A 129,172-nucleotide genomic window follows, 5' to 3' on the forward strand; every position below is an offset into this window, starting at 1 on the left:
TTGTTTTCGCTTGGAAATCAATGATTGCCAATTAATGTAACAACTATTTTACTTACTCATTTGAAAATAAATAGTGGTAGTCAAGTCTCATATTTTATAAGGTGTATACTCAATTTTGTGACTTTGGAATTTGTAACTTTGACATAAAATTTACTGTAATAAAAATAATTATTGATTCCTCCATCTTGTTTCTTAGCCTAATATTTTTGTTAATGTATATTTTGTAGCTCTTATAAATATTAGCCATAAATAGGAATGTTAATATAGAAAAGAATAAAATTAAAGAAGAAAGAGTATAGTGTATACTCAATTTTGGAAGCCACTGTATAACTGCTTCACTAAACTAGACTAAACTAAAAGTAGAGGAAAGTAAAAATCCAGTTTTAAGAAAGTCTGTGTCAGTTTTGTCTATGTACGAAGTCATAAAAAATCTCTCACAACATCGAGGTCATTTCAAATAGGAAATAGAACTTCTAAAAATACTTTCAAGACAATTCATTATATACTGCTGTTACAAATACTGATGAAATTCATTTCTTACTATATGAAATTATGCATCGCAAAATTAGCAGCAAAGCTTCCAGCGCTGAATGTGGACATTTAGACTTTAAAAGTCTGCTATTTGTTCTGATGCCAAGTTAAACAGCATTTTAAATCCACATCAGAAAAGATTTATTGGGGGGGGGGGGATTATTACACTCACACCAGACGAAATTGGGCTTAAAAAGACGTTAACCCTAAAGACACGTCAGCTGCGGGCTCTGTGTTTTTACTACCATCGTAACTGTAAAAATAAGCATATCACATTTTTGTTGAAGGAAAATGTATTGAAATTTTATTTTAGATTCCTTTTACTTTCTTTTTGTCTTAAAAATGCAAATATTTCTTTTAATTGAAAAGTTTACTGATTTTTTGGGAGTTGATAATTTGGATTAATTCATGCTCACTTCATATATATTATAAACAGCGTACCAATTTAATTTTAGAATTACTCATTTTACAGAAAAAAAAATGTGAGCTCTGAGTTTAGAATAAGGCATGCGGTCAGTTCTTAGATGATTTACACATCCACGTTTATCATATGATTGTGATGTAACGTAGCTCGGTTCTTTTGCTTTGCTTATAAATCTTTGAGGGTCACAATGATCTTGTATTCAAGTCTCGACTCCCCCCCCCCCAATTAAGAAGAATTAACCCTTTGCAGTCGAATGTCTTCTCTCAACCACCATTCAAGACGGTGCATCCTTTTGGCATTTTATTTATTTATTTATTTAAATTTTAATTACTAAAAATATCTACATGATGCTAAGAGGTCATAGATTCATTTTTCAGGGAAACTCAACTTAAAGCAGTTGCATGTATTTATTTTTTGGTGTAATAAACAGGTCCGTGTATTAAGGGAATAATTATGCATCGAATTATCTTACAGACTGCATATGGTTAAAAGGTCAAAACTGATTCCATCTGATATCCGCTGTGTAAATGACGCCTAATATTGCGCTCTAAATTCGGTGTCCAGTGTAAAACATCCAACTGCAGTGGGGCGGAATTTAGAGCAGGGTAATCAGTTCAAATGTCTACCTCGTCATCTGAACACAATTCAAAAATATAAGTCCTTCCTTCCAAATAACTCTTATGCTGCTTCTAAACAAAATGCAATATTGCTAAGGCAAACTAAGCTAGTCGTAATAGCAGAACAAAAAAAGAGGACAACATTGCACATAAATATTTAGAATATTGCATGTAGGTAAGTATATAACATTCGACGTCAAATAAAATGTGTTTGGTGAAAGACATCTATAAAAGGAAAATCGTAAAAGCATTTAAAATAATAATGATATATCTTAACTTGGCGAGTCTTGAAAAATTAATGACGTCAGTATAAAATGTTATTTGAAATTAAGAACTGAAAGTCGACTTAAATGATTTAGATCAATAAAAATATAATTTAAACTTGATTTTAAATAAAACTGTGCTATTTGATAAATAAATACCCAAGACAGCTGTATACGATATTCCAGAGCATGTTACAACCATTTGGTGATATTTCTGCGAAATTAAATAATTATTTTTGGTATAAGAAACTTCATTGAATAAATTTAATTCCACACTGCCTGCCTTCAAAAATTCTATTATATCTTATATTATTATTCTTGTAATAATACTAACCATAATCATCTATTAGCTGACCTGATTTTTACTAACAGATATATATTTAAAACTCAAATAAAAAGTTTAAGGCAAATAACAAACAAAACAATAATTACTCACGAAAAAAATGATCACTTTTTTTTTCTAATGATTATAAAAACCCAGTTTGATAGTTACATTTTAGATATAAAATAAAATGAAAAAATTTTAAATTATAAATTTTCATCCGTTAAATATTCCGCTATTGGCCACATGCATCAAATCGATACCAACTAAAGATGGCAAATACGAAATTATGCGAATATTTCTATATGGCTTAATATCATAGTATTATATACACTGATGAGCCAAAAATATTTTATCTTTCAAAGAATTTATGATTTTTACAAATTTATTTATTTCGTAATAATAAAAAAGTTTTTTTAATTAACCAACTTGCAATTCCCTCTCAATAAGTGGCCTTAAGCAGATAATTAGCTTATAAGCCTGATTAGAAATCCGAGCTAAAATGTGCTAAAATGGTCATCAAATATTCACTAACTTTTAATATAACATCTAATTATATTGTTTAAAGTAGTTTACATAATCTTCAGACGAATTAATTTAAGGTGCTTTTATTAGAAAGCTTCTATTAACAGACGACTACCAGTTTTAACTGACGAAAATTATTTTGAGAATAATTTTAAAAGAATAATTATTAAAACATTTAAAAATAATCAAAAATTTATAAATTTTTGATAAGAAATAATTTTAAAAAAATTTAATTCCATTAAAATAAATAATTAAAAATAATTTAAAAATTAAGGAAAAAATAACTAAAAATGAAATTTAAAAAACCATGATTAAAAAAGGAATAATAGAAATAAATTATTCAATTTATTCTTATATTTTGACCCATTTAGCAAAAATTCTTCAGTTTGAAATAAGAGAACAAATAGAAAATTTTCATTTATCTTCCTAAATCCTTTATAAATCTTTGTCTGATTTAAATGCGTTTAAAAATATTTCATTTCACTGCAGTGCTTCAACAACGAGTTTAAAATAAGTTTCACCAAAATAACCCGCATATTTTCTTCCAAGAGAAAAAGAATAGCCTCTTAAAAATGCAATTCAAACCCGCCAGAAAACACAAGCGTTTCTGTGAATCTCGCAGCGATATTTTTATTTCATCTCTGCCAGGCTGTTAAGCCTCAAGGATTAGAAAATACAACATTGAGTGAAACCCCTTTCCAGTCCAATTGCCATCGTTTTACGGCTGTGTTGAAATAAACCCTGGCCGAAGAAAAAAAAAAATGAATTTCGAAATGACAAAAGTACAGCTGCACTGCAGTAACTCTTGGACGGTTTACGAGCGGTCATGATGAGTCTGTCGCCTTTTTATTCAAATCGATGCAAGATTGAAATAAAGAAATTAGAGTACAGTACACACTCAAGTATCCGGTTCGAGACTATCCGGCTTAGATTTCTTTTATCGTAATTAAATGAGGAAGACAAAGCGTCTATTTAGTCATCTAGTAAGGACTTTTTCAAAATCTAAAAATTGTAAGTTTTAACTCTTATCTTGAGGGTTACCTTTTCATATCTGTGTAATCATTTATCAGTGAAAAATAAAATCAGTTTATGTCAATTTTCTTAAGAACTAGGCCTACGATTGACGTTAATGTTTTATTTATGTTTCCTGTACAGTACACTCCCGATTATCCGCGGAATTGGGTGGCGCGGCCGCCGCGGATAACAAAATTCGCGGATAATCCGAAAAAAGCTAAAAACGGGTATAGCAAAAGAGGAAACAGTCATTCCAACTTTGAAAAATCGTTTTATGTACAATAAAACGTAAAATAAACAGCAGGAAATGTTTAACTAACGCTTAATATTTTAGTATATTACTCAAAACTAACCTAAAATGCATTTTGTGAATGAAAACAGAAAAGTGCTTTGTACTTACGAGAGGCGTCAAGGATACACAGAAAAATGAATACATATGTACTGTTTTAATACTATTATGTATTACATAATTACCAAAGCATAACTGTAAAACTGCACCTTTTTGAAGAAATCAGTTATTTGTGTTTGCTTCTTGCTTTGGAAGCATTTTCTCTTTGCTTGGAAGCAAAAAAAAACAACACTTAGTGTGGCAGGCGCGGATAATCCGCCCGCGGATAATCGGTATCGATAATCGCGGATAATCTGTATTTCAATATGGCACTACAGAATTTATGTTAATATGTGAACAGTTTATATCCTTTAATTTACTTCTTCTCTAATAAATTCTTGAAACGTTCAGTGCAGTATATAAATATATATAAACTACCCGCACAGAGCCCGCACATTTTAATTCAACACGTTACCGGCAACTGCATCTATGATTCATCGGGCCGCGGCTGCGTTCACATTGAGATAAATGGAGGGCTTAGTATTCAGTAAGAAATGAGAAAATACGTATTATAACAATGAGTTTTGATATGAAAACTTTATCTTCTGGTATTGGTGGGGGAAAAATGAATTCATAGAACTCCGAGCTATCCGGCTTTTTTTGTTATCCGGCCTGTCCTTCGGCCCCATTGAGCCGGAAACTCGGGAGTTAGCAGTACTTTCTTCTCTCATTAGCTCTAATTTTTTTCTGGCACAATATGAGATTAATAATTGCATATTTGTGGAATTATATCATTCCTGAGATGAATATAGCATATAAAATAATCGAAATTATAAAAAAATTTTAATTTATCGATTTATATTTCAGTCAATCTGCTAATATGATAATAATTTTTATTTAATAAACGGCAGGAACTCTAAAATTAATTGTTTAATGACAAAAATTAGTAAATGATGAAGCTACAAAAATATATATTAAAAAATATACAAATATATAAATGTTTTTTCCTATTGGAGAGTCAAATGAGCAATGTTGCAAACATAAAAAAATAACTGTTACTCCTCTAAGTTGTGCTGTTTGTTGTTGTTTCTTATGGCACTTGCCATGGACAAGCCCGCTGTTACTAAGACAGCGATTTAACCCGGTGGGGGAGCGTCTCTTGTTTTTTAGTAGCGCCAATTAGGGCCAAGAGTACGACTAAGCTACTCACGCATCACATTCGCTTGCACAACCCCTTTTTACAGGGGTTCACATTCACACATCTCACAGACAGAACGTATGAAGAAAGACCATGCCCGAACTGGGACTCGAACCCAGGACGCCCAGATCACGGGGAAGCCTCTAAGTTGTAGTTCGAACATGTGTTTTTATTATTTATTAGAGCTTTTACTTTTGGCATTCACAAGTTGATTGATTTTAGTTCTCACTTCATCAAAGAAGATCAACAGTTAATCATATCCCTTGCATCCAACAAGTGACTAAAGCTGTAGTCTGGCTGGCCACAGTACAGCATGCTCAGAATCAGTACAAATTTAATAAAAAAATGCACGAAAAAATGTTTTAAAAAAACTCATCTTTTGCAAAATACTTTGGGAAAATTTTCTTTATTACAATATTCCAAAACTTCCCAAACGTTTTAAAAAATACACCAGACCAGACGTTCGAAAGAAGCATATCAAGCAAATTCCGATTTGTTACTTTTAACTTCATGTTCACGTGATTTTATCAAAGCTGAATTTCATATATTTCAGTTTCATATCTTCAAAACAATTTTCATAGAAATACTTTTATGCTTTAAGGATTGTAATGCATTGTAAATTAGAGTTTTCTAGTCTGTGATACTTGAAACCCTAGAGATTGCATGAAATGGTTTCAAGAGTACGTGTAGAAGATATAATTCTGGACAATGAAAGACAGATTCAACATAAAAGAAAAGATCAAAATTAACTGATGTAACTACTGGAATTTTGAATTCAAATTATATTTCGTTATCGAAAATTCATCTTGCCATCCGTATTTAAAATTGCTGCCAAAGAGTTTTAATATTTCGGTAAAATGTACACACACACACACGCACACACACACACACACACACACACACACACACACACACACACACACACACACACACACACACACACACACATATATATATATATATATATATATATATATATAATTAAATGAGTAGAATTGTCAATATACAATATCATTGCATAACTGGTAAAAATAGAAATGTCTTAGTATCAAGTTGTAGAAATGTCTCAGTATGTAGTTGTTGTTAATTATTCATGGTACATACAGCAGTGACAGTAGGCCAAGGGGTACGTAGGTAAAACAGAGACGCTGGATTAAATAGTTTCTCATCGAGTCAAAAATTGCAGATTTCGCGAAATAAATAATGGCCACCATTGAATTGCGTCATCAAGCGACGACAGTTGTACTACGTCACAATATGATGTCACTCAGTAGTGAATGTCTCATTGTCATTTACTACTGTTAACTTAATTTCTACTATTATGAATGGAGTCGATTCAGTTGACGTCACAGTCACGTGATAAAAATAAATGCCTATCATCCAGCATCACGATTTCTCTTGCTTTTAGGGGATAGGCTATTGTTTATAGTTTCAACATAATTGAATTATTGATTCTGTTCTAAGAAAAACTGCTTAAATGCTCAGGCGGTATTCCTCCATGTAATAATTTACATACAGCGAGCATTTTTCAACGATATATTTCTCGTTTTTTTGTGTCCAGATTCTTTTTTGGAACTATATTATTACAAACACATCTAAATAACAAATTCTATTTACTGTTCTTCTAATAAATTTATAAATAGTGTCGTATTTTATAGATAGTAACAGTGTGGGCAGTTTTGTTTATGAAATTCTTAAAGAAGAAGACAATTATAAAAGTACTTCTAAAAGTTAGAGAATTTGAATGTCGATTGCGTTTTCTAGACGAATATCTTTTCATGTATTTGACAAAATTAAGTTTTAAAGAAATATTTATGTAATATACAAGTTAAAATATAATCAAATCAGTTCAGGTTTCAAAACTTCTTATATTACATTTTTAAAATTAATATAGTTATCTATACTTATAATAAAGCTCAATGTGTGTGTGTGTGTGTGTGTGTGTGTGTGTGTGTGTGTGTGTGTGTGTGTGTGTGTGTGTGTGTGTGTGTGTGTGTGTGTGTGTTGGCGCTTTACAGGTCAGACCGTTTGACATACAGCTACCAAATTTGGTACATATATACCTTGGAGGCTGGGAATGTGCACCTGGGGTTTCTTTTTTCGAATTTTTAATTAGAATTTTAATTATTAATTAAAAACTAACTTTCCCGCCAAAAAAATCTTCCATTTTCCCCACCGCCAACTTTTCCGCCAAAAAAATCTTCCATTATCCCCAGCGCCAAATGAGTAAGGCTTCAATTTTTTTTTCCAACAGCAATGAGGCTAGGGTTAACATTTTTCGGCCGATTATTTCAAACGATTCTGTTTATTTTCTTAATGTTTTATGCATTTAAAATTAAACATTGTTAATGAATCAATCTTTCAGATTCATTCTGAAGTACTTTTGAATTAAAATAAAACAGAATAAAGGAAATTAAAATTTTCTAATCCGCATAGCGTTACCCCAACTGGCGTAGAAAAAAATCACGTATTTGCGTTACGTAACCGGCGAAGAAAATTCACGCATGCGCATTCTGTTTTGATTGTTGCCATGACAACGTTATCATTGGATGATTTAAATTATCTTTGGGTTAGTTGCATGCTTTTGTAAGTAAATTGTATTTATGTTAGTTATATATTTTTTGTATATGCTTATAGTTTTAAGTACATCGTTTTTTAAGTAGTTTTTTTAAAACCTGTTTTCAACCGTTTATTTTAAACGATTCGTTTTATTTTCTTAGTGTTTGATGCATTTAAATTTAAACATTGTTAATTAATCGATCTGCTCATAATGAATCTAAGAAAATTTTGTTGACCAACTCTTAAGATATTACATAAATTTAAAAAGATATTCTTTAGTGCCCATAAAGTTTAAACGCTGAGTGACTCTATTTTCAGTAATCATATTATAAAAAAATGCTTTGTTTCAGTAAAAAATATTATTATATTAATTGAAGATAAATTCTTTCCACTTTAATTTAAAGCATAAATTCTACGGGTGGTAACAGAAAATGAGAGAGATACATATTACGTTATGACTGAAGGCCTTTATAATATTATGAATGAATTATATGACAATCAAAATTTGAAGTTTTAAAATATTTTGATGAAGAAGCTATTAAAGTAGAAATTGCATAAAATATTCAATTATTAAAATTTTAACGAACATTAAGATTGGCGAACCGGCTGGTCGCCAAAGGCGGCTAGTTTATTAATAAATTTTGCCGTTATATCTTATATCATATCTCTCTCAAGCTTCATTCTGAGAACAATAATTTTAAAAAACTTATGCTTAAAAGTCAAGTGACTCGTAACAACTTCGCACTTGTAAGATTTATTTTTCATAATACCATTATTTAATTTTTATAATAATACTGGTTGGAAGTCAAAATCGATTTTTAAAAATAATATTATAATTTCAATAATATAATTGAAGTTAACGATTTATTATCGTGATAATTAGTCATTTATGCTGCCTTTAAACGTTTTTTAAATAAAAATGTTAACTTTTAAAAATACGAAGCTTTGAGATAATAGGGAATTTTTCAGTATGACTCTAATTGGAAAAACCTATCGAAGCTGCAATTTAGCGAAAGCATCAATGTCTCATGCTCTTTCTATAATCTTTATTAGAATAAAGAAATTGGAATTTCTTCCGTAACATAAGATGTAAAATTTTCTCTTAATATTACATTGAGTTAATTTTAATGTTTTTTTTTTTTTTTTTTTTTTTTTTTTTTTTTTTTTTTTTACTTTTCTTATTTTTTTATTTCCCATTATAGGCGAGCGTTGATATATTACAAAATCTTATTGAAACTTTCTTTGTATTGACGAAATTATGCATTTTTTGTCTTCTTTTCTGATTATAAATAGATCTTTTTTTGCTAACATTTAGATAAATCATCAAGGGCCACAATATATTTCCATTTACCTGTTTTAAAATAGTTTTCATATAGGGATCTGCAACAATTCGCAGTGGAGTCAAATGCCTCGGTAGAAAATAATGAACATTGTGTGTTTGTGTCTTTTAACATTTTTAAATTTTAAATCTTTGTTTATTATATTTATTGTTGCTACAGACGTATTTAAAAATTTTGCGATGGATTTCTGCGCCGACAGATTTGCTCTTAATAAAGCGATTTCACTTAGAAATATTTGAAATAGTTGGCACATTCTTCGAATGTTCGTTTAGAAACTTCTTTTCGTGTAAAAGTAAAGATTGATGAATTTTCCCTTTTCAATTAATAATGCTGCTTATTTTGAAAATCGAAATTCTAATTCTATGCATTTTATAGCATATCTGAATAATGGGATAGGAATATGTATCTCATTGCAAGTGCAAAAAGCATATCCTTCAATCTATAGTTTGTTTACATTCGGCATTTTGAAAGAAGAATAAATTTAAAAATGCAGACGATATTTCTCTTTTCAAATAATTGTTTCCGGAAATTTTATCCCAAAGTATCAGTTTTTTAAAATTATTCTTCATTGAAATCCTTCTTAAAATGTGTAAATAACCTCTGTAAACAAATAATAGCTACACTCTTACTAGAATTACCCGAAGGAATAAAATAAAATTTTGAACTCTCTTCTGTCCAGTGATACATCGTGTCTGTGTCTGTTATCGTTAATTAGGAATAAATACTTTAAATTATTCCTTCTTTTTAATTAATCCTGTATTATTAAAATAATATAAAAATTTAGTCGTGATTAAAAAGACAATTCTAATGCTTCTGGTATATTCTTGTCCAAAGTTTGAATGATCTGGCAATGTTATTATAATAAAAAGAATACTCTTTCAAATCGTTCTAAATACATATTTGATTAAAAAAAAGTAATATTTTTAGAATATGTTTACTTTTTTTACTGACTTCGATCGCAACGCATATCAAACGACAAGGTCTGGGCCAACTAGATTGCTTGATTGTATCATGATGAACAAAAAGTATAACGTGCACTATTGAACTTCATTAATAGAATCATGTATGGCTTCATGCTCACAGCTTTTAAGTTATAAATACTTATTGATTATAATATACTAGATAGAGACAAAACATCATGAATGAATAGAAATTAATTTGAAATATATAAGAAAGTTCAATACAACCGAAAATCTATAAAACCCATGATTTCATTATCCCAAATCTTGACAAAATGCTGAAAGAATCGAAATTTGAAGAAAATATCCAGAAAAACTACCTTTTCGAACACTATAATTCTACAGAATGAGTGGACCTTGTGTGTGTGTTTTCATTTCCCGATTTTTTCATTAATATAATTGAGCAGTATAAAATTGTAGGGACATAAAATAGCATATTTTTTATGTCTTTGTCATAATTTTGAAAAAAGTTTCACTCTAACCATTAACGGAGGGAAATAGACTATTTAGTTATTTGTGAAGAATATTGATTTTTGGGAGTGGCTAGTTCTAAATCTTAAGGGCGTTTCCACCCACTGCCTAATTACTGTACAGTTGTTATAGATGTATTGTCACTAATTAATACATTTTATTGCCTTAAAAATCATCATCATTTATTCTTCATTATTCATGCAGTTTCATTATTTCTGGTAATAAAGATATAAGCCCCAAGGAGTGTTAATTATTTGATGTTTTCATGTACTATCACAGTATAACACATTTTAAATTAAACTGCTTTCATTTAGATAATCCGAATATACATTTGAATATAGATTTTGAATACTGAATGCAATTTTGAACAGTAGCATCTGTGGCCTATTTAGTCCAAAATTTGAGACAAATCAAATTACTGATGCCTGTACCTGACAGATGTATAGTTTTCCAAGTTTAGCTTTTTTATTTTTAATGTTCACATATGCATAAACAGAGAAGCAGACAAAACATAAAAATGAATAGGAGATTTCGTTCAAAATTTGATAGACATCTACGGTTCAAATTATCAGTCTATGAGTCAACATTCCTTTATTTAGCCAGTTGAGTTTCTTAGAAATAGTGTTCACATGTACATAGACGGCCGCAGAAACAGACATACGGACAAATTTCGACCAAAATTATATTTTTAAAAAACTACAATTTTAAAGCACGAATTCTAACATTCCATGTTTTATTCTCATGTTCTCAGATAAACAGTGAGACAGACACAATATAATTACAAAAATTGTTTTCTCAAACTCAAAAAGATCTGAAGCTGGAGATGAAAACTTTAAAATTCGATCTTGAAATCAAATTTTAAAGATCAAATATTTTTATGACTACATTACTATTTTTCTTGCATTCTTTATAAACGAGGAAACAAATAATAAAAAAAAGCCCAATTTCTTTTTGCACTGTGATTATTGACTGCTTCTTAAATATAATTAGCTGAATGGAAATTGGGAAGAAAACTAATAAACAATACAAAAAAAAGAATGTAATAAGATTCTTCGCATTTTATGGTGAAAAAGATGATAAGCTATGTAGAATTCTCTATTAAACAGTGAAGCAATGTTACAATCTGGAGCTTTATAACTGTGGTCACCAAATGGTAAACACACCTATGAGTGAGTATTAATACACTTATTCATTCACATAACTTCATACAGCAAGTGTTAATACATGCCCTCATTCACATAACAGCATACAGCAAGTGTTAATACACTCCTTCATTCACATGGTTCCATACTGCGAGTGTTAATACACTAATTCATTCACATAATTCCATACATAGAGTGTTAATGCACTAACTCATTCACATAATTCCATACATAGAATGTTAATACAATAACACATTCACATAATTCCATACATAGAGTGTTAATGCACTAACTCATTCACATAATTCCATGTATAGAATGTTAATACAATAACACATTCACATAATTCCATACATAGAGTGTTAATGCAATAACTCATTCACATAATTCCATACATCGAATTTTAATACACTAATTCATTCACATAATTCCATACATAGAGTGTCAATATAATAACATATTCACATAATTCCATACATAGAGTGTTAATACACTAATTCATTCACATAATTCCATGCATAGAATGTTAATACAATAACACATTCACATAATTCCATGTATAGAATGTTAATACAATAACACATTCACATAATTCCATACATCGAGTGTTAATGCACTAATTCATTTACATAATTCCATACATAGAGTGTTAACGCACTAACTCGTTCACATAATTCCATACATAGAGTGTTAATACAATAACACATTCACATAATATCATACAGCGAGTGTTAATACACTCATAGTATGGTATTTAATTGTATGAAATTGATACCTAAAAAGCGGAACAAATATTATTAAAGAAAGGGAATAAATTAAGTGCATTTTCAGATTTTGATTTTTAATTATTTCAGAATAATATTAATTAAAGCGGAATTCTGCAGGATGGGCAATGAGATATTACTATAAATATAAATAATTCCGTTCTTTAAATGTACTGATACGTAAATTTGAAAATATTTAATATAGTTGTTTTTAATTTGTTATTGAAAAAAATAGAAAAACGGTCTGAGATCATTCTGACCTTAATTGGTTCCAATAAAATTGCATTAATTTTCTACATAAATCAGAAAGTTTAATTACAATGAATTATTCTTCTAGCTTTACAAATTGTATATTTCTTTTGTTAAAATTCTTTGAAGATTATTTACTTCCATACGATAATAAAAGGATACGATTTAAATGTCATTCTCTTTGAAGTACTTTCATTATATTATCTCGATGTCCAGGAAATTATTAAATAGCACCAAGAAAAATATTTAGGGAAATTAAATAATTTTCTAATTATCTTGTAGAATCTTCTTGTTCAGAATATTCTCATTTTCTTTTACAAAAAATTAATGCACATAATAATAATCCATTTCCGAAATTCTTGCTCGTCCATAAATAGGTTTTTATTCATTTCTTTTGTATGCGAGTGATTTCTAAAGGCTTGTCAGCAATTCAATTTCTTTCTTGTTCCATCGATCTTTGGTTATTACCTTTTTTAGTGTAAAATATAGAAAGAGATTCCATTGTGATCGCAAAATAGAATTAATTAAAAACAGATATTTAAAATGCACTTTTATTAATGCTCTAAAGAGCAGAAGTTTTCTTTACTTTAATTATTTTCGATCTTTTAATTTTGATGTCAGTGTTTCTCAAAATATTTATCAAGTGATCTCACTGTTACTGAATTAAAATTTAATTTAATTAATAACTATCTGATAATTAAGTTCAGAAAATATTAAAATAATGCAGTATTCTAGATAAAGCAAATCTGTGCAAAATTGGAAAACTCTATTACATCAGAGGTGAATAATCGAATACAAAATTAGCATATTTACAAATTTGAAATAAATTAAATTAAATACATTTTTTAATAAAGCAGAAGGGGCCTAAAAAGAACTTTCTCGTAAACTTTCAAATAAAGATATTATTAAAGATAAAGGTATTATTAGAAATGTAGATAAATCCCCGTAAAAAGAATTCAGATTTCTTCATGAAACGTTTTTATAGCGGCACTTAATTAATGATTCTCTTAGCTCATGAATAGAGCAGAAAAAAATCATTAGAAAAGCTCCGAAGAGGGTTCTCCGTCTCACCGAAACCTCCACAGAGGATAACAGAAACAAAGATGATAGACATAGGCTTAACCACCGTTTGCTCATATCTTCTTATTATATCACAAAAATTATTATCGTATTTGAGGTATCCGATTAGATTTTTAAAAAAATATTTTTAAGTGAAAAAATTTTATAATTTAAAAATAAAGTCAAAACAAATGCCAACTAAAAATGAAAACGTCAAATTAAAGTAAAATAAATGAAACTTTTGGAGATTCTAAAAGTCTTTATTTTTAATTTGCACGCGCATGAATTTATACTAGACTAATTCAATTAATCTCTTTTTTTCAGTTTTATGAAATAACAAAATGAAATTAAAAAAAAATATTTTCCATATCAATAATTTAATAGCTTAAAAACTCAGTAATTGGGTGAGAAAGCTGATAATCAAAGACGGTTAGTTTGGCTTGCTGTGACATATACATAATGATGTTTTGTCTCATAGCAGCTTTCAAGAATGATACTAGGATTATCTGCGGTGGTGTAGCAAGGTTTAGTGGCATCCGAGGAAAAGGACAAAAAAATTCTTTTCTCACCCTCAATGGTTTAATGAATGGTAAGTATTAGCTCAGAATTATAATTATTATTTTGTTTCTTTATGATATATGATTTTTAAAGCAAATCAATTGAGATTTTAACGCCTTCAAAGATTAGCATCCGGGACATGTACATGTTAGTGCCTGGAGAAAAATATAATTTTTTTTTTACTCTCGGTGTTTCAGAAAAGAAAATCTGTTTATTCATACTTTTAGCACCTTAGCGAAGGATAAATAATGTCCGGGGCACAACATTATTTTTCCTTCCCACTATTATATTTGAAGTAAAAAGGGACATAAAAGCATTAGTGCTTTATTTCTACGGCGCCTTTTAAGGTTGGCAGAACTCAGAGAATGCATTGGCATAGTGAGTATAAGTACACCTTTCCCCCTCCCTTGCCGCTACTCCGTGGTTTCTGATTATATAACACATGGCTTTTTGATGGCATGTAATTAGTGACTTTCCTATACTTTGAGGTTGGAAGAATTTCGAATTTAAATTCTAGTTTTTTTTTATTTTTTTATTTCAGTACTTATTGTTTCGAAGAACAATTTGCCAGGTCCAGATTTCCATTCTAAATTTACGATAACAAACACGAACAATTGCATTTAGCTTTTTTAAGCATTATAACTGGCAGATCGCCCTTTTAAGATCTAAATTGAGGGCTTGCTTCCGGCATTCCTGTGCTGCATATTTTTTAACTTTATTAGGTAATTAAAAAGTATTTTTTTCAAGGTTATTACACACATTGTCTGGAAATGTATTAATGTTATCAATTCATATCACGTGATAAAACGAAATGTATTTCTGTATTTGTTACGCATCTTGCATGAGCATAAAAATTTGACATTGCAGCAAAAAAATGAGATAAAGGGAAAGTAAATATTACCTTTTATGCATAGTTATATTTGTCATATGACTACAATATTACATATATTAACTGCATCAGCTGCAGGTGACATGGAAAACTTGTAAAAGATACGCAGATATGAACTAAATGATTATTAATGTTTTAAAAATATAATTAACTTTTAGGTTAAATGATGGATAAGGCATACATATGAAATTAAAGTAGCTATATTGATCAGATTTATGATTGCGATAAATTATGAAATCACTATGAACTTGCGCCAAGTTTCTGTATCGTGATAGGAAAGACAAAGATTGGGTTGATTGATTGATTTGAAATTTTTCCATGAAAGGGCCATTTTAAGGGCCCCTAAAGTAAGATCACTTCATTGCAACTTACTGTTTTCAGGTTAGCAAGACAGGAAAGTTTGGAGAATAGGATCCTAATTTAAAAGCCACTATAATAAAATGAAAACAGCTCAAAACTACGAGAGCCCCTGCTGAAAATTCTCATGAACTTATAACACTGAACATTAATAGTTCACGAACAATAATATAATTTTCATAAGAACCTTCGAATATATTTATATTATCGCCTTTTTTACCCTCCGACTCTTTATATTAAATATATGTAATTAATTTTGCATTGCTAATTTACTTTCTCTTACATCATTATTTTAAGTATATGATAAAGACATATAATTTACCTTTATTTATCATAGCAGTGATAAATAACTACAAAATTATTTCGAGTGAAAAAAGATTGTTATCTTATAGCTAAAGAAATAAGAAAACATCATGTTCTTGCATTTTCCACAAAAAGTTTCGTTTGTTAAAATGATTATTCTAACTCGAATCTCCAGTCCTAAACACCGTAATATGATAATGTTTTGAATTTAATTTTATGTCTTCGAGTGCATCGAATATGCATCTTTTGTCTGGTTGTGAAGATGATATATTTATAGATAATAAAAAAGTAAATGCTAACTATCATTTTAAGGTTATTTTGTTGAATAATCTCTTACTAAAATCAATGATTTTTTTAAAGAAAAATTCTATCAAATATAGTTTTATTAACAGAGATCTTCAGATTACTTTACTTATGGTACATTACTATAAAGTAGGTACCGACAGTTTAAAGTTAAAATGGGATATTAGTATAACAAGTCAAATTACATATATTTTTGCAATCAACTATGATACTACATTTTAATTAATTTTGAAACAAAATAAAGTTTTGAAATTTCCACGCTATTATATCAAATTTCGATAAATTAAAAAAATCATACTAAAAACAGAATTTCGAGTGTAATGCATTTCTTAAAAAACAACGGTTTTCGGCATATCATTTCACATAGAGAGAATGGATATAAAAATATAATATTTCATGCAATATTACTTGACTCATTTAACATTACATAGCGTCTCTCAGTCAAAACATCAAATGCAAAAATCTTTCTTTGTTTTCCGCATTAAATATAGGAGCTGAAACAATGGAACACATTCATTCATTTGAATTAAACATCACGACAGAAATAAATATGACAGTTTATGTTTTATCAAACAATTTAATATAATTGTACACGCAATATCAAACGATTTTTACAATAAATATTAGCATATTGTAAACAAATTGATTATAATCAAAAATCTGTCCACTTTTCATTTAAATGAATCTCATCCAAATTTAATAATTAGCATTTAAAAATCGTTTTCTTCCAATAATGATTTGAATATATAATCAAAAACTAAAACATATACTAATCAATGTTTGTAAAATTTCCATTAGATTTTTTTAAAATAAAAATTTATTGAAATGAAATTTTTTTCACTTGCATAAGCATTAGAATCTCTTTTGGATGGAAAGCATTCAATGCACTTAAACCAATTTTACAACACTTAAAAATTCAAAAAAGTAATTCCTCAATGCTACCGACTTTATTTCCTTACAATTTTTTTCAATCTAATTTTAACCCATTGCACTCGGATGTCTTCTCTCAGGCCCCATTCAAGAAGGTACACCATTTTGACGTTTTATTTATTTATTTATTTTTTAATTTTGATTATTAAAAATACCTACAGAATGGTAAGAAGGCATGGATTAATTTTTCGGGGAAATTCGACTTAAAACAGTTATATATGTTTATTTTTCGGAGTAATAAACAAGATCTTGTATTAGGTGAACAATTATGCATCAAATTCCTTTTCCGAATGTAAAGAATTAATAAATTTTTAAAAAATGCTTTATTTTACAACTATGATTTGTCTTGTTTTAATAAAGGTATTTGCACAAACGCCCATTGTGATGATATTCAATTCATCTTTTGCTTGCACGGTATCACAGCTGCAATTAAAATGTAAATTTTTTTAACCCTTTCTAGGGCCGTGGGAAGTATGCTTCCCACCAAATTTATCAATCTTTGTATGAAATTATGTTGGTTGGCATAAGTTCTGACAATTTTTTTTAGAAAGACAGAAACTTAGATGCTTCAGTTCTTTATCTTACACAAAATGACGTGTCTTGATTTGTTACTTAATTATTAATCAACAAAATTAATTAATCAATCAAATTAATTAACTAATTAAATTAATTAATTAATCTAATTAATTAATTGATCAAATTAAATTTACTTAATAAGTTAAATGAATCCCTTTTCTTATTCTAATTTCAAGCCTAAAAATATTTTAACATAATATGACTAGAAAAAAATGGCCCTTTAAAGGGTTAATAGTATAGAGATAAATGAATGAACCTAAAATATTATCATGCTCTGATATTATGGACAAGAAATACCAATATCTTTTATTTTTTAAAACTTTATGAAAAGTTTCCTAAAATTTTCTAGCTATATTTAGCACTTTCCCTTGCTCCCTGAAAAACCACCCTTCCTTTCAAACAGATTTAAAGGATTCTGACATGGTTTTGACCTTCCCATTATTTACCGTGAATTTTTGAAGTCAACCACTGTTGTTCAGGAGATACAACTTATACATCACCCCTGAAAAAAGGAAGATTTATCAAGGTGTTGCTTTGTACCTCCATCAAGTGCGCATCATTCCAGAATGAAAATCCTTGAGGTTTGAAACATCTGCAACCCTTATTTTAGGCATCGGTATTTTTTTGTTTTATGTTCGCCCTTACAGATGACGTAACTAACACTGTTATCCGCGCTGGTAAAGTCAGAAACGCACAATAAGATAACTGTGCCAGGGAAAAAAAGTGGGATTGAAAAAAAATGCATCCTTGGGGATAGGGATGGGAAAAAAAGGTGTAAGACATTGAAAAGACACAATAGGACAATCTATGATGTAAGATATCTATTTTTTAAAACGAACAAGTTACGACTGATAATTGTTTTAAAAAAATGAAGAAGACTTAAACCTCTATTCCAAAACCTCTAATAGTTTTGAATTTGATTCATCTTCTTCGAACACTAGAATTTACACAGAATTTAACGATTATTAAATTCTGTGTGGAACGATTTTTACATCATTTAATTTACAGAATGAATACTAGTCTAAAAACATCGTTATCTAGAAATGCAGCAAATGTATATCTAAAAGCATCCAATCGAAACAATGTCTATATCGATAAATTGAAATACATATTATTTATTTTTATTTAACGAGGAAATAACTATGAAAATACTATGTACATTGATACTCACAATCTTACTGTTTTATTGAGCCCATTAAAACATAATTGCAAAATTGTATATAAAACTAATTTTGGAAAAATAATTAAAATTAGAGAAAAGATTTGCACGCAAATAAAATAGTATAATGAAAAGAAATTTTTTTAATTTTTAAACTGTTGTGAAACTGGTTTTTATTCAATAATATGCTCCAAAATTATAGAGAGAAAACATTTAAATTTCAATTAATTAAAAATCTAATTAAACTCTGAAAAGTACTTTCATTTTTTTTCAAAAAGTAATAAGTGCTAAATTTTGTAGAATTAAATCTAAGGGTCTGATTGTGAAGCGTGTTGTGCTATTTTTGGATCATGCAATATTTAGATGGTATGATATCTAATTATCGTTTTAAAATTGACAAAAAAATTGTGTTGGTTAGCAATATGATGATACATTTAAAAAGAACTAACATTTTGTGAATTTTGTGTTCTAATCTTAAACTTAACTCGAGACAGAGATTGACTGTTATATAAAACTGAACTAACTTCACAAATAAATACACAAGATTATTAAACATATAATCATTGATTTAAAAAAAATGCAATATCTGAATTTTTTTTAGGTGACGGTCTCAAAAATAGTAGTAATTCAAAATTTTCATCGTAGTTGATTCTAATTCATTACTTATTTTCAGGGATGGGGGAGGAAAAGGGTTTTAGAACGGAAAAAAGAAAAATTTTTAAGAACGGAAGTATACAATCCTTACTCTATAACAAAAGATACACATAATTTTCAAGAGGAACATATTTTACTGGTGATTATTAAGTAATCACACTACGTGATGCAACAAACAAATGTTGTAGAAAATTCACTTATATATTTATTTTGGAAAGCCAGGAACAGAACTCTTAATGCTTGATTTGAAAAAAAAAAAATTAAGTGTATAAAAACGCAATAGAATCAAGTATGGTTTATTAGTCCAGTTATAGAAACGTTCCGTTTTGGAGCAGCGTGAGAGCCAATATGGAATAAAGAACATGGTAGTTTAACGTCCGATCAAGTAAATGTTCGTGGTGATTGATCCATGAACAGTCTAAAGGCATTCATTAGAACCATTAGTACAATTATTAAACAAATAAATGCATTTTCATAAAATCTGGATTTGAAAATAACATTTTAAATTTTAAAAAAAACTTTCTTTTATTAATGAACAATAAATAAAATCTAAAAATATTTTTTTATATAAAAAATTATAAAAACATAAAAAAATTCTAATTTTTTTTTTAAAGATAGTAAAAAATTAATTGTAAAAAGCGGGAGAGTGAATAGAAAATATTCCAAATAAATTAAAATTTTATCTGCAATAATTTTTAAATTTTAATGAATTTTTCACCTTGCGGTTTTGAATTTGTAGCGCCTCACATGTTTATAATTTAATTTTGCCTTTTACACTTTGATAAAAATTAGTTTTCGCGTATATATTAATAGTACGTTATTAAAAGCTATTTCTTTTTATTATTATTATTATCTCGTATTTTTAATCTTTAAAACAGATAAAGAAAATTAATGGTTAATGAATTGTTAGGATTGATTAATAGGATTTAAAAAGATACTTTAAATTTGATCATTATAAATATTATGAAATCTTGTGATAATGTTTTCCTAAGTTCACAACTAGATGGCAGTGCAATAAAAATATGCAACTGCAACTATCAATAAATGAGAATTTACCTCTAAATATTCGGGGCTTTTAAGAACATAAAGATGTGTAAAATTTCATAAGGCTAGTGTACAAGGAAGAGGAAGAAAAATCGATTAGGGATTCCATCTTGGCAAACTTAAAGCAAGTTAAAAACATATAAAAATAATTTAAATGCAACAAAATACAGTCACTCATATACTTGAAATATAAAAAAAATTTACCTTCATCTTTTGGGCTGCATTAAGTTATTTATATTTATTTTTAAATTAAAATGTTCCGTGTATTGCATTAATTCATTTGCATACAATGATATACTTAACAGGTGCATCGAATTAAAAAAATTTTGACACATCTATAATTATGTCAAATTAGAAATACGTTTAGGCAACATCTATGATTCTACAGAAATCGTAAAAAAATTGGCGCAAAAACAGGAAAAGGACCTATCATCTGGAATGAAATATTTCTATTAATAATAAAGCAAAAAGTGCGTATAAGCTGACGTTCTACAGATAATTATTTTGATCAGAAATACCAGATTTGACTTAAATATACTCCAGAGTATAGGAATGTGCACATCAGAACAATTTTTTTTAAATAATAATTGAGAGATTTTGTAGTTTCTCAGTGGCAACTTTCTAAAATATTACAGCACGAAATGCCTTTTGCAGTTTTTAATGAATTAAATTAATTCATCTGAATTTTAATTATTTTTAATTAAAAAATGCTTTTTTAATAATACTCATTGCCGCGTACCTTTTTGTTTACAATTTTGGCAATTTTTTTTTATTTGCATCATTTTCAACAACAGATTTCATTTTTGCAATAAAATAAAATCGTTTTCATTGTTTCATCAAATATTTAATCGCGTGTTTTTTTCGTTGTTGAAAGCTAAAGAAGAAAGATTTTGCTGATTCTTTTTTTTATATGACAACTTACATAAGGAATCAGAAAGTGGAATCACATTACTGCAAAAAATAATGTGCAGTCTGAAACAGGTTACATAGATACTTTACCTAGATAGAGTTTTATCATAGATTACATAGATAGAATTTTTAATATCATAATGATATCAGGGCATTCGACTCTGTTCGGAATGTGCATGTACACAATGAACAGAATAGGAGTATTAAAATAAGATGACTTTAATATATATTGGCCTGAGAATATTAAAAGAATTATAAATGTTATTTCTGCCTGCATTAAATGAAATTAAACACAACCAGTATTCCGGATGAACAAGATGGTCGCCTAAGGAGGATAGTTAAAAATAAAAACATCATACGCGATTACAATCTATTTCGCCTATGATTCATAATGAAAGAATGTATATGGTATTGTCGTTATTCTTACCATTACAATAATTAATAAGGTAACATTTATTTACATTTGTGACACTGAGAATTAGTGACGAATACATTAGTTCTACTAAACTGAATTACGCATCACATTTATAATGCTGAAAGTTAACCATTAACAATTACCCTATATAATATATAGAAGCTAAAACCATGTTGATCCGCTTTCGGTATAAAAGAAATGTGCTGCCTAGTTCAATATGTGGCTTAATTTAGGTTTAGTTCACTTCATGTTTAAAAGCCTAATTTATATTTTTCTTTTGTTAGTTGTCTTTCATGCTAGGAGAGTAGCATTGCGATTACATTTGACACGGCATCTTTTATGTCGCTGCCCTTCAGATGGATTAATAATAAGTTATATTCTTACAATTTTCAAAAAAAATTATTTTAATTATCCAAATAATGATCCAGAGGTCGATCAGATCTCTACATGACTTTAGATGCCGCCTGCAAAATGAATCATAATAACATATGGAAATTCCATTAATGCCTGAATTCTTATTTTCAGATGGACAATTTCAACAGATGCCCATTTTCGGGAGCACCGGAATAGCTGAGTTCCATATGTGTCTGCTACGCGCCCTAGGAAACAAAGCCTCTTGCTGTTACATCAGCCAAAGGACCTTCCACCGTGCAATTTACGGTCCCTATCCTTCGTAATACCGGGAAAATAAATTGATAAACGACGTAGTACCAGAGGAAAGATCTTCTTTGGCAAAATCTTGATAGCGGAGGAAAAAAAAGAGCTGGAACGGAACCAAACCTCAGACAGAAGAGGGCTACAAGGCAAGGAGGACCCAAAAATACTTTTTATTTATCTTCAAGGTTACACCTTACCATCTCAGTAAGTGCCTGCGACAAGCAGAAAAGAAGAAGAAAAGTACAGTCGACCTTCTCGACAAATATAGTTTAAAGGGGTAGAGATAAAAACACCTTTCATCGAGAAATTCGTGTGGTTGGCCCGCTTTTGCTGTTGATGGGCCCGCGAGCAGGAATGCAAAGCCGTAATGACTGGGTGGTCCCCGCCTCGACGTTTCTAAAAGAGAAAAAGGAACCTTCCATTTTTATCGAGTTATATCAGATACACATGTTCTTTAACACGTTTTGATTTTTCACTCATTCGCAGAATGACATTCTTGAAGCCAGCTTTGATGGTTCTCCAAACCCTAGATGAGTAATGCTCAAAAATGCCAGACTCAGGTTGAGAATGTTACTATGACTTAAGAGCTTTCGGAAAGTATCTAAGTGTATCCGTATCTGCGCGCGAAGTTTCCATGTTTATGGCACACTTACTCTGTCAGTTAATTCATCTAAATGACCAAATTTTCTTGATAAAAGATTATCCCTTCTTTCCTTTACAAAACAAGCATCTCTTCGTAGGGTATTCCAAAAATGTGTACCTGTTACTGGCAGTGAATGAAATCTGGCTCTGCTAAGAATGCCTGCTTTATATCATTGCCAAAAAACATTATATAATCTTTTTCTAGGCATTCTATCGAATAACAATTAATAGTTAGGAAGAGACTTAATTAAAGTGGTGAAAAGATTTACATTGAAAAAATGTGCATTAGAATGATAAATTCCATTTAGACAAAGTAATAACTGTTTTAAACAGCATTAAGTTGTTTTTCTCAGAAAAGATAAAATTTGGAAAAAATCGTCGATCAAATAAATAAATAAATAATATTAATCCGATTACTTCATATCTGCTGATTTTTTTATCAGTATTACATAGAATACTCAAGATTATTATTTATTTATTTATTTGAAGTAAGTACACTACAGAGATGGACATTTACAGTGTGCATGAACCAAAAGCATACAAAAAAGAACACCAGCCACAAAGGAAATTAAAACACGCATAAAAGCCATCAAACAATACAGAATTTCAAAGTTCTAAACCATACATAAATAAGAATGTAAACAATTATATGAGTTGAATATGAATCGCTTTACAATTATCTCAAACGCCAGGCATTGTTATATACATCATATGAGCATTCTACACGCCTGCATTATTTTCTGGAAACACACACATACAACGAATAATTATTATAAAAACGATTTATTATATTTATCATAGCTTCCTTGTTCAATTTAATTAGCATAAATGTATAAACTTGCCTATTATTGGTTGGAAAGTGACAGAATTTACAATCATCGCCAATCAAAATTCTTAGTATTCGAAACCTTCTCACAAAATTGAATGATTATAAACTATGACCTTTTGCCATTGCATTTTATGACATTTTGCTATTTTGAGCAATGACCTTTATATTTAAGCTATTTCTCAAAAAAGAAATTCCACGGGGTAAAATCCAGCTAGCGTGAGATGAAAGTAGCTTTTTTCCATTCGCTGAAATTCTGTTAATATAAAAGTTTTGTATTATTTCCCTTTTTTTTTGTACATTTGATTTTTAATACTTGTTTTAGACTTCCTCTTATATACAATTTATTAGATTTATTAAATACTAGCCGCCTTTGGGGACTAGCCGGTTCGCCAGTATTACCGCTCGCTACAATTTTCAATTAAATATTTTAAGTAACTGGTCTCTTAATAGATTCTCAAACAAAACATTTTTAATCTTCAAATTTTGATAGTCATACCAAACTTATACTGTTGTTTAGATCGTTTCGTTCAATTTACTATATATATTTTGCTAATGTGTTGTCATTTCCGGTAAAACTTCAACTTTAATTTAAAGTGGAAATGATGAAATTGCAATTAATAGAAAGATATTTTTTAATAAAACCAAGCGTTTTATCTTATTTATCATCTTTATTGTTATTTATTTATTATTATTATTATTGAATATGAGTATTGCAAACAGAATCGCTCGGTATTTAAGTCTTATGTGAACTACAAAATATTTTTCATAATTTATGTAATATCTCAAAGAATAATTCAACAAAAAAATTTCAGATTCAGCATAAAATTCAGTTTTTAGTTTTGCTTTCAAAAGGATTGAAATGAAATCAATAATAATATTTTGTTCCGGCCTATAAATATATTTCAAAAATTATGAAGTCTAAATTTAATGCAGTAAAGTATCATATTCTGAGAAATATTCTGGACACACTAAATTTTAAATAAATGAATGAATGTTTCTATTTCCCACGATCAACTAAGACTTATTTATGAAGTTTTGAATGTTAAAAACTTAGAAAAACTCAACATTTTCATAATCTTAGGCCAATTAATCTTGAGCAACCTGTGCGCTGATTGGCGTATTTTCTTTTAAACGATCGATGGAAAATCTAAAATTATCCTTTTTTTTATTGAATAGTGATCTTCAAATTTTCATAAATCAGTCAGTTTAAGTGATTGATTTAGTTGATTGGAAATTAACTCTTTTTATTTAAAATATTAATGTTTCAAGAACATTTTGTTATTCGTGATTTTCACAGCAGAAGCTTTATGTGAAATCAAAAATTCGTTATTTATTAGAGCATTTATTGAGTTACATAAAATATAATCATTTTCCATTTAGACCATTTTAGCAGATCTGTGTCTTACTAAAAGTTTACAAATTAGCTGTGTGGCCCTGATTTGAATGGATATCCTGTTCATATTAAACAAAACTTGCCTTAAAATAAAACTGATTTATTGGATTAATAATATAGAGAGTGTAAAAGATCATAAAATAATTTTTCTTGAATTTATTTTTTAGAAAAAAATAATATTTCATATTTGTTTCATTTCCTACAGACACGTGCCGAAAATTATATTTTTGCAGATTTCATTTCCAAAAAGATTTAATTTATTTTTAGTTGGATCTTTAATCGATGTGATGGCAACACTTTGAAAGAAGCTAAATTTTTCCCATGAATGCGAAACGTGCTCGTGAAGCTTAAATTTTATTTTTATTTTGTACGAAAAAAAATTGTTGAAAAATATAGTTAAAATTTTTATTTGAAAATTCATTAAAAATAGAAATTTAATTTTAAAGTTAAAACATTGGTATCATTTAAAAGATAAATTTTTGATCTTTAACTTCATGTAAAAATCTTTTTTGTGCGGTAATATTTTCGGACGTTATAGCAGAAACACGCCAAAATTTCGCTTAATTTTTAAATAAATAAAATTCTAATTAAAAATTCGAAAAAATAACCCCCAGGTGCACATTTCCGGCCTCCAAGGTATACACGTGCCAAATTTCGTAGCTGTTGGTTGAATGGTCTGGTCTGTAGAGCGCCAACACACACACACATTGAGCTTTATTATAAGTATAGATATAGATTATTGAATTTTCCATATTAAACCAGTACATTTTCAACTAAATGAATGTATATTTATTTAAGCATATATTTGGCGCAATTTAATCAGAGAAGGGTTCTAATCCTGCTAAATCCCACAGCAAATTATTTAACAAAATTCATATGATTATTATATTTGAATTTTCTCTCTTCTTCGATCTGTTACAGAAAAACTTTTACGTATAGCTTAATAACTGCAGTCATTTATCAATAGGAAATTTGTTTGGAAAGAATAAATCACTAATGACAACTTCTCTATTCACATTCAGTTCACTCTAAAAGAGTCTAGAAAATCAAATTATAACTTCAATTCCGTTAAATATTTTAGTAATAAATAACATTTGCGACAATTTAAGTGTCGCTTATAGAATAATTTTTAAGTCAAAAGAAAAGGTGATTGCAGTTAGAGAACAAACGCTTACATTTAATTACCATTAATTAAAGATTACATCATAATTCCTAGTATGTTCTGAAACACGTTATATTTTCAGATAGCACATTTGTTTGACTCCAAAAATTGCTCACAAACATTTCCTAAATTGAACTATTTAAATCAGTTGGACTATTATTTTGAACTGAAGGAAAAGCCTAAGATATCAATGTAGCCCAGCAATTATAATTGATAATAATCCTCGTAGATTAAAAGAGAAACAAGCTATAGCAAAATAAATAAATAAAAGCAAATTAAATATTTCATGTCTTAGTTCTAAAAAATGACTACCTGCTTTGTATCATATTAAAGGAAACAAAGATATATCTGATTTATTGTTTATGAGGAATCTAAGTTATGGTTCTCGGTTATGAATTAATTAAGAATTAAGAATCTCGGTTATGTTAATTAAGAATCTCGGTTATGTTCAAATCTAAGTTGAGGACTTAGATTTGAACAAAGCCGCATTCTTCGCTGTGATATGCCGGAAGGCACTCTGCGGTCTAAGGTTATGTTATTGTATAATTCAAGAAATATATCTAATTTTGAATAATCGATATTATGAATTCAGATAGTAGCGTTTAACTAATACTTTCACTAATTAAAGCAATTAGTTAATTTATCTTGAATGACTTTCGATTTATTTATATTACCTAGCTATCTTTGGCGACTAACTTGTTCGAACGTAAAACCGATTTTCCCATCAATGTTTCGTCAAATAATCATATATAGCTCAACTAACCACTCAGTTGAAAACAAACTTTTGCCAGTATTTCTTCCAGACTTGTGTATATATTGACTAAGTTTGGAATCATGATCCTCCACACATTAATTTTTTTAGCAGATTTAGCTTCTGAAGAAGCTTACTAAAGAAGTTATTTTCTGCTATTAAAATATTCGTGGTAGAACGATGAATATATTTCTCACAAAGTCATTTTCTATAAGTAACTGATCCGCTTATTAAGGTCAAATACACAGCAAAAACAATGAATGCAAGCATTTATAAAAAGAAAATGCAATGTAATGACTCAACGACATTATTTAATCTTCTTAATCAAGTCATATAAACAAACTAATATTGCACATCTGACTTGGCAGATGTCACTGACATGTGAAATAATAAGTGGGAAAAGAACGATTTTTCCATTGCATTTCTTTTATTTTTATAGAAAGAGCACACATCATTGCCTTTCAATTCAACAGAAAAAAAATATTTACCATTTTCTTTAAGATGGCTTATCTTGCTTTTTCTTTTCTTTTGTTGAAGTTTAATGAAAAATAGAATAACCTCAATAAAACATTTTCACAAGAAGTTGGTAAATAAGAACGGAATAAATCTTAAATAAACTTTACACCTTGTTCCAAAAATATTGGCATTGATAAAAAAAATCGCATCTGACGCAAAAATATCTTTCATGTATTTTCAGAAATGATTCAGACATATTTTTCAATTGATTTCTTCAGTTTCACTATAAAAAATACTAGAAAACTAATGTGTAAAAATTTTTAAAAATTAAAAATCGTCTGTCTCATAAATATAGACATTGTTTGACTTTACTTAGATATATTATCAGATAATTTTTTAAACAGACGATTATTTATTTGTATTTCTTGAAAATATTTATCGTCTGCTTTTCTGACTTTTCTTAATTTGAAATAATTTTTCGGCTTGTTTTCAACTAACAAATCGATGTTCTTAAAAAATTCGACAAAATGCTGAGAGGTAACAAGATTTCGAATCAGGAGATAATCAATGCTTTGGATTTAAAACTTAAAAGAAATATTCAAGATTTTAAAAAGTATTTACAGAATTTTACATAATGGCGACAAGTGGTCTAGTACGAAAAGACCTGGTCAACAAAGAAAAAACGTCTATGAGCAGTGATAGAATCATTCTGAAAAATATGTTATTGCGACAAATTGCATCCAAATTTGGAACGGCAAAAAACACCAATCACAGAAGAATGCTGAAATCTAAAAAAATAAATTTCAAAAATATATTAAAGAAACCATGCTGAAAAATACACCACAAAACTGGACAAAGAAAATTATGTCTTATGGTGAAAAATGGCTATCAATAATATTTATTAACGAGAAAAAGGGAAATTTGGATGGACTAGATGGATATGAATTATACTGGCATGATTTAAGAAACAAATCAAGAAATTTTTTTAGTAGACAGCAAAATGGAGTATCAGTAATCGGTAAGTATTAGATTTAATGACATTTTATAAACATTTTTAGTAATTTTTAGCAAGAAAATGAGCTCTTTGGATTATCAGCAAATCTTAGAGGCGCTTTTATTTTACTACAGGATTTTATGGCAGTAAAACTGTGTATTTCAATAAAACAGAGTACCTATCCATGTGCCCAATTCGACAAATATAGTCACTCAATATTGGGTAACAATACAAGTTCACATGAATTTATTAAAATATATAATTTAAATATGTAATTGAAACAAAAAAGTATATAATATTTTAATAAATTCAAATCATAGTAACTCAAACAAAATTCATATGTTAGTGCAATTATAATTACAATTTAAAATAAAAGAATTCAATTCAAAAAAGTTATTCAAAAAAAGTATTGAGACGTTGTCCAATAAATTATATATATATATATATAAAATTGATAATTAATATCTTGTTGTGACACACTTGAACTTATGAGTTTTATCGCATATTTGACATAGATTTGATCAATTTCATGCAAAATGATACTGTTGTTTTTGGCTCACCATTCGATCAGATATTTTCTTAACTCTTACTTGTTATAAATATTGTGTTCATTGATTTTTGTAGCAAATGTTCAAGAGGATTAAAGTCTGGACTGTCGGCAGGGGGTCTTAATTACATCAGGACAAGTGATAGAGTATGCATAACTTGCAAATATGAGCAGCATGCTTTCGTCCTTATCATTGATATAATTTTAAATCTTTTGAGATTCCCTATCTATTCACACTTTTCTGTAAATTTCGTTTGAGAATATCAAAGCAAACATATTTATGCATTGTAACCCTCCATAAATTCTATGTTCCCCACACCAGAGCTTGAACATACAATCCCAGATCAACTGGTTGCCATCTCTATATTTTATAATAGGCTGCAGATTTCATATGCAATGTTGCATTTACTGTATACCAAACTTTTTACTTGTCATCCGATCCGAAAATGTTATATTTGCTTTCATTCACAAAAATGACATTTTTTCAAAATTCTGTTGGCTGTTTTATGCATATTTTAGCAAATGAATGACAGCCTAACTTGTTTTTATAATAACGTTAAGATGTAATTAACCTCAACTTTATTAGGAAAGGTCGGGCACACTATTAAAAATACATGAGTAATACACCTTAAAGAACATTCACTTAGCACAGTTTTAATGTTTATAACAATTTGATACTTAAAAATGCTTTATTGAAGGAACCATGGCTAGTAAAATCGGTAATAACCCAAAAACTGTAAACATAAAATAAACGCAAAAAACACAAAACATAAACAAAAAAAAAACATGAAATATTTAATTTAAAATAAACATAAAAGATATTCCAAGAAAACCACCTGGTCGCCAAAGGCGGCTTAGTATTAATAAGATGAAATTTAAAAAAATACTTTCTTATTAAGGTACCAAAAAAAATAGGAATTTTTTTTTTTATCAAAAATGTGATGATGACAATAAAGCTAATGAAAGCGATAAGAGTTAAAAATAATATAAGGAAATTAAGCTACCACAAAAACGATAAGATTCTTAAATACTCATTAAAAATTAAAATATACTGTAAATTCAGAATGTTTCATATTCAGTCACGCTTTTACTGTTTTTGTTTTTATCTTCATATTTTTCATTGAAAAAACTACTTTACACTTCGTATGTTAAACTATTTTATATTACGTGATTATTGAAATTTCCGTTTTATTATTTAATATTAAGTTGTCGATTCAGAAATGTTTTCTTAAAAAAATAAATTTATAAAAAGGGAAATGAACAATTTATTCATAAGAAAATAGTATGGCATACCGATGCGAATATATGTGCATTTTAATGCCGAAATATACATCTTAACAAAAAAATCGGAAAAAAAAGAATGTCTTCATATGAGAATGAAGCTTCAGCGTAAAATTTTTTAAAAGTACTAAGTTATTACAGAAATACATAACAAGAAATATCGTTTGATCAGCATTTTCTAAAAAACAAAAATTAAAAACATCTCTGTTGAAAGTTAACTTCAAAGTATATGCAAAAAGTTCACGATTTTTTTCTTTTTTTTGGGGGGGGGGGGGATTTTGATCAAGTTCTAAAGATTCTTTGAGTTCCCGCCTCACAAATCACTGATTCACAGCAAAATATCAGATGCTGATTCGCTCAAATAATTCTTACATTTATTTATTACGAATATACAGATCTAGAAAATATATATACAAGAACTAATAAAAACATACATCTACATGAATAAAAATTTTACAAATTAGAAATTATAAATACGTAAAAATAACGACATGATTTTTCTCTTCGCTTCTGCAACAACTTTCAGAATCAGAAAAATAACTTTTAATAAAGAGATTTTAACATGAAAACATTAAATTTTTTTCAAAAAATATCGTTTGTTTAAAATAATTTTTTTTTGTTTTTTATTCGAGCTTGTGACAAACTAAGATATTAAACGGAAAAACGTATTTAAGCAACTAAAATGGATTACAGTATGCATATACGAAAGCGAAAATTACGTCATTGCTGCATTGCGTACAAGGCAAATACATGTTCTTCAAAGTTCTTTCTTTGGAAAAAATATGTTAAGAATAATTCAGATTGCGAAAAGTATTGATAAGCACTACTGTAAATCCACAGAGAAAATAAAATAAATTTAATTAAAATGATTTTTATAAATACTTAGTAAATAGGCATACGATACAATTAATTTTTTTAAATCTGATTACTCTTTTTATGTGTGTATGAGGTAACGATTGCCAAAACTCTCTTCAAACATTTCACAGTAAAGTGCAGAACGTTTTTCTTTATTTCTAACACACAGTTTTTCTATTTATATTTAGGTCAATCGCTACTGAAAATTCTCTTTCTTGAATAATATTTAAAAAATGAAATCTACGATCGCAAATTTCAAGTTATTATGTCAGAACATTATTATTTTTAAGTCATTATTTGTCTTAATTAATTTAAATTATTAACTGGTTTACGAGAGCTCCAAAAAATTTTTACCAGTCAAAGAAGAACTGAAAATGAAAATTGCTACTTATGCTTTATTCATTGCCTACGCGATTTCGAGCTTCAAAATCCCCTAACCAAAACGACATCATGTTCTCACAAAAAGGATGCCACGTTTGGAAATTGAATAACGAGCGTTTACGATTGCGTTTGCGATTTTCAAATGATAAACGATTTACCAATAAATTTTTAAACATATTAATTTATATCGAATTTTTATGAAAACAATATTTTTGTAAACACAACTGCTATTTTCTAATTTCTGAGATCATCAAACAGTTTCATAATGGATGAATCTTAGAACAGGAGTGAAATCCTTCAATGCTTCCCACTTAAGAATGAATGAAGTGTTATTTCCCCATTGGGGGAAAGAGAAAATATTTTTATCAAAACTCTTATTAAACGCGAGTGAAATTTTTTTTTTGAACATATTATAAAAATTAAATTATTTAATTTCCTCCGAAAAAATTACATTCCATGAAAATAACAGCTATGATGTCATAATTTTACGTCAACCTTTTAAAAACGCATCTGTTGTTAAAGAAACATACATAATAATAAAGCAATACTGGTAAAAGCAGGTCAACTTTTTAAAAACGCGTCTACTTTCAAAGAAGCATACATAATAGTAATGCAATACTGGTAAAAGCAGGTAAAAAAATATATGCGATTAAAAGATGATGATGAAAATTGCCATCTATGCTATATTTATTGCCTACGCGTTTTCGAGCTTCAAAACCTCCTAACTAAAACAACATTATGTTCTCACATGATGAAAAAAACCATATAATTTCTAGATAAAGATGCTTCATCTTCTTTATCACTATCGTTGCTTTCACTATTATCTATTTTTAGACGGTAATCCAGTTCTTCACTCGTCATTTTCGATTAATTCTTTGACTTCTTTTTACTCTTCGCCACCAATAGCTTTTCCAGAATGTTTTATTTATTTGACATCATTATCAATCGATGTAAACCCTTTGAAATTGCCGAAATTCTGGCAATGTTCCGTTGCTTAATGAAATTCTAGCGCACTGTAAATTATACAGAAATAATTAAAATAACTTTAATGCACAAAATCGTATTCTGCACATCTGCGCTAGAAAATTGTTTACTGTATTTGGAAAAGAGAAAAAATGAATCTCGAACCAAAATTTTCCTTCTACGGAGTCTTAATATCCTATTTTATTCAGAAATAATTTTTTTTTAAATAAACTTTTTTTAATACTTGAATAACTAGATTTTTTTGACTTATTTGCTGTAGATTCATAAAATGAAAAAAAAAAAAAAACTATTTTATAAGAAAATATCATGACAAAGCTGAAAGATTTAGTTTGCGATTTATTTGAGATGCATCACTATAATTCAATGTAATTGAGTTTCCAAAAAGGGCAAATCACATCTTTCGAGAAAAATCGAAAATATTTTGTTTCAAAATAAAATAACAAACAAGGAAATAAACCAATAGAAAACGTAGCACTTTGTCAGCAGAAAATTAGTGCTGCGATTTTTCAAAGACCTTGACCTGCAGCTGTTCATTGTAAACTTGTCCTTCATTTCCCACTGATTTGGAAAATAACATTTCCCTGTTTTTACTCGAGTTTTCTCCATCAATTTGTAACAGTGTAGTAGTATACGTGGTCATTTATATTAGTTCTGACGTCACGCGAGAGATATACCACATACCTTATTAAAGCAACATTCTTCATAAAATAATAGGGACATAATTCCAAGGCATTTAGAAACATAAATTATTTATTAACATGCCGTTTTCGGCGTTCAGCTGGTTTGTTCACAAAGTGATTTCCTATGAGTTAAACTGACTATTAAAACAAAACATATAAATTTTTAAAATTTTACTTTTGTTATTTGAAAAATAAGATTTCAATAAAAATTCAGGGAAAATTTTTTTATATCTGATTTTAAAATTATTTCAATATTAAGAATAATGAACAAAATGCCTACACTTGCGCAAATTTTACTGAAAAAAACATTTATGGCCGAGGAAAAGTGTAAAAATTTATGTCATTATACGTTCATATTGGATAAAAAGCCGGCGTCCTGGCCTAAGGGTAGCGCGTCTTCCCCGTGATCTAGGCGTTCCGGGTTCGAGTCCTGGTGCAGGCATGGTTGTTCTCTTCCTTGTGTTCTCTCTGTGAGGTGCGTGAATGAGCCCCCCCCCCCTGTAAAAAGGGGTTGTGCAAGCGAGTGTGTGTGTGTGTGTGCTATCTTCACTTGAGCTAGAAGTCAGACTTCTGCCCACGGGAGCTCAGGGATCTTTACCCTCAGAAGCTACTTTGGTTTTTTGGTTTGGTTTAAAATAGTCACACGACAAAAAAAAAATAATAATAATGTAACCCTCTGAAAAACTAAACAAAATAACATGAAAAAAGAAATTGAATTTCCAAAAACAGTATAAAAATTATTAAATAATATTATGTTATATAATAGTAAATCATTTATAAAGAGGTAATTTTGTAGAATTTTTTAAATAACAAATTTTGTGAGGTGTGAAAATTTTATTCTATTTTTTTAGCCTAACTATCTAAAAGAAAAAGAGCCCTATAACATTACAAATGGCATAATTTCGAAGCTGGTGCAAGAAAATACTTCACAGTTGAACAAACCTCATCAAACAAAATAAAAATAACTTCATTCAATAAGCTTTTGATAAAAAAATACATTTTAAAAATTGTATACTATAAAACTGCAAATAGCATAAAGTACATATTATGAAAATGTATTTTTTCAATAAACTATAAAAAAATCACCGCTCGATAAAGAAAATGATTTTTAAAAAGGGGTTTCGAAAGGAAGAAAGAAAAAAGGGTGAATTGAATTAGAAGTAAGATTCTAATATATAGTCTAATTAATATTTTCCAATTCGATGTGTATGCATCTAAAGTGAGTAGATTAGATTAGAACACGTAATGAACAGGTTAATTCCATTTTACGTCATGAATGCCATTATTAAATTTCTAATTCTTGTATTTATGTTTTCTTGCAAACAAAATATGCAGATGTGTATAAAAGACAATCTATGACAGCCTTCTTCAAATATTTCCAATGAAAATATTACAGCATAAAAAATGGAATGTATAGATCACGATTAGATTTTTTTAAATGAGTTTAAAATATCCATAAATAGAGGCTCAGATATTCTGACGAAAAATGTCTATTTTACGTCATGAATGCCATTATTAAATTTCCAATCTTTATGTTTTCATGCAGTCAAAATGCAGACGTGTTCTGAAGACAATTTCGGACGAACAGCCTACTTCGAATATTTCCAATTGAAAATATGACAGCATAAAAATGGAATGCAAAGACCTTGATTCGAATTTCTTTAAGGAGTTTAAAATATCCATGAATGTAGGGTTTGAAATTTGGATGTAAAATGTCCCTTTTACGTCATGAATATCATTATTAAATTGTATATATATTTTCTTACAACTAAAATATGCAGATGTGTAAAAATGACAATCTATGACAGCTTTCCATGAATATTTCCTCCGATATTTTAAATGAATTTGAAGAATCTATGGATAAAGGGATGGAAAGAAAATATAATAAACAAATATTAACGTAAGTTTTATGATAATTTTCGTCTTTCGAATTCAAAACAGCATTAAAATAGTAAATATTTCAGATGTGATGTTTTTGCTGAAGGACTGATACCAATTATAAAACTGAATTTCATTCAAAAATGTTCAACTCTTTTCAAAATATTTTCTGAAATACACTGATTCTTTTTATTAAAATTCTTATGCTAAATGTAGAAAATAAAATAAATATCGTTTAATATAAAATCGTTTGAATTACGATCCAACAAACGATTCATCTTCTAGTCCGTTTAAAAATTGTTTCTGGAACGTGATGATGATGAATTGTATTGATGAAACATTCCTCCAACATTTGACATCGTGAATGTTTTTCTTTCAGCTTTGTGTCATAGCTGCCAAGGTATGATTACATACATGACTCCGACATTACCGTGAAGTGAATGTGCAGTAGGATTATTCCTATTTAATCAGTAAACAACGATCAATCCTTTGTTTATGTATTTCAGTTTCATGATTTCGAGAACCTCAGCATCAATCTCTCGAATATGGCTTTATGAATTTGTTAAAAGAATTTTTTTCATTATAAGAATATTTGTTAAAATAAATTAATTGTGCATTCTTGGTAACAATATGCTATGAAGTCAACTATCAACTTATTCTTTGTTTCAATTATATTTTGATTATATCTTGTGGTGTCACTTTGTGATAAGAAATGATTTCCTGGTTCCATAATATTTAAAATAACGAATTAAAAGTCATGAATTAATTAATAAAATATATTTAAATAAAAAAATATTTTATTTAAAAAAAATATATAAATTTAAGAGTTTAAAAAATTATTTTTATTAAATTTCTTATATTATTAATTGTGAGTAATTATATAACAAATTTTAATTACTTATTTAAATTGATTATATCAACGAATAAATGTATTCATTCTTACACTGAAACTATGCATTAATTGATGTACAAAATAAAAGATCATGAGTTTACGAAAATTCATTTGAAACTTTAAAAAAAATTATAGCTTGTTAATTTTGTTCGTTGATTTTATTTTCATGAATGATTCAGGGAGTATATAACTATCTATATTGCTAGATGTTTATAGCAGACACTGATTGGCGCCTTTAGATGTTTGTCTTGGAGTGAATTAGGCTTTTGGCGACAGTGTTAATATCTGTTGCATATAGAGTATGTGACAATCACGATGCCTATGATCTTCTTTCCCAACTGAAAATTGGTAAAAGAAAATGGCACTTTCTTTAAAGATCGGCCAATATCACTGAAGTTTTTATTGCCTAGCGTTATTATTTGAATTTTAGTCATACCCTTTATTCTTATTTTTTATGATAATTTCCATTTATCTACTACTTTTTAAAAAATTTAATACGAGTTAATTTTTTAAAGATAGAAGCAACTTCTGTATTTCCTTCTATTCGACTAAATTCAAAATTTGACACAGAACAATAATTATAATAACAAGATCACATATACCAAATTTCCTTCAAGTCCTTGTATTTTTTCAGCTATCGCATTTACACTCATGAGACCGATAAATGGTCAGCCTCTTGATAAATTTGATTCTTAATTTGTACGAATCTATATTTTACATGCTAAACCTGTGTACCAAATTTTATCTATCTAACTCCTTAATTTATATAGTTATCACGTAAACAGGTCGATTTCATTCAAAATTTACAGAAATATGAAAATTTGATGTACAGTCCATACATCATATTTCATCTGTCAAGCTTAATGCATTTTTGAGTTATAATGTTCAGAGACAAATATTTTTAAAATGTGTTTTAGGGACTTGAGGAATCTGAAATGTGGAAATTCAACAAAATATCTTGTTCGATTATTATTATTATTAATGTTGGCGATTACAAATTCTTTTTAAAAAATTTATTTCTACACGAGAAAGTAACAATAGCCAATATATATAGATTGTATACATATTTAAGAAGTTATTGAGGAACTTAATTCTCGTATTAGAAAGTATTTGCTCTTAATGAGTTTTCGTTCAATAAACAGTTCTCCCCCTCCCCCACTTACTATATACTCTAAAGTTGAATGGCTGACTGGACACTCACGAGGAAGAAAAAAATAGTTTCAATGAAATGATCTATCAAATAAGTGAGTGGGCGACACGTATTGGACGATCAAGCAGTCTGTGGGATGGCTCTCAAATAAACAACATTTTTTTAAAGAAAAAAAAATAACCATATAAACAACGAATGAAAAAAATTACTAGCATCTCCTCTCTATTTTTTTAAAGGTTTGACGCATTCATAGAAAAAAAAAGTCAGCCGTACACAGCTTTAATTTCCCAAACGTAAGCCCAAAACCCGAGGTCAGTGAACTAAGCGAATCAGGTGAGAACGCAGGGATGCACCCACGAGATCTTCGACGATGTGGAATAAGTCTAAAAATGTTTTCAACAATGTGGCAGTGGTAATTTCTTTTTTTTTTCACTCGAAATGGGAAGTAGGGAGGGAAAAAAATGGCTAAGCAAAAACGTTTGTTTGCAAAAGAGGGTGAAGAGAAGGAATTGGCTCTTTTTCAAAGTAAATAAAACACTTCGTGAGAAACAAGATCTTTTGGGTTTTATGCGGCAAATTTTCCTTCTTACATCACTTGAAGCCCATCAAGAGATTACTTAGTTACATAAATAGTTCGCCAAACTCTTTCTCTTTGGCATCTGATTTGGTGTGACGCGTTTCAGCGAATTTATAAAAATAATTTTGAAGGGCCTTTTTGGAATCGAGCTTTTCTACTGTCATGTCAACGAAATGATGTCTATGTTAAATTAAGTTTTGAAATTCCTTTCGTTTCGAAAATAATTTCTTCCCGCATCTGGGTGGTTTCCCAAACCCGAATTTTCGAACGTTTTTCTAAATCTATTTGTGAGGATATTACCCATTTATTTCATTTATTCGTATTTAAATGTTTACATTTTAAAACTTAATTGTTCATATACCAGTCGCTGCTCGGTATTAAAGTTTTTTCATGTATAATATCTTTATAAAGTAAAAAGCACTAAAATATTATAAACATATATAATGTGTGATAAATATTACAATCATATATTGTGTAATAAATATTACAATCATATATTGTATAATAAATATTACAATCAAATATTGTATAATAAATATTACAATCAAATATTGTATAATAAATATTACAATCAAATATTGTATAATAAATATTATAATTAAATATTGTGTAATAAATATTATAATTAAATATTGTGTAATAAATATTATAATATATAAATTTCTTTTAGGATTTAAAATTTTTATCGTTAGCTTTTAATTAAATTTTGAACATCAATAGAACCAAAGGATTTTCAAAGTCCATCGATAGACAGCTTTCTCCATAAACTATATTAGTACTGCAAATTTTGTGCACAAATGTTGAAGAAAAGTTGTCTGCTTTTGAGTGATTGACTTGAGTGTAGTTTTAAGCATGGTTAAATTACTACTTTAGGATCAATAAAACCACCGTCCAAAGATATGTTAAAATAAACGAAAAATTTATAAAAGACAAAACTTTTGTTGATTTCTATTTAATTGATTACTTAATTTTTGTAATTTGAAAAGTTGCGATATTCTTTCGTATAAGTCTTCGAAATTTAGCCCAATTGTTCAAGAGAAGAGTGGAACATACATACATAGCTATAATGACTTATTTATTTATATTTAAATAAACTAAAGCTAAAATCATTCTTAAACAACTAATTTACATAAAATCGATGAGGAATCTATAAATATTTCAGATGTTCTGAGGACTTTTAATTGAATCGATTCGGTAACAGTTCCCTATTTAAGTCGTGCCATTTATTTTGCGATAGTTGAAAATCCAAATAATCAAATGTTTAACAAGTTTGAAGTAGAATAGAATTTGATACGCGTTTCCTTAAATCGGCGCTTTTGCTATCTATATTTGATACAATTTAAGAAGGTATTAATACGCAAGGCCGGATTCAAACTAAACATGAACTTCTGTGCCGGTCCCATCTCTAATATATTAACCAAGAAATTACATCTAGCATTATGATTTTTAGCATCTAAAAACATTTACAGTTCCTTTGAATTATGAATCCTTTAAAATACGAAGTTATTTCAAATTCGCATTTTGCTAATTAGATGCCAATTTCCGTTTTGATTATTTATAATTTTTTTATTCATATAATAAAAGTATACTCAAGTGTGTTTAGAAGGTTTTCGCCTATGAAATGAATTGCTACATAAATATAAATTTAAATATCAAAAATTCCTTAATTCGACGCAGTCAGGCGTCCCGTATCAGTATATCAGTAAAAAAGTTCAGTTAAATCCTTTTTTTTTTAACTACACACCATTACGAATAGACACAGCTCTCATATTTTCCCGCCTTAATTGAAAAAAAGGACAATATTCAGAATAGGAAATTTACAGTGTAGAATGGAAAACTACACCATTATGAGGGTATATCTGCTTTCAATAAACTGTTGTTGATACCAGAAGAAGCAATACATTGCTAAGAATTGCAGAACATATCGACATCATGTAATGTAACAACGGTCTTCCCCTTCGAAATCGTTATTTTAATGTATTAGAATCTCCTTTTAAGTCTATAGACTCCTACCGATGCAGCTCTCAACATTTCGGTCATAATAAAATGATGAAATTGATATTTGAATAATCAACTTACTACTTGGACTTCCTAAATAAATGTTCATCTCCTTTCAATATCTCTTTACCTTCAAGACTGTTTGTAGCTTTAATGAATTAAAAATCTTCGAATCTATGTGACTGCCAACATATAAATAACTGTTTGTAGGGCAATACGAAGACAATATTAAAAACCGGTTCAGACGGAATTATCATTACGTACAGTTACAAACATTTAAAAGGATTTCGGTTCATTATTTAAGAAAGATTGTCTAAACTTCTACTTACATTTTAATTCTTAGAAATCCTCATGCTTGCCTGCAAAATGAACAAAAGCAATACAACACAGTTCTGAAATGCATCGCCTAAAAAAATGAACCAAATTCTGATAAATACAATTCTAATGCTCAACATCAACCGATTTTGTTTGTTCTAGTTCCGTCGTTTTTTTAAAGGAGTCGTCACGATGGTGTTAATGAGTATGAAACGCCTTGCTGCGGGTTGTCGTTACTACCCGGATGGTGACTTCAATTTTATACACGCAACTGTATATCGTAACGTAGCTTCCTTGATGTAAGCATATTTTTTTAGTATGGTAAAATCTATCTACGTTAAATCTGTCGTTCAAGGGAGACAGCTAAAAAACAACGTCACAAATAAAAATGGCGTACCATTAAAATTTGGCAAAATTTGAATATAATTTATTGGACACTTTAAATAAATTGTATACTTCAGATTTATAATGATATATATCTCCTTTTCAATGAAATTTCATTACCAATTCAATATGTTATTTACATTAATTCAATATGTTATTACATGCTAATCTTAAAAGTTTTTAATTCCACATTTTAAATAATTACAAAACTTTTCATGACAATCAAAGCACTTACATAAAAATAATCATTCAAATGAATCATATACAAAAATCAAAATGAAATATATACAAAAATTCAATTCTTAGTACTGGCTGCAATGCAATATTTTATATCAAACCAATCGATAAAAATTGATCAATCGATGACGACCGTTATTATAATCTTAATCTTTTTTTTTTGAAATTTTTTTAAAGAAGGTTTTAATTTTAATTTCATTAAAAAAAATCTATTTCGATCTTTTTTAACTTTTAAGGACTGTATTATATAAAAGAATAGAATTTACATGTCGAAAGTTTACTTCAAAAAGCACTTCGGTATTAATACGTTCGAAGCCACGACCCCCCCCCCCCCCCGCGCCTCTTATCCATCAGCAGGATAATAACTGCATGCAAAAATGAATCGATTGGCTCTCCTCGAATATGGATTGTGTTTGGGGGCATCATTTGGTGGTAGTTGAGAATCAGTGACACATAGGTAGTAGTAATACTGCTAATATAAAAATACCATCTTTTGCAAAGATTCTCAAGCAATATAAATTTTACATATTTTCTCCAATCATGGTATCTAAACCGAAACTATATCTCATTTAATAGATTTATATGTAATAATTATTTTTTAAAAAAATCAGTTGGGAAGAAAAAAAAACGTTATAAAGGGTTAAAGAGTTTCTCCAATAGGAAAGACTAGTTCGTTCAGAGATTTACCACTTATATAAAAAAAAAAATCCCAGAGTTACAGCTATGCAATTTTTACTTGTCTTTCTTCAGAATTGCCATTCATTCACAAATATTTATAATTGCATAGTTGAATGCATTCGTTGTATTGGTGTAAGTTTTTTCGATTTTAATTTCGCTTATATTATTTGATGTTAAGAATCTTTAAATTCGAAACTGAAAGTTGAAATATTGTTTATATAGAACTTTGTCTTGTCTTCTTGTGACCACATTCGTCCTCGATAAGAACTGACCACTAGTTTTTCCTTGGTGAACGCTTGTATTTTTTAAACGTGAAAATTTCAATTAGAATCAGTTTTAATGTAAACGATACAGATTGCAATTCACAAGAATATATACAAAATTTGGCGCATTTTAACACAGTACTATTACACACACAAGCAAATTATAAATTGCGTCAAGTGACATATACATGATAAAAAAAACCATTCTGGACATTCTACACAGTCAGATGCAGAAATTCAAGTTACCAAATTCAGTAAGCAATTATTTCCTTTGTAGTAAGTACTCAATAAGAAAAGTTTTAAAAACTTTAATCTTAAAATAATCAAATCTTTAACGTTTTTCTTCAATATTAATGTACAAAACTTATTTACATACCACTTTAAAGTTAAAAAGATCTTTTTACTAATGTCAATTTTTTTCTCTGACTTATTAAATTTTAATGTAATATATATAAAAAATATATTAGCAACTTTCATTACTGGGCACACACGCGTTGAAACAATAAAATGTAATTGTGTGTGCATGTTATTAATGTTGTATAAAATGAGGAATAAAATTTTAAAAATAAAGATAGACAAATAAAGGCTATACTTTATCATGCTGTAATATGTTGGATTAACTATTCAAATTTGCATTAATCTTTCACGTCGCGGCAAATAGAATTTATCTGTTAAAACGAATGCTACCAGCAAATTACATATGAAAATTCAAATCTTCATGAAGATAATATAGATAAAGATTGTAAAATTTAAAAAACTTTCATAGAATATTTTCCATTTGTGAATCATTTTGGTAATTCAAAAGTAAAAAGGTTTTTTTATCTTGAGGAAACTCCAGTATGTTATTTAAAAGTCGGCATGTAAATTGAAACAAACATTTTATGAAATCCAGGTACATTATTGCAAAATTAGAAAAGTTTATATATAAAATTGAATTAACTTCACTAAGTTTCACTGTTTTTTTTTAATAAAAAAGCATTTAACTGTTGAAGTTGATTTCCAATAGCAACATTTTGAAAAAACATTATTCAACAACATTTTTATGAAATTCTTTTTTTTGTATTTCAAAAACATCACACACACTACATTTAAAATCTTCAATAGAAAAATTATAAAAATAAAAATTATAAATACAGAAAAATTATAAATACAAAAAAATTCCTTATGTTTAAAATTACATTGTGCATTAACCTATCAATGCCCAATATCCTCATTTTTTTTATAAATCTTTAAAAATTTTGGTATTTACAATTATGTTAATATAGTTTTATATAATTTAAAAGAAATTTGCCAAGATCTAGGCCTTAAATTACATTGGGCATAAATGGGTTAAATATTCAGAACAAACAGAGACATTAAATAGATTTCCAAATCCAAGTAGCAATCAGACACCCAGATGTTAGAGCTGTCAACCTTTAAGAGAAAAAAAAAAATGATTCGAGATATTAAATTTTTAAATAAAAGTTTTTTTAACAATGCTATTAAACTTGCATATCCTGATATAATCATGTAATTACTGAATTCAATGCTCAACAATACTAATATTTAGACTTAGAATTGCCAAAGTTGGTACTAATTATTTCTAGGGTGGTAGATATAAGAAAAGGATTTTCAAAATTTAAATTAAAAATTAACCGAAATGTTAACGTTTTCTTTCAATAACTTTGGAATATGTTATCTCATAAAATAAATATTCATATTATTTTTAAAAAAATAAATTAAAATTTTAACGATTTTGTTTAAAATTTTAATTTTAAAAATAATCAATTTTAACGTCTTTTGCTGTTGCAATGATATTCAAATCAATTTTATTATTTTATTAAATCTTTCAATCGCGTGCTTTTGCCAATGTTAGTTATGATTTTTTAAAAACTTCTTTCTTTGGACATTAATTTAAAAAAATTGTTACTTTCGTTTTTACAAACTTGGTAATGTATTCAAATAAGCATATTTCCAGCAAGCTGCATCACAGTAGAAGTCGATTTGAATAGAATGTGGAGCATTATACAATAAAGACAGGCAAAGACAAGATAGAGAGATAAAACTTAACGCATCGTTATGTTTCGGACCAGAAGTTCGAAAATCAAGAGATTTCATTTCTTTAAGTTTAGTTATAACTTTCAAACTTATTTTAAATTTTGTTTAATTTAAAGGATGTTAAATTTTTAAATTTAAAGGCCTAAAGATATTAAAAATGAATTTTAAAATTCATTTTTCATTCCTTTAGTCGTTAGATGAGGAAGTTAATTCCACTACTGTTATTATTACTGCTTCCATCCAATGCGTAGCACAAATATCACGAATAATTTCGGTGAAAATATATAAAACCATTTTCGATTAAATGCAAAAAAAAAAGTGTTGAAGATGTCCAGTTTTATTAATTTAATATTTGATTATCTAAAAATGAACTAAAAAAACATGTTGTAGAGCACTGAATTTTATTTCAAACAATATAAAACAGCATTTTATTTCTGTATATGTTGTTAAATTTTAGGGGGGGGGGTCACATAAATGAATTTTATTTCTGCATACACTGTTAAATATAGGGGGATTATGATTAAAATATTGAACAATATACAGGGGAAAAGTCACACTAAGTCATAATGTGTCGGAAACATGCAATAAAAAGTGTATAATTATGGCATTTTCATAAACAATGCAACTGAAAATTAAAGATGGAGGATAATTATTGGTAGCCCCAGCAGAATGTAAATCGCTTATTGCCTACAATTTTTACAGAAATAGAAAAAGCATAATAAATTTATTTCACAGAAAGTGTCAAAGAGGATAAATTATTTGTTCCAATATTCTTAAAGAATTTATACATTCAAATTTTTACTGTAAATTGCAGAAAGATTGCAAAATTATAATATTAGGAAAAATTTTTAAATGTTGGTTGCGATTTTATTTATCAATAATTCTATTTCTTTACATGTGTACATTAATTTCACTTTAAACTAACCATTCGACCAATCCAGTCGTTATAAATTTTTCCCATATTTTCGTCTGAGTATTATTGTTTTCCCAGCAACAAAAGACGTCATGCTGCAAAGCAACTTTTACCGAACCAAACTGAATTTCCGAGTTAAGCATTCAGTAAAGAAGAGCATAAAAATTTGGTTCGATTTTTAAAATTAATTTGGAAATATTTGGGAAGTCTATGTCAGATTACAACTAAATATACGATTTGAAAACAAATATTTCACAAGAACTTTTTTTGAGAGATGGTCAGTCAATTCTAGAAATAAATCTCTAAGATTGCATGAGAATTGTTGTTACGAGTTAGAATCAAATGTTGACCACTTTTATTGAAATATTATATAATTTAAAATTAAAGATTATTTAGTTTTGAAATATAGAAATTAAAAAAAAAACTATGCAAAAAAATAGAAAGTGGGGGGGGGGGTCATCAGATTTTAAGGAGGAAATTTAATAAGAAAAATTATACATACCAAACAATTCCGTTGACATAAGGCGAATGTCTAAGGAAATTGTATTTTTCGACAATGATATCAGGATCATCTTTAAATTCCTTCAAAATTCTATTGTACCTATAAAAAAAGAAAATAGTTTGTTTTTTCAGTGGGACAATTCTATACCTCAAAAGCAATTGAACGTTTGCCGAAAAAAAAAAATTATGATTTTTATGTTGTCACAACATTACATATAGAATCACGTTTTGCATCAAGCTATAATAATAACACAACTTCAAAATCTTTCTTCTACAGTTCACGAGATTCTTCTTTTCAAGTTTCGCGCCGCTCTCCTGAAGATGTAATGCGAATTATATCCGTCTGATACCAAAGTACAGAATTTAAAATAATGTCAGATCATCTCAGTTGAAATACTTTAGCTAATGTTTAAATTTCCTTTTTTCGTTAATATCTTCTTAATTTTTTTTTTACTGGCTGGTTTTAATGCCTGTATAAATACATCAGGCAAGACTTTAGAAAACCACAATTTATAGCGTATCTACTCCATAAAGCAGACCCCGCAAATACGAACAAATGGGAATGAAAATCATAGAAGGAAACGGATTAGTATTCACCAATGACTCATTAATTAGGAAACGGGTCGCAGTCGAAATATCAAAGACTAGTATTAAATAGCTATAAATTTGGCAGCGATCCTAGGCAGAGATTATGGTGTTTTCTGGGGGGGGGGATGACAGAGTGTACACTTACCATCAGAGTAATACATAAGCAACTGTGCTTTTCGTAAATTCTTTGGAAATGGAATACCGGCAGAAAGATGATACAATTCATGCAGAAACACCAGTAAGTATGTTTACCGTTAATCTAAGATCAGAGAGAAGTTGTTATAAGATGACACGCCATTCGGATTCCTGCATACCATACGAATGAAACACTAACCTGTAATAACTTCTGAAGTTCGCAGAACATGGGTAACTAAAGGCAAAAACAAACTCCAATACAGTTTTTTTTTTAATTAAATCACATTCGAATCTAGCCCAAAATGTCAGAGTGCTTTTGCCTTTAGTTTAATTTGGCTATTCTTATTTTTTTTTAAATTTACTCTTAACAATATCAGCAATAATGTGTATACGAAAAATACGTTTAATGTAGTCACATGTACAAATTCTGTTATCAAAACAATGAAAGTATTGTTCTAAAATTTATTCTAAAATATTTAGAAAAATTTCTGAAAATTAGAACAAAAATTTCTAGGAAATTTGTTATCGCAAAAATGTTAGTTTGCTTGCTTTTTTTAAAGAGGTATAAAAATAAATTTTGAACAAAAAGATAGTTCGAAGTTATTGACGGAAAATGTTAAAATGCCTCACGGGTGAAGGTTTAATGCTATTAAAATTGTATTTAGACGTTGCACTACAAGTTTAAATCAATTCGATCCCTGGACGGAGAGCTATATCATCCCTTATATAGAGTTTCGGTAAAAACATTAGCATATCTCTCAACTTGTCTATTTAAGATAACGATGGCATGTCATACGTATTCAGAACTGTTTCCCAGAACACAACACTGATATCTTGAACCTCACTTGGCCAGTCAATTCTTCTGACTTGAATGGCATCTAAAAAAAAATATGAAATGCTTTGGAATTTATTATCAAGAAATCTGTTTTATGTCTTAAGTCTCAAACAGGAGCGAAAACCATCGCAGATATTACCTAAATCAAGATTAACATCATATCTCTCAAGGCCAATTTCTGATCGGAATACACGGTAATGTAGCCAAATATTTTTATATTTCATAACATGTGTGCAGGAAGCTTATTCGCCTAAACTAAATCTATACTTATAATAAAGCTCAATGTGTGTGTGTGTGTGTGTGTGTGTGTGTGTGTGTGTGTGTGTGTGTGTGTGTGTGTGTGTGTGTGTGTGTGTGTGTGTGTGTGTTGGCTCTCTACAGGCCAGACCATTCAACCTACAGCTACCAAATTTGGCACGTGTATACCTTGGAGGCCGGGAATGTGCATCTGAGGGTTATTTTTTCGAATTTTTGGTTAGAATTTTATTTATTTAAAAATTATGCGAAATTTTGGCGTGTTTCTGCTATAACTTCCGAAAATATTACCGCACAAAAAAGATTTTTTACATCAAGTTACAGATCAAAAATTTATCTTTTAAATGATACCAATGTTTTAACCTTAAAATTAAATTTCTATTTTTAATTAATTTTTAAATAAATATTTTAACTATATTTTTCAACAATTTTTTTCGTACAAAATAAAAATAAAATCTAACGAGCACGTTTCGCATTCATGGGAAAAAAATCAGCTTTTTTCAAAGTGTTGCCATCACATTGATTAAAGCTCCAATTAAAAATAAATTAAATCTTTTGGGAAATGAAATCTGCAAAAATATAATTTTCGGCACGTGTCTGTAGGAAATGAAACAAATATGAAATATTATTTTTTTCTAAAAAATAAATTCAAGAAAAATTATTTTATGATCTTCTACACTCTCTATATTATTAATCCAATAAATCAGTTTTATTTTAAGGCAAGTTTTGTTTAATATGAACAGGATATCCATTCAAATCAGGGCCACACAGCTAATTTGTAAACCTTTAGTAAGACACAGATCTGCTGGTATGGTATGGTATGGTATTTTGAGATTTAATGGCGCAAGAGCCAAATATGGCTATACTGCGCCAAACAAATGGTTTTAAAAATGTCACGTATAATTCAATCAGTTTAAATTTATAATTTCTCGTGATAAAAAGAAATACATCCAATAATGAATAGTGTCAGCGTTTATAAATATGCCAATTACATCCCGTAAAGAAATTTTTTCCAAAAATGTTAAAAGATTAAAATATCGATGAAATTTAAAAAAAGGTGAAAATGCATCTTCCATAAGATAAAAAAAAAAGGTACAATAAATTACAAAACGAAGTGAAAAGAAAAAATCATTGCAATCTTTTGATTCGGTGTTTCTTCAAGTATTTGCCATGTATAGGGGTACTTGAAGTTTCACTGTAAAAATTTTTAAGATTAATCCATTTAACTTGACATTCTTGGGGTCTTTGTTTAAAAACAGTTTTATCAACTGTGGTGGAATCGGTAGAATGTTCCGCAGCAAGTGGTGTTTCGTCAATTGTTTCATGAGGGTTGTATTCTATTGCATTATCCGATTCTATTTCGCTGTCAATGTTTGGTTTGGGTTTATTTGTGGTCATGAATTCAAGCTCAGGCTTGGCTTCATCCATTTTATCTGCTGATTTAGAATTAATCGAAGAGCTCAAATTTGAGTCTGGCATAGGCTGGGAGACTTGTCGAGGTGAAGTCTTCCAGAATTTAGAATATGATATATTTTCAGAATTTTGCTTGTGATCTTTTTTATATTTTTTCTTATAAGTGACAGTTTTAAATTTATTCAGGTCCTGTGACATTTCATTAGATGGAACATGAAGGGTTTCATGTTCATGAACAGTTGGCTGGTTAACATTTTTACTATTGAGATCTACTGGCAATGATCTCAATAGGGCCCTATGGGCATGACGTTACAATAGCGGACTCGGGACTATTATCAGTAAGTATATTGTTTCTTTTGTTTTGAATACGATCAGTTGCAGGTGGTTTTTTCATCATAGATGAGTAGCTGGTTCCAGATACAGGAGTTTGTGATTTTACAAGTTTACGAGCTTCGGAGTAAGAAATTTGTTTTTTAATTTTTGTACTAATTATTTCCTTTTCTAACTGCCATGCTGGACAGTTTCGAGAAAAGGAAGTATGTGTACCTTGACAATTAAAGCATTTCTCCCTAGATGTGCATTCCGAACTATCGTGACCTACTTCTGCACAGCGGGCGCAAGTTAATGTCCCTCGGCAAGAAGTTCTTGAATGTCCGAACCGTTGGCACTTAAAACAACAAAGCGGATTCGGTATATATGGTCGAACCAACAGGCGCATGTACCCCGCCTTAATGTACTCGGGTAATTTGTTGAAACTAAAAGTAAGAACCAGATGTTTGGTATTTAGGAGCTGGCCATCTCTCCGTATCGATATACGCCGTACATGGCTAACCCCTTGTCCTTTCAACTCTTTAGTTATTGCATCTATCGGTTCATTGAATAGCTCCCCACAGGAAATGACACCTCTGGAGGAGTTCAGTGAAGAATGTGGAGAAACAATGACTGGTATATTTTCGAATGATTTTAATTTCATAATTTGTACAGATTGTTTACGAGATTGTACTTCGACCAGCAAATCGCCAGATCGAAGTTTTTTAGTACTTTTAACCTCACCAATATTGCCAGTTATACATCTTTCAACAAGAAACGGAGAGACTGAATGAAATGTATCATTAGTAGCAGATGATCTTTTGATAATGAAAAAGGTTGGAAAATTAGGTACTGTTGGAAAGGTAGAAACATTTTGTTGCCCACTGAAGGGAGCAGCTTTGCGTTTGCCCATACGACATTGGTACAAATTCAGGCCCGACGGCACCGCCCACCACGGAGCCCAACAAGGGAAGGCAGCCACCGGCTCTGACCATTCCCAGCCTCGGCGCTTACCTTGGTGCTAGCCGGTACCTATACGCTCGGAGTTACCCCCGGGGACAGTGACCACCCTTAACGCCAAGCCCAAGGAGTAACCCCTTCGCTTGATCCCTAGCAAACTAACCAATTAGGTGGTTAGCGACCAGCCGATTGATGCACAGGGGACCACAGTACACCACCCGTCTTTCAAATGGGTCGCCACGCACGGCAAACACGTGGGGTTTTGGCTGTCCATGAGAAGCAAGAAGCAAACAGAGCGGCGACAGCTTCTAATGGAGAGCTTGCCGTCGAGGGAAAGAAAAAAAAGGCAGAAAGCAGAAGGCGAAGAGGAGTATAAACATAAAGGAAGTATAGATCCCTGGGTACCTCGGGATTGGGACACCCGTACTCACCTATAGTAGGTGAGCCCCTGAGGGGCACAGATCTGCTAAAATGGTCTAAATGGAAAATGATTATATTTTATGTAACTTGATTCAATAAATGCTCTAATAAATAACGAATTTTTGATTTTACACAAAGCTTCTGCTGTGGAAATCACGATTAACAAAGTGTTCTTGAAACATTAATATTTTAAATAAAAAGAGTTAATTTCCAATCAACTAAATCAATCACTTAAACTGACTGATTTATGAAAATTTGAAGATCACTATTCAATAAAAAAAAGGATAATTTTAGATTTTCCATCGATCGTTTCAAAGAAAATACGCCAATCAGCGCGCAAGTTTCTCAAGATTAATTGGCCTAAGATTATGAAAATGTTGAGTTTTTCTAAATTTTTAATATTCAAAACTTCATAAATAAGTCTTAGTTGGTCGTGGAAAATAGAAACATTCATTCATTTATTTAAAATTTAGTGTGTCCAGAATATTTCTCAGAATATGATACCTTACTGCATTAAATTTAGACTTCATAATTTTTGAAATATATTTATAGGCCGGAATAAAATATTTCATTTCAATCCTTCTAATAGCAAAACTAAAAATTGAATTTTATGCTAAATCTGAGAAATTTTTGTTGAATTATTCTTTGAGATATTACATAAATTATCAAAAATATTTTGTAGTTCACATAAGACTTAAATACCGAGCGATTCTGTTTGCAACACTCATATTCAATAATAACAATAATAAATAAATAACAATAAATATGATAAATAAAATAAAACGCTTGGTTTTATTAAAAAATATATTTATATTAATTGCAATTTCATCATTTTCACTTTAAATTAAAGTTGAAGTTTTACGGGAAATGACAACAAATTAGCAAAATATATATATAATAAATTGAACGAAACGATCTAAACAACAGTATAAGTTTGGTATGACTATCACAATTTGAAGATTAAAAATGTTTTGTTTGAGAATCTATTAAGAGACCAGTTACTTAAAATATTTAATTGAAAATTGTAGCGAGCGGTAATACTGGCGAAACGGCTGGTCGCCAAAGGCGGCTAGTACATGAATAAACCTAGCAAACACTCATCTTCGAATAACGACGGCTCGTCCATTAAGGGTGTAGAATTGTAGCACAACCGAAATTACATTTTTAAATCTAATTCATTAATTCTTTTCTTATTTCCATTCTCAGAATTCGAAACTTCGTGCTTATTTTATCACTCAGAGAATCCAATAATAAAAAAAAATGAAAAAATAGTATTTTTTTTTTTTAAATAAAAGCGAAAATCAAACAACAAGCAAGATAAACGCAAATTGGGACTAGTGGTTCGGCAGCTCATGAAAACCCAATACCCATGCAACAGATTGACGGAATTGAAGACTAAAAATAACCCTTTCACCCTTTGAATTCTGAACTATCAAAGCTGCAATTCCACCACACCCGCTTTAAAAAGCAAGCAACAGACCTCCCCCCCCCCAAATCCCATCCAAAGTTTGTCTTTGCTCTACCCCCTGCTTTCCCTTATCGATTGTTTATGAATTTAGGTTTAGCTTTTTGTTGTTTCGGCAGAAGCTTATTTGATTTTGTGAATATTCCTTTTCTTTTATTGGAAATTGCTCTTAAAAAAAAACAAGTGAATAATTTTCTAAGATGTTATTTAGAAGCACATTTTTATAAAAGATCAATTATTATCCGTTATAATAAGTAAAAAACGATAAGCACTGCAGATCTTCAAAAAATTGTATTTTTATAATATTCACCGAGTAAAAAAAATTGATTATAAAAAAATTAACATTAGTACCGTCACAGCATTTCCTGTCGCATAACATCCAAGATGAAAAATTAGCTTTAAACTTAAATCTAGCCACCAGCCGATATGACATGGACATGTCAGGCAACATCAAACAAACAAAAATATATTTAGAAATCATCAAAAATAACTACAAAACAATTTTTATAGCACACATTCAGAAATATTTAGACTGTTAGAAGAAAGGTAAAAATATATGTTCACAGACAAAATTCATTAAGAATATGCAATAGAAAAGCTGTTTTGAAATTTTAAAATATACAAATAAATCATTGTACCCACTGTTCCACACTTGTTTATCACATCAGTATAATCTCATATGAAAATAAAATTCACCTTGCTTCATAATATTTCTTTGTAAACTATATTGGCTGGACGATCACTTCGCTCCTCATGAGATTCATTCTGTCTCTAAATCGCACTGCAATTGAATTACAGAGAGTGTCGGTTATTTCGCTCAACAAGACTATTGCTTCCCTAAATGTGGACATTCTTTCTCTGATATTCGCTAACCGAACGTTTATTTCCTCTACATTTCCATTATCGAGCAACAAACGAAGCGTTTTGGCATTTAATGTGCTCGAGACAATTATTAGATTTCCTTCTTTTGGGCATAATGAGTTTTGAATCGCTGTTTAAAATCAGATGTAAACAAAGAAATGCATCGCATATGCATTCTATAGCTCTTGCTATCTGGGCATGAGCAATTTGAAGTTTTCGCACATACACGGATAAGCGGAAAGTTGCTGTTTTACGCATGAGCGAAACATAGTAGGAAAATAATAAAAATCGCAATTATAATTTTTATTTTTATTTTGATACGACTTTATATACTAAAACCTTCCCCAATAAATGCCCTACAAAATGATACAAATATCTTCTATATCAGTTAAGTATTTCTCGAGTTTTTCTCTTTCAAACATACAGACGTTTTATGGAGACAACATTTTTTACTATGATACAAGTCGCTTTTTGTCAGATTTGAACATTTATAAGTTTCCAAACAAAAAGGCCCGTACCAGAGAAAACTGCACAGCCAAATTTATTTTAAACACGTTGGTTATTTGTTTTAATGTAAAATATGCATGATTTTGCTATCCATTTTTACTTTATGCTAAAAATTATACAATGGACCATTGATGGTCTGAATGAATCGCGTCACCTTCCTGAGGGCCAAGGAAAACAGGATAATTCTGAAAAAAAGTTTAAGGAATATAAAAATTTAGAGATGAACTATAAATGATGATGCTTGAGAACAATAAATGTGATAACTGGTTCTGAAATTTTTAAATTTAAACTACTTATGAGTGAAGTAACATTTATTAAAAATATAATTTCTTGATAAATATTTTTGCGGCATAGCTAATTTTTAAGATGACGAGCCGTCAATACCTCCGCTTTCAGTCATAAAATTTCATGAATAAAATACATAAAAATCATTTCAAAAAGGACAATAAATTGGGATATTCTTAAATACAAGGAAGCCAAAATGGATAAAAAATAGTGAGATACGGAAGAAGAAAAATGTAATCACTCCGTGATCTAAGGATGTAATTTAAATTCGTCGGGCTAATTTAATTCCGGACTTCACAGTGCATCTTGCAGGAGGAAAAACAATAGGAAGTTATAGCAGAGTGTAAGACAATGCACTGTTGGAAGTAGGAGAATTAGAGTAATTACACTCATTCTATGAGGGTATATAAAATGACTTCATTGTTGGATGCCGCATTTGTCAACCTGATTGCTCTCCAAAGATTTTTCATTCTCCTCCCCATTTATTCCGATTATATACATACGCTCGCATTATAACAAAAATGTATATAAATAAAGATAATCAAAGATATCAGATATAAACTGCAATCATCTAGAGCAGTGAAATTAAATCATTTTTAATCCTCAGACTGCGTAATTTTTTAAAATCACTATTTAGATGCGACATTTGCAAATAAGTTCAAATATTTCTCAAACAAAGTGAACCGATACTATATGTTACACTATAATAATACGATATAATAAAAATCTGTAATCGTAACAATAAACACTGTAAACTGCGAAAAACGAGGGATGCAATAAAAAATGGATTGATAGCGAACCCGCGGAAATCGAAGGATAAGCAGCTGGAGGGCTAAAGCGTATTTTCAAAAGTGCTATAACATGTATTTTATATGATTTGCACGCGTCTCTTACACAACCATTTCACAACACCCCCTCCCCCATCTACTTCCAGATCCCTTTCCAAGGCAGAAGGCACGCAGACTTCTGTTTATTTGCAAAGTAATGCAATATTTTTATTTTTTTTTTATTTATTTATTGTAATCTTAGAAAATGAAAAGAGAAAGGAATCACTTTTCTTTATTCACTTTTTTCATTTAAAACTTAAATATATCAAAAGGCTAATAACATCTTTTCACATCATTTTGGAAATACTGTTTTATCAAGACAACTTTAGAAGCCAAAGAATGAATTCTTTAATTGAATATTCTTTATTTCAAGTAATTACTTTATATCAACTGTTTAAATGACAGGATTAAATATCCTTTACAGTGGGCGAATAGAAGATAAGAGACATGAAATGGCACCGATTGTCAACTGACATAATTGACAACAATATTTTGTATAATTGACAGCAATTATTAAAAATTGCTGTCGAATTGACCTATTATTTAAATAGAAGAAATGGATCACAAGATGTGGTCACCGAGACGGTCCATTTATCACTAATGCCTTTTAAATGCTGCTATATTGTTTTTAAACATATGAGTATTTAATATGATCAAACAATGTTATGAAAGTAGACTTCTAAGTTGTAAATTTTTCAACAAATAGATAAATGGTGTATTTAGTTTGAATTCGTTCCCAAGTTACATTATGTAGCATATCAGGTACAAATAAGTAATTTTAATTGTTATATATTCCTTAAATTAATACCCGTTTCCCAAATGCAGATATTTAGAACGAACTGCATCATTTGGAACTAGGTCAGATGATGAGAATGATACTGAGCCGACAACCGACTGTCCACAAACTTTCATGATTGGGCCTCCGATTCAAGAAGAAATTGTATGCATTAGACTCCCATACACAGCGAATTTAATTACGTGAATTTAATACAGTTATTTAGTTAAAGCTGGCATAACATGTATAAAGTTAAGTAATATGTCAAGTATAAATTGTTTAAAGCATTCTACAAGACAAATCGTTGGACCTAGAGTTACTTAATTTGGCATACAGTTCATTATTTTGTAATAAATGCAAATTTAAAAAAGATTTTTCTAAATTTTTATTTTTAATAAATAAAAATTTTAAGGCTTTTCCTCGAATTTCGGAGCCTATTAATGAACAAAATGCATTTTTCACTTCACAATTTAAAAATTTAATTTTTGCAGTGATACTTATTTGGTTTCTACATAATTTTTCCCCGGATTTTAATAAATTTCTCAAAATGATGGATTTAAACCCAATCTTACGACGAAGTTTTTCCATTACAAAATAGCATTCAATAAAATACCGATTGAATAATAAACGTGCGTATTTTATAACGCTTATGTGACTATACAAAAAGATTCAACGAAATCGATTTTTTAGTTTATTACTTATATTTTAATATATATATATTACATTGGACTTGATTGTTACACATTGCTTTAGACCGATATCCATCTCTGTAAACAGCGTCAAGTAAAAATCGACACGCATGGCATGAGACGATCACAGAAGACGTAGACAAGCCAGAAAAATCAATCATCCTAAAACATTATGTTACAATGATTCAATCTTGGGAAACACATGGAATTCAATGCGTAATAAAATTCAATCGCAACAGAAACTTGACAAAACTACCTACTCTTACCAAAATCTTTATAATAGCATGGCAGTGCAAGAGATTAAATAGCATAATACACTACATTTCATTATTAATATTTTACTTCAAGTAACATTTTTATTTCTTAACATCCCGATCGTCAATCCGCGATAAAGGAGAGTTGAAAGCATGAGCATTTGTTAATAACGCTTTTCCTGCAAGGTAATGCGCTCAGCATATTTAGCATTTGCTTATATAAATAGCAATTCAACGTTGTTGCAGAAGTATTTTAGCTCATTTCATTTGCATGTCCTGCATACAAAAAAAAACATTAGAATAACCGAAAGAGAAAAATTAAGAACCATAAGGTCAAATTTACATTACGGTTATTTCTTTTGGTTTTCAGAAAACTGAATATTGTGACTTGGATGTTTTCCGCATTTTCAAATTCCTCAAGTCCGGGAAAAAAACTTTTGAAAGTGCTCATCAATATATGAAAGTACGACAAATGAAATTTGTATATGGTCTAAATCTGTATCAAATTTTGGATACTGTCAAAAAGTACAGACATTCATTATGTCATAAAATTAAACACAAAACACGTCATATTATATTAGTAAGGAGAAAAGAGATGCGAATTAATTGATTAAGCTGGAACTACCGATATAAATTACCATTAAATAAAATTGATAACTTCATAATTACTGTTAATTATGCTCTACTATCTGTCGTATATTGTGTTCCATCATCATCAAATATGCAATCAAATCTGGTCCTGCGAGATACAGACACCACTAACTGCTGAACCCAACATCGGGTCCAGGATTGACCAGATCACAGTAACTCGTGCCTACAGTCCACTGCCTACATATCATAACGATACAAAGGAATGCATGCGTCTCCAGATGGAGCCCACCGGTGAGTTATTGGCGGCGGATGGAATGCCAGTGTTCCGGCGGGGCACAAACAAGATGCCGCAGCCGGGAAGGTGTGCCAAAGGCCAGCCCATAAAATAACATTAAATTGCTGTGTTGTTGGGAGATTCCGGGAAGAGGCTCTCTCGCACACATGTGCCTCCGGGAGAAGTGACAGTTGCGAGGGAAGGGAAGGGCGGGCGGACAGGCAGTTTTAAATCGAGTCGCTGGAACCGTTTCAGCTGTTGTAGATGTAGCTAGCATCGTCAATGCGAGGAGGGAATCATTTGGCAAGGAAGACACTGCTGTGTGTCTGTGTGTGGAGTGCTATTTTCTGCATTGCCCGTCTTCTGTTACCCATTTCACTGCCGCGATCACCACCACGCCGCATGATTTCCCTACCCTCCACCACCACCACACGCGTTCTCGTGCCTTGGCGACCCTCTTTTTTTCTTTCTTAATCTTTTGCACCCATTCCCTACTGTAGGATTGTGCGAATGTAGGCTGTTCTCGTGTGTTCAACTCGCATTCGAGAATTAATGGAGATTTCGTATACATCCCATTCGATATTCTATTGACTAAAGGATGCAAAATTCTCTATAGTATTTAAGTACGCATAAAGTGCCTCAAACAATGTATGCACGCTTTGAATAACTATGAAATCCATTAATGACAATAAAGTTTAACCATTAATAACCATTAATGACAAATAAAGTTTAAAGACTCAATTTATACCAATGTAGAATCTTGTAGCTTATCGGAAACAGTCAAAAGGTTCGGTGGAGGGGATGCAAAATAGAATAATGGAACTGCAAAATGTCACTAAAATGTCAATCGTATTCTCTTCCGATGATTGCTTTCAACTAGGCAGTTGTAGCTGGACTAGAGCTGAAAACATTACGTTTCTCCAATGTGAAACCTAAGGGGAATATGATACAGTGTGGGTACAGAAGGGAACGCAAAATTCCTTTGCACTAATTTGTTCGAAATTCCACCAAGAAATGTTTCCAGTAATAATTGTTATTAACTCATGCATTCTTTTAAATAATAATTAATGCGTTATTTAACACTGATTATGAAACTTTGACCTATTTTGTTAATTATTTATGTGACAGATATTTAAACAAAGAAATTATTTTTGAAGCAACTTGAACAATATCAAGTACAGCACCCTCTCTTTTAAAAGGAGAAATGAAGATAAAGTTATCACGGCAACTTTTTTTTTCCTTTTTTTGACGATTATAAATGTGTCTTGATTCCTTCTTAGCAAGATATGCAAATATTAACAAATTCCTCTTCATTCGAAGTTCTTCAAGAGCTTATTTAAGTAATAACTTACCAAGAAAAAAATTCACCTTTTTTCCTCCCTATCAGACTGAGCTATATGGGAGCCCACAGATAACGCAAGTTTCGGGCCTCGTTCTTCCTCTTAACTTTCAAAATCAGATCAAGTTAGAAATTATTTATCTGGATATTAAATTACAAGTAACAAATACTGCTATAAACTAAAATTTTTAAAAAATTATTAAGAGTCATTTTTAAGAAAGTGAGTGAGTATATTTTGTGTAAAAGCAATATCTTTCAAAATAATTTTAAAAGGGTAATAAATATCTTTTTAATGCATACTAAATATGCAAAAATAATGCTCGACAAAGATGCTACTTACAAAACATTTTAGAAGCTGAGAAAATTTTTTGAATACATTAAAAAAAATGTTTGGAGATTAAAAATATCAATGATTGATTTAATGTGAATATGCTTGACTACATGGTCATTAAAAATTAAAGCAAAAACTAAATTAGCCCGGGAAAACAATAAAAACATTTGAGATTAACTTCAAGTTGCATATTTGCCTACTTTACTTATTTCATAATTTGACTCTACCACAAGATCTATTTCAGTTACAGACCACCAATTTTAAACATAAAAATGCTAATTCTTTTAAATATCTTCCTGTACGATTTAATAAAGAAAAATTGAGCATGAAATCAGTCCGGATCGATGTTTACAAAAACGTTTTGTTGTTGACGACGTTTGCGAGATCTGATCAACCAAATCTGGCTGTGATGTACAATAAGTGATACAATAATGATTATTTTAGACAAATGAAGCTAGTTAGTGTACGGCATGGTATGAAAAAATTATGACAAAGTGAACAAGCCATTTCACCGCAAGGGGTTAATATATTAATTTTATACAACACGAAAGTTCTAAAGCTGTTTGCTAGATCTTTTTTCTTTTTTCATTTAATTTTATGCATCTAATCAAAAATGGAATAGCATTATATCTATTCAATATTATTTTTTTTATATATTTAACTTGTTCCTTTTATTTATATGGAACTGTAATAAAAAAAAATTGTGATAACCTTTGACAGAAAATTATCTTTATTATTATATACCTCATGCAGTAAACCTACTTGTCACTGGATATTCATTTTTGACCATTATAGCCTACCCCTAGTAATTCCAAGTCCTTTTAATTCACGTTTAATTAGTAATACAATTACTTTCATCCCTGCTTTCCATAACATTCCTTGGATAGCTGAATCGCATCTCATTCAATTGATAAACAAAATTTTTAAAAACATGATAAACCACGCGGATGTGCAAACAAAACATAAATGAACCAGTAGCCATCAATCGCTTCCCTACAAAACTGGCCCAATTCCTTTACATCTCACGAAACGTACTAATCTATGCCCTCAGCGGTAGGAGGTGGGAGGGGGGGGGTACCATGATTTGGAAGCTATTTGCATCTTGTATCAATAATAACGGCTGGCTCCGAAATAAAAGCTACGAAACAGTGAATTTTTAAGCACACATTAGTTTTCATTTTATTAGATTTTGAACTTATTTCATCATTTCGGTGTGAATAAAACCTTGTTAAAACACCAATCTCATCAGATCTAAGTATATGAAAGGACGATCAGTTTATGAAGATAGCATTATAAACTTTGTTTTATTAAAATGATATACAGTACTTCGATCGAGTAAAGGCTTAACGGGATTTGGCAGTATCTTATTATGTTTCTGATGTTGAGAAACATGCACGTTCTGGAAAAAATTCGAACATTTCTTTCCTTCCATAATTAACAATCAGCAAAAAAGATTTAACGATGATTCATTATATCAGTTCGTTTCCTATATAATAAGAGAACAAATTACCTGCTTTTTCTGCCGAAATTATCTTCCTTACCAAATTAGTGGCCCTTAAAGAGCTGCGTTATTCAGACTATTATGTGCTTCCTATTTTAAAGGGTCAATTATCTATGATTGATTTTGCTTTTTATCTTTGAACGGGATGGTTGAGGAAGTTCGTTTAGCATTTATGTTCTCTATGTTCGTTTAACAGCAAAGATTTGAAGGGTAAAACAACGACGAGTTTTCATACACAAATTGCATGCTAATATTTTTTTTCAAGATAATTTTTTCAAGAAATTATATGTTTGTAAGAATAAATATATGTATGTATGTATGTACGACGATCACAATTTTTTGTTTTTGAAATCTATTAAATTTTGAAACGTACGAAAAAAGGGCAAGCTGCTTATACAAAAATTTTAGAAGCTATATTATATATAACATTTAATTTTTGAAGCAGAGTATGGCCGAAGAGACAGACAGGGAGAGAGGGGGACACTTTTAATTTTTAACTTCGTTTTATTTCCATCCGGGAGTCAAAAGCAGCACGGACAAAACACGTCCGCTCACAGTGCGATACAAGAGCAGATTAATGTAAAAGAGAGGGAGAATATTTTTCACAGTGCTTATATGCAATGAGATTTTGATAGGGATTTCTCACACGTGTCGACCATAGGGGAGGGAATCATAGCGATCTTTTAAAAGAATGTGCTAGGCTTGAGATTTTTTATCCCTTCACTCGGAGCGTGGGAAACGCTGACTGAAGCACTTTCACAGAGCTTTTGTTGCATTAATTAAATAGAAATAGTGGAATGGGATCAAGAAATAAGAGAATATTTTAGAATAAATTTAATATGGGCTGAATTGAGCTAAAAATTAGCAAATTAATTAAGTTTAAATTAGATTTTAAAATACATATACATACAACTGGAATAAAAATGCTTTTGATATCATAAATAAAAAATAGCATTTTTAGTTTAGCATTCTTATTATTCTTACGATTTTACATTCCAAAGTAGAAAATTATCTTGTACTCTGTTTGGAAATCAAGCAAAAATTAATTTATACTTGATTAAAAAGTAATAATTTTAATGGAAATATTTTCATTTGAATTCTAAGAACTTAATGATAAATTTTTTCCCAAAGAAGAATACAAATCATTTTTAAACAATTTAAGAAACATTTTAAAAAAATTGTTCCCTTGTATTTCGTTTTATGATCATTATTAAAGAAGTAAAATGCTATTCATTTCTTTATATACGAAACATCTACAAAGAGGAAGCAGACCTATAATGAAAATGTATCAACTTTTTTCAGAAATCTTGGATTTCCAATAGAATAAATTTTTGAATATTCAACTTCTAAAAATTGAAATGAAGCTAGAATATTTACTTTAAATGCAGTTAAGATTTTTTTAAATATTGTATACGGGTCCTAAACGGATTTAAGAAACCTGGAAAACAGAAGAGAAGTTCAGCTAAATTATAGACGTAGCATCATGAAAAAAATAAAGACATTAAAAAGTATGAAAGCACGACAAATACAATTTCATGAAATGGAAATTTCAGAAAATCATTGCTGTCGGTACTTTTTTTAAAATAAATATCGATGATGGTTCTATTTTTTATATCTTCTTTAAGACTAAGAAATTCAATAAGTACAATTCTTTTTAACATGAAAATTATGAAAAATATTATGAAATATATAGTTCTGAAAATTGAAATTTCTATATATTGAATATATTATTAGGAATCTTCACATTCGGCATATAAATATTCGAATGGACTGCAATTATCAAAAAATTCGATTGCGATTTTCATAGATTTAAATTTCAGTCCGCTCCGAACCCGAAAAAACATCTTCCTTCTTTCATTAATCATTTAATTTTGTATGTACCTGCGACTCGTTCGAGTTATCCTGTGTATTTCTATATGAATAGAATTAAAATAAACAGGATAGACTGATTAAATTTAGCATGTAGTAATTCAATCGAATTTTGATACAAGCACCAAGATTTATAACTAGTCGGTCCACGGAATGAGGTAAAATTCCAAAGCATTACCTGGTGGTCTTCAGGGTATGACAAAACTAATCTGAAAATGTGTAACATTGCGTACGAGAAGATGACAAGGCAACTCTTGCATTCCTCTCGTCTTCATTCTGCAGTTAAACAGTCCAAATGATTAAAACAATACTGATAAACCATTTTTGCTCCTTTATGAGTACAAAAGGATTGAAGGCAATTTCTATTGCTTTCTCTATCGAATTTCCATTACTCAATGTTTGTTTTAACTTAAATTACAGTTGTTTTTGACTCGTAACTATATTAGCATTCTCCGGAAATGTTAGCTGCCAAAAGTTACATATCTATAAAAATGGGTATAATTACAAATTTCATTCGTGTCGATGTAGTTTCGCGAGTGTTGCACTTCTTAATACCACTGTTGTTTTTAAACATTGAGAGTCTATAAAATCTGTATGCAGTTTAAAATAATCTGCAACTTTAAAAACACGTGTAACAAAAAGACCAATTAAATAAGAATTTTTAAAAATTGATGCATAAATGCTTTTTTATTTTAAGAATTTTTATTTTCCGCAATTTAATGTAAAAATCCCATATATTTCAGCAATGCTATCATCTCTGGCGTTGCCTCAAGATAAAACATGTTCTTTGATTGTTTACGTTAAAATGAATCAGCAGCTTTAGAACCTGACACATAAAAGAACCAGACACAAAAAGGCGGGAAAAAAATTAAAACCTTTAGAATTTTCTTCTTATTATTATTATTATCATCGATCAACAGTGATTCCAAAATGTTTTAAAATTATGTTTCTAAAAATAAAATTTCGAGATAAAAAATTGTATGTATCAAAATTCCTAACCCTTTAAACGAATCTATCATGCTGAAATTTAAAATAGTTCAAAATAGCATTACAAAGAACAATTACATATTAATTTAATTTGAATAACAATCAAGTTCCTTCTTAAACATCAATTCACTCTATATGACTATTTTCAATGAAACAGGTTTGACAGAATTCCAGCACTGGGTTATAAAATATTCAAATCACAACTTATTTAAAATTCAATCAATTTTTAACGAATGCACTAAAAGATCCATTCTTCATTCACAATTTTATATTATAAATGGTATCAATTATATATTTTTAAAGTAACTAATTAAAATAATGTTTTAAGCCTTAAAACGAAAATCTCTTTTTAAAAAAATCTTTCATCTAAATAGTTTCTCAAACAATTTGGCTGCCCATTCTTACAACACAAAGGACAAACGATACAAAAAAAGTTTAGCCTCGTTTTTTTTTCTGTGCTCTAATATGCTGAAAAGCATTGTATCCCCCCCTCCGGTTCTTTTAATTACTAATTATACTCGAGGCGATATCAAGAAGCAGATGAAGGGGGTAACACGAATAAACCCTCCCCTTCCCGAGGCAGCAGACACCACCGAGTCGGCCAAAAATAACCGTCGGGATTCCGCGAGTGCTTTTATTACATCTCTTCCCTTTGCCTATTGTACTCAAGGAAGTGCGAATCCCCCCCTTTATATTTAGATCTGCCGGGTTCCGATTTCGCAGGACGGGTTCGCGCATCGCTACTTGTCTGGAGGGAATGATACCTGTTAAATGACTCGCGACAAATGCGCATGCAACAAGTCAAGAAGATTCGATTCACAAGTTTTCATTTGCACATTAAGATAGCAATTTGGCAACATTTTTTTCCCCCGTGATTTCTTTTCAGAGCGAAAATATTTCGACACCTCAAGATTAAGATCAAGATGAAAAAGCCAAAATAAGCAATAAATAAAATAAAAAAAGCGATTTAAAATAGTTTTTCAATATTTATTAAAACATTAGCCATTTTATAATATGATTATTTTATTGACTCCTTGTTTATAAATACTCAAGAATATGAAAGAAAAATGCACTTAATAAGGCCCAAGGTTTAAATTAAATTCGCAAGTAACTCGCAACAAAAACTTTGCATTTGCACGATTCTGCTAAAAATTATTATTTAATTGCAATGACATAAATCTCAATGATAATAAATATAGCAAAAAATTGAATTTTATTATAACTGCGCGCAAAATTTGCAAACGTTTGAAATTTCATTAATGTCAGTTCGTTGATTAGCATTTTAATCCTCATTTAATTACAATTAATGCATCATGCTAACGTACCTAATTTCACATACGCAGAAGTAAGGAAAATAATTTAAAAATAAAGTTATTTTAAAAAGGTTTTTATTAATCACTAAAAAAAATGGAAAATAATTTTGCAAAAATGCAAGGGCCAACATAAAAGTTGTAAAAAAGAAGCATAAATGACCGAGTAAAATTGAATTTTAAATACGCATAATGTATAATATATTTTTAACGAAATTTTCAATCTTATATTTATTGCGATTTAATTTTAGTACTGTTCCCAGCACTGACTGCTTTTACATTTTATTCTGACTGCCATATTTGATATAAATTTCCTACTATTTAGTATGCTAATAAAAGTATACTTACCTAAATTTTAAGTTTTTTATAAACACCATTTTTACTTTAATATATTTTATAGTTTAGAATTTAAATTTAACGGAATCTTTTATCAGTCATTTTTCCCAATAAATTTGTCATCAGATGGGTCATCTCAAATGAATAAATAAATAAAACTGAGCGATTGACAGATATATTAAGCTGAAAATATTTAAATGAAACAAGTTCAAGATAAATAAAAGCCTACTAAAATGCTTTGCATGAAGATTTAATACATCGATATCAATCAACTTTTCGTGACTTAATTTTATTATGTTTCGTCTATGCATACTTTATACACAAGAGAAAAAAATGATCTTTATGAAATGATCTAAATGAAAACAAGGACAACAAATTTATTTCAACAAGGCATACTGCAGATGTGATTGAATTGGATAGCATGCCAGCCTTTTCTTTCCAGAACAATATCTCAACATAAAAAAATGGTTCATTTAAAGAAATCGAAGAGATTTGTAACTTCAAAAAGGAAATGAATTTTAAAATTGAAGAATTTTTGAAATTTTACATATAACTAATTACGGAAACTATGATAATGTAACGGATTTGTAACATTGCTTCCCTGTACAGTTACTTTGATGGTAAGGAAAATAGTTTTGTAGGTACCCCTAATACATGTTGAATGGATACCGGTCTAGTGGCACTCAATATTGGGAGCAAACTTGGCGACAAAAACGCTTCGGAAATCACTGGAATTTCGTTGATAACGATTAGAAATGAAGATACGATATCCTTCTAGAAGCTTCTTTGCCCTATCATCGAACTTGTATAATCGAGAGAGCTATCAAGTGTTTTTCATTGGAGTGAGAGTGAGCGAGTTCTTAAGAATTTTGCGCTGTTGTGGTTGTTAAATAACGATTCGCTGCTTAATTTATTTCAAGTAACGTTTTTGTTTATATTTGGGTACGTTTTGCTATTTTCTTGCTTAATAAACCATCTTAACTGTTAGTTTGCTTGCTCGGACTTTTCGCCATACACCCACTGGATAAGAATTTTAATTGATAATATGTATAAAATGTTGAAAATTCATATACTAATCTTTAAAAATCTACTAACTGAAGTCACCATGATAATAAAAATGAAGGGGTTTTTTTATTTTACAAATTTTGGTATGCATATATAAAATTCTTCTTAATAGATTCAAAAGAAATCTTTCAATATTTACAAGCATCATATATCTATCAAACCTATTTTTATTTATTTCTGAAAATCAATGCGTAAGAGCTTAGTGAAAAAATTTTACATTTCCGAAATTTTTAGTAATGTTCTCTTTTAATTTGTATTTTAAGTATATTAAAATGAAAATAAGTTAACTCAGCCTATGCTGTATAAGTAAGTTTTATAAGTTAACTGTAATAAGCAAACCCATACTCCTATATTATATTTGAGAAATTTCATGCAGCTATTTTTTTAAATTTCGGATTGATTTGTTATAAATTGGAAAATCATGGCAAAATAACATTTTCGATTTGACTTTTTAAATATATTTTTCTGTTATTTCAAAATGAAAACATTCTTTCTATATGCATTAAATTTTACATTATAAATCCTTTTTAATAAACAAACCGAATTTTGACGACTTTCGAAATCGATGTCATTGACGTCCCAGTTTTCTTAAAAATCTATAAAAAAAAAATAAAGAAAATATCTGCGAATCTCTTAATGAGTATGAACAAATTTACTTCAGTTTCTGAAGATAAAAACATTAAAAACCTATACAAAAGTATGGAAAATCAAAAATATTTTGACATTTGTTTAGAAGGCAATTTAAAAAAAACAGGGAAATATTTTAATCTGAAGTAGCATGCAAATTTGCCAATATTAAAAAAATACCTAAAAAAATAAATACAGAAATTTAGATTACAACCCAAAACTATTTTTAAAGGTACAAAAAGAAGATCTAAGTAGCTTAAAAAAAAAAAGAAAGAAAAAAGAAAAAAAAAATCTCGAACGGAATAGTAGGGAGTAATAAATCGACCGACGCAGTTCGTTCTGAAAGATAGAAAAATAAAGTTGAGTTTGCCTGAACCCTTATTCAGTAAAAAAGTAAATGTAAAACAGTTTCAAAAATGCCGAGAACGGCTTTTCGAGAATGACAAAATATTGAAAATGCGTGATGGTTTGTGTAATAATAATAAAAAATAAATAAATAAAGATGCAGACCTCTATTCCGAAACATCGCAGTTTGATTCGTCTAGCATATTTTTCTAGAAATTTACTTTAGTTTATGCCAACGATAATGTGCACACAAAAATTATATTTAACACATTATTGATCGGTCATTTGACGCACAACTTTTCATGTGTCAGCTGTTTTCTTAATTGTATACAAAAATGAATTATAAAAATACGAGTCTATTCGTGAGCAAGTCGTACCGTTAAGACATGAACTCATGAGTTAACTCGCCAGTGATCAACCATTTATTGATATCGTCGCAACGCGCGAGTATAAACGCAGAGAATATTAACGATTAGAAAACTGTTCAAAAATATTTTTAAATTTAATTTACATTTATTAAAATTGAAGAAAAAAAATGTACGGAAATAAAATGGGTATCACAGAAAATCACACTTTTTGAATTTTAAAGAACAGTAGTCATTTTTGTGTGCAATAATACGATCTAAATAATTAAGTGTTCAACACTTTGAATATATTTCATTCGATTTCTGACAAATCTATATGTTTAATATTAAACATATGCCAAATTTCATCTGTCTAGTTCAAAGCGTTTTTGAGTTAGCGTCTCACAGAAATAATTCCAAAAATGTGTTTTTCTGACTCGGCTAGATCTAAAGATGGAGATTCGTCAGAATCTCGAGTTTGAATTTTTTTTTTTACGGTTCCAATACTTTCTCTTTATGCTTGTTATGCTAGAAAATAAAATAAAAAACCTTTAACCAAAGGGTTAATAATGTTTAGAAAATGGTTTTATAATTCGCATTGCAGATGCGATTCAAATTCGTTAATGGACACGTATGCATGTAAATAGGCCCAGAATTTTCGCCTGCATTTAAAAGAATAACGACTTGGGCGATGATAACGAATGTCAGACCTTCTCAGTCAAGAGGAGAAGTCCAAAATGTGTACTCCTATTTCTCCAGTATATTACAAATGTCAAACCATGCCCATCTATGCTAGGTACCTGTTTTGGGTCATTTACAAATGATAAGGGAAAAAAATGAACAGAAAGCGCCATATTCTATCAGTATGCGATAAAATTAAGAGAATTATTTCGTAAGATGATGGAAGTTACGCTTTGTCAAAGGTATTGTATATCATTTACCTGACAACCATTTGGATTCTGATGAGAGGAATCTGTCTCCTATTTGGCTCAAAATATTCCTGAATAATAATAATACTTAAATTCATTGATATGAGCCCTTTTTTTTCCCCCTACAAAACCAAAAACGAGATACAACTAAATGTTTCAAATGCTCGAAATATTGTGTAGTAGAAAGAAAAAAAAATTCCAAGTACTGTTAAGCTAGTTTGTTAGCACCTCTATACATTTCGTTGAATACCAAAACAGTACTTATATTCTTGTCAACAATTCTTCCAATTTAACCCTTTCTAAAGGCCGTGGGAAGTATGCTTCCCACCAAATTTATCAATCGTTGTATGAAATTATGTAGGTTAGCAACAAGTTCTGACAAATTTTTTTAGTAAGTCAGAAACTTAGATGCTCAGACAAAATGATGCGTCTTGATTTGTTACTTAATTAATAAGCAAATTAATTAATCAAATTAAATCTATCTAATAAGCTAAATGAATCCCTTTTCTTATTCTAATTTCAAGTCTAAAAATATTTTAACATAATATGACAAAAAAAATGGCCCTTTAAAGAATTAAATGTTTAATATGCCTAAAATTTTTATTATAAGAATAGAAAACTTATAAACTTACATGTAAACATTCTGAACGACCGCTAAAGCTGCTCTTCGTCCCTTTATGAACTTGAATTCAAGAGTGTGATGTTTACTGAAACGCATGAGTAACTGCAGAAAGAAAAAAAAAGAAAGAAAATAAACTTTTATTAATTGGCAATAACAATATAAAAAGAATTCCAATTTATTTTTTTTAAAAATATTGTATCCGCTATTTTAAACACATTTCTGTATTCTGAACGAAATGATCGAAAATCGAATTCAATAACTCGAACAATTTAAAAACTATCTTTTATTTTTCTTCCATTCTATTTTCCTTTCTTCAATATTAGGTTAAGTTTTAACTTTGCACAGCGAAATATGTTATTTGCATGACAATCCTTCACAACCGTAACTAGTGCAGGAAGAAAAGCAGTATGTCAATTGCCCATGACATTAAGCCCAGCCACGAAGTGTTACATGGCACAGCAACATTAACACTTATTACCTTACAAGACTGAAAAATTGGCATCACCTTACATATTTGCCAGGGACCATAAAATAGATATATAGCCGCTACCATTAATTTTAAATAATTTAATAACTGCTATATAAAACAAATTAATATAGAAAATATAAAAAGTAAAGTCTAGTTAAAATTTCTTAAGTAAATAATTAACCTTGAAATTAATCTTATTAAAAAAATTGGATTTGAAATTAAATCTACCGAATCCTTTATATCCAATATAGTCATTAATGTAATAAAGACAACTATCTCTAATAAAACTGAAGCTACTATCTGAACTAATAGAAAAATTTTATTTTTGATATACATTAAAATCTCATACTCAGAAGAATTTTTTCATTCGTTTTGATAAATTTAATTTTTTATGTTCTGGTTAAGTTACATTTACCTATTTAACAGTTTATTACTTTTAACACTACATTGTTAATGAATATGTCAATTCGAAAATAATCATAAGAAAATTTAAACTGTTTTCATTAGCCCAAGAAAATACTTTTACATCTTTTTATTAAGACTGAAATTCGGTAATGATTTCAAATTAATATTTTATGATCTAACATGACGATCTATTCATTTTCACAAAAAATACCGAGATGTATTTCTTTTCAAGCTAATAATGAAATTTAATATGAATTTAAAAATATCTTTCTCATAGCACAATTTTATTTATAAAGTATTATTCAGTAAAACAAAATATCTACTCTAACAATGTATGAAATATTCCTAACTCGAAACTCAGTTTAAAAGTTACCATAATTAAGATCCCAAATTTTTATTTTCATGAAATTGCAAATGCAATGGCTTGCTTTTAAAAGAAAAATAAGTTCTCTATTCAGAAACAATTTATAACGATCACTCGAATTTTGCAAAAAAATAATCTTTCATAATCTGATAGTAACCCAATAAAAGACTAAGAAATATGACTCAACTCGGGAGGGAAAAAAATTAGAAGCACAGAGAACAAGGCAGAATGAGTGCCAAATTAGAAAGAGGCAAGGACAGCATAAAAATAGATTTGAGGTCTAATTTTTTTTTCCCCTTCCAAATTTTTTTATATAATTATTTTGCTGGGCTCTTTTAAACAAGTTAAGATATCATTTTTGGGATAAAAGAAAAAAATGCTGCCTCTTAAAAAATGCATTCATTTTTTAAACACTTATTAAATGAATCGATTCATTACAATAAAATTATACAGAAAAACATTACACCATATTTTTCATTAAAACAACAACCCACTTTCACATCACTGCCACTCAAATTTTGGAATACTGCAATTTTTGCTTTTCTGAATGTAATTTAAATTTATTAAGGAATTAATAAAATATCTGCTATGGACTGCAGGGAAATTTTAGAAAATTTTTATAATTCATTGAACTTTAGAGCAGTTTTAATGTCCATGCAGAATTTAAGAGCAGGTTGATGTGCAGTTTGACATCACATACCAGACCCACTTTCTGACAAAACCATCAGTGAATCTTCGCGATCGATAGACCGCGAAATTCGAAATCCAGTTCCCGCAAAAACGGTACCTATCATCTAGGCCATGCAGTTCTGTATGTCGCTGTTGCTTAATTCCATCATGTCCAGAATATGTCTTCTAACCAAGGACTTGAATTGAAGTGCAAAGTGGAGTATTTTGGAACACTTGATATTTCCCAAACAAGAATTTATTTCTTATTTGCGGGAATAGATTGCTTTTTTTTTTGGAGGGATTTCAGAAGAAACTGACCTGCATTTGTGCTTCTCTAGCAAGATAATCTCCAAAGGACAGCAAAAAGAAATGAACAATAATGTTGCTAAAGTGCACAGCGGTCTACTCGTTTTCAGATCATGCTTGTTAAGAATATATGCAGTATAGAACTCATGAATATTTTCCTCTTATTCAAATTCTTTAGCGATGACATTAGGCTATTGGTGGATGCATGCATTAAAAGTACAGATAATTAACTTTTAAAAAAATGGATCAAACTGGGAAAGAAAGGTGAAGATAAAGTGACTGAGTTTACATGAGAGGACTTGGAGCATTTGTCAGGAATCCTATTTTCATTTCGTTTGATTGTCACATCCCATATATTTAATAGCAAAATTATTAAAAATGACTAAGAGAAAAATGCTTACCTCTTCACGAGTCAAAGTTCTGGTCCAAGTCTTAGGAGAAATGTATAAATAACCGGGCTGTTGTGGCTCTGGATCAGCACCATCCAAATTCTAGATGATATTTAAGATTATATGTATATTTTTTACTGACAATCTACAATTAAGTATGATAAATGAAAAACAAATTCCATTTAGGTATTAAAATTAATGAAATCTATTGCAATATAAAATGGCATCTTTAAATTGTTTAAGATGTCAGATTGATGAGAACTGCATTTGGTAGGTTAGAATTCGTAAAATAAAAGACTATGAATCCAGTTAACATTAAATAGTTTTTAAAATCAGTAAAAAAATTTTTAATTGTGGACACATGTTTTCATTCCTAGCAACTATTCCCAACAATATTTCAATGAAATATTCAATAATAATAATATGGAGAATTTTAGTGAAGTTTTTAGTACCTTTTTTTAGTTAGCAGAATTTAAGAACAATTTTTTTTTTTTTTTTTGGTTGTAAATTAGCCAAGAAATTGCAGTAGCCACATTTTTTCAATTAAAACAGAAAACTGACTTTTCACACTAGTTCTGGATGACTGATAACATGAAGATATCGCACCATCTAATATGACAATGTTTTAAGTTTCTTTGGATGTATGTGTCAGCCATACAAATCCGCTTTTCAGTCTAGAACCATCAAATCGGTAAGGTCCACAAGTGACACTGACTGGCGCATTTTTTTTTTATCTCTATTAGATGACCTTGAGAGAGTGCAAAGCAGATTCTCATAAAAATCTTTCTGCTTACAATAGAATGACACCACACAATCTACATATTTTAAATAATATGGGAGACCAATGAACAATCGCCCTGCTCCAATCACAGATTCAATTTCGCCAATTTTTATTTTATATCGAAATTTCTATACCCTAGATATGTCACCGATATTTATCTACCTCCACTCCCCACCATTTTTTATATTTTAGAAAAATTGGAAAAAACAATACTTCATTGTATATTCTCTATGGAGAAAAACTTCAGCTTAGTTCACAATCATTGAAAGGATTTTGTTTCATATGAATATTTATGGTCCCTCTAGAAATATCATCAATAATCGTAAATATTCTTCTTCTACATTTCGAGTGATAGCTTAAAAGGAAGTTTTGATAATGTTAACCTCTGCTACTGAACCCATTTCGCCATTTTTCATCGCCAATTTGACAACTTCGCCACTTTGAAGTACAATTAACCAATCGGAATGCTCTATCATTATGGTGCAAGAATAACCTCGACTAATAATAAAAAGGAATGTATGCGTACTGACGCTCTATATAGACCAGACTGTTTGATCCAGAATTATCAAGCATGGCATCTATTTAATATCTATATAGTTTAAATAAGAAATAAGAAGAAGAATTTACCAATACTAGTCCAATACTAGAAGCTATCAAAGCAAAACGCAAATTTCAAATTAATTGTTCACTTTTTAAAAAAATACATCAACCACTATGAAATTATTTGAGATCGTAGGGATCGTAGGGAAACGATTTGAGATCGTTTAAGTTCTCAAATTATTCTTAATTTTTTTTTTTTTAAATCGACAATTATGTTTCTTAAACAGTTGTTCTAATGCTAACATTTCTAGTTATTACATTTCAGATGAAACAAAATTTGGTAGAATCGATACTGTGGCTAGAAGACTTGTTTTTCCAATTTAATTAAATAACCGCCTCTGGTTCACCGAGATTAATGATAACTAATTTTTTTGTAATTGATCTTTTAATAACTTCTTCAACAAAATACTTTTAAGTTGCAAATTTTGATAGTCATATAATTTGTATTAATATAGAAACCTTAAGCCGTTCGGTTCATTGTATCCTCTAATTTCCAGTCAACTCCCATAAAAGTTGAATTAAAATGGAAGTGATTAAACTTCAAATAATTCAAAAACATTTTTTTTTAAATCAATAAGACAAATAACCAAATAATAGAATAATTCTTAGACAAGACTGCCTGGCATTGAAGTCTTATGTTCACTACAGCATAATTTTCTTAATGCAGCACCTCAAAGAATTATTCAATAAAAATTTCCCTGACTCATCATATTCTGATATGACTGAACTGACATCCGATTTATTCATTTCAGATTTCAATTTCACTTTCAAAAACATTTAAATTACATAAATCATAATATTTTATTCTGTGTCAGTCAATATATATATTTTTAAAAGTTATGAAGTCTAAATTTTACACAGTCCTTCAATCTTAAGGAATCGCATTCTAAAAAATATTCTTGATTCTCCAACTTCTAAATAAAGTAAATGATTTTAAAAAACGTTTCTATCTTCGGTAATCAAATCTGACCGAATTATGAAGTTCTGAATATTACAATTTTAGAATAATAAGCATTTTCACAATTTTAGGCCAATCAACCTTGGGAAAACTCGGGACGCTGATCGATGTATCAACCTTGGAACAGTCAAAGGAGTGGTCTAACATCGTGAGTTTTTATATAATATAGTAATATTTAAATGTTCATAACCACTCGGTTTTAGTCGCAATAGAGTAGTCCTTATTTTTTAAACTAATCACCTTTGGCGACCAGGTGGTTCCATGAATATTGGTTATATTTTATTTTATTTAATTTAATTTTATTTTATTTTATTTAAATTACAGACATTATGTTCATGATTTTTGCAAATTATCGGACATTAAAGGCGTGTTATTTTAACTGTCTTGCGTTCATTGTGTACATGAACCTTTCTAATGGAAATCAAGCCCATGACATCATAGCACTAGTAAAACAGTAAATATTTGATCATGTATCTTCTAAATTTCACGATCTTGTACCTTCAACATTTTTTTATCCATCTCGTAAACCACACAGATATAAACAAAATCCTTCTGTCTTAACTTTCAACAATGGAAGAAAATCACACAATCAGATAGTTGATGAAACAATGAAAATATTTTGAACTGAAGGGAAACAATGTAACTATTTGCCTAAAATTATTTTAAAAATATTACCAAAATTCAGAAAAAGAATTCATGATTCAATTTTAAGATGACTTCATTAGAAAGTTTTTTTTTTTTTTTTTTTTAAATTTTGGAACGGTGCAAATTTTCATGCATTAATATTTTTGGAAATAATCGGGTAAAAAGTAAAAAATTCAGCTTAATTTTCAATTAAAATTTTTTTAAAAATTGCTCCGAGGTGCATATTCCCACCTTCCAAAATATTTTATATATATATATATAAATATAATATATATATTCCAAATTTGATAGTTGTAGGTCAAGCAGTCTGGGTTTATAGAGCACCAATTCAAACACATTCAGCTTCATTATTAGTATAGACATAACTGCCTCTGGCAACAATTGGTTGCCAAAGGCAGATAATTCAGTTTAAAGATATTTTGGAATACACTTTCTCAATAATTCTATTTAAAACAAAAGTCGTAGAATTGTCATTCAATGAAGGGAATTGTCAAGCATATTTTTAAAAAATTATTTACCAGCAATTATTTATAAAATTATTATCCTCCTGAAAACATATTTATATTATATATACATACGAAAAATTAACAAGAATAAATTTGATGCAATTGGACCTCTTGTCTGCAAAGTTCTTCAATCTATTTTATCTATCTATCCATCTTACAGCAAGTTTCTGCTGTTTCAAGTATGGTTTACATCAAAATCAAACACCATTGCCAATTTTGTCATTATTAATATTTCACATAGCATTCTTTAATTTTTGAAATCATGGGTATAAGCATACAAAATGCAACCCCCCCCCCTCCTTCCAAAATAAAACAAAATGTTTGATGTTTTATACAGAATTTCTTATTTAAATATCTTTCCTAAAATATCTTCCTATTATCTTAAGTAATTTTGGCTCGTATACAGATCTATTTAAACAGATGCCTTAAACAAAACCAACAAATTCGAGTTGCCACTATACTTTTTTTACATATTTTATACTTTTTCTAGGCATATCTACAATATACATAGCAGAAAATACATACATGTGTCTGTCTGCATAAAGAACTCGTCCGATACAGCAAACAACAGCACACTGAAATTTGCCAATCGAAGATTCATTTCTGGGTTAATTCATTTCAACTTTCAAAAATTATTTAAAATATTTAATTAATCAAAATTAAGTGAAACTTTAATGTTTTTCTCACTTTTTTGCCAATATTTAAGAAACAATCACACACAAATATCTTATCAACTAACTTAAAAAGTAAATAATTATCTTTCTAATGTTACTTTTACTATGCCATATTTTGTTTGTATTTCACAAATTCTTAAATGACCCAAATTAGGGTAAGATACCCTTCAAGGGAATACTTTCCCCTCCCACCAAAAGGATAGAAGGGTTCTAAAGAGAAAAAGGAACAATATTTTTTTATTGTTGGATATAGACACCCTGAAAGAAGCAGTGTTTCAGGTCATGCATAAGCACAAGATACTATGATGATGCACCATGATGTTGCACGATATTTTTAATGCTGGGCGAAATAAGATAATACTTTAATTATATTGCTGGGTATTTTTAGCTAATAATGCAGCAGCAACAATTTTCATATGAAAAATTTCTAAAGAACCCAAATGAGATTCTGCCTCTCCAACTAACATTACATAGGAAAAAGTAATAGCTATTGTTTAATATAATACAATATTGTACAACATATGTGTACTACTAGGGTGTGTAAGCATATGAAAAAAGCAATGGAAAAACATTCCCACTCCCTCCCCTTAATATCAAATCTTTTGATTACAATATAAAATAATTGACTAGACAACATTTTGCTCTAATTGTGCCCTACTCTTCCTAAGGTCAGCCCTGGCTATAACTATACACAGGAAAAATTGAGGAAGTGCAAAAAAGCCCAGATTCCTGACAAGTAATTCATTTTTTTTTTTTTTTTAAAGAGGGACTTAGTTGTTGAATGCAGGCTGAAAAATTACTTTATCAATTATAAAGAAAAGACTTCAATGATTTCTCTACAACATCATTAAAATATTTCATTACAAATAATGATTTACATTAAGAAATGCAATTTGAAATATTTTCAAAATGAGCAAAGTCAGGTATCAAAAATAAATATTTCAATATAACTATTTAAATTTAAGTTACAAAAAAAAGATTACACTTTTTAATAGTACTAACAAATATAACAAAAGAGAATAGTTTTAATATACTTGAACAATACACATACAATTTGGTCATGAAATTAAAAAATAACACTTACAATATATTTCAATTGGAAGTATGAAAAATTCACTTTATTTACAAATGGTGAAATGGCATCTAAATGCTGCTTAAAAGTCTGTGGTTTAACCCAAACAGGTCTAAAAGAATTAAAAAATCAACAGTTAAAAGTAATTTATTACATTTCAAGTGAAAAATTACAAAACAGAAGAGAAAACATACTTACGGCGAAATTTTTTCAATTGCCAAAACATGGCATATTTTCAAAAAGACTGCAAGAGAATATATTTGTTATTTTTACACATTAAAATTTATTATAAACAATAAAACATTAATACTATCAAAAAGTTGCAACTTGTTATGGTAGAAGTTGAATTATCACCTTCACAAAGTGACTATTGCAAATATTTTGTGATTATGGAGATGTATATCACATTTACAGAGACTTAAATATCACGATTTTAATTATATATTATATGGTTGGTTGATTTGGCTTTAATGGCTTTAATAGCATAAAATCCGAAAAAATGTGGAGTAAATGCGAATCTCCACTACAAATTTACAAGAAACGTAGTTAAAATCCTACAAGTAACTCTATGAACATTAAAATATTAACCATGTCAGGAGCTCGACATTTTGCCTCACTACACCATTTCACTACTAAATATATTCAATTACCTCATCTATATATATATATATAAAACTTTCTGAAATCCTATTCATATTAGCTGTTCAGATTGATAGGTTTCAGTCATAAAATTGGTATTAAATCAACTGAATAATAAAAGTAGTTTTCTTCCCACAACAGGGTTTAAAAAAAAAAAAAAAAAAAAGAATTATCCTTTTACGGATGACCTGCAATGGTTATTGCTTAGCCAATGGAAGCACAAAAAAACAGAACGGGTCAGAAAACCATTGATCAACAGAACAAATCATATACAGATTTCTCCTTTTCCTATAAAAAGGTGCTCATTAATCAGAATGTGTTTTTAACTGAACATTAAAATGTTTTGTAAATGTGTTTTCCTATTTGTTGACACTTGAAAATATTCTTAAACAATCTCTTGGTTTTGGTGGTTTTTATTAATTGTTCTTCAATATTTACTTAGCAGTTTTCACATTTACATAACATACTTTAAATATATTCAACTCAGAATGATATTGAGATACAGGAAAATACTCAGCACTTGTAACAGATTCTGGTATAAGATTTATCTCAACATGTTGCTTCTTAACATGACAGTGCTCTCAATTATGTTTTGTAGATTTAGAGTTAACTGGAAAGATGGATTCAACAAATTAGGTAAGAGTTTCACCATAATTGACAGCATACAGATCATTAGCTTCCTGGTTCTGAATTAACCAGATAATTTACAAGACAAAGTTAACAAATAGTCTTGAGAATTTTTGCCAAACATTATACATTTTTGTCCCATCTGCCACCATCCACAACATCTGTATAAGGATTCTTTCTAAATTCTGGAGAAGAAATTAAAGTTTTTCAAACTATAAATAAATATTTCACCAATGAAGATTGTCACTATTCGTTTCAAGAACTTTCAGATATCAATTTCATTCAGTAATAATAATAATAATAAGTGTCTTCTATCTACTCAGAAAACATAGATCATATGTTTTAGTTGAAATACAGTTTCGTCGCTCAAAATTCTGCCACTGTAGACAGTTAAGAGGATCCTGTAGCATCGTCAAAAAGACAACTTTTTTACTTTGAAGAAAGATATTGCGTGCAAATTCAATGGTTTGGCTTTTAACTTAAAAGGTAGATCAGCATTTGGAAACACAGAATTTCAAAGGTCAGCACAATTACAAATGGAGGAAGTTCTTTATTACTGACACTTGTTCTAGTAGTTAGTGATGATTTCAATTAGAGATACTTTAGTTTTCAAAATTTAAATAACACTTTTTATTTCAAATGTTCCATTTTTCTGTTCTATGTTTCTATATGAGCCTTATTTTGCGATGTGCAACATAGTTTCTAACCAGATTCTACATCATATTCTTAGTAATAATATAAATCATATTCTTAATAATAACTGACAGTAAAGTAAGGTACACATATATGATTTTAATAGAAACAAAATAATGTAACAAAAAATGTAAAATATGTACATAAATTTTATTCTCATTTTTCAAAATCTAACCTCTTATTATCTTAATAATTTTTTTTAATTCTCAGCCAGTTTAACTATTTTTTAAATTATAACTCACCATATCCCGTAATAAATGCATCATATCCCGAGTCGTGTACAAAATCTCCAACAACTAGAAACAACAGACATTTCACATTTAGAATATTTATTATTATAGGTTATTTTACAAGAGAAAATGTTATGATAATTCTAACATCAGATATATATCTTAAGTGAACATCATAACAAAAATTTCAAAATTACTAAAAAATTTAGTAAAAAATGATTTCAAAAATAGAATAAATAGAAAGAAAAACTTGCATATATTTAATAGTATAAAATAAATACATGTGTTTAATAATAATAATGTAAAAGTTAAGATAGAATTCTAACAGTTTTAATATATGTAACATAAAAGCTAAAATAAGAGGGGAAATATATATAAAATGGTGAAATGAATTAGGTGTAAAAGCAATAAGAATTACACAATAAAGGTGTGGGTGGATTGAACCACTTCTGGAATTTCTTCTTGCAAGTAATGGACATTCCTAAAATCATTGACTTGGCAAATTGATTAAGCAAAAAAAAGATGCTGGATTTTAATTTACGATTCCTTATCACTTGATTTTATGAAGAAATATATAGAAAAAGATAATTATGATATTAATATATTTAAATATTCAAGCTTACAGAAACAAATTTTTGAAAACAAAATGTTTAAAGCTCTGTAATGAGGATGACAAATCTTGTCAGGATTACCACAAATTTTAAAATATCAATGTCAATTAGAAAATTACATGTTTTAAGATTAATTTTCCATACTAATTATAGGCACATTAAAAAATAAAATTATAGATACAGTTTTTATTGAACCATGATAAATTCTGTAGGTGCAAACTGAAATGTTGGACAGTGAAAACATTTTAAAGGGTTACTAAAATGCTAATGAAATATTAGATAATCATAACATTTGAAAGGATAGTTAAACTCAACCATAAAAATTTAAACAATTTGATATAATTATGCAATTGGAAATCAATTTTAAAGTACAGATTTTGAGAAATGTTTCTGCAAAATATTGAATAACAATGCTTTGTTTCCAAAATTAATTATTGTGAAATTAGTAATCAGATTACAAAAGACTGGAGTTGGTAGAATTTTGCATAGCAAATTATACTTAAGCAACTTGCAGCCCAAATCTATAAAATGCTAATTGGTTCATGATTGCACAAGGATGTTTCACTATTTAAATAAAATAAATAAAATACCATTATAAAAACAGAAGCAAGTGATTTAACTTTTTAATAATTTCAAATAGTTAAAACAGAGTATAGACCAATTTTGAATGAATTTAGGATTTTTAATCTTACAAGCCATAAATTCATAGTATTACATATTACTTGTAGATATTGAGTCCATGTTATAATATTAAAAAACATTATCAAGAAAAACATATATAGCAAATAGTTATGCATACTTACCATATTTTTGGCAGTTAGAAGGTAAAATACCAGGTGAATACAGTGTATTTAAATAATCAGGTGGGCTATATTAGAAAAACATTTTTATTAATTAGTTTTATAAATAAACAAAAAAGAAATACAAGTATTAGAAATTAAATGTTTGTTCTAAAATCTATATTTTAAAAAACAGTCAACAGAATATTCAATTATGCTCATGGATAACATTCTCTAGTAATAGATAAGACATACCTTTTTAAAAGTTCATACAAGGCTGTTAAAGCTGAATTTGCAGCAAATCTTTTAAACTCCTGTACCTGCAAAAAAAAAAAAAAAACTATTTTTAAACCGATATGAATTCAAAAAATATTAAATAGTAATAATTAGTTATATCAATACATAATTTTGAAGTTATCCAATATATACATTAATATCATCCAGCAAAATTTTTATTAAAATTACTAATTTACCATCAATAAAAAGAACATACCTACATAATGATATATTTCGTGCATTATTCATTTATATCCAAATCATCTTGACATTTAAAAACTTTATTGTTTAATGATTATAAGAATGCAAATTATGACTTATTAATTATTAAAAGTGACCTCCAAATCACCAAGCCAGAAAAGGCTTAGAAAAAAAAAAATCAAACATTTGAAATGAGATGATATTCAAAATTGTCACCACATTCTCTACATAATCGTATCAAAAGAAGGGATATAGGTAAATATGTTAAATCTAAATAATCAAACTTAAATTATATATACATAAAGAATAGAACATTAGTATTTAAATATGTAGTAATCAAACTTAAAAGCATTTCTTATTTAACTCTTATACGCAGCCAATTATTTTAACTGCACAGCTAATTTAGAGAAAATAGTTCTTAAACTAGATATAGACCACTTTTGATAAACAATCAAGTTCAAAATCTAAGAATAATATTTGAAGAAATTCACATAAAAATATGAATTGTCTGCATTTGAGCTAAATATGAATTTAATAAAAAAAAATTAAAAGCACTTATTAATGAACTAAAATTATATATCTTCATCGTTTTTTCTTTATCTTTCACTTTTTCACCCTTTAATCTAATAATTCAGCATTATAAATGCAATGAAATCTTTCAAAAAAAATTTCTTGAATACATTACTAGATGGCAACATGAATGCCAAATCAAAAAAAATGCAATTCAATTAACAAATTAATTGATAATTAAATCCTGAAAATATTAAAATAATTCACAATAATTGAAACATACAAGATTTGTAGTTCAAAGAAAAATAAGCAGTTAGCATACTCTACAAAGAATTTTACTAATATGTAGTCTTAAACAATGCATGTGTTACAATCACAATTTTCATAAATAATGTCTGAAGCAATGTAACATATGATCGATGGAAAATTAATGGAAACACACGAGCGAATACCGAAATGGTCAAAAACTTTATTATGATCTTAAGACCATTTTTAGTACACAAAACGATCTGAAAGTAACAAGGAATTATAAAATTCCTGAATGATGTTTGAAGGAATATAAAATCCGTTCCTAGTGAAGAAATTGCAAAAGCTATGTAAAAATAAAAAAGAGGATCTCAAGTTCAGAATTTCTTTGGCAAAAGGAAAATGTTAGATGATAGCCCAGGGGAATGTACTACTTCATCTTCATGCTTTTTTAAAAAAATGGTTTGAGAGTTCTAATATTATAATCCAGATTTCTCTTTTGATCTTGGGAAATGCATCTTTTAACGGATTTGTATTATGTAATGCAGTTCCTAAAATATCCATAAAATCGCTCATATTTGACTTCCTAGTCCTGCAGAAAACTTATCTAATTTTGCATAGAATTAATTACCACTATACTTTAGTTTTAGATAAATGCAATCCAAATTATATACATTTGAAAGTTATTTTTTTCAGTTGTATTCACATTTCATTCTGGGAATAATATCCTATTAGCATAAGATTTCTTGCTTCTCTCTGTAATGATCTCTCTTAATCTAATTTAAGTTTTAATTAATTTCCAAATTTTTTCTTAATTTAACCAATATTAACCTCATTCTAAAATGTTCTTTTACTTCCTTATCATACTCCTACTTTTTTTATTTAATTAATTCAGCACAGGCTCTGTAAAACTACTAAAATCAGCAGGTTCTCACGCTCTGAGCAAAGGGACAAAAATTCTTAATATTAACAACATTCTTTTAAAGATACCTAAATTTCCCTTTCCTAAGTGTAGGCATGTCAAAAAAATTCTAACGAAATCTCATTGTAAAACTACTGAAAGGGAAATTTTTGGTCTCTTCTGCTCTCTACTCTACGATGTAGACTGACATATCTTGTCGCTTCTTTGTACATAATATGCCTCCTGTCATGAAATAATTCAAAGTTAAAATTTCAAAAGTTTCTTCTATTTGGCTGCTTAACTACTAAAATGTTTATATTATATTATATAAATATAAATTTTAACATGAGATAAATAAGTAGTAAATTACATAGAGAAAATTCCTATCTATAATCAGTGACAATTCAATTCATTATGCTTGAAATGCATTATTGTATCTAAATAGCTCTGAATACGAGAAAAGTATTTAAAAATTAATAGATATTATCAAGCATATTTTAATAAAATAGTTCAGAAATAGTTTAATCACGAAATTCTATAATTAAAAGAACAACTTGATTTCATGAAAAATAATAGGTCATGCACTGCAACTATAAGAGTAATCTAAAACCGCACAAGAAAGTATGTTTGGCAATCTAAAACTGCATTTTTTTGTATTACTGCTAAATAGTATAATAATTAGTGAATGAAAATGAATAATTAGATATTCAACAAAATACAAGATATATTGATACAAGAGAATTTAATAAATTTCAATAAGTAATTAACTTTAATTTTATTCACAAATCTAACTTAAAAATAACTTTTTCAATTAGTTTTATATTCTCCTTATTCTTATATATTCTTATTATGCTATCTTCTTATTCTCATGTACATAACTGTTTTTGAGCAAGACTATTTTGAAGTATTATATATTATTACAAATTATATTTCATTTTTAATTCAAACAAAAGTTTTTACAGCAGTGAAAAAAAAACATTTAAAAAATTGCTTCGGTAATATAAAAATAATACTTTTCTCCATTCCTCTTTCCCTTCATATCGAGCACAAAAAAAGCATATTGATATTGGTATTGTGCAACAAAGCAAAAAAAAAAAAAAAATCGGAAGGGAGTCTTAATGTACATTTAAATTTCCATATGCTGTCTTTCAAAAATATCCATATAATTTTATGTAAAAGATATTAATAATAAAATTATAAAGATGGGTAATAATAACAAATGAGCTCACCTCTCTTATATTGAGCCAGATATGCTTTGTATCGTATATAACAGGAAAGACACTGTGCAATTCTTTCTTAAATTTATCATAGGTAGCTACAAAAAGGACACATAAAAAAATGTACAGAAGGAAAAAAATTAACAAATTAGAAGCAATCATACAATTAAAAAAAATCATTAGTGAAACTTTAATGTAATGGATGGTTTTAGAATTAAGTTTCATAGAAAAGAGGAAGCCTTTTAGTGCTATATCTGTTTTGAACATCCACGGTACTGCACAATCTGAAAATGTTTGTTCCAATTTAAAAATACAATAGAGATCTGAATTTTATCATACTTTTCTGTCAGAGGAATAACAGAAGATCAATATTGCAAAGAAATTGGTACTTAAAAAAATTGCATTATATTCGCAAACCCTAAGCACATCTACATAAAAATATCTTCAGAAAGAGAAAAAAGATTGGATAAAGGAACTTAATTTTCTGTTTTTATTTTCCCCTACGTTTCACATAGTGAATAGTGTTTAAAAAAATTGTGTTAGATAGTTGACAAATTTAAATATTATATTAAAAAATTAATAATTACACTGTCACAATGATAAAAAAAATTAGAAGCAATGCAGTACTTATTTTCGAGCTACTTTAAAGGTGAATCAAAAAGTACAATGATTATATTTATTGGTTATATTAATATCCTATTTTGAAACAACACAAAAACTATTTTAGGTTAAACACAATTCAGAACCATGTTCAGACAACAATTCATAAGCCAAATTCACTTGGCTTATGAATCGGATTAAGTTCCTTAATACTCTATTCTATTCGTCTCTGAGATAAATGCAATTGAAACAAAACCTTCTTCATTATTCTCTTTATCATCATGATCCAGTGTAAAATACAAAAGATAAAACACTTGATCACACGAAACTGAAGATACAATTTAGCAGAAGCAGAAATACTACAAATAAGGATTACTTCTCATAATCACTATATCAATAAAAATATTCCACCTTAAAAAGCTAAAGTATTTTTTATGAGCAAAACAGCAATATATTCAGTTTACAACATGTAAGTGGGAATAAATGTTTCCCCACATATGGTTATCTTTAAAGATGGCATTTCTTTCAGAGGAAAGAATGGGGGATTATTCTAGATTTTCTAACTGATTGGTTTGCATTAACTCTTCAGATTATTCTAGTGAAGAGTATCCAATAAGATGATACCCAGCAAGCATTCAGCTATGTGATTTTCATAAAATTTAATTTTTAAAATATATTAATGCCATATCAAGGAATTAAAAAATATTCCTTCCACTCTTTAACATACTTTTAATCTAGATTTCTTTGAATGAGTATATACATTGCTAACCAACCATTCAATCCAAGAACAATATTATGCCAATTCCACAATTTTTATATATTGTAAAAGTAGCAAATAAATAATAAATTTGATTTATATACTTATAATAGTTAATATTAACTTAATAACCAAACACTGAAGTTTCAAAAACTCTTCATGAATATTACAAACTATTTAAATTTCAACACAAGATATTTTCCACATTCAGAAAAACGATATAAAAAGCAGTTGTTTGCCAAGATATATAAATAATATGTATCACAATTTTTAAAAAAAATAGGAAAAAAATACAAAATTTAATTTTTTTTTTTTTTTTTTACTCTGAAAAATCAAAATTTTAAGCATTACCTGGCAAATTTTGATGAAAATTATGATATAAAAGCATCAGATCCATAAGAAGATTGTGTCCAACAATCGGCTAAAGATTAAGAAAGAAAATATTTTTTAAAGAACTAATTTATAAGAATCAAATTTTAAAAAATGCATTTACTTAATATATTATACCAGCAGCAAAATAGAAAGCAAATTAAAAATTGAAAACTTATATTATGAGAATTTCATAAAATTATAGTTCAAAATATAAATATAATATTACTGTAAATTGTATGTAAATCCCAATAATTTCTATAACTCAAAAATTTAAAATAAAAAAAAATCATCAAATTGAGCTTATGGAAGGGAGGAGGATGTATATAAATCTTATGAAAAATTACAATTTTCTGTTATAACAAAAATCGCACACAGATTACATACATATTTACTTTAATATAAAAAAAACTCAATTTATATTTTTTCCCCTTTCTTTTTTCATATCAAAAATGCAGAATTCATATTTATGAACTTGGTAACAAAAATATAAACCTGTATCGTTCTAAACCAACTTATGCTCAAAAGAAGCTAATCAATTTCTAGTGACAAATTTTAAAAGTTGGAAAGGTTATGATAAAAAAATGATTAATAAAAAAATAAAAGGCAAAATCTTAAAGTGATAGCATTTGAGTATAAAATCTCTGAAAAGCAAATCAGGCAAATTAACAAAGCAAGAAAAATATTCCCTGATAAGCCTTATTATATGATAAAAAAAATATAAGCAATATATTTTTAAAATAAAAATTAATAAAACTAATATTTCATTAAGAAATTGGTATGTAGCAAATTTTAACTAGTCAGCAGATAAAGATTGTTAAGTTGTAGAAAACAGGTGTTAAATAAAATAAATCCAGTTACCAATAAAGAATATTCATAATAAAAAGACATTTTATAAATTATAAATATTCAAATAATAGTAACGAATAATAATAATAATCAAATAATAGTAATAAGTATTTGCTTAGATACTACTGAGTGCAAATATGGATATTATATAACCATGAGTCATAATAAGAGTATATATTTAAGAAATTACAAAAATAAGTATAATTTAAAGTAAAAAAAAAAGTTAACATGCTGGTACAGTTCAAAAGATGTATTAAAAGTGTCAAACTAAATGGACTAGATTATTAAAAGAGGATCTTCAGAATGCGCCTCATCTAGGACTGCAATTTATCAAAGTCTACCACTGATAAAGGAAGGTAAAACAATGTGCTTACATTTTTTCACAAGTTGAAAATTACAGTAATGTAGCTTGAGTATGACTGGATCATTATCTGAGCATACTATACTAAACAAATTAGTAAAATTGTGAAATAAATTATGTTTGAAATGTCTATATTGGACACAATTTTAAGGCTTCTAATTAAGTTAATAAATATAGAAGATTATTTTTATACTGAATTGGTGCCTTACATTTCTGCACTAAAATTTTTTTACTGATAATTTTCAAGATAAAATCTAACATCCAAGATCTATCAATGCAAACTTCAATCAGTTTTAGATGATAACTACATAGTAAAATATTACTTCAATAAATGACGAGATAATGTTCATAAATCTAATTTTCTGCATTTAAGTATATTATATATATAATTTTGCTTAACAAGAGATAGGCATAAGTTGAATTTTAATCGATATAAAATTCGGTAGTATTTATTATCTGCACTGATTTTCTGATTTTTATTTATTTATTTTTTATATTGAAAAAAACAATGAAAAAGGAATTTAATAGTTAATGCTTGCAGAATAAGAACTTTCAGAGGCAATAGAACTTTATTTTTTAAAAAATATGATATTTGGTTGATAATATTTTAAAAAATTATCTAGATCTACTGAAAAGGATAATGATATTAAATAATTTCCTTCTCATAATATATACTCATAATGATGAGTATTTAGACTCAGTAAAATTATATCATTTGAAAATTATACATTAATAAAAACTTGTTAAAGTAACATGGTATAAGGTGGAGGTTTTTTTTTGGGGGGGGGAGCCTTCCATAATATGGATTTAAATCAATGTAAAGTGAAATTCATAAATAGTTGGAGAAATCCCAAATATTGAATAGAATTTCCCCAAATTTGGCTCACAAATGTTAAAAAGTATAAAAAATGTTTTAGAGATGGTTTCAAGATATTGAGTAAATTTTTTACTACTTAGCACGATCATTTAATCTTTATTGTCAAGCTTAAGTATTAGAGATATTTTAAATAATATCGTTAAGTCTTCAAAGAATCACTCCAAATATTTAATTCAATTTTCTATAATTTTTTTAAAAAATAAGTCAGGAAAAAAACATCAGCTTTCAAAAATATTTAACAAGTGCTTTAACCCTTTATAAGGCCATGGAAAGTATGCTTAACACCAAATTCATCAATCTTTGGGTGAAATTATGTAGATTGGCTTAAGTTCTGACAAATTTTTCAATAAGACAAAAACTTTGATTCTTCAGTTCCTTATCTCGTGCAAAATGGTGTGTCTTGATTTGTTACTTAATTATTAATTAACACAATAAATTAATTAAATTAAATTTATCTGATAAGTTAAATGAATCACTTTCTTTAAGCCAGTCTCATTCCTAAAAATTTTTTACTATACTATGCCTAGAAAAAAATGGCCTTTTAAAGGGTTAAGCAACCAAATTTTTTGAACAGGTATAATATTTGAAAATCGCATATATGCGAAAATATTTCTTTTGATTAACACCAGCCATAATAGCTAGAATAGAATAAGTAGTCTTTTTAAAAAAATGTCTTCGTATCTGTGTATCACTGGTTACATCTAATATTTTATAAAAAATTTAAAAATAAAAGAAACTTACTTTTTGGCACTTTTTAAGCAATCTAAAAACTTTTGTAAAACCAAGAAAATAATCTAGAACCCTACAAAAAAAAAAAAAAAAAAAAAAAAGAATCATTATGTTCTTGAAGTTAAAATTTCAATAGATACAAATCAAATTATTTTAGTTAATAAAGTTTCACTTTTCTTGTTCTTCAGCTTTACATTCTTCTAATTTTTTCCTTTCTTCAGGAGAAACTGCTTTTATAACTATCTGTAAATGAAGAAAATATAGAATTGAAATGCCACAAACAAAATACAAACTACATTCGATTTTTATATATATCTTTTATTGCTCTTTTTACAGCAGTAAGTTGATTTGAATTCTGAAATATTCTTTTCACACATTTAACAAAACGACAATTTTATAATTATGAAGAATTATACTGAAATAATTCTTTCACAAGAAGTGGGTTCAATAGGATTAACAGATGAAAAAATTCAAATAACTATTTGGTCTTCCACAACAAAATATTTTTAAACTTCAGATTTTGATAAACATAAAAATCATACTACTTTTGTAGTCTTCCAACATTATGTCCATTGTTTTATGTGTTAACTTAATTTTCTATCTATATCTTTATACATACAATTATATCACAGTAAAGAGTAGTAGTGCTTGGAAAAAATTTTCACTAATGATTGATTCTGAAGTTAAACTGCAAGCACAATAAAAAACTTTAAACATTATTAAAGGTTTGGCTTATACTGAAGGCTACTCAATATATAAAAATAAACTGAATCTTCATACCTAATCATCAACAACAGAAAAAAGCCAATGTGAAATATTAGCAAAAACAGAGAAAACAATTTCACTTTGACAATGAAATACAGTGCTGTAAAATATGCTTAAAGTGCTTTTTAAAAAATAAAAAAAAATTAAACAGCAAAAAAAATTAGCATCCTTGGAAAGATTTGTTTTAATTTTTTAAAAATACAAAACTTGTTATATATTATTTTCAGAAGTTGTTGTGGTAAATACCAAAATTTTCCTCAATATTTTATTATTTAAAATTTTTTTAAAAAACAAAATTACATAACATAATCACTTCCATTATTCTAACCTTCAAATTATACATGAACCGAATTTTCTAGCAGAATGTCAAATGGTCTGGAGTGCAAAATCATTAACATACACAGAGAGAAAAAAAGAAAAACAGAAAAAAAAATTATTATTAGATGACTGAACGATAATACAAGACATTCCATTTCAATAAATAATACCTTCATAATCAAAGAAAAAGCGAAATCTTTTCTCTGCAATGGAAAGTTTTCAATACTTGTAATCATATCTACATACATGCACTGTACATAACTGATGGGAGATGTTTTGCCTAATTACTTGCATGGTACTCTTGATTTCTTCAATATGAAATGGCGTAATTCATTCACATTTTAAAATACTTTTAAAAGATCTGGAATTCATTGAAACTAGTATTAAAAAAAGTAGCTTACTTTCATGGAGTTCTATAGAAAAACAAAATGTAGAGGAATAAATACTACATCATTTTAAGAAAAAAATGGCTACTCTCGACTTTCTATATAACAATATGAATTGCCATTAACTATAGTATTATGAAAATCTATGTGCAAATCTGAAAACCATGAAATTGATATTAAAGAATTATTTTCCCATAGAAAGTCAGATTAGAAATATAATGAATTAACAGTTTACATACCAAATCATTCTCAACATATGCCCAACATTTTGGAAATTTACGTCTAATTTCATTCAACTGGAAATACACATGCGATCCTAAGAAAAAAAATGTTAAAAAAAATGATAAAAATAATAGTAGCAATAATATTGTATATAATATGATCATTTATGAAAATTTTACAATCAAAACTTAAATGAAAGAGCTAAAAACAAAGTACATATATTTTTCAAAAAAATTAAGATTTTGAAAAGATTTAACAAATTATGAAAATAAATTAACAATCTCATGAAACAGAATGGAAGCAGAATGATTTCATTTTATGTTCAAACTTTGAGGCAATATTCACAATAAAAAAAATAATCACTATTGTACTAATTACACTACCATGTCAATAGGCAATTTAATCTAGCAGTAAAAATATTTTATTAGATATCTAACAATAACGAGAAAGTACTTTTCTGTTCTTTCTCTACCCATTCAAATTTTTAATATAGTAAAGTAGTAGATGAGTAGTAGAAAAGGAGATTCTATTTAAAATTTCTCTTTGAAAAATTATCCATCTTTTTCCGAAAAATTGAATAAAATGAAGTTAATGTGAAAAATATTATAACGGAGTGGTCTTCTTTAAACAAATGTAAAAGCAAGACAACTAAAATTTAATTGATAAAATATACCAAGAAGAGGCAATTCTAACAAAAGAAAAATAAGAGAAAAAAATCTACATCACTTGCAGCTCAGCAACAAGAATGAAATTACCATTGATCTTCAAATGATAATCATTTTGCTACATAAATAAAGAGTTAACATTTGGAGGTATAGAAAATAGAAATAAGTACTTGGAAAATATTTTAAACAATAACACCCATACTCTATTACAAAATTCATCTAATGACTTTGAAGAAACAATTGTACACTACCGAGACAAGAAGGTTTTTAAAAATATTCAAGTGGATTTATCCAATTTCCATGAGGCCAAGCATAAAAGTTTAGGACCAAATCCATTATATCAAGAGTCCACTCTCAAGACATTCAGAAGACAAGAAAACAGGACCCCCAGCATCTGCCAACCAACCATTTGCAGATAACTAATGATCAACATAAAGAATAGCTCACAATTTCTGAATACAAGATAGTATTAAATCACTTTTGTTCAATTATGAAGAAGGGGGGGGGTCTTTTTAAAATGTATCTTTCACTTTTCTCTATCAGTACAAATGAAATATGACAATGCATTAGGATTTTGATTATTCAGAAGCTATTGACAGAAAAAGTAGCATGAAAAAAAATTTAACAAGCTTTTCCCCATTTCATTTAAAAAAGCAATGTTAATAAGTCATGGTTTGACAAAATTTATAAAGCTTGAGATAATTGCAAGAGATGCAAGAGAAATAAATAGCTCAAATAGTATCATTGAAAATGTTCACCAGCAAATGGAATTAGTTTAATATGAGGCCCTGTGGCAAAAACATCAATGAAGGGGAAAGTTCCCCAATACATGTGGAAAAAAATCCGAGTGTTGCAACTAAGAAAATTTATAACTGCCTGATATTATGTATTTTTTATTCAGAATACAGTTACCTTAAAAGTAAAATAAAACCAAAAAGAAGCATTTATGTTTGAAGAATTACAATTTTGAATCATTAACAACCATAACCAAACATGGCTATTCAATCCTGCCTTAAAGTATTTAGAGAAATAGAATGATAGGAAGACCACAACCACATAGTCCAAAACTATAGTTAAGTCCTAAGAGTCATCAATAACCGTGGTATAACACATCCCATAGGAGGTCAATAGTAGGAGGTTTAAAACCCCTTTCATTTCCATCAAGAACCAATCAGATGCAGGGTGGAAGTCTCTCATTCCCATATCCGAGATATAACTTTATCAACCATATTACATTACATTATATTATATTATATCTCAAAAATAGCACTGAACACCAATACTTAAACATGAGAATTCAACAAGATCAAATAAACTGCAAGCATTTCTGTCAAACAGATCTATAAAACATTAAGAAATTAAAATAAATCTAAAATTATTGAAGTTCCTTTCATTTCAATTTAAATATGTTTTTAAAGAAGAAAATGAATTGTAACAAACAGTTTTTAATTTATTTTCAAAACTTATAGAAAATTTTGTTTAAAATTTCTTAGAAGTTTATTTTTCTTTTCTGAAATATATGTTTAATTTCATTTCATTATCAACTAGTAAAGGTATCTATAAAATTGCATATAGTTTAAATTTTCATTCATTCTTTATTTATTTTTCACAAATAATCGATATAAATGTTTAAAAATTCATTCTCACTTCTATCAATGGGAAGAGTTATTCGTTCTTTTGAAATGTCAGGCTTGTTTTTAGTTTTTTTAAATGTTCTGTCAATTACATCATTTAGTTTCACTTGATGTCTTGGATCTTGTAATCTGCAAAAAAGTAAAAAGCATATAAAAATAAAAGATCAGCGTCAACTAGTTTTGTAAATTAATATAATAAGGAATCTAGCTCAACTGCATATTCAATTTTATTTGCATTGTTGCAATGCCAATTTCATCTGTAAGCTATACAAATCTAAATGACTTTTTTTTCAATCTTGACTTAAACATTCTGCCATAGAAGAAAAATTGTAGCAAAGGTTTCATGCCAATTCAGTATAATTTCCTGATTAAAAACCATATTTCAACTGCACATTAGAGATTTAAATTTGTCTGCTGATACACAGAGACAGCTAAACAATGTAATAAAAATGAAATACATATACAGAAATTCAAACAAAATAGGTCGTCGAAACACTTTGCAAAAGCATTAAAAACACTTATATAAATAAATGCAAATTCAATAATTTATATGCTATGAAAATTCGAGTTCAGTGATGAATTCTATTCCATGTTGGAACAAAAAGAATCTATCAATAGCAAGACTCTTTCACTCAAATGGTAAAGCATCCAACACCAAGATTAGAGGTTCAAGGTTTATTTTTAAGATATTACTCTTTCTTAAAAAAGGGAAGATTTCAACATTCTGATTTGTATTTAAATCCAAACATAACAGATTTTCAAATTTTGAGCACAAATATCATGAAACATTAACAAGGTCAAAAGAATTTCTTTAATATATTTAAGAAATGCACTTGCTAATGTATTCTATCATTGGTAAAAGAATTCAAAATAAAATTCCACAAGGAACAAGTTTAAAAAGAGGAATTTGACCATCTATATTTAAATACCTGAATACAAAGATGAAAAAAATAATTTGCTTAAAAAATGATTCCACGGTCTTATAAAAGTGTATTCTGATATACGTGATATACAAACTTAGTCCAATCAACCTCTAAAGAGCTTTTTAATTGTTATCAAAGTTAGAGATTTTATCACCTGAAGTAAAGATTTAATTTTCAAGTAATTTAATTTTTTTAAAGATTGTCTTACAATTTTACATTTCCACTGACCTTTCGACAGTTATTTTTAATAAATTTTTAAATTGTATTCAAATTACTTTTTAAAGTAGCATTTTAAATATTTAAACCTGATAATAGACAAAAATTAACACTATATACACTGATTTATTATGTTACAAGCAAAAAAAAAAAAATGTAGAAAAATGAACAATTTTTCAAAAATTGAGATATGCTCCAAAAGAAAAAAGTACACATGCTTTTTCACATTTAAAAAGTATAATGCAGTTTTGTGTACTTATTTTATCATTACACTTATAAATTACGCCAAATAACACAGAAGTAATATTGTTTTCATTAAGATGCATTTTTACTTCATTCATATGTAGATAAAAGATGAAATATCTGGTTATTTATTAAAAAGTTTAAATTAATCTTTCCTCATTTGTAAAACAAATATGAAACAGACAAATATTTTCTTTAAATAAAAAGTAGGAAAAAATGAAACAAAAACTAGAGAAAATAATTACTTCTTTCCTAAATAGCAAAAGACAATTGCAATAAAACAGTTAACCTTTTTCAGCAATATCTTGTTTTATGAAGCACAAAATGTTATTATCTACCAGCACGTTTAACTAATAAGCTTAATATTCAAAATAAATTCGATTTGATCTGTATTCTGTAGATTTCTTTTGAAATTTGACTTGTTATTTTAGATAAGGAAAAAAATGGCAAATCACACATTTGAGGTTTTGTGAAAAAAGTATTTCTAAACATTTTATTTGCAAAGAATTTGTAATTATTTAATTCTTGAATTTCATTTTCCATATATAAATACAAACATTTAATTTGAAAAGTTTTTCTAGTGATTTATTTTATTTAAAAAAATAGTAAGGAAGAGTTTCACTGACCGAGAACCTAAATTAAATATCTATCATATTGTTAATTTTTATGTTTTTACTTTGAAACTAAACAGTACAGCTTTAAACTATGTACAAAATTGTGAAAACAAAATCAGAAAACCTTAACAAGCAGCAACATATCAAATTAAAAACACAATGGTATAAAAAGTAAAAAATATATATAATTTTTAATAAATGAAAGTTGTGGCATTCAACCTCAAATGAAAATTTTAACTACACAAAATGATAACAATATTTATGTTTAATTTTATTCCATGGCAAACTAAAGCTTAAATACTGATCTAAAAAAGTAATGAAATATATTTGATTTTCTGTCAAACAAAAATTATATAAATAAATTATACCTTCAAAAAATAAAGGAATTAGATGTGTGTAGTAAGAAAGAAGTGGCTTTTGCACATAATTATAAAACAAAATTATTGAAAAAATTTAGAGAATAAAGAATTTTTAAAAAATGAGAAGTAAGAGTAGCAATTTCAGATTTTCTCAACATTTAATGTTCCGATAGTCTATGCAACATACATTTCTAATTATATATTATTACACCATGCAAACTTAAAAGTTTTGACCATTTATTTAAGTTACACTGAAATGCAATGTCACTAGTGCTTTTCTGATTTGACTAACTAAAATTTCATTAATAAGATTTTCACAACTACATTTTAATTACAAACATGAATAATAAATATTTCTTGTTCTTAAATGCATAATATCAAAATCTTTACAAGTCAGATAAAGTTACATAAACTTGTATATACTTTTAGAAAAATCGTACAAATTTCTGCAGACTCAAAGGATTAGTGGCTTTGATTTTTAGTATCTTTTCAGAATAGTAAAATGGGTTCAGTTACCGAGAACTTATGATAAAATGTTACAACATTTAATAAGCAAATCTAATGTTTGAATTATTAAATAACAAAATTCATCTTGGGTGATTCACACACAATCCAATCTTATGTGTAATTTTATAATCAGAAACTTCTACAGAAAATTCTAATCTCTACCTGTGATGGGAGTGTCTCATTTGGATTACAGTAATTTTAAATTGACAGTAATTATAATTAGCTATAACTAATTGGAACAAAAGAAATAATTTGTATTTTAAAGAGAAATTGCATTCATGGTTAAACTAATGGAATTTAAACAGAAGCATATATTGGCATGTCCCATTTGTTTTCATCCACAAAATCAGTCATGAAAAGTATATATTGTAAAATGCAAGTCAAAATGCCAAGAAAGAATAACTCAATTATTTGAAAAACAGCGATGATTTAATAACAGAAGCTAAAAATATTTACTCTTACAACTACTTTTACTGAATTTCTAACTACTTACTATATTTCTAAGATATTAAATTAAACTGAATTCAATTAAAACTTTACTAATCAAAACTTTCAAGAATGTTTGTTTCTATGCAAAATTGAACATATCCCAATTTGTTACACAGTAAAGTACTTTTACTTCAAAAGGCAATTTTATAAAAAATGGGAAATTAGAAAATTTTCAGTAATGTCCTGCAAAAGCAGTTACATTCACAATTATATTCAGAAGATGGTCTAAATTGCATATAAAAGTACACATTTTATAAATCATGTATAATTTATACTTTTCATGGGGCAAACATATTGTTCCATCTTCAAGCTTCTGACGAACTTGTATCTCTTCATTTTCATTTAAGTATGGGATTCCTTCCTGAATAAACTAAAATTTAAAAAACAAAAATTCAATAACGGAATTAAGGTTTAAAAATTTCATTTCATCACATAATAAAATAAAAACTCCAAAGCAATAGTTATTCATTTTCTTTCATTCAGTTCTCTTTGTAAATAACAGATCAAAGTTTAATTCGCAATAAAATCCAGGAAAGTTTTGAAAAACTTCTCAATTTCTATTTAATATCTAACCTCAGTACTTTTATTTTTGTTAGCATCATAATGTAAAATACAGTCTTAAGAATATTTAAAGAAATTCAAATGTATCTTATTCAAAATTTTATTTTAATACATCATTTTGTAACAAACAAATGGGATAAAAAAAATTGGTGAAAAAATTAACTAGATTAATGTCCCATTTCAAAACTACAAGAGGACTATTTTGAATCAAAGTCAAGTTGAACCAAAATAAATTCTGAACCAAGGTCAGACGATATCAAAATCCAAAGTAGCATCTCCTCTCTTAACTTCTACACAACACTAGCAGTAAGTATATATTATTCAGTATAAATCTAATGCATGTCAGATTTCAGATATAAGACTAGGAACCTACTAGTTCTGAAGATGTGAATATCACCGAGTCCCCACCATTTTATCTTTTCATTGTGATATGGTTAAAAGGTTTTTAAAAAATTTTAAAAATAAAATTAACAATGCGTTAGATTTTAAGAAGAAAAATTCTTCCCACAATTCGTGTTGATTTATGACTCCCAATTAATGTTAAGAATTTAAAAAGTATAAGATATTCAATAAAGTATATACAGGGCAAGTTTAATCTAATCTGTCAAATGGACAGGACCCATGCATGTCATAAAACAATATAGCAGCCCTATCCTATTGCTTGCTTCTTCCAAGTTATGGGAGATAAAGTGATTAAATAAGCAATCAAGAAAAATGTAGCCTAAAATGTTTTAAACAGATCTACACATAAAATTAGCACATATTTTTAAAAAAAGAAGAAAAATCTGCAAGACGACACCATTTTTATCAGGATACATAGATTAAAATTGGTCTACAAGTAGCAAAATACTGGCAAAAAATAAAATAGAATCGTCAAAATTTGTAATGATAAATACTACAAACACTGTTCTAGCTGCAATAAGTCAAATTTACCAAATTCTTTTCGTATTCCACTAGCTTTCAAACGAGTTTGCAATAAAACAGAACATTGCAAACTCGTTCAAGAGAAAATGATTACTGAAATCGGTATTTTATAAGGACTTGACACTCCTATTTTTAATTTCCTATATACCTTAAGTCTGTTTTACTTAGGTTCAGAAAAGTAAATTTGAAAGTTAAATAAAAAAAGTAACAATTTTTTTTTTGGTAGATTAGATCAAAGTCACCCCGTATATTCAACACAGCTAGAAAAAAAAATTCTTCAAGAAAGAAATTTTTAGTTACAAACAATTCAACAATTCCAGTTTAATTCACAAGTCATTCTAGATATTATCTGAGATTTTAAATATTCTAATATTTGTAGCAGAAAAATAAATACATAATATTGGAGCTTTTCCCTTGAAATTAATGGCTGCAATTTATTCAGTCACTTATTAACAAATTTCAAATTAATATTTGCAAATAGATGTTTAATACGATACATATTTTCTATCCGTCTATGCAGTAATGATCAAAGATTAATCGTTATTTCAATTTAAAAATCAGCAAAAAATTGGGAAAATATTTAAAAATCACTTATCAATTCTAATTGAGCATAAATTATATTACTACACAATAAAATCAACTATTATTACAATATTAAAAATATTTTAAGCAATTACCCAATCATAAATTACACGCAAATCAAATAATAAACATAATTACAGAAAGATGACTGTCTGAATTAGTAAATATCAACAAATCCATAATCATCTCTTTATGTGCCTGAATACTAAACTACTCAGCATTTCTTTACCCTTTATAATTAATATTGATTTCATTCTCTCCTAACATCAACGAAATTTTGGAATAAAAACAACTAGTATTTTGAAATTTATAATAGAATTTTGACCAAAAAAGAATTGACATTATTCATTTTGGCTGATAAATTTGCAATTCCCTAAATATACATTTGCATAACAAGATGCATTACACACAGAGAGAAAGAATATTGTTCAATGGTTTATAGAAAAAAATTCTGTAACATAAAGTTTGAAAAATTTAATAAAAGTTTATAAAACATTACTATTATTTAGTTTTATTCATAATATTACTCAATTAGATCTCCAAACTTTTTGTAATTGTTAAAATGATACACATGTCTAAATCTGGAATTGAGATCGACAATTTCATAAACTTTCCATTTGAATACATAAAAATACAAGAACTCTAACTAGATTATTACCTTATTAAAATCAAAGTTATATCCACTCAGAAAGTCCAATGCAGAAGCCTGCAAGAAAAAAAAAAACATCAATTTATGATAAAGAAAGAGGATAAATAAATCGGGAATACAAATCAGGCTAAAAAAAAAAAAAGCTACAAAGAAAAGAGTACAAACAAATAATAACCCAAGTAATACAACTTCTGCAAATGTAATCATTGTAATATAATATTATGCAATATTATACAATAATTTATTCAACCAAAAAACAGATGATAAGCACTATCATAAATTAAATCTTTTAGCCCTTCAAACAGCAGAGCCAAATCTTCTATTCCAGATTATTAGTTGGTTCTAAATCAAATAATTATTAGTAAATCTTTAAAAAATAATAAGATCTGGAATACAAAGATTCATTTACTTATCAAAAATTAATCTGTATACTTTAAAAGTTTAACTATCAGCAGAGATAGTTAAAAAACCAAACTTTTTAGAATTAGATAATCTGTATAAAACATCAAAGTACTTTCAAGGTTTATAAAGTATCTCAAAAACTAAGAAATGTTCATTTTTCAGCAAATTGAATAATTTAACACAACTGATTTTCAAAACTACATTTTTAAAATACTCGAGACAAACAATATACGGTAAAATCTGACAGTGGCACCACAAATTCTTTAGTAAAGATTTTATTCTTGTTAATTTCAATAACATTTATAGGAGGTTTTATTTTAAGATTTTTCTTTCACATAAAAAAGCCATATTTGGTTATGTTGCACCATGCTCCTGGCACTAAATATTTATATATATATAATCTACAATATTATGAATATGAAATGTTACTTGCTAGTGCAGTCATTCTATGGCAAAGAAGGCAATTTTATAGATAATCCAGAGAGAATACCAGATGTGCCAAGTCAATGCTCCCTTATTTTATGACAAATTTCAAAACCATTTAGGGACAAAATTAATGATTCCAGAATCTTCAAGAATCTTGGTAATAACTTCATTAGGATGAAAATTATGGCGATCTTCCTAGGACCTTCTTTGCCTTGTCACAGAAACCATAAAAAGTCCAGAGATAAAGCTGAAGTGACTCATTATTAATCAATAGTGAGATAGCAACTGAGTTTAGCTCAAGTAAATAGTCAATGGAAAGTAACATGTGCAATTATGCTTGTTTACATCAATTTGTTGCTTGTGTATTATTGTTATTGTGTTTGTTTTTTTAACTATTTTTGTTTGAGTGTGTGTTATCAAGTAGAATAAAGCATAGTGAGTTGTCAATGTCTTTTGGATTTTTTTTTTACCCTATACACATTGCAGCAGACCAATGGACTTCTGGTGATTTTCCATAACAATATATAAAATCGAAATTTAAAATATGCATGAGAATTTCAATTATTTAAAAGTGTAAAAATATTTTTAAAAATATGAAGAAAATATGCATAAAATCAATAGTTTATACTTTTATTTTTCTAATCAATTTTGAAAATCTTGAAGTAAAAAATGCTTATAATATATATTTATTGAAAAATACAGTAAAAAATACTAACTTGGCACATAAATATCCTGTCAATACTACCAACCATACAAGGACGAATGTAAAATACAAAAGTTTCAACAGAATAACTGAAAAAAATTAAGCAAAAATAAAATCTTTAAAATAACTATGAATGAATAAAGAAGTATGAAAAAACAAGGATAATAAATTTGTATGTCTGGTAATTTTTGCACTGCCACAAATGTTAGCACATGATGAGCTCAAAATTAGAGCAGTAATTTTCAGCTCTTGCAGAATTCTGCAATAGGGAAAAGGATAAACTTTCTTTTTGCCTCTTTTAATTAAAGAATGAATTACAATATAGAATCATTATAATAGAATTAATGTTTTCACAATTTTTCAGAAATGATTTCATTGCTTTGTTAAATTATCCCTCCCTAAATTCCATACAAATTCAATTGAGTCTAAAGTACTTATAACAAATAATTTCATTTAGAAACAGGCTTAATATAAATAATTGCTTCATTCCTGAGATAATTAAAATTTTGACAAAACATTCTTTGCATCGTTTTTTTGAAATATTATAAAAATATTCCAAAAAATTTGGCAATAAAGAATTATAAATAGACATTGCATTAAATCAGGGATAAGCACACTTTAAGAAACAGATTAAGAACATTTAGGGGCCAATATAAATTATAAAATATGACATGGATACTGAAAAATATATTCGTAAAATTCTTTAATATTAATTGGATGAATAAACCCATGCTTACATTTCTAAAACTCACATTTGCTAGATATACAGAATTTTTAATAGCTATAAAATTACTGTCATTTTAAACTCTACAGAGGACTAAATGGAACCTGAAAATACCGTTTATTAGTCGAATATTTCCTCTAAAGTATCAAAAAAAGTTACAGAAAAAAATGAAACGATTAATACAAATAAATTCACACTAGAGCATTTTAATATATTCAAAGAATTCATATAATGTTTTATATAGTAATTCACGTAAAACGCATCATTTTAATTTGATTAAAATGCAACTTTACAAATATTAAAGCAATAAGTTAATAAAAAATAAAGTGCTCAATGAAAATTGATGAATATCTTTATTAATGACTAGTCGCTATTGGCAACTAACTGATTCACCAGGGATATTGCCATTTTTAATTTCAGATAAGTCATTTAGATATTATTTCATGCCCATTCTGCCAAATTGCTAGACATTACAGCCAACTTATTTTAATTGAGTTATGTTCCTTTCATAGTGTACATGAACCTTTTTAATGGAAATCAATCCCCATGACAACACTGGGCTATTGAAAATATAAACATCCAGTTCATCTTTCTTCTAAATTTCACAATATTGTAACTCACTTTTATTCATGTGGTACACAACACAGATATTAAGCAGAATAATTCTTTAATTTTCAACAATGGGAAAAGAATTTTGTGATCAGATAATTGATGGAACAAAGAAAACGATGTGAATCAAACAGCAACAATAGACAACTGTTTCAATTTATGCAAATAAAGTATTTTTCAGAAATCGTCAAAATTCATCAAAAATTTGCACAATTATTAAATTTGTATGATAAAAAAATTTTGAAAAATCGAGTAAAATTTATTTTTTTGCAGTAATACTGTCAAAAGTTGGAGAAGAAAAATGTTCAGAATTCAGCTTAATTTTTAATTACTTAGAATTGTAATTAAAATTCCAAAAAATTGTTCTTTGGTGCACATTCTCAACCTCAAAGGTATACATGAGCCAAATTTCAAAGCTGTAGTTGACTTGTAGTCTGATCTGCAAACCATCAACACTTGCATTCATTTTTATTATTACAATAAATAAATTAACTGATTAGAAATAAATATTTAAAAAAATTGCATTTTTTAATAGTTTACAAGTAATACCTGTTTTCATTTAAACACTTGGTAAATGTAGATAGACCTGCAAGAAAATATTTGATAAAATTAAATAAAGAAAAAATTACAAATCATGTTTATGTATTTTTCCCAGTGAAAATAACTTGTCTAAGTAAATAAGAGGTTTAAATACACATTCTTTATAGCCTGAAAGAATTATTTTTAATCCATGATCCAAGAGGTTTCTTTTTCCTCAAATTTGTTATTATGACAGTGGAAACATTTCCAAGCCAATAAATTGGATGAAAAATTTTTCAATTAAATCTTGCATAAAATGCCAGATGCCAATGACAATGTTTTAACTCTGAAAAGTCTCTAAAGTTGTCACATTTTTCTTTTCATTAATTTTCTGTGTTGCATTTAGTTTCATTTTTTGTTTGAAAGACAAGTAGAAAGAGAAATTCTTGTATAGCAAATTTAAAACTACAAGTTATCACATCTAATAGCATGGTTACTCAGCCTTTTTCTGTGAATTCCCATTTGATGTAACAAATAAGTAGCGATGAGCACTATCATACAAAATAAAACAACTCCTTTCCCTTAAAATTAATTTCTTTTCAAAGTTAAGAAATATAAAATGGAGAAATAAAAAATTCTATTTTTGGCCAATATTTAAGGATTTATTGCTTGCACATAGCTATGAAAATGTATTGGCAATTTTTGCAAGATTAATAAAATCAATAAAAAGGCAATCCCCATAAGTTTAGTTTAGAAAAGGTTCCAAAAATTTTCAACTTATAAAAAGAAATACAGAGTATAAAACTTTATAGATGGAAATCATGAATATTAAGCAAATTTTCATAACTACAAATTATGTAATCTAAAGTGAAATGGCACTTACCAATCTGACATGGTATGAAGCTAACTGCTCGACACAGGAGTTTCGTATATCTTTCCCGCAAATTGTCAAAAAGACTATAAAATAAAAATATTTCATAAAAAAAGTAGTTTGCATTATACAATATTATTTGTTTTCATTATACTAAAAGTTGTAAACAAGTTTGCATTATACTAAATTATTTGATTACCATATTATATTATACTATATTATTTACTATATTTGAAATGCATATAGTAAATTACTTCAGAAAGATCTATTAATAATGCACATAGTAATATTTACAATTTATTATGTTTTAAAATAATTCAATGAAAAGACACGGGAATGAATTAATATAATTTATCACTGCTTTTAGGAATCTTCCAAGATCAATAAAATATGCAGATTTAAAGCCAAGACTATTTTAAATTATTTAATAAGCAATAACCAAATAAAAATAAGTCAGATTACTTTAAAACTTAAAGATAATATTCATATTTTTTTAAAAGACAAAACAAAAAATGTTAATACTTTTTTTTAAATTTAATTGCTCAGATTCCTATCGGTTTCATTACATTCACTTAGTCATTAAAGTATTTATAAATAATGAGTATATACTTAAATGATATTACAAATATAGATTTTGTGCAGTCATGAATCATAATAAGCCAAAACATATAGTTTCAGTTACAAAAATAAAAAATTAACCTAAAAAATAATATGTTCATAAAGTTAAAAACATGCAGAAATAAGAGAAATCATGTAACTATTTAAGACTTCAAAAGTCTGAAAACGACATCATAAAAAAAACATTCAACCACAAATTCCATGTATACAAGTTGTAAAATGACTTTCTTCACACCATCAGACAACATGTACTTACTTGTTATCATTTGATGGGCCTAGATGTAAGCCAGTAAATTCAGTATCAATAGCTAGAAAGAAAAAGAAAAAAAAGTAACAGATGATTGAAAAATATATAGAGCTATAAGTAAATTTAAAGTGAAAATATAATAAATACTTCATATATACAAAATTTTCAAATACTGTAACAAATTTTAAACAAATCACCATCTCAATTCCTCCCCCCTCCCATTCTAACCCAATCATCGCAGTTAAAATTTTTTACAAGAAATGATCACTCTTGGTACTATTAAATTCCTGTTTTCCCTCAACTATATCCTCGAAATTCTATACAAATTTAAACTAACTTTAATGAAAAGTAATAGCATTTAATAGCATTTCTTATTATACAATGATACTCGAATCCATCCTTAAGAGTTATATTATGATTTATAAAATTTCAAATGATTTACAAAGAACTGTCAGATTTTAAAAATAAATGAACATCTGTTACATGAACAAATATTCCTGCTACTAAATCACTTCACTTATTATTACATCTATGATAATTCTTCATGAAGACATTAGTAAAAACTATGTTCATAAATAAGTAGGATAAAGCAAATTTAAAATGGCTAATATTTAAAAATTTATTCACTTGCTATTTTGATTTATCTGTCTCGCACACTGTTCTATTCGGAAGAGTTTTTATAAAATCCCATAAGCTAATATAAATATTAATAATAATCTTTTTTCTTTTAATACACTTGACTTTTCACAAATAAACTAAACATTTTAAGAAATCTTATATTCGTATTACCTCATTAAATAATCTGCATTTAAAAACACTTTAATAAAAAATAAAAAATCCCTGAGAAGTTTTACAGTAATACATAGCTTTTGAGTAAAAGATGGAAAAAATTTTATGGAAAGTTCAATACAATTCATAAATTAAATTTCATTACTTACAAAGCAGAACATTAAATTAGTTATAAAATCTGATAAAAACTATAAAACTCTTGCATTCAAAAAGGAAAAACATTACTTATTTAAACATAAACAATTGTATTTATTCAAAATATTTACAGTTTTAAAGTAAAAATATACCTATAAAAGAAGCATTTTTTATAGATTGTTCTACTGATGGGAAAATTTCGTTAAAATTTGATCTTGTGACTTCAACCATATTGGAAATCTGAAATTAAGAATAGATAAATAAGAAATATTAATCTGATTATGAAGGTGAAAAAAAAAATCAAATTATAACCTGAAATTTACTCATAAGCCAGACTAATACAAGTTGTATTTTCTGACAAGCAAAAAAATCCCTCAATAATATAAACTAATAAAAATAAAAGTACATAAAGTATTTTGAAAATTCATTACGCAGCAATTTTGCTGTAATAATATAACTTAAACTAATCCAATAGTCATTTTTTATAAAAACTGATATTAGATAAATAAAGATCTTATGATCTTAACTTGCAACTAAGTAAGTATAGAAATAGCCGTCAAAAATTAGTCAAATGCTACATTAAGCATACACACAAGAAAAACCTTGACCTGTGATGATTAAATGATTAACCATAAATTCAAAGCATGTAAAATAGAACCTAATATAATATCTAATGCTTGGAGCCCTTAGAAAGAGTGTCTCAAAGGCTACGAGACCATTTAGCTAACCAAACCTCTATTCAAGAGACATCAAAGAAATAAAGAACTTACTTATTTGTTTTTTTAAGCATCAGATTTTATTGTATTAATGAAAAAAATTTTAACACTATTGCAGAGCACAAAAATTTATTGATTGCATTTATCAAACCATCATAACTGAATAAATATTGGAAATCAAATACAATTATTAAAAAATAATTTTCAGAAACAAAACATGATAAAGCTCTAAAATTATTTCTAAATTTTTAATAGCAAGTTTTAAAAAATACAGCATAAATTATTAGAACCTTAAAATTAAACGGCAAATAAAATTATTCGTAACTCGCATAAGAGAATACGAATTGTCTATATACTTTAATGAAACTAGATAGGTAAACATTTTTTGTGTAAGTCATGATAAATATAATTAGTTGACAAAAAAAATCAAGTTATCCCACAAAATCAGGTTGCAAATTTAACAAATGCTGGAAATGTTCCATCTATTTCTATTAACATTAATAAGAAAGTACAAATGTATGTTAATATTCTAGGTGAAAGACTGATAGATTAAGAACAATGTAATTTGTTACAGATATATTTTGGAAAATAGGAATATGCATCTCAGAGTGATTTTTTAGATTAAATTATAATTTCAAGTAATTAAAAACAAAGCAATTTTTTTTAAACCTTATAACTGTTGAAAACATCATAGCAGGATTAATATACTTTACATCAATTTAAAATTCAAAAATTAACTTCTATATACTTTTAAAGAATTTTTTTTAAAATTAAGCTTATTTTACAATATAAATAACTGTTGTAAAAAACTCAAATTGTCAAAATTAATAAAATTATATCTGAAATTTTACTTTATTATTGAAAAACGAGGATAAGTCTAATTAGTGTACAATAAATATGGCTATAATTTAAAACATTTTTAATATACTTTTTAAAATGTTAAATTAATTAAGATTCAAATTCAAAAATAAGCAATGATGGAAATTTTTTAAAAGAGTATCTATTTATAAACATTAATGTTCTCTCCTGTAATATAATTAAATTAATAAAAATATACAATTTTTATCAGTTGAAAATTATTTATTATAGTACATTAAATTTTTTTAATTGTTTTTAATAACCCTCTGAAAATATTGCTTAAATTATGAAAAATATTATGAATGCTAATAATATAGATCAAGAATATAATTCTTCTGAAACTACAATGCTGAACAATTCTACATTTTCTAGTCTTGCATCCTTAATAAATATGTTTAGTTTCAGTAAGCAAGTTATTGGGTTAATTGTAGTTAAATCAGTTCCATTACAAATGAAACTTCATATTTAGAAAAAAAATTAAATGAATAAATAGCACAGTGAATAACAGTGCAGAACTAAATAGTAGACATTACATACTTATCAAAATAAGAAATTTAAAAATATTTTGCTGCCAAACCCAGTAAAGATAAGCAAAAAATACTCAATTGAACAGAAAAAAGAAAATATTAGATTATATACTATATTTTATATAAATCAATTGTAATACATTTTAAAAAGCAACATCAACGTAAGATAAAACGTTTTGATGTGCAATAGTATATATATTTTTAATCATTATAAAGTACCATTAACAGAGCTTATTTCCTTTTTTTTTTTTAACAGTTTTTGAACTTCAATATTTTATTAGTTGCAAATGCATATTTTTCATAAATTTCAATTATATTACAATTCTTGTTCTTTTTTTTAATTCATCCATATTTTAACAATTTATTAAATAGCATCATTTATTTCATAGATCTGTTCTATCTTCCTGCCAATGTCTAAACTTTTCTTTATCAGAACAGATAGCTTAAATTTTATAATTTTAACGCCATTATATTCCTTGAGTTAAGACATTGGTACAGTTCTAGGAACGGGTACCATTTGTCGATTTTCCGCCAAATTTTTCTCACCAAACCCCGCGGACGCCGTAATCTTCAGAGTTTTATTTCTCAATATTATGACTATTTTGGCGACTTTATCTTTCAAGTTTGGAGCCAAATTTGGCAGTACATGTATCAGCATTCTTATTTCAATTTTATAGAATTCTATCCCCGGTGACTATATCAATTTATATTGCCCAAACTTCAATGCTCAAATTATATCAGTGTGAAACATCGCTGCTGGAAAAGCCGTTAAATGGGGGTTGTTTTTCACTTCTCGAACAGTGTTACACAAAATGGGGGATTACAGTTCGGCTGAATTAAAATTTAAATTTTTGAAACAAAATACTGAATACTACATACAACAATTAAAAGGATTTATCTTAAAGGAATTAATATAATATTTAAAAATACTTATCAAAATCAAAGGAATCCAATGTTAAAAAGTGGGGACTTCCCCGAAAATGTTCTTTTATGCAATTATATATATATACTATTTTAACTAGTATTCCACAATTAACCTATTTCAGAGAAATTCAATCCCTATTTCATTCCTGACGATGCTATATCGTTTCATTTAATTATATCGAAAACAAAATGCACGAAAAACAAAACAATATACCTTTTTTTTTTTTTTTTTTAAGCGTTCAAGACATTAAAAGCAATATCACATACTCAAGCCATGGTTTTAAATGCTTTCGGTTTCGAATCTCATTTTGGCACAACGCGTGTGATTGATTGCTTGAATTTTAATCCGGTTTCTATTGATTTATGTAAAACTGCATATTTCAAATTAACCTACCATAAAATAACAGCAATTAAAAATATTTTAAAAGTTTTGTTTTAAAATATTATGTCTTTTAAAGTTATCCTGTAAGATTCTGTGTAAATCATTCGTATTTATCATCAGTTAAACGTTGAACATTATGTATGATTGAGGAAGACTTTGGCAACAATACTACCGGCAACATTGTTGTTCTTTTTTTTCTTTCTGTAACGCGTTAGTTACTAGAGTATACTTAACTAGTATATCCAATTAATCAATTTGGAATTGGTTTCGTTTATTTTTACTCAGATGGCTGGACCGTCGCAAGATCCCATTCAAATTAGTGATGGTAATAGATTTATATTATTTTATTATTATAATTTGTATTGAAGTATTTCCTGTTCTAATGATCATATTGTTTAGATGAAGTTTTCCGTCGTAAGTTGTTGATGGACGGTGACGGAATGGGAGACGAAAGACGACTCACTTTACTGTTACGAAGTTTTTTCACTTGGTGTGATGGAAAGAATGATTCAGATGAACAAATGTAAGCTTTTTTTTTTAATACATAAATGATTTTGAAGTTATAACTGGTAACAATTAGCTTTTCTTTGACATACTTTCCTTTTAGATAAATATAACTAACCACTTGATGAGTTTCAAAAAAAAAATTCAAAATTTATTCAGTGTGCTTTTAAATCTATAATTTTATTAACTATTTTGTTTCAAATTATGAAAGTTGCTAACATTCATCTATAACTCATTTTATTAGTATAAAATCTTTATTAATTGTTAATTTCTGTAGATTCAGCATAATAAAATCTAATTTATAGTATTATTAATTAAATATGCATATATAAATCGTAAAGGAAATCAGCACATTTATATCTGCAGTCATCAATTAACATATATTTATGAAATATTGCTGAAATAAAAATGACATTGTGTTTTGTGCTATTACTTACTGTTAATTTCACTTTACTATGAAATTAACAGTAAATATTACAAGAAAATTAATATTCTTCTGAAATGAAGATTTATAAACTTTCTGTTGTATTTATGTTTTAATAAACTGGTCCATTTCGATTACATTTTATTTTTATAACATATATAAAGTCTGTGAATGATTTCATTTTTATTTATAAATTTAAAAATATGATAATTGTGTGTTTGATCTATAAGCAAAACAATGAACTTTTTTAATGGTACATTAAAAAGTTTGAAATTAACCGATTAATATTGCCTCTGAGCCTTATAACTGTCGAATATGTTGGAGAAAATTACTTAGAAAGGAGAATAACAATGAAACTACCATTCTTAAAGAATATAAAATAATTGTACAATTCTGTTAGTGGGAAAATGGACTACAACTAGCATCAAATATAAGAAATTCAATTTTTGTCGCAATCAAGGAGGCAGAAATTTGCTTCTTTGATTGTTACAAAATGCTTTTATCAAACTTATTTAAAAGATTTTATTGAGGACCAGGATCCCTCAATTTGTTGGTATATGCAACCATGATAGGATCTTTGAAGTTCATTGAAAGGTTGATGATATAGCACATATTGCCTTGCTCTGCCAATGACTGATACTAACTTCAGCAATCTGAAAGTATGACAATCCCAGGCTCAACAAGTTGTTGCATTAACTTGATTGTCTCTGCTGTTCAGTCTTTAGTCATACAGAAAAAAAACATCTTCTAAACCTTCTTTCAGTATCTCCAAACAACCTTTTTCCATCAATTCTTTTACCTCTGACGTACTTACTTTCATCAATCTCCACATTTGTATTTGTCATGGTAATGGAGACTTTTACCGATAATGTTATCAAAACATGTCTCGTGACAAAACTTTTCTTGTAACCACAGATACATATAGATCCAAAACTCAATCACTCATGGTCTGTTTCACCCACAAATATGCCAGATTCAATATTTCATTCATATTAAGCTTGCTCTTTGAAAATCAGCTTCCCTTTTGTACAGACCTCTTAATGTAATGACAATTTTTTTTTTTTTTTTTTTTTTTTTTTCTGTAAACTCATTTCAAACTTTAATTCCTTTCACTCAAAACTATTTTCTCTTAGCACTTAGGGTATACATATTTATTAGCAATTAAATCTTTGTTAAACTAAATCACTTTTTTTTGGGGGGGGGCTCTTTTCTTTTCAAAGAATTTTTGTAAACTATATACAAATTAGGACTGGCTTCAGCTATATAAGCATGATAAGTCATATTGCAGGCTTTTAGAGGATTCTGAGTAGATAATTCAAAGAAAAGGTGTGAAAAATATGATGCTGCAAAAACAGTCTGTAAAGACAGAATGGCAAAAAAATTCAAAATATACCAAATGTTTTAACCATTATGAAATTGATAATTTGTATCTATAGTTGGCAAATTATCACTACTAAAATGAAGTTTTTAGAGTTACTACAAAAGTGAAGTTGTTATAATACCATGTGAATTGACAATCTTGGGGGAAAAAATTTAATATTAAATATTTTTTTTTTCTGTACCAAAATATCATTTTATTTACTAATTTGAGCTATATAACAAAAAACAATTTCAGATTAGTATCTAATGGAAATAAAGATTATTTTCTTTTAATATAATTGCATCATCTGTTTAAATTTTTCTCACTTTCTCTTTTATTTATCTCCTTATTAATACATTTTCCCTTGTTTTGACTACGGTCATTAATAATACTTCGTAATGACTCTTAACAATAATATTATATACATTTAACTGTTATAAAGATCCTAGTTTAAAAAATACTTTAGTGTTGCAGGTTATGAAAGTTTGTTGAGTTCATTAGATAATTGTGAATTGTTAATGAGTAAATCACATCAGGCACAACTTGCAAATAAGCGGGAAATTGAAAACTATGAGAAACTGGAATCTGAAATAGGTGAGTATTTTATTTATTTTTTTAATATTTTCAGAAAGTAACGTTATTTTACCATACTTTTTTTAAGTTAAATTAGCTTTAAAGTTTCCATACTTAAAATTTTCTTTTAATAAAATATCTTTGTGTTGTTTTAAAATTATATATTTGGGTGAATTAGCTTGAGGAAAAATATCATGGAATATTGCATGATAATGTTATTTGAACTATATGTTACTTAAGAATTTTTTTCACTATCAGAACTTATTTTCACAATATACTTTTCAATGTTCAATTTAAAACAAGTCCTTCTTATTTTGAAAAGCATACTCTTTATTTTCCTACATTAATATGCATTGCAGAACAAAAAAAAAAAAAAAAAACTCATTTTTTCCCCTCTCATAATAGCCAGTTCATTGAAAATTTTATTTTTTAAATTATTTGCCAACTAATCACTTTCTTGCTTACTATAATAGAATGCCAGTATTTGAACATATCTTAATTTTGCAACTGCAGTTTTTGAAATAGCCATAATATTTCAGCATTCTAGTCAATATTTTGTTATTTGATTAAAATTATATGTAACCCAGTTAAATCGAACCTGTCAGCAACTGTAGCATCCCTTTTTAAAAAAAACTAGATTAAGTGCAAAAAAATGTTATAATATTCATATTAAAGTACAAATATATATTTACTCTAGTGATCACTGAAAAAGAACAGCTTTAATTTTGTAATATTTTATACATGAGGCTGGCATTGTGACAAAAAAAATGATGCAATCATGTATTCCTAATTTTTATTTGATTTATTTCACCATGAGTGACATATTATGTACAGAGAGCAGCGACAATAAATAGACTGGTTACATTGAGATCTAAGAGCAAAGTGGCAGAAATTTTTCTCTTCAGTCATTTTACTGAGAGATTCTGATAGGGATTTCTTTGACATGTGTAGACTTACTTAGATATCATAAAAAGAAGGTCATAAGCATTAGAGATTTTTAATCTCTTCTCTCGGAGTGTGAAAAAATGCTAATCTTCAGTTTTCTGGAGCATGTGTTAAATTAATTAATTAAAAAAAACTGGGAATTAGATAAGGAAATATAAGAACATTTTAGAATGAAATTAATATGAACTAAATTAACATAAAAAGTAGAAAGTTCATTAAATTTCAAGTTAGATTTTAAAATATCATTACATATATATCTATGCAGTGACATATATCTTTATCACTGATATTAATTACATTTTAGACAAGTGTTTTCTCCCTAAATTTTGTATAACTATTCATAAAGTTTTGAGAATTTCATTCATTGTTCTGTGAGCACAACAATTATGGAAATTTTGGATTTCTTTATCTAGCTGGCATTTAACTTTTAACTGAGGACAAAATACTTTATTGGATGCGATCCTTTTGGTTGGTCTTCACTATATTTTCAAGTGAAAAATTATAAATTTACAGTGGTCTGTGTTATTGATGCATCATCATAAGGTTACAGACTATGCTGTTGCCAAATTTCAAATGCCTGAACTCTCACTTAGAGTTAAATTTTGATTGATGATATCTAATTTTTTTCTCCCTTGCACTTTATTACAATATGCTCTTGGTTATTTAAAAAACAAAATTATCACTTAATAATATATTTTGGACTCTTTTCTTTATAAATATTAGTATTATACTGTTCAAAAAATTTTCTTTTTGTTCAAGACTGCAATAATGTGTGTTAACAAAAAAAGTCAATAGAATATTATTCCTCTCTATATTAATTTGTTGAATCTCTTTTTACCAAACACATATTTCTCTACTGTTGTATTTCATTATTATGTGATGAATAGTGCTGTTATTAATAAGGATAAGCAATAGTAGGTATTGCAGTGTATTCATATTTTTTTCAAAAATTGCAATGAAAAGGAGACGAATGCCTTTTTTTCCCCACTGAAATTCCTATTTTAATTAGAAATTTTAGAATTCACCTAGCTATAATCTAAAGATTAAATCAAAAATAACATCTAGGTATAAATTTAAACATTTGTATAATTTTTAAAAAGTTTTTAAATATATATATATATTATATGTATGTATGTATGTATGTAATGATATGTTAAAATTTAATTTATACTTAATTAAATTCCTAATTTTTTTGGCTTAATTTAGCCCATATTAACTTCATTCTAAAATATTATCTTAATTTCTGATCCCGTTCCACTTTTTCTATTTAATTAATGCAACAGAAAGCTCTGTAAAAATGCTTTAGTCGTGATTCCCATACTCCGAGTGAAAGAAAAAAAAAATTGTCGGCCAAGCGAATTTTTTTAAAAAGATGCCTAAATTCCACTTGTCTAAATTGATATATGTAAAGAAATCCTTATCAGAATCTCATAGTATTTTAACACTGGGAAAAATATTCTCTGTCTCTTTCACGCTCTTTAGTTTTTGTATCACTGGTAAACAGACGCTAGTCCGTCATTGCTGTTTGTACATAAATTATGCCTCCCGATATGAAATAAAAGTAAAGCAACATTCGAAAGTGTCTCTCTGTTTGTCAGCCATGACTGCTTAAAAAATTATCTTCTTCATATGATAAGGATTTCTTTTCACATGTCAATTTTGGTAGGGGAATTTAAATATCTTTTAAAAGAATGTGCTTGACTGGACAGTTTTGTATCCCATCACTCAAAGTGTCAGAACAAGTTGACTTCAGCAATTTTAGAACTTGTGTTGTATTAATTAAGTTTAAATTAAATTTTAAAATATCACATATATATATATAATATTAATGCTTTATAATATGTATTATTAATTATATCAATTAAATATCTACTGCATTCTGCTTTTATAATAAATTTTCGGATTGAGGGGGCAGACATCTTTTTTGCCATCATTGCCATGTGACTGCAGCTTAAAATTTTTGTTTCAAAATTAGTTTTATTGAATATAAGTCTGACTAGCCTGTATCTGCTCTCTTTCAGACTTAATGGCTAGGTTATCTGTGCCAGTCCGTTCATACATTTATCTATACTGTTTTCATCTGGAATCATTCTTATTTATAAATTCTATTAATACTTCAAATTTTTAAGCATTCAAAACCAATTACATCTTCAGACTTGGCAGAACTTTAAATTTTATTCGTTAACTTTTTCTTCTATTTTATACTAATATTTTCCAATAGAATTTTAAAATACTTTTCTTTTTACTTCAAAAAAAAAAAAAAAGTTTTATCTTATTTTTAAAATTAAGGATCATGAAGCATATTTTTTGTAGTAAATTATGATACATATTTAAACTGAAGCTGTGGTATTTATAATTAAATTATTTGATTATATATAAAATAGCTTTTTGAGTATATATGATGTATATTATTCCTTTAAAAATTTATCCACTCCTTATCATTATTTAACCTCATGCTTCTACTATCATGTTTTTATTTAAGAAATACTCGAACCAATATAATATTTGCATGAATCAAGTATTTTTAACCATTGTACATTTAGCATAAATTTATTTTACAGAAAAAAATATTGCTGAGATGCAGGAAACAATTTTGAAAAAGAAAGAAGAACTGAAAAAAGCTAAGAAGATACGTGAACAGAAACAAAGTATGTAGAAACTATTTACATTATATTGTCTCTGTTTCCTTTATTTCTCCATTCTACATTCATTCATACTTTTGTAAATTTATATTTATTGTGGTTGTTGATTCTTGGGAAGTATAGCAATTTTTATATACATAAATTTATATTTCAAATTTTCCATTCATTGTCTTATTAAAAGCAACAGTGCATAGTTAATATTTTGCATTTAAAATGCTTTACAAATTAAATTAAAAAGAAATTTGCTTTGAAAAAAGTGTGCAAATATATTTCTAATTTGCTACTTTGTTTTACAATATTTTTAAAAAATTCTATTCATATTTTTAAAAAATACATTTTTACCTATCTTAGAACAAAGTAATCTTTAATATCATTGATAATATAATCTTTTATCAAAACCATTTCAATTTTAGATTCATTTTTATTTCAAAAAGATGAAATTTTCTTCAGAATTCTTAGGAATAAATTGAAATCATGTCGGGCAGTTTGTGATGCTTACATTATTTATTTTTAAAATTGTTTTACAATTAAATAATCATTAAATCATTGAATTCATTTTGATGGAAGCAATTTTAAATTTATCTTGATCGGCTGGGTAATTAATCACAATTAAGTTCTTGCTTATTTATAAAAATTATTCAAATTCAGTGCCACAATTTAAAATCAATATTGAATATTATATATACTACCTATTAACAATACCATTTATAGATTTTCTTTATATCAAAAGATTTTCTGATAAAAATCCAAATTTCTTTTTAAAAAGTTCTATTTGTAGAGATTTTTTTTATATTTGATGGATCGATGTAATCATAAATATTTCATAACTAAATAAACTGTTTCATTCGTGCATCTTCAATTTATAATATAAGATCTCTATGTTTTGCCTTTTTTTTTTTTTTTAAGTTTAGTTGCCAAATTAGTTATTAATTATACTTCAAATTTAAAGTGAAAATTTAAAGGTTAAAAATGATTTGAACTTACTAATAAAAACATTTCATTGTCACTAATTGGATAAAATGTAACCATTAACAATCGAATGCAATTGCTAATCTTTTATTATCTTATTTAAAATATGGTTTGCTTGATGAATACGAGTTAAAATTTCCTAATAGTAGCAGATTTGTGCATTGACATATATAGTGGAGCTTGGTTAATTCAACTCAATAAAGTCGCTATAAAAGTTCTATGTTTCCAAAATTTGAAATTAAGAAAAACTAGTCAAAAAGTGGCAGTAAGCAGTTATTTTTAATATTTAGTAGTTTTAATGAATAATGCATAATTGATAAACAACATTTAAGTAATTTTAATTAAATGATTATAATTTTAATGAAAAAAAAATTATTTTAAAATAAATAATCTTAATTAAATAAATAGTATGCAAATACTTAATATGCCATATAGCTTCTACAAAATAAGCATCTCAATTTATAGCTAACATGTCCAAAGCTTTTTTAAAAAGTGAGATATTTTTACATTGCTTTTTTTTTTTTGTATGCATGCGTATTGTACAGTAATGAAATCATTGTGACATTTGCCATATTTGCTAAAAATAATGGGTCACTAAATATCACTGTTATGCCAGTACACTCACTAATGATAGGTGCAGTGGGCATAAAATACCTTCATGTTTCATCAACAAAACCAATTAACTACTTGTTTTGTTTTGTTTTTTGTTTTTTTGCAATTTTTAGTCTTAATTTGATTAATAAATGCTCAAAGTAGCCACATTTCTCTATATTAGATGCACATTGTCAATGTTTAGCTTTTTATTTTTCAATATTTGTGAGCAACTGTTGAAGTTTTTATTTAGAATGATTTGTAACACAGATTAAGGTTATCACATATTAATTCATCTGTTGAGAGCTACATGATATAAACATGTTTGCAAGAGAATAAAAATCTCGTCAACATTATACCAAATCTCCTCTCAAAATCTATTATTTCCAAACTTATTTTTAATTAAAAGAGAAAACATGTGAAGTGAATTTAAAAGCTGTAGTTTGTCAAAAAAAATTTTTAGACTATTCTAAATAATTTTTTTAAACTTTAGAAAACTGATTTTTTTCAAGAGTTAGTAATAATTTTAAAAAAATAATACAAAATGTAACTGATCATTATGAGTGGTAGTTTAAATATATGATTACAATATATAAAAAGAATATGGCTAGTTTAAACCCCAATTCATAAGCAAATAAACAAAATATGGATCAATTTAAATAATTATAAAAGAACATTCTTTCTCTTTTTTTAAATTAGTGGCATTTTTTAATATCAATGAAGTTTTTTTTTTTAAAAAATTGATATAAAGCTTAGTAATATAGTATAAAAATTTATATTACTGAGAAAATCTTGGACCCTGTCATGTTTGTGTACACATTATTACCCATGTGCAATAGAAAAATGTTTTTTTTTTTTTTAATTTATAAAAACAGAAGATTGAAGAAATGTGAGAAGAAATATTATATCTGTTTTCTTTCATTTCTATATTTATTTATATTAAATCTTATGTGTATTTTTAGAATATGATGCCTTAGCAAGGATCATTACACAGTTACCTGATAGAAAAGAGACAGAAGAAAAGCTGAAAGTTCTCAATGATGAGATCAAAGCTTTGGATGAGTCCAAAAGACAACTGGAATCTAAGATTGAAACCAGACACAAAGAACTTCAAGTTATTTTAAGTTCTGCAGCTACTCTGAAGGAGCACATCAAAGGTAAAATATACTTCTAATAATTGTCAGGGAATTTTTTTTATTTATTTATTTATTCTTATATTTTAAAGCTAAATTATTAATGTTCTGCACTAAATCCTAGAATGTTGACCAGTGTTGATGGGGGGAGGGGGAGAGCATTAAAAGAGATTTTATTAGCTTTTCTCCAATTTATTTGACATCAATTCTCTTTAGTGGCCAACTTGTTCACTGAAAGAGATGTGTTTAATTTCATATGAATTTCTTATGTATAATTTGATATTCATTGTTTCTTTAAGCTGTTTTCTAACTTCAACTTTTAACAGATATTTGAGTTTAATATTTAGATGCCTTCATACGCACTTTTCTTTTTTTTATGTATATGAAAATGTTCCTTAAAGGAGTTAACCCTTTCTTGACGGGTGTGTCATATATGCATCACTTACAAACATCTCTCATGGCCAGGCTTACCACCCGTTCATTTCTGGAAATTGAACTCATGGGACAGTGATGCATATGTGTATTTTAAACTGGATCAATTTTTAAATGCCACTAGATGGCTCAATATGTCCATTACTTTTGTAATAAATATAGTTTTAATATCCTAACCTTCAATTTGCTCATATTTAGCCTGATTTTGGTATTTTACTCATTAGCTGTTGCCGAGGTGGGGAATAAGAGTAATGTAAATAAACAGAGCTGGGCTATGTAACTTTCCACTTGATAGAATCATTCAAATTTATGGTCTTTGATTTTCTTTTTATTGTTATTATTACTGTGTAATGTAACTAGCCTTTTTGAGTTTTACCGTCAGTTCTGTTACATTTTGTGTAGATTTCAGATACATTTCGCACATTTCTCTTTTTATTATGGAAAGCCATGGTTTTGGTTTATTATGGCAAGAAAACACTATTTATCAGAGGAAGAATGTACTTGTATTGTGAATGAATAAATAATCTAAAAAGGTAGCAAAAATGATAATGTTAGGACTTAAGCTTTTTTTTTAAAGTTAGGCTTAGTGACGCAAAACCCCCATCCTGTGGGTGGATTCTTTTCATGTGCATCTAGGATAGAGACCTCTCGTCCTGAAAGGGTTAATCAGATGATGTAACACCCATGTCATTCAACATTTAGTAGCATGTAGTTGGTGTTAGCTTCACTTTCTTATCTTTTATCCCAATGATTTTGATTCCAGCATTAAAATAGAATTGTGCCTTTTGTGCCAAATAACATATTATTGAATCAAAATTTATAAAATGGCAAATGTAATTTATTGCCTATGATGCATTATATCTAATGTTGTCACCCATTATAGATGGTAATTTACTATCATATCAGTTTGTCATTTCAGATGAGCTGCTGTTTATAAATGTTTCTACTGTACCTTGCTTTGAATTTTAAATATAATTCTTTTGCTTTATTTCTACACTTCAAAACAAAAGAATGATTAATTGCAGCTTATGATGGTCACTTAGTTATTTATTTTTGTTGCTAATTTGATGACTTGGAAATTCTACTTTTGTAAAAGATGAAATTAAGTAAGGTATATGAAAGATTATTTGGGTTGAATTGCTTGTTTTGGATTTCATTGAGTAATTTTGTTCTTGTTCCCCCATTATTTCTTTTATTTCCTACTTGATGTTTGGAAGGACTTTTTTAAATCATTTTGTCATATTTTTTTTATTACATGCGAACCATCTTTTGTCTGCTTATTTGTGGAGATTATTAATTATGTTAAATTTGTTGCATCAGTTATGTGTAATTTGATATTCAAGTTTCCCTTAACAAAGTATTTTTAAGTTTCAAATTGTAATCATTTTATTTTTGTCCTATTTATAGAGTCTTTAATATCCCTTAAAGGCATTAAGGGACTTCATATGAATTTTTGCATCTTCTAACAACTAATTGCTCTTTGTTAGCTTCTCTTTTTTTATGCATCATGAAAAACTGCAATTTATTTCCACACTAAAATAATGTGGCCAATTTTATAATATCTAGTTTAAAACATACTGACAAAAATTTAAATAGCTGCCATAATCTTTCAGCTTATTGGATATAATTCTTGGTGCACTTTACATCTTATAGGGTTTTTATTTGCATATTTCTTAAAGAAATTGATGAAATAAAAAAAGAAACTAAACTTCATCGTGATGTCCCCAACGAATATGAAACATTAAGATGAATATATATTTCTTAGTTGTAAAGATTGGAAAAGAAGCATGCATTTAAATATTTGTATTAGCAATGAAAATGATGTGAATTTTATTACAAGTATTGTTGCTAATTATGCATAAAGAATCTTTAAAAAAAATATTAAAATTGGGGGAAACATTCAATAACTTCTAAATTTGTATGATTGAAAAAATAATTTTCAGCATTTAAAAAAAAAAGCTATTTCCAAATTTTGCTTTATTTTTCATTTGCTAAATTTATCATTGAAGCTATTTTAAAAATCGTTTCAAGGTGCACATTCACTTGCTCCAATAGAGCCCAAGAATTCTTGTTATTATTTGAATTGTATTCTGGAAAATTCTCTTTTTCAATGAATAATTTCTAACAAAAGAAGTCAAATATATAGAAAAGCAGAAGTAACTAGTAGATGAAATAGAAAAATGAAAAAAAGATAAACTATAAAATGCAAATGCAATCTTGTATTTGAGAAGGCAGGGGAGAGAATCATTACACTATTATCTATGCATCGGTTGACTGCTTTTCATAATCTAGTAATTGCCATTTGTTGCTTAATATTTGGTACCTAAGGATTGTCATTGTCAGATAAAATAGCAATTGAAAAGCAAGTTTCTGATTTACCAATTTAAAAAATTTTTAACTGGCTTTGTGTAGTTCAACTCTATTTTCACTTTTATCTTCATTTGACATTTTAGTTACTTATATATCCAGATCACCATTTTATTGACTGTTTACACATGATTGTTGTAAAGGCAATTAAAAGTATATTTAACATACCAAACAAAAATGAAAACTCAAAAATTTAAGTCATGTTTATATTTAAAACTTGCTGTACCAGAAACATCATCAAGAACTCTAGTTAATACATAATTCTGTAATTTAAGAAGAGGTGTTGCCAACAAAAGTGGCATGAAAATAAAATAGAATAATAATAAAGAAAATACTGCACAAAAAACCTGGGCTGTGACCAAATCAGTTGAAACATTTCCAAACTCGGGGGAAATTATGGCTTTCACCTTCTCTTGTTGACTAGTGAGTAAATTTTGATGCTTTTTCCAGAGAATAGCTCCAATTTGTGTGTCTCCTATTATCCTCCCTCTCCCTTCCCCCTCCACTTTCTTCATTTTAATAATTTTTTTAACCATTTTTATTGTTCACTGAATTTGCAAAAAGAAAAAAAAATAACCTAGAGGATTTAAAGAAATAGTGAGCTTTTAAAATAATTTCAGAAGAGCTAATTGATAATAAGAGAAATGGCTCTAATTGACTGTTATCAATTATAGACCATAACTATTTTCATTATTAATAAAGATTCTTTTTACTGATGAAAAAATCTAAATAACTTTTTAATTGCCTTATATTATTACATAAAATGTATCAGTAATTGTTTAAATTTTATTTTATAAATTGCTTTTGTTACAGTGCTGTCATTTTTAATTTTTTTCTTTGTTTTTTTAGAAGAAGAATCTTTATCAGAAATGGATTGATTCCTGATCAATCATTGCCAAATTTCTCATGTTTATATTCTCAATTTTTAATCACTTACTATTTGTATACATATGTTTATCATATATGTCATCTCAATTTTGCATGTGCAAATAAAACATAACCATTTGTCAAATTTTTGGATTCATTTTTTATTATTGTTCTAGTATTTGGCATATTTTAAGAATATAGAAAATGAAACATTTGTTCAAATTGGAACTGATGAATATTTGAACAATACTCTTCTTTAAAAAATTTTTTAAAGAATTGTACGAAATATTTTTAAGAATTTGACCCCCCCTCCGCCACTTTCTATACTGTAATTGTAATGCAAAGTAGCAGTTCAGTGTGTAAAGCATTAGGTGTTCTATAAATGTTAAATGCTTGTTGCTTATCAAATGATTTTGTTTCTCTACAAACCTAGTTATTGAATGGTTTGATTTTTGAAATTCTGGTGTTTATGTTGGGATTATATAAAAGATTTTGAATTTCACAAGTGACATCATTCTGTTTTTAATTATTTACTAGTCACCTCTGGCAACCAGCTGGTTAGCTAAGAATATTGTTTATATTTAATTTCAGTTAAATCATTTAAATAAAACTTCATATCGGAAAATAAAGCTGCGTTAATTTGATAGTCTTGCATGTTCTGCATATGTGAACTTTTCTAATGGAGACCAGTTCCTTGGCATCATTGCACTATTATGTTTGATTGGTCTCTAAATTTAATGGTATAAATTAATTTTTTTTTTTTTTTTTTTGTCCTGTAAACTGCATGCATATTCAAGAGAATCCTTCTTTAGCTTTCAGCAATGATGAAAAAACATAAGATCAAATATTTGATGAAATGTCAGAAAAACTTCAATTTCATACCCGACACTGAATCTTCAAATACACTTAAAAATATGTTTAAATGATGATTAAATATATACTAAAGAATTTTTACACCAAATAAATCGGCATCGTTGAAAAGCTAATGTTTAAAAATTTAAAACAGTGTAAAAATCAACTTTGTGCCGGGATGTTTTCAGAAATTATAGAGGAAAGCATAAAAGTCTAGCGTATTATTAATTTTTTACAAATCATTTCTCGTGCCAAATTTTCTCCCTTGTAGCATATATGTGGTCCTAATTTAAAAGCTTTAGATAATATAGTCTGGCCTATAGAGTACTAATACACATTCTTCCTTATTATAAGTTAACATACAAATATATTATGGTTTATATATTTGTATATCTGTTTTATGTATGCAAAAAAAGCATGCGTAGCTATTTTTTCTATTTTAAAATGTATTGTAGAGAGTTTTAAAATTTTGTGTGCATATACTTTATGCATATGATTTAAAGTGACATCGTTTTTAAATTAAATTATGATGTTGTGGAAACAAATGTGCCAGTTCTCGTTTCATGATTGGAAAAACATCATTTTATCTTAGCATTGTTTCGGGGAAAGTATATTACTTAACTTCTTCCCTTAACTTGTAGCAACAAATGAATGTTCATTGTTTCCAACGTTAGATATATGTGATGTTTTCTTCTTACTATAAAAAATGTAACTCTGATTTCACTTTGGATTCATGTTTTCTGTAAATTAAAAAAGTTAAGCAATGGAATAAAAGAACCCACTGAATTGTAATGCATTATTTTTTATTTCATAGTTTTAACAACTATTCCTTTCATAACATCTATGTCTTATGTCTCAAAAATGAAACAATTGGTCATAGTTTTGTGGCATAAGGTTGAATTTCTTCAAGTTGCATAATTCAATTATATTTTTATGTTAAGCCAATATTATCACTTAATCACCTATATGCTAAATATTATCACCTTAATACTCTAAAATCTACTTAATTTCACTTATAAATAGTTTATGTATAATTATTGTGTTTATGCAAAAACGGTGAAAGCTAATACATTTGTACTAAGCCAATTTCTCACAGGCCTCCTTGCATTTTATTTTAATGTACTCGGGAAAAACGATTTATTGCTAGGTCCTTATAAGATATGTTTCCATTATTTTTTAGAAGAGAAGGGAAAACTAGTTTATATTGTGGTTTGTTTAGAGTATTAATTTACATTGAGAATATGAATCTTTTTGTAAAGTGAGCACCAATGTTAAGTTTTGTGAAATTAGTATGAAATTGTAGCTAATAGTAAAGGCACTGATATTAGGATTTCAAAAATCACTTTGATCTGTATTGGTTTATTAATTGCACGATGAACATAGCAGATGACCTTAGTGCTCTTTATATAAACATTTAGTAATAGTTAGCAAGAAAGTGATGGCATGTTTGAGTATTAAAATAAAATATTTATTGTTTGCATTTTTATGTCTAAAGTCGTGGTCCCTGAAATTTCTGCTTCGTTAAGAGGTGGAATCATGAAAAAGTGAAACACCAGTTGTTGTTGGTTCATTGTGATAAAGCTCATGTAAATGAAAGACAATTAAATTAATGCAACTCTTTCTATACCCTTAAAATACATCAAAAAACAAACTTCTCTATTCATTTGGTCAATACAAGTGCTCTGATCTTTTTATTTATTGTCAACTTGAATTGCCGTTCATTATTAAGCTACTTAATTTTTTATTTGCCATTGCAGTTTTTTCTGTTAGCAGATACTCTATTTGTTTCAATCCATTTTTGGAGATTAGTTTTGATTTAAGTGTTCATGAAACTTTGCAGTTCATAGAATTTTAGACTTTTATTGTTTACTTTTAATGTCACTGTATATTTGCATCTAGGCATGCTACAAATACGATTTTTTTTTTAATTTGTTAAACTTTCCAATATGCATAAGATATTGAAGAGTTTAAGGATAGGATAGATGGATGCATCTTCTGATCAAATATAAGAACATAGTGTTTCTTTGTCTTCATATTGGCATTATAATTTCTAATGTATATTAAATAAACTATGCCATTTTACTTTTGAGGTCTATGATTCATTGTTTTAAATTAAACAACCGAATTATTTCACCCCTTGACTTTCTTACATACTAACAGCACATGACACATTCTGTTCTAGAACACTAACAGGAGGTATGTCAAAGTTTTCAAATGGGTTGCATGCTAGGAGGGCATATCAGGTACTGAACATATACTGGCTCATTCATAATATATAAGATAAAGAAATCTGACTGATTCATTTAGAATATGGGGATAAAAATTATTGTGCTTTGTAATATGATGAAAGAAAACCTAGAATACATTTGGATGTCTTCTTTCAATTGATTGATTTCTACAGTTGATACAGATTTATGCTTTTTGTCACAGAACTATATATATATATATATAAAGTTTCATTTAAGTCATTGAGTTATTATACTTGAATAAATAGACTAACAGGCAATCAACAAATTGATTGATTTATTCGAAAATATGATATTGATAAAATACAATGTGCTAAATTTTATTTATCTGGCTCTGTATTTTTTAGTTATATTCACATGTACACTGATAACTTCTAAATGGTGGATTTTACCTAAAATTTGAATTTTTGGAAGACTCCAATGTTTTCTATTTGTATACATTATATACGAAAAAAAAAAGTTTCAAAAACACCGATAACAGGCAATGAGATAAATGAGTAACATTTGTCATATGAAGTAACTCCTGTGAAATCTGATGATAAGGCTGCAGGAAATGCTGCTGCATTAACCCTTTCTAGGGCTGTGGGAAGTATGCTTCCCACCAAATTTATCAATCTTTGTATGAAATTATGTAGGTTGGCATAATTTCTGGCACATTTTTTTAGTAAGTCAGAAACTTAGATGCTTCAGTTCTTTATCTCAGATTAAATTATGTGTCTTGATTTGTTACTTAATTATTAATTCACCAAATTAATTAATGAATCAAATTAAATTTATCTAATAAGCTAAATGAATCCCTTTTCTTATTATAATTTCAAGCCTAAAAATATTTTAACATAATATAACTAGAAAAAAATGGCCCTTTAAAAGGTTAAGATAGCAATAAATAATTCTATATTTAATGATTTTGAATAAGGATAAGGTTTGTTCTTGCAAATAGATTAATTAATAAATTGTCTCAAAACTCATAATAAATCAATTCAGCGATAATAAATAAATTTAGTTTTCAAAAATAAATTTTAATTAGTATACTAAAATGTAGAATTTTTATTTTTTAAACTTTATTTCTATTTTTTTTTCTAGTATTATGAAATCTTGTAGTAAATTTTATCTCAAATTAATTACTAGATGGTACCACTTATATAGAATTAATATTTCTTTAAATTAATCCAATCATTTTTTTAAAAATATTAAAATTATGCATTGTCTTATAGAGAGAGCATGTACGAAATATTAAAATTCCATACATCAGAAAATAAATGAAAATTCTATTATAGAATTCCATATTAACAAATATAATACAATTTGAACTAAATAAAAATGCATAATAAAAACGAGAATAATAAAAACGAGAATTAAATGAGAATCAATTTGTGATAATCTATAGACAAACTTTACTGTTCTGATTTTTTTTTTTTTTTTTTTTTTTTGCATATACCTCGCCTACATTATCCAAAGAAAATTTGATAAATATTTTTGACCATTGAATTTAATTCACTTGCATTTTCAGTGGAAACATCAATTCTATTTATTTGTGTTCGCCATTGCACGGCTGTAACTGAAAAGTATTGATTATGTTTACAGGGCTATTTTCTGGTCAGTGCCTGTTTGTAGGCTGTTCTGTCTAGAAATTTTATATTGCAGAAATCGTTCATAGTCTACAGAACCAACTGTTGGTCATAGAAGTCTCGAAGCTGGCAAGTTATTTCTTAGGAAGTAAATACTCAGTATGAAAGGGTTTTTCAAATTTTTTTTACTAATGAAGAATCAATCGAAATTTTGGCATTCTTCCTCAATAATTTCTTAAATGTATTATCGTGCAAAGATCCTTCTAAAATAATAATTTAATTAAAAATCAGGTTTTTAGTGACATAAATTTCTTTTCAATGTAATTCTTTCTTTAATTTAAAAAATCGCTTAAAAAAAATATTTTTGAACGCAATTTTTTTGCTTTTCCTTTTTATAACCACTTGAACAGCTGGCTTGGATTGCAAACCTGTATGGGATCGTTCAATATTATATCTATAAAGGTAAGGGATTCGTAATCCTATAAAGATACTCCAAATACATTGAAGGGCGTTTTAGAGAAGCAGATCTCTTAAATAATTTAAGGCAAATGGTGGGGTTTTGCATTCCAAAATGAGACAGAACGCTCCATTCCTATGCTTGACGCCCCGCCCCCTTTAATAGGTGGCGACAGAACCGGGACGTCAAAGAATTTTATCGATCTGGAAAAGTCAGGGAAATTCGTGAAAATATCTAAAAATTAGGAGAAATTTCCTACGAGAGCATGTCGCATCAAGCATGCGCACGAATGGCGATTCCGCGCTATCATTTCTATCTAATAATAGTCGAATAATTGCCAAAGCCCAATGTCGCCAAAACGATCATAGCAACAGCAACCCGGGACGGCTTTCTTTCAGGGGTATGGCGACTTTTTTGGAATTTCATTACGGTAAGAAGAATGATAAGCTGATGAATGTTGCTTACAGCAACTTTAATGAAACGTCCAGAAAATCGGTTTTCACTTTTCAAAGAATTAAAAAAGTGAATAAATTTTGATTTGGCCTGTTGTCAACTCAAAATTCGCAATGATGCCATATCATTGTTAAAGATGATAATGGTATTTTCTCATTGTAACAGTAATGTTGAGAGAGGATTTTTGATTAATAAAGATTGTCTATGAGAGAATATGAAAGAATAAATACTTATTGATAGAATAATTGTTTATGGCAGCATTCAAATAAATAGTTTTGAAAAGTCAAAACAATTGATCGTAAGTGTGAGGAATTCACAAGCCAAATATGAAGAATGTAAACTGAAGACTTGAAAGATGGAAAAGGGATTGAGAGAAAATTTAAACAAGAATAAGGGAAGTGGTGTATCAGCTTAAAGGATTAAAAGCATCTTTTTCCCTTTAATTTTTAAGGCAGCTAAAAAAGAAAAAGCTTTTTAGAGTTGAGAAAAAATTTGCTAGCCTCAAAATTTTGCGAAAAGAAGCTTTTAAAACTTTTTCAGTTAAGGCAGGACTGGTTGTTTGAAACCAAACAATTTTTATTCATATTATAATAATTGATATTTCAGTTTTGAAATTAATAATTGATTAATATCTAATTCATTGCATTTTAATTGCAATAGGCAAGCATTTGTAATTTGTTACTAGAGTTATCTTTAAATTATTGCATCTAGTATCATTTGTAATAATAAACGGAATTAAAAAAATATTTATAAAAACGCAAGTTTTTAATTAGAGCAAATAATTTCTTATGATTTGTTAAAGAAAATAAGATTTAAATTGACATTTTGGCAGTTTTTATTTATTTATTGTTTGCTTGGTTAAATCTTTGCTAATAAACATTATTAAGCGCATATTACATACACTTTTTATATTTTTGTTGAATTTATGTGATTCCGGTACTTACTAAGTAGTTATTGAACTATTTCAAAATTGTGAGCAAAGATCCATTATAACTTTTGCTGTTATAATAATTCAACTTACATTGTAAAAAATAGTTTTAATGCATCTTGGAATTCATGCAGTTTTAGAAACAAAGAATTTTGTTAAAATTTCCAGTATTTTTTCCACATAAAAAAATTTATTATACTGTTTAAATAGTTTTTTTATGATGCTAATTCAATTTTTTTTTAATTAAATTTCATAAAAACGTATTATTTTTTATAAAGTAAAAGTCTCTTTAATCATGTATAATGTACACATATAGTAATTCTGAGTAAGAAGAAGGTCAGGAAACTAGTATAATTTGTAGCCTTAAATCATCGAAATCTTGCAAGTTTCGCCTGGAAATATTTTTCAGAGTTTCTTTAGTCATTTTGTGACACCTGAACTCCTAGGCGGACTCATTAATAGTGCAGTCCTGTAGAATTGTATAAATTAATTTTTAAAAAAATATTAAAATGGAAAAGCTACATATCAGCAATTTTATAGCTTTGAATTTCTGGATTACTCATTCAAAATATATAACTATACTTGCTTCAAGATAGGAGGCGAAAGAGGAAGTTGAAGCGTCTGTTTTTTAAATTTAAATAAAAGGCTATTAATCCGGATTAAGAGGAAATTAAAGAGGAAAGGTTTAAATTTTTTAAAAAATTCCGCTAAAAGGAGACATTGAAAGTTTACACAGCTTAATTAGATCAGGTGTAAATCTTAAAAAGCATTAAATGAGAAAATACTATTTTAAATTGAATTAAAGTTCTACAATTTCATTTAAACATGTGTTATACTGAAGGAAACGATTAATAAAATTTTTTAGATTGATTTCTGCATTACTTTTTGAAAAAAATCAACTTTGTCAAAAGATTTCCATAAGTACTTTTGTGTTTACCCGAATTCAAGGACCAAAAAATATTCTATTCTGAAAGTACTGTTCTACAATTTCAGATAGTATTATAAAATGGTTGATTCTGAAAAGTAAGTGGTAAAAATTTTATTTAAAGTTATCATTTTGTATCAATTATTAAGCTTAAAATCATTTTCTTACAATCCCCGCTACGCATCGTTACACTCGCGAATGCAACGATTTAATGTTTTTCGAGGACCAATCACCACAGAATAAAATTCTTTTTCTTTCCGAATCTGATTTCCATCATTTATTTATTTATTTTACGAATATTGACCGCTATAATACTATCTGAAATCATAGAATAACATCTAATTCTCTTATCGTTTCAATTCTTAAATTTGGATATATATCAAAGTATTTATAGGTATTTTTCGACAAAATCGAATTTCTCGAAAAAATAATGCAGATATCGCTCTGAAATTTTTATCAGGTATCCTTATGTATAATGCGTACTTAAGTAAAATTTCAAAATCTTTGTTCCATTTTTTTGAAAATTAAAATATATTTTTCTAAATTCTCGCTTTTAAAAAATTTATTCTTGAATTAATCAAGCTATCTTAGCATTCGACAGTTTTATATAATTTCTTAATATCTATATTTTTTTATTAAAATTTTTCATTTCCTATTAATAGCCTTTTATTTAAGCATGGAAAACCAATTTTTCATCATTTCCTCTTACTCAATCCATTGTGAGCTTTTTGAATGGCCAGTTTAAAGCAATAAAACTGTATTTTATGTATGCACAATGTCAAATACATGTGCGCACTGTGCTTAAGCACAATGCGATTAAACTATTGACTGATATCAATAATCACCATATGATCTGTGTGCAAAATTCCTTATCAGTAAGAAATGATTTTAATCTTCTGATTTTGGTTTATTCTTCAGTAAAATAGATGTAGTAAACATTATTATTCTGTTAACACTACCTCGGATTATGACTGTCATAGATTAACTAATGAAAATGGTTGTAGAAATTCTCATGTACATTGGAAGAGTGCTAAAGAATTTTTTTTAAATAATTTTTATTTGCTGCACACTCTAGATGCAAATTTATAAGTGACATTAGAAGTTATGTTTCTTTCAGTTATATATTCTCCGTCCATAATGTTTACGAATACTTAAATCAAACCTAATCAATAAAATCGCTTTGAATATAAAATAATAAAAATTGCAGATTTCCGCCCATTAGCCATTGCTACAACACAGCACAATACAATGTAAAGTTTACGATCTCATAACTAATTTTTATACATGCTTATTTTTATTCGCATATCGATAAATTGATCAACTTAGACATTAAAAATAAACTCTGCTTCAGTTGCTGCTAAAACAGATACCTATTTTACAATAATGTTTTTCATTGTTGCAATGAAACTCAAATCATTTTCGTTGGCACAGTAAATATTTCATCTTCGTTTTTTTTTTTTTTTTTTTTTTTTAATATTATTATTATTATTTTATTTTTTTACTGTAGATAGCGAATGCTTGGAAGGTAATTATTATTTTTTTTTCTTTGGCATATGGAGCAGATTTCTTATTAAAGCTAAGATCATTATTTTTCTTTTTAATTTATTTTTAGTTTTGCTGTAATTATATTAAGTGTTTAGTTTCAGACACTAACAACGGCAAGAAAAATTTGAAGTTTATACATTTCTAAACACTATTGCTCTTTTCTACAACATAATTGAATGTAAAAAAATTTGTTAACATTCTTCAACCCTTCTTTGCATAAAGTTTTCTT

At 27.9% G+C, this 129,172-nt stretch overlaps 2 protein-coding genes across 5 annotated transcripts; one reads left to right on the forward strand and one right to left on the reverse strand.

Annotated features, from left to right (window-relative positions):
- Positions 1-40,852: 40,852 nt before the first annotated feature.
- On the reverse strand, positions 40,853-107,068 carry LOC129966836 (poly(A)-specific ribonuclease PNLDC1-like). Of its 4 annotated transcripts, none has more exons than XM_056081423.1 (23): positions 107,048-107,068; positions 103,908-103,995; positions 102,841-102,892; positions 101,979-102,052; positions 101,126-101,162; positions 99,257-99,332; positions 97,722-97,769; positions 95,272-95,366; positions 91,659-91,774; positions 89,364-89,440; positions 87,828-87,898; positions 87,668-87,728; positions 84,822-84,891; positions 83,126-83,211; positions 80,018-80,082; positions 79,787-79,851; positions 78,385-78,438; positions 76,382-76,427; positions 76,196-76,295; positions 70,960-71,049; positions 68,356-68,447; positions 45,299-45,397; positions 40,853-43,259 (listed from the first exon to the last, which is right to left on the reverse strand). In XM_056081423.1, the coding sequence occupies exons 2-23, from the start codon at positions 103,984-103,986 to the stop codon at positions 43,202-43,204; spliced, it is 1,611 nt and encodes a 536-aa protein (XP_055937398.1). In that variant the 5' UTR covers positions 103,987-103,995; positions 107,048-107,068; the 3' UTR covers positions 40,853-43,201. The 4 variants fall into 4 exon arrangements, with proteins under 4 accessions (XP_055937398.1, XP_055937395.1, XP_055937396.1 ...); XM_056081420.1 differs by having other exon boundaries at positions 103,908-103,996; positions 107,004-107,052; XM_056081421.1 differs by lacking the exon at positions 107,048-107,068 and adding an exon at positions 106,995-107,015.
- A 267-nt stretch (positions 107,069-107,335) lies between these two features.
- LOC129966957 (THO complex subunit 7 homolog) lies at positions 107,336-120,114 on the forward strand. Its single transcript, XM_056081577.1, has 6 exons — positions 107,336-107,487; positions 107,562-107,685; positions 109,917-110,044; positions 113,530-113,616; positions 116,133-116,327; positions 119,952-120,114. Exons 1-6 carry the CDS (start codon positions 107,448-107,450, stop codon positions 119,978-119,980), a joined length of 603 nt encoding a protein of 200 aa, XP_055937552.1. The 5' UTR covers positions 107,336-107,447; the 3' UTR covers positions 119,981-120,114.
- Positions 120,115-129,172: the final 9,058 nt, after the last annotated feature.

The sequence above is a fragment of the Argiope bruennichi genome, chromosome 4 (genome assembly GCF_947563725.1).
Source record: "Argiope bruennichi chromosome 4, qqArgBrue1.1, whole genome shotgun sequence".
NCBI lineage: Eukaryota > Metazoa > Arthropoda > Arachnida > Araneae > Araneidae > Argiope > Argiope bruennichi.

Bases quoted from the DNA above. Each gene is read 5' to 3' on its own strand.
- LOC129966836 (XM_056081423.1), bottom strand. From the start codon at position 103,986: ATGGTTGAAGTCACAAGATCAAATTTTAACGAAATTTTCCCATCAGTA. The intron at 102,893-103,907 runs GTATATTTTTAC...TTTTCTTTCTAG, and splicing joins AAAAAATGCTTCTTTTATAG to CTATTGATACTGAATTTACT. The intron at 79,852-80,017 runs GTATGTCTTATC...TTTCTAATATAG, and splicing joins TTGTATGAACTTTTAAAAAG to CCCACCTGATTATTTAAATA.
- LOC129966957 (XM_056081577.1), top strand. From the start codon at position 107,448: ATGGCTGGACCGTCGCAAGATCCCATTCAAATTAGTGATG. The intron at 107,686-109,916 runs GTAAGCTTTTTT...AAAATACTTTAG, and splicing joins AATGATTCAGATGAACAAAT to TGTTGCAGGTTATGAAAGTT. The intron at 113,617-116,132 runs GTATGTAGAAAC...GTGTATTTTTAG, and splicing joins GATACGTGAACAGAAACAAA to AATATGATGCCTTAGCAAGG.